We start from the raw sequence: 144,179 nt of genomic DNA on the forward strand, positions 1-144,179 counted from the left end.
TGCAATGACTAGAGCCCATGGCTGTAAACAGGCGTTCAGCTTAAGCTTGCGCCTTTGGCCTTTACGCACTGAAATTCCTCCCGATTTTCTGAATCGTTTAATGATATTATGCACTGTAGAGGGAGAAATATGCAAATCCCTTTTTATTATTTGGAATGTGTTGCAGGTGGAATGGAGGTATATTAACAAATGAAATAAAGTTGACCAGACAAATCATAAAATATCTTGGGTTCAAACTGTCTGCAATCAAATAAAAGTAAAAAACACTTCACTGTCCCAACTTTTTCTGTTTTGGGGTTGTATGATTTGGATGTATGGAGTCAGTTACTGCAGTCTGTTCTAAGGGTATCTAAGGGTAATGGTGTTATTTGGTTATGCACTACCTGGGCCCTGTTAAAAAAAAAAATACAAAAGAGCACAACTGAATTATTTGCATTAATTCAAAATCAAGTTGTCTGAAAACCACAGAGGAAAGTTTTTAGACACCTTGACTTTGCTATGCATTATGGATTTGATTTTAAATATATACATTTGCTATCTTATTTCTTTTATTATGATTTAGTTAACCATTTAGAGATAAACTTGTTTGATTTGGATTTTCCAGCTACTTTAGGTCATGAACTAACTACTCGAATGTCTGATATTGTTAGATTGGCACAAGGCCAATAAAGGTTTTTAAAGGAACCACAAGGCAAACACCACGCCACAGACACAGAGATCAGTTTTAACTGGTTTATTAATGACACAAAAGATCAGGCTACGCAGGATCGGAGGAGCTCGGAATGGAAAGCCAGGGAACCAGGAGGTCGGGAAGAAGGTCAAAGGAAACAGCGGAGGACCGGAGGAGCTCGGAATGGAAAGCCAGGGAACCAGGAGGTCGGGAAGAAGGTCAAAGGAAACAGCGGAGGACCGGAGGAGCTTGGGAGTGGCAGCCAGGGAACCAGGAGGTCAGGAAGAAGGCCAGAGGAAACAGCAGAGGACCGGAGGAGCTTGGGAGTAGGAAGGTGTCGAAGAGCCAGGGGAATCCAATGGAATGGAAGACGTCCAGGAGCAGGAAGAGGCAGGGAGTCCAGGGAAAAGGACAAGGCAACAGTAACAAGAATACTAAGAAACGGTTAGCAGGTAGTAACTCACAGAAGCATCAACGGACGATCTGGTAAGAAGTGGTGGAAAACCAGGGGCTTATAAAGGCTGAGGGCTGAGGAGCTGATTGAGCACAGGTGTGCCTAATCAGCACTGCAGGAGATCCATTGGCTGGATAATTAGGGGTGACTTTCTCTTCAGCTCCCCCAGGTGTCGCCAAAACCACCCAGAGTGGTGCATACAGATTTAACCAGCATAGGAGGAACTCCTAACAGATATGGAGCAGAATTCATGGCTCCAATGGTTATAACAAAGCCCCAGATTATTACACTACCACCACCATGTTTGACAGTATGTTTGTCAGTTGGTATAATGTTCTTGTGATGGAATCTAGTGTTAGCTTTATGCCAGATGTGACAGGACGTATGTCTTTCAAAAGGTTTCTCCTTTGATTATCCCAAAAGTCTTGGGGATTTTTTTTATTTTTTATATATATATAAATTTTATTGATTTTGCAAATAACAAAGGACAAGAATTACACACAGTAATCAAGGAATAACTGTAAAATACAAAACAAATAATATATAAATAATCTTAAAGATAATCTCCCTTTGTAAGGTTCTGTGGCGTTTGTGGGACTTACCACTCTTCCCCGACGTCACAGGCCTTACAGAGCAGTACGAAGCTAGGCCTTTAATAATAGGCCAGCTCGTTAGGGTGAACGACCTGCAGCTGCGGCTCCCTTATTTAAGGGCACGCCGCCTGGCTGCAGGTGTCGCACCTTTTGTCTTGGTTGCTCCTTTTGTTTTGGGCACTGCGGTGTCTGTGGGGACTGCTGACGGCTCCCCCACGCTTCTTTTGTAGTTTTAGAGGTACCCCCGGTGGCATAAGGCCATCAGGGTATGTAGACAAGGTTGAGGTAATTAGCTTTTTCTTTTACCTTCTTAGAAGTAGCGTGGTGCGATGTCGTGCAGTCCTCGTACTGTTTTTATTTTACCCGTTAGCATTTAGCATTAGCGGGTGAAGCCAGCCCTGTGACACGGCGCTGGTCCTCTCACCGCTAATGTCTTCCTAGCTAATCTAGCTGTGGTATTCGGCAACCGGTGGGTGGCGACTCGGTAAGACACTCGGTTGGTCTGCCAGCACCCCCGGTTCGAATCCGCACTAGGAGCTTGTGTAACGGTTTTGTTAACCGGTTCTCTTTACTCAGTTTTCATAACAGAGTGGCTCTAGCTGCGGCTGATGACGGAGCCCTCTGTTTCCCCCGAACTTCGCCAGTGGCGATTTCGGGGTTTTTGTAGCTTAAAACAATTATTCTGGGATTCTGCAACCGCTGGGTGGCGACACCGCTAAGTACGCGGCTGTACTGCCAGCTTCCCCGGTTCGAATCCGCACCCTTTTTGTGTGCTTTAACAGATTGGCTCTAGCTGCGGCTGATGAAGGAGCCGTCTGTTACCCCGAACTGCGCCAGAGGCGATTTCGGGGCTTTGTAGCTTAAAACATTTAGTCTGGGATTCTGCAACCGCTGGGTGGCGACACCGCCAAGCGCGTGGCCGTACTGCCAGCTCACCCGGTTCGAATCTGCACCCTTTTCGTGTGCTTTAACAGATTGGCTCTAGCTGCGGCTGATAACGGAGCCGTCTGTTACCTCGAACTGCGCCTGAGGCGATTTCGAGGCTTTGTAGCTAAAAATAATTGTAGCGCCTTAAGCGCATTTAGTCATCTGCTGTCCCCCGCTGCAGCAGCGTGCTGGTTACGCGCCCGGCTCTCACCCGAGCGGCCGGGGTTCGCGCCCAGCGTCTTTTAGTTTTCTTCTTTTCTTTTTGTTGCTGCCTGCATTCCCCAGCTGAAGTCCATCGGGGTTCCTTATGTTTGTTTTTCAGTTCTGTTTTGTGTGTGATGTTCTTTGTTTTTCTGTTAATAAATAAACTTTTATTTACTTTAACTCCGCGCTTGAGTCCTTTCTCTCCCACGTAACACCCTTAAGCTATGAGGTAAATAAGTCAGTAATGGGGACCAGGTCTTATCAAAGTGATTATCATTTCCTCTCAACCTTGCAGTTAATATTTCTAGGGGTAAAACTCTGAAGATATCCCTGTACCACTGTCACTTTTGGAGGTCTCTTACCCACTCCTTCAGAATACACTTTCTAGCAAGCAGCAAAAGTTTTTCACATAGCTTATACTGTATTTTATTCATACTAATGTCTTTGGTGGGCAAATTTACTATAGAAAATCCTGGATTCTTACTTATCCTAATTTGAAGGTAGCTAAAGAACTGCTGCTGAGGAATGTCAAATTTTTGCTGCATTTGGTTAAAGGACATCAAAACATTATCCTGAAAGAGGTCTCCAATCACTTTTACTCCTCTGTCATACCAGTAATCAAACACGCTATTTTGAGCCCCAGGTGGAAAATCATAATTTCCAATTAAGCTGTGTTAGTACCCACAAATGAGTACCTTCTCCCATATACTTTTTGATTTCTTGCCAGATCCTAAAAGTACTAAATAAAATGGGATTTTTGCTAAGTTCAGGGAGTCTCTTATCTGAGGTAAGTTTACTTAACAAAGAAAAAGGTGACAAACACCACTCATCCACACAGGGCTCTGAGCATAAATGACACTGTTTGTTTGTTTGTTTATTGGGATTTTAATGTCATGTTTTTTAAACTTTGGTTACATTCATGACAGGAACGGTAGTTACTCATTACACACAAGGTTAATCAGTTCACAAGGTTATATCAAACACAGGTCTGGACAATTTTGTATCTCCAATTTACCTCACTTACATGTCTTTGGACTGTGGGAGGAAACCGGAGCACCAGGAGGAAACCCACACAGACACGGGGAGAACATGCAAACTCCACACAGAAAGGAAAAATGACACTGTAACCATTCCCAAACCAAACACATATGGCATGCCCAATTATAAAACCTTAGATCTGGTACAGCAAGACCCCCCTGCTCTGCTGGTAGTTGGAGAATTTTTAGGCTTTTTGCTGTGCCAGATGAATGCTCTCTCTAGATCAGTTAATGTTTTCCTAGATAACCAAAGCGGTAGCATTTGCATTGGGTAGAGGATCCTAGGCAGAACATTCATTTTGATCAGACTAATTCTCCCCATTAATGACAGGGGTAGGTCGTTCCAACAATCCAAATCACCTTTTACTGACCGAACTATAGGGGCAAAATTAAGTTTCCATAAATCCTGCAAATTTGGTGACACCCTTATCCCCAAATAAGCAAAACCCGATGCGAACCATCTAAAGGGGAAGTTTGCAATAGTATTGATATTGGGAAACTTCCCCATAGGCATAGCTTCTGATTTACTATAATTGACGTTGTAACCTGAGATCACACTGAATGAGTCTATGACAGACAGGACAGCCGGGACCGAGACCTCTGGGTTTGTAAGAAACAGGAGAATATCATCAGCATATAAAGCTATTTTGTGTGTGATTTTACCTAAAGAAACACTATTTATGGCTGGATGGGAACGGATAGTTTCTGCCAGGGGCTCTAGCACAAGTGCAAAAATTAAAGGGGAGAGGGGACACCCTTGCCTGGTACCCCGTTGTAATGGGAATGAGGGTAAAGTCATACCATTCATTGTAACGCAGGCCTTGGGGGAAGAGTAAAGAATCTTCATCCACAAAGTCTCTTCCCAACCCAAAACGCTCAAAAACATCAAACATATAGCCACACTCAACTCGGTCAAATGCTTTTTCCACATCCAATGACACAGCAATACCCCGGTTATTTTTTTGATAGGAGTAATGTATCACATTGAGAAGTCTCCTCAAATTAGTATGTGACAACCTTCCCTGAATGAAGCCTGTCTGGTCCAGGCCAACGAGCAGAGGTAGAATCGGCTCCAACCTCAGAGCTAATAGCTTAGAAAGCAATTTACAGTCCACATTAATAAGGCTCACAGGCCTATAGGAACCACATTCATTTGAAGGTTTTTTTTTTCTTTTTAATGAGACATACTGTATATGTGCTAAGTTTAATGTTGAAGGAAGTTGGCCTTTCTTAAATGAATCCAACAGCATATTGGTAAGAGGCTCCACAATATGCCCTCACATTTTTTTATAAAATTTTGGCCCAAACACATCAGGGCCTGGTGCCTTGCCACTACGGAGGGCACCAATAGCATCCCGGACCTCGTCCTTTGATATTGGACTGTTTAGCTTTGCCTGTTGTTCGATAGTTAGAGAGGGTAAGGAAATCTTATCAAGGAATTTTCCCCTTACGTCACTGCATGAATCACATTCCGAAGAGTATAGCTTGTTATAAAACTGTTGCATAATTTTATTTATTTGTTTAGCTTCATAAAATGTACTTCCGCCACTGTCTTTGAGTAATGCTATTATATTGGATTCGGCCCTGCCCCTTGCCAACAGGGCTAGAAGACGACTCGGCTTGTTTCCATATTCATATAACCTTTGCCTAGCAAACAGAATTGAAGTTTCTACTTTATTCGTTAAAAGCTGATCAAGTGCTGAACGATTAACCTCAAGCCTCTTCCGCAAGTGCTCAGAAGGTGAGTTACTAACCTCCCTCTCCAGCTGTCTAATTGATTGTTCTAGCTCCAGCTGTCTCTTTAAAGATTCCATCCTAAGAGCGGCAGTGTATGATATAATAGATCCTCTCATATATGCTTTAGCTGTTTCCCAGAGCAAAGACGGGTCCACATCAGGTGCACTATTTGTGAGCATAAAAAACTCCCATTGTTTTTCCCAAAATGTCGCAAATGCTGGGCTACTTAACAGAGATGAATTTAGTGGCCAATGATGGGAAGAGGGATCCTGGTGAGGAGGGTGTAGCGTAACCCAGACCACTTTATGATCAGAGAATGTGCAAATATCTATAACACTGACACTGTCACTGACTCTATCCAACAAACCTCCCTGCATCATCTTTCACCACTTTTTCTAGGGTAAATGATAATTTCTTGCTCATCAAGATGGCTACCCCTCTGCTTCTTGAGTTAAAAGATGAATAAAAAACCTGACTCACCTATCCCCTCCTTAGCTTCATATGTTCTATATCTGTTAAGTGAGTCTCTTGAAGCAAAGCGATCTGAGCATTCCCCTTCTTCAAAAATGACTTCTTCTGCCATTTAACAACATTGTTAACCCCCTTTACATTTAGAGAAACTACTTTAACCCCATTCATAAAGTTTACCAAAAATAAAAGCGGAAAGCTTGTACCGTGTGTTGGGCATTTTGACTGGAAGTATTATATGCACCAATAGTAATACCATGGGTGTAAACTGAATATATGCATGCTGTAGTCTTTAAAAAAATACTACAATAAAAGAAATAAGTAAAGCGCTGTCAGTAACATACCTGGCTATGTGTGCCAAGTATCTAAAAAACTGTAAAACAAAAAACAAAAAAAAACACCTGAACTACTATCAATAGCCAACTATTTATAAAAACCCTAGGGCTTGAGACCCTGCGAGGAGAAGAGTCGCCGAAAGAAAGGCATCCCATCCGCCAGGGAAAACGCTGCATCCCCTGGAAACCTAATGACCCTCTTCAACCTCACTCCCGGCCCAACGACCAATATAGAAATTTAATATTTAACAGTAGTAAAATATTGTTAATCGGTATGACTATAATTACTGCTATTTGCACAAACTTCGAAAAAGAAACTCTAATATTCAGAAAAAAACAGTAAAACGAAGATTCAGCATGAAATGTTCCTTAGTTACCAAGGCAGTCTAAACATCTTTTTAATTGTCATCAGTTCCAGTTCAAGCTCACCCATGTTGTCGTCCAATGCCACACTTAGTTTTTAAGTCCATCTAGGAACACCTGTGCATCGGTGGGGGACTGAAATGCATGCTTGGTTCCATCGTGTGTCACGCACAGAGTTGCCGGATAGCGCATAATAAATCAGATGTCTCTTTCAATCAGCTGCTCACAGACCTTGTTAAAGCTGCGCCGCTTTTCTTAAACAGTAGAGGAGAAGTCTTGCTGAAAACACTCTTTGTCCCTTATGTGTCAGCTGCCGTTTACCCTTCAGTGCGTCCAGAATCAGAAACTTATCCATGGAATTGTGTAACTTAATAAGAACGGGCCTCGGGCGATTGCCGTTCGGTACCCCCAGACTTCTATGTGCATGGTCAATTTTGATACGGCCATGTTTCGTTTTTAGACCCAAGGCATTGGGGAGCCAAGTTTAAAAAAAGTCGACAAGTTGCCTACCTTCCGTTCCTTCTCGCAGCCTGACCACTCTAATATTGTCCTGTCTAGACCTGTTCTCAATGTAGTCAAGTTTGTTGGACAGCTGCTGAATCTTTTTTTCTGCCTCTTTCCAGCCAGCTCGTCCTCCATCCCCGACACCCGCCCTTCCGCTTCATCTAATCTCTTAGTGTGGTCTTCGACTCTGGCCGCCACTACTTCCAATGTTTCTGTGAATTTTGCCAGTTTTTCATCAAGCACCTTGCTGATACACTGCGTAACTTCATGGGTCCACTGAGTTAAATATCCGCAATCGCATGGGCCTGCCATCTTGTGAATCTGAATCACCTTGCTTACTCCTCAGAGTTCTTTGTGGTTTAGCGCTCCTTTCTGTTGAAGACATGGTTGAAGACATAAGGCGAATGAGGCCCGAAGTTCTTTAGATGTTTGTCTGGGTTGTTTTATGACATCCGGAATGAGTCATTGGGTCTGGTTAAAAACCAAGTGAGCTGCCTTGCTGTCTGCTGCCTACCTAGGCAGCTGCCTAAGTAAGATGTCTAATAATACATCAAACTTATTAGGCGATTATTCAAACTCTTTACTTAGACAGAGATTATGTCACATTAGTTTACGCTTACTAAGCTAACACAGTTAGCCTCAGGCCATTCAAACCAATGGCAGCAACACAACCCACTAGCATGTAAGCTAAAATCTCACTCTGTGTACCAAAAACAGTTAAATTGTCACTGACAAGCCCGATTCTGCAAATAAATTACACTTGTACATCTTTATACAAAATAAAAATCAATGAGAATTTGTTTACATTTGAAAAGCGTTCATTACTCCACATTCGACCACCAAATTTGAAATCTTTGGCGAGAAAAGTTATGCTTCACTGAATGCTGGGATTGCCTTCACCGCTAAGAAAGCATTGAATGATCCCTAGGTAAAATGCTTTCTATGTAGAGAGCTCACTAGGTATTACAACCATTATATTTTACTGAACTATAATATTTGTCAGTTTTTGTACAGCAAACTTTATATTTTAATCAAGCTGTGATTTTTATTTACTGTATGATGCTTTAATGTATGGTTACATTTCTAAGTTTTTAATGTTTTACAACCTTTATTATATTTTTTTTGTTGCTGAATGACAATATTCAGATTTGTTAGATAGAGTTTATATTTCTAGTATGTATTTTTATTACACCGTAAACCTTTGTACTTATAGTAAGATGTGATTTATCAGTAGTGATCAGATTTAAATGTAGTGTATTGCAAATTAATTACTAAAAAAACTTCCTATAAACATATTAACCTATCAATTTTATTACAGGCAGAATTCTTTTTTTAACTAGCAATACTTTGGAACTAAAGGCCATTGTAGATCCTCTAAATGACCTAAAGGATGTGTTCATAGTAGTGAGAAAGCAGCTTAAGGATGTTAAGTGTGCAAAATTCTCTTCTAATCTCTAAATCCGACACCACTGAAAGTTTGATAAGCCCAGTGCATGCTCAGGCAAAACCACTGTTTAACCCTTTCCTTAGCTGAAAGGTCAGTGCCATAACAAATTAAACATTCAAAATCTCTTTTAAACATTTACATGCAGTAAATTACGACATGCAGTGGTCTAATGCACTAATGCACTAGCCTACAACCACTAACATCTCAAAGCCTCCTGTAAAAACTGTGCAATCCTGGAAGGTAAGAAATTTTGTTGTAGTTCTACGTGTTTTTCTTTACAACTTTGCAAGGATTTGACCATGTTCATTTAACAGAAACCACTCAAACATCTTTAGTCGTCTTGAGGACCACTGCAGCAATCTCTTGGCAGGTCTTCCAATGTCTAACATCAAACCGTTGCACAATCACTGTACCTGTCAGTCTACCCAGATACAGCCATGTCACCCAACTGCAGTATTTCTTTCACTGGTTTTCTGCAGCTGTCTGCATTAGATTTAAAACAAAAATGCTTATCTATGCATCTATGCACTAGGTGATCCTAGTAGAATGGGTACCACACAACAATACCTAGGTCCTAGGTTTAATTTCCATCTCCAGACACTTTCTGTAAATAGTTGACTTACAATAACCTGCAGAAATCCCAAGAAGTGCTCATACACAGTATAATATTGGTGTTGGGGAAAAAAATGTTTCTTAAAGAAAAAATGCTCTTAAATTATGTTCTGAATGGCTTTTTAATGTAAATTAGAAATTTTAATGTCCATGCTCTATAAGTCTCTATTATATGCAAAGTGTAGTAAAGTATGGATGTGCTGGAGTTGTACAGGTAATCTTAATAACTGATGAGCAGCCAGATATGCAATAAAAAGATGGATAGGATTATTTTATAATCCGTGGCCTAAATCATGTTCTGCTGACAGCTTGGAAACCTAAGCTAATCCCGGGTTCATTATAAAGCAAAGAGGCTACACACACAGTCCATTTGTACCACAGACCCAACTGATTGCACCTTGTCCCTCCGGCATAGCCAAAGACCAGGGGGCACTTCACCACTCAACCACAGCCATGAATGGAACAGAGGGTCCATACTTCTACGTGCCCATGTCCAATGCCACTGGTGTCGTGAGGAGTCCTTATGAATACCCTCAGTACTACCTAGTGGCACCATGGGCATTTGCTGCCTTGGCCGCCTACATGTTCTTCCTCATCCTTGTTGGCTTTCCCATCAACTTCCTTACACTCTATGTCACCATTGAGCACAAGAAGCTGCGGACACCTCTAAACTTCATCCTCTTGAACTTGGCTGTTGCTGACTTGTTAATGGTGTTTGGTGGCTTTACGACAACGATATACACATCCATGCATGGCTACTTTGTTCTTGGGCGCCTTGGCTGCAACCTAGAGGGCTTCTTTGCAACTTTTGGAGGTATTAACTCACTGTGGTGCCTGGTCGTGCTGTCCATCGAGAGATGGATTGTTGTCTGCAAGCCTATGAGCAACTTTAGATTTGGAGAGAACCACGCTATCATGGGCGTAGCTTTCACCTGGGTCATGGCATTGGCCTGTACTGTGCCCCCACTGGTTGGCTGGTCTCGTTATATTCCTGAGGGCATGCAGTGCTCATGTGGTATTGACTACTACACCCGTGCTGAGGGGTTCAATAATGAGTCATTTGTCATCTACATGTTCACAGTACATTTCCTGACACCACTCTTCATCATCACCTTCTGCTATGGTCGTCTGGTTTGCACCGTCAAGGAGGCTGCAGCTGCCCAGCAGGAGTCTGAGACAACCCAGAGAGCTGAGCGTGAGGTCACCCGCATGGTCATCATCATGTTCATTGGCTACTTGGCTGCTTGGTTGCCTTATGCAAGTGTTTCTTGGTACATATTTACCCATCAGGGCACTGAGTTTGGACCTGTCTTTATGACCCTTCCCGCCTTCTTTGCAAAAAGCTCTTCATGTTACAACCCAATTATCTATGTTTGCATGAACAAGCAGTTTCGCCACTGCATGATTACCACCCTGTGCTGTGGCAAGAACCCATTCGAGGAAGAGGAAGGAGCCTCCACCACTACCTCCAAGACAGAGGCCTCATCGGTCTCCTCCAGCTCTGTGTCCCCGGCATAAAGCTACATGCTGTAGGAAAACCTGCTGGACTTCCATGGAATGGCCAGCAAGACCATGATAAAAACTTCAGCTCAGAGATTCAAGTGATTGCAAATACTTAAGGAAGAATCTGTCTGTTAACCTTTCTGTGTAATTACCAATCCCAACTGGTTAAACTTAAAGACAGTTAATAGAGAGGATGGGCAACGTCCAAGTTGTTTCTGTAAGTCATGCATGATTGTGCTTAAGGTGTTTGTTGTTTATTTGTTTTTCAAATGTAGCAAAAGGAAAAAATATCTTAGCACTCGTAATTTTGGATTCCTTATGATACTTATGTAGAGGCATGTAATCAAAGCAATGTAATAATAAAAAGCACTTTGCAAATGATTTACCTCTTTCATGTTTTAATTAATCTGCAATGTTAACCAACGTTACACTAGCATTTCCAAATAAATAAAACCAAACGTATCTGAAAAGAGAGATTTAGTGGTGTATCAAATTATTATGTTTCCGACTCTTAAAATGCATTACATGGCATTTTACATCAACAGTGAAAAAACACTATTTATAGATCATCTTTTACAATTTGGTGACAGGCATGTTTGCAGATATGTAAACAGTTCAATTATTTTACATTCTTTAAACACTCAAGTGAGTTTAGATAAGTAAACAATATACTACGTATTTATTACCTATGATTACAAATAGTTTTCCCTTCAATACAGTGTGATTTATATAGGCCTACACTTGCTTAGGAGTGAGCCAACTCAAAGTCACCTTAAATAAAAAGCTGTGTACGTTTTATGCAGTATTACATTTTAAAAATTGATTATAAAGCATTTACGATAAGCATACACGTCATGTTTATCTTTTCCAAGGTCAGTTGGAGAGTGATGAATAAGCTGAATATAATTATCTTTATCTTATTCACCTTGAGGATGTACCTGTACATGCACAGACCACAAACACACACACACACACACACACACTTTCATCACTAATGCAAACATGACAGGTAAGGTAACATAAAAGGAGCATGCAATAATAAGATACCATGGATTACTGCTTGGTCTGGATGAATCAGCATGCTGTTTAAACTATACATACACAGAGGACACACAGATGATATACAAACTGCAGTCATGCAAAACAGGTTTCTAAACTTCGTTCAATATCAAGATTGTCAAAGAATTACACCAGCGTTTTATATGTTTGAATTCACATGCCTAAAATCCTAAGGAACATATTCCGAAATATTTCCTATGTTTGTATGATACCCACCTTGTGTGTTAAATAAACAGCTCTGATCCACTAAGACATGAATTTGTCAAAAAAATCTGAAGGAGCTTTATGGTATCTGGTACCAATACATTACCAGACAGAGAGATATCAAAACAAATCAAATTAAATCAAGTTTATTTATATGCATTTAAACAAAAATAATTTTGAACAAAAAGTTAACTTGTAAAAGAAAAAAGAATAGGAATTCTTGATTATTCAGTCCAGTTGATGATAAAGTCTGATGGTGAGTTGTAGACATTTTAAGTGAAGGCACCACAGATTTCCTGCATATCCAGCAGGAGCGGCATTGCTGGCACAGCAATCTCAAACTAGCAGGCTTCCACGTCAGAATAAAAAAAATAAAAAATGAAATGTGATATAAAATCATTAATAGTAAGATGTCAGTTTTACAGAGAATATCATGAGACTCTGGAACCCCTAATTTTCACAACATAACTAAAACGGAGAATTAGGAGTTAACACAGCCGTGAGGGTCCACCTCCCTTACTGCCAACAAACCTGAGAGATTGGATAAGACAGACTGAATAACAGCAGTCCAACATCCCTGATCACTACAAATTTCTAGGAGTGTTCAATAGGTTCACTCAAACACTGTTGAGCCAGGCCATTGCAGGTTAGTAAAAGTATTTTGTAATTAAGTGACAGCCAGTGCAGAGACAATAGAATAGGGCTAATATGATCGAACCATCTAGTTCCACAGCTGTTGCATTTTGAACCAACTGGGCAGTTACAACATTACAACAATCTAATCCTAAAGTTATAAACACATGTCTCAGTTTTTTAACATTGTTAACAGAGAGTATATTATGTAGATATATGTAGATCATCAGCCAAGGTCACAAGATCCAGCAAGAAGGTTCTGGGTTCGATCCCCAGGTGGGGCGGTCTGGGTCCTTTCTGTGTTGTTTGCATGTTCTCCCCATGTCCACGTAGGTTTCATCTGGGTGCTCCGGTTTCCTCCCACAGTCCAAAGATATGCAAGTGAGGTGAATTGGAGACACTAACTTGTTCATGACTGTGTTCGATTTAACCTTGTGAATTGATGAATCTTGTGTTATGAGGTTAAAATCCTGATAAACGAACAAACAAACAGTACTTCTTTATATTGTTTATATTGTTTATATATATATATATATATATATATATATATATATATATATATATATATATATACTGTATATATATATATATAAATACTGTATATATATATATATATATATATATATATATATATATATATATATATATATATATACTGTATATATATATATATATATACTGTATGTGTGTGTGTGTGTGTGTGTGTGCAATATGTTATTTTCTACATATAGTATTTATATAGCTGTCATTTTGGTTTGCTTTTGTAATTGGTCTTATTTATAATATTGTAATAAACTTTAGATGTAACTAGGTAGCGTAATGCTGCCACCACCTTTATTAAACCGGTAAGGTCCGGATCAGGGACTGGAACAACCACACACGCAACGGAGATAAGTTACTCAGTTCATCTTTATTAACCACTTAATTACAAGGAAAAGAGGTTCAGGTAAATCGGACAAGTATTATCCAGAAGATAGCCAAGCTAACCCACCCGTGTAACTCACTGCACGCTAAAAACACATCCACGACACTTAAGGAGTTAATAAATATTCACTCTAGAAAACCACCACTACAAAATTCATTTAAAGGCAAACCTGAAACACCAACGGGTCTTTTAACTTATCCCCGAACCTACCCGCCAACAACCCTACCTCCCCTATTATTAATTATTAAAATACACATAACACAAACACTAAAGACAATATAAAAACGTTACTTAACTCGCCCGCCGGCGAGACCCTCCCCCGGGGTCTGAGCTTGTGGCGTTGTCCGTTATTAAGAAATCATACAAGTTGGACTCCCGTTCACCAGCTTCCCTTTTTAAGGTCCGTGGTTGTAGCGTTGTCCGTTGTCTAGAAATCACACAGGTTGGACTCTGAATAATAGGCGGCGGAACTCCTAACCCCCGACCTATCTTTCTACAGGAAGCAGCTGTGCCTCCCCTCCTCACACAGGAACAGCTAAACCACCTAGCTAACTATCTTCATCGCCGGCTGTTCTAACAACAGCGAACGACACCCTCCCGAACCAGCACCGAACTCCTCCAGCCGCCCAGACGCTCATTCATCCGTATACTACAATGGCTTCTCTCCTCTCTCTCGCGTCTCCCACACGCTCCTCTTTTATCACCCACAGGTGCAGCCTCGCTCCAATCAGAAGCCCCACCTCCACACTCACTACACTCTCCCCCTCCTTAACGCAACAGACTCGTCCCCGAGTCACCACTATAACATTTCATAGTCTTTAGCCCACACAGGTGCCCTTCTCTGACGTCTTCCCTCAGTCATCATACACTCCTTATTCCCCGAATTCTCTTGTGCATTATTTGATTGTCCCAGCAGAGGTTCGGTCACAGGCATTAACTCAGCTCCACCACTTGACGGCCCTCCTTCATCCATTCTTTGGGGACCTCCGCTTGGACTCTCCTCCACTCCACCATAATGAGATCTCTCCCCCATAACCTCTTGGGCAGACTCTCCATTATTCTGTCCTTCCATCATCTGCTGTCTGCGCTGGACCCAGCTAGACCCCCAGGACATCTCTCCTTGATGTCTTGACTTTTGTAGCCTGGAAGGTCGTCGCTGTGGCTCGCGCTTTTTAGCAGGTTCTGGACAGGGAGAGAGATATGGTTTAAGCAGATTAAAGTGCAACACTGTTTCCGGTCCTCCCTGCACTGGCACCAGTCTATACAACACATCAGTAATCCTCTCCAAAACCCTATAAGGGCCCTTAAATCTTCTCTGGAGTTTAGGACTCAATCCTCTTTTCCTAGCTTTATTCTGAACCCATACCAACTCTCCTTCAGAAAAATATTGACAGGTGGCCTTAAAATCAAACTCTATCTTCTGCCGACCTGAAGCCCTGATCTGATGCCTTTTTACTGCAGGGACTACCGTAGAAAGGATTTCAGACAACCGAGAGACATACTCACTAGCAGAAGAAAACTTCTCCCCTCCATCCAAATTTAGCATTACATCGACAGGTAACACCATCTCCTTCCCAAAAACGACTTTATAGGGAGTAAATCCTGTACTAGCATGCACACTGCTGCGATATGCCATCATTAGATATGGCAACAACAGATCCCAATTAGCCTGGTTATCTTCCACAAACAAAGACAACATTGCAAGAAGTGTGCGATTAAACCGCTCTACCAAGCCATCAGACATTGGATGGTATGGGGACGTGCGTGTTTTATTAATGTTCAACATCCCACACATCTCCTTAAACAGCAGAGACTCAAAATTCCGACCTTGGTCTGAGTGGATACTACGGGGAGTACCAAAGCGACACACCCACTCCTCCACCAATACTTTGGCCACCGTAATAGCCTCCTGATTAGGAAGGGCAAACGATTCTACCCATTTCGAAAAACAGTCACTCACCACCAAGATGTACTTATTTTTCCCCCCTGTTTCAGGCAAGGGGCCAAGTATGTCCAACGCAACTCGCTCATAAGGGCGCGACACTACACAAGGCTGGAGGGGAGCACATGGCTTGGCACCCTGGCTTTTTCGAGAAGCACAATCCACACATTCCCTACACCACTGTCTAACATCTCCAAACCACCCAGGCCAGTAAAAACGATCTTTTACTTTTGCCTGTAACTTCTGTACTCCCAGATGTCCCCCTGTTATTGAATCATGCAATTGAGCTAGTACTTTAGGCACCAATACTTGAGGCAGAACCACTTGAACCTGTAATGCAGCATCAGAGTGAGCTGGCAATACCCTCACCAACCTAGAACCCTGAACCTGTAGTTGGGACCACACTGCAGAATATTTCTGCAACACAGGATTCTGCCAAAATTCTACCCGTCCTCCATCCCCCTGTTGTTTTAACTGAATCACTCTCTGTAATTCAGGGTCCTCTGCTTGGGCTTTGGCGATCTCATCCAACTCTCCTCCCCCAACCTCATAACCTTGAACTGCTCGAATTATTGGTTTTACTACAGGCGAGGCATTTTCACTATCCTCTGGCACCAAAAAGGGTGCATCAGCAACATACCCAGGGAGCCTAGAAAGGGCATCAGCATTAGTATGGAATTTTCCAGGCCTATGAACAATATTATATTGAAAATTGGCCAGCTGCTCTACCCATCTAGCTATCTGTCCCTCCAGGCCCTGAAAATTATGCAACCACCTTAACGAATTATGATCAGTACGCAGCATAAACTCCTTTCCCAAAAGGTAATGCTTAAAGTACTTAGTAAAACTAACAACACTCAATAACTCCTTCTTGGTGGTTGCATATTTACGTTCTTGCTTAGTCAGTGCCCTACTAGCATAAGCCACCACTCGTTCAGACCCTGGATCCCCCTGGGATAGCACTGCCCCAATGCCCATATCACTGGCATCCGTATCCAGGATAAACATCTTGTTAGGGTCTGGGTAAGCCAGCACGGGTGCCGACATCAAACTTAACTTCAACCGCTCAAAGGACTTTTGGCACGCTTCAGACCATTTAAATCGCCTTCCCTTCTCGGTAAGCTGATGCAAAGGAGCAGCCATTTCTGCAAAACCCTTTACAAAACGTCTATAATAAGAAGCCAAGCCCACAAAACTTCTTACCTCAGTCTGGTTTTTAGGGACTGGCCACTCACGTATAGCTTGAACCTTAGCAGGGTCGGCCTTAACTCCCTCTGCTGAAATCACATGGCCTAAATAATGCACTTGCGTGGCAAAAAGATTACACTTGGAGGGCTTTACCTTTAAATGGGCCTGACATAATTTGGACAAAACCTCATCCAGACGAGATAAATGCTCCTGAAATGTACGTCCAAACACAATAATATCGTCCAAATAAACTAGACAAGTATTCCACTGTAAATCAGCTAATACAACATCCATTAGTCTTTGAAACGTGCTTGGACCATTACAGAGGCCAAAACTCAGAACATTAAATTCAAATGTCCCATACCGTGTACTAAATGCTGTTTTATGCCTATCCTTTGGGTCCACCTCCACTTGCCAATACCCACTAGTTAGGTCCAGTGTGGAAAACCAACAAGCTTTACTTAAACTATCTAAAGCATCGTCAATACGAGGCAAGGGATAGGCATCCTTCCTTGTAACATCATTCAATTTGCGGTAATCTACACAGAACCGCAAACTGCCATCAGGCTTCCTGACCAACACTACAGGTGCGGCCCAAGGACTATTTGAAGGACGAATAACATCAGTTGCTTGCATTTTCTTTACCTGTTCCGCCATTTCCTCCTGTAAATGAAGGGGAACTCGCCGTGGGGGTAACTTAATGGGTTTTGCATCACCAGTATCAATCTGATGCCAAGCTAAATGGGTCCGACCCAAATCTGTCTCACCCATACTAAAGACTGACTGATGGCGCTCAAGTAGCTCAAACACAGCAGCCCTCTCTGACTGCCCCAAACTCCTCTGCGCAATATTCAACTGTTCAGCCAAAGAGTCAACAGACCACTGTGAACTACCTTCATTTTTCTTTCCACTAATCCCATTACCCTCCTGTTCTACTTTAGCCCTGGTACACAGGGTACCTATTTTCATCCCACCGCTGCCACCAATGTAATAAACTTTAGATGTAACTAGGTTGCGTAATGCTGCCACCACCTTTATTAAACCGGTAAGGTCCGGATCAGGGACTGGAACAACCACACACGCAACGGAGATAAGTTACTCAGTTCATCTTTATTAACCACTTAATTACAAGGAAAAGAGGTTCAGGTAAATCGGACAAGTATTATCCAGAAGATAGCCAAGCTAACCCACCCGTGTAACTCACTGCACGCTAAAAACACATCCACGACACTTAAGGAGTTAATAAATATTCACTCTAGAAAACCACCACTACAAAATTCATTTAAAGGCAAACCTGAAACACCAACGGGTCTTTTAACTTATCCCCGAACCTACCCGCCAACAACCCTACCTCCCCTATTATTAATTATTAAAATACACATAACACAAACACTAAAGACAATATAAAAACGTTACTTAACTCGCCCGCCGGCGAGACCCTCCCCCGGGGTCTGAGCTTGTGGCGTTGTCCGTTATTAAGAAATCATACAAGTTGGACTCCCGTTCACCAGCTTCCCTTTTTAAGGTCCGTGGTTGTAGCGTTGTCCGTTGTCTAGAAATCACACAGGTTGGACTCTGAATAATAGGCGGCGGAACTCCTAACCCCCGACCTATCTTTCTACAGGAAGCAGCTGTGCCTCCCCTCCTCACACAGGAACAGCTAAACCACCTAGCTAACTATCTTCATCGCCGGCTGTTCTAACAACAGCGAACGACACCCTCCCGAACCAGCACCGAACTCCTCCAGCCGCCCAGACGCTCATTCATCCGTATACTACAATGGCTTCTCTCCTCTCTCTCGCGTCTCCCACACGCTCCTCTTTTATCACCCACAGGTGCAGCCTCGCTCCAATCAGAAGCCCCACCTCCACACTCACTACAATATTCTGATGATTATTATTACACTACTTGCTGCAATTATCTTAATAAAATACTTTCTGCTGCACAATCTGTAGTTAATCTGTAGCATAAATCTACTATTTTATCTGAGGATGTGAAAGGAGAAGAAAACGGTAAATAAATGGTATCGTAGTGTTTCGGGGGCTATTCCGGCCCAGTTATGGGAGAGTCGGCGGAGATCTGGCTACCGGATTTGGGCCAGTGTATTTGGCCCGATTCTGGGCAGTCATTCAAAAAGAGTCAGAGCCGACACGGGCTGCCGGTGTTACCGGAGTGTTATTGCAAGGTTGTCTAAAGTTTTCAATAATTTAAAGGTTAGTACAAGGTTCCCTTAAGGTTTCAATAATTTAAAGGTTAGTACAAGGTTCCCTTAAGGTTTCAATAATTTAAAGGTTAGTACAAGGTTCCCTTAAGGTTTCAATAATTTTAAGGTTACGGGAACGTTAGGGGAACGTTCCCACAACTATAATGCACAACCAAACGGGAACGTTCTATTTCCGTAAAGAAAACTTTCCTGGGGAACCAAAGGGCAACCAAAATGATCCGTTCCCAGAACGTTCTGGGAACCAAAAACTAACGTTCCCGGAACGTTCTGGGAACCAAAAATTGTTAGCTGGGTACCACCATTTGGCTAAAGACATTAACAGCAATAACTCAAACAAAAACACGGCACGCACACACGCACGCACGCACGCACACACACACACACGCGCACACACACGCACGCACGCACACACACACACACGCACGCACGCACACACACACACGCACGCACACACACACACACACACCCTAAACTTTACTGACCTCAATATTTTCTTCATGAATATGTTTTGAATCAAGATATATGGTTAGGAATTATGTTATGCCAGTAGTTATAGTAACTATATGCAAATTTGAAAAACCTTGAATTGCATGTTAGGAATGTTATTATTCACCTAAATAAGTTTAATACAGCTTTCATGTTAAAGGACCTGGTAGGTTAAACCTAAATCTATATATTGGTATTCAGTGTAATTTTTAGTTAGCTTGTAGTATTTTGTTTCACGTACTAACTTTTATAATCACTCTTTTCGTTTGCCATTTTAGAATACTTATGTCAAAACTAAGCTTACAGCACCATCTAGCTACCATTGTCTTTGTGGTGGAAAGAAAAAAGCATCAGATTTTAACACAATTTTAGGAGGTCAATTTCTCATTGGCTACATTCCCAGATTTGCAGAAGATTTTTGCTGTGAGTTAGTCATTTAGTTGAAGCAGCTGACACAGATTTATGAGTTAGCTCAGTTGTTTAGTTTGCCTTTAGTGTTTCATTCAGACAGAGCTTGGAGGTTTTTTCATGTGGAAGGTTTCCACATCGACCCACTTCATACTGTCATAGTAAACTGGTCACATCTGAGATTTTATCACTGGCTAAGGTAAAGTTTTTTAAATCTAGTTTGGTTCTGCATATAAAATTAAACCTCTTCACCAGATCATGTCAAGAGTCTTGACCTTCAGGCTCCGTATTTCAACAAAGAGGACGAAGAACGAGAAAGCCATTGTCAAAGACAACAGCTCAGGCCCCTGTTTAGCATCATGTCATTATTAATTGATAGCATACACTTCAATTATGTTCTAAACTCTCCTGTTCCTCCACTTTTCAATCAATTTTTCATTGATTGATCACTCATAGATAATCATATATAATTTCTCAGTATTAGTCTTGTACCTACATATTCATACCTCTCTCATTACCACAGGTTACTTTATTCACTTATTAAATACCATTGTATATGTTATGCTTTGAGTGTTTTAGCGAAGAACTGGTGAGAGAAAAATGACTTACATGAACATTACACCATCAGAAAGTGACTGATTTCATAATTGCGTAAACCTAGGTTGTGCCTTTTTTATTAATTAACTTTAAACCCTTCTGATTGAAAAATAAGAAAACTTATTAGAATAACATCATTTAACTACAAACACTTTGTTGTTTCAGAAATACTTTAACACAGTCATCTGGCAAAACAATTATCACTCGAGTCACTAACATCTGTATGTGTAACCATGTATGCTGCATTCAACATGTGTACTAATAGTAACTACCATTAGCTCCACAACTTAACAGAAAGGACCCAGACCACTCTACCTGGGTGTTAAAAAATATACAGTATATTTATTTAAAAAATGTAAACATAAATGTTACAACAAAATGTAGAAGTCCCATAGATGGAGAATAGATGGGAAAAATTTCTCACTAATTTATAATAATTCATGTTAATAATACTACAAAACATTTCATATAAATACCAACATATGAATGAAGTTACTGTTATTTGTATACTTTAAAAAGTATATATTGTAATTAGTTACCCATTTTTAAATTAGGTATACTATATACTATACTATATATAGTATAGTACTGTATATAGAATACCTAATTTAAAATTGGGTACCTAATTACAATTTAAAATAAAATTGCGCACTGTGAAAGCATTCAAAACTACTACGTACTAATAATGAGCAATCAGTCAATCTGACAGCAAAGAAACAAAGTGTCTAGCTTACACTTTTGTACATTATTCAGTCCAGAAGTATCCGAAACCTGCCCACATCTCACTTCTGATTTGTAAGTCACATTGAACTTCCTGCAGCACTAGTATTGCCTATTTATCACATTTTTTTCATATTACTTTGTCTTCTAGATTTAAATGTTCATAGTTAGCATGCTTGGTGGATCCATCATCTTCTCAAAGCCAATGTCCAGTACTGCTGCAGCTACATCCATGATTAATGCACCAAGTCTTGAAAAAAAAAAAGTACTTCTTATAAAAAATTATCAGTACTTAAAACATTTTATAAAACATTTAAATGCACTTGCAATGAATTTTCAAATGCTGTTCATAGACTTCAGTTAAGCATTCAAACCATCATTCCTCAGCACCTGATTGGAAAGCTAAGGTCGCTGGGCCTAAACACCTTTCTCTGCAACTGAATCTCAGACTTCCTGACTAGAAGACCTCAGGACATCTGGATCAGTAATAACACCTCCAGCACCACCACACTAAGCACTGGAGCTCCTCAGGGCTGACACCTTTGAGGGAGACCACTGGGAAACTAAACATGAGCCACTGGGATACCACTTTGATGCAGACTACTAGGACAGCCTATGCAGGAAACTGGAACATCCAATGAGGACCCTGGCTCAAGGTCAAATAGAGGGATTACTTTTGATGGATCACTGCTGATACACCCCAGATAACACCCCCACCCCCACATCAAAAAGTTGTTTCAGTTATTCATTTACCATTCATCAGCACTAACAGCTTGGTCTTTTTAATGCTGTTATTTTTTTTCACACTGAATATAACAGCATTGCATGTTCTGTTCTGAAGGGCACAGACAGACACAGCAAACACATAAATCTTTCTTAAAAGGTATATTGCAAATGCTGATGAATTTCATGTGTTCCATCTCGTTGGCATTGCTGAAGATGAAGCAAAAAGATGTTATAGGGCAATATATGTGCTTGTGCAAACAGTTCGATTTGGCTACCTTTTTTGTTGTCTTAAAGGTGCTACAGGATAAGATAACACTGGCATGGCATTCTCAGTGTCAGGGCTCTTGCCCAAAACCTCTTCTTATTGCTCCTTTTCACTACTGGATAATACAATGTAGATTTTTTTCTGAAAATTAAACACAACATTAATAAAATTTTTATAGATTTGATTACAAAAAAACAAATCTTTTAACTCACCTTCTAAGCAAATTTCTCTGGTATCCTGTAATATTCCTTGTGGACATGTATGTCATGCCCTAAGAAATATACCAGCTGGTTTGTGCCATATTCCTTCAGATTTAAAAACTTTGGCCATAGTGGTAATATGTTGTCTCAATCTTGTGGACAAAATGGTACCAGAGAATTTTGCACCAGACTCAAGTAAACATTGATAAACGCATCTCTCCCTCTTATAGCATAGAACGTCCCTGGATGGACAAAGAGAAATGTGTAGTTGGGTGGAACTCCACCCTCTTTGAGTTTACAAGAGTAGCTCCATAGTAGAGACCATTGTTGGCTTTAAAAGGACTAGCACCTTTCATCCTCTTTTACCATTAATTTCAACATCTGTAAAGTGATTGCACATCTTTCTTCTGACTGGCATATGGCTACATCTACATGCAGCGGTTTCTGGTCTCCTGATGCAAATGCAATTGCAGGCATACAAGACACCTCTCCATCTCTGCATTAATTAAAGAGCAGTGGCAGGTGGTTGTAAAAGTAAAGAAGGATAGAAGGTATAGGTGAATTGAGGAGATCTAGTGAAGGTGTTAGTAAGTGCATATGCAGGCATGTAAAACCCAAATACCAGACTAAAAGAATAAAGAATACTAATAAAAAACAAGGATTTTGTACATTTGATCTGATTTCCAAACAGTTCCTTGGCCTTTGAGACTTGATAATTTAGTGCAAAATGTGGGCCGTTATTATCAGAGGTGTATGCCTTTCCAAACTAATCCCAATCAATTTAAATTGCAACCGTTGGACTCCAACTGAGTTCCAAACTCTTCTCAAAGATAATTAAAACAAACAGGATGCAATTTGGGCCACAGCAAAGAGTCTAAATGTTTATTAAATATATTTCAGTTTTTGAGTTTTAAATGATGTTAAATGTCAGTTATATACAATCCAAATCAAATCTCCAACACAAAAAAGTGCACAAAAAGTCAAGGGGTCAGAATAAATTCTGAGTTCACTGTTTATAAAGCAACAACTGTCTACCAGACTAAAAGAATAAACAATACAAATAAAAACAAGGATTTTGTCAATTTGAATGGAAAACTTTATTTGATAATAAAAATAGCATTCACAGACTTCTTTTCAATAGCTACATATACATTGCGTTCATTTGAAGGAAAAAAAAAAGCTTTACTGGATAAGTCAACATCTACTTGTACTTAGACTAACAATATGTATAGCTTCATGAGTCAAATAAAGCTATGGACAATGTAGTATCTCTATATGCATAGTGTTTCATAAAAAAGACCCATATACATGTACTGCTTTTCATCAACACAGGAAAAAAAGCACTGAAATTCAGAGAACATTGCAGAGAGACCACAGACAATACACAAGTGCTCTATCATAAAAAGGCAGGCATCACGCATGATAGTCTGCCTCGTCCTTAAATAACATCAGATGAATCCCAGTTCTATATCCACACTAAAGAAATGGCTCAATGCTCAGGTCCTCTTTGGATTTTAGAAACATGCCTGATTTGAAGTATAAATTACACATTTTATGACTTGCTGCCTCTGCTTGAGAAGTATAAATGTACAATAGTATGTTCCTCAAGGTAGAGGTTTCTCATAAATTCTCTTTTATACAAGAAAAGGCAACAGTCATATCTCTTCCACAAGCTGCTAGTACTTACATACAGTAGTAAAAGTCTGTACACAGGATGACGGCAGACAGGTTATTGGTTCTATACAGTACTATAAAGATGACAGCGATGACTTTCTGTGTTTTATCATGTTTCAAGCTTACTTCATGTCCGCATGTCAAATTTAAAACATTATATACACAGGCACAAAAATGGATTCATACAAATACACATACACTATATGGCCAAAAGTATTTGGACACCTGGTCATGAGCTTGTTGGACATAATATTTAAAAAAGCAAATGGGACCTCTATGTGATCTTTTCAGACCTTTTAAGAAGGCTTTTCACAGGACTTTGATGTACAGTGGGGCCAAAAAGTATTTAGTCAGCCACTGATTATGCAAGTTCTCCTACTTAGAAAGATGAGGTCTGTAATTTTCATCATAGGTGCACTTCAACTATGAGAGACAAAATGAGAAAAAAAATCCAGGAAATCACATTGTAGGATTTTTAAAGAATTTATTTGTAAATTATGGTGGAAAATAAGTATTTGGTCAATAACAAAAGTTCAACTCAATACTTTGTAACATAACCTTTGTTGGCAATGACAGAGGTCAAACGTTTCCTGTAAGTCTTCACCAGGTTTGCACACACTGTAGCTGGTATTTAAGCCCATTCCTCCTTGCAGATCTCCTCTAGAGCAGTGATGTTTTGGGGCTGTTGTTGGGCAACACGGACTTTCAACTCCCTCCACAAATTTTCTATGGGGTTGAGGTCTGGAGACTGGCTAGGCCACTCCAGGACCTTGAAATGCTTTTTACGGAGCCACTTCTTCGTTGCCCGAGCGGTGTGTTTGGGATCATCGTCATGCTGGAAGACCCAGCCACGTTCCATCTTCAATGCTCTCACTGATGGAAGGAGGTTTTGGCTTAAAATCTCACGATACATAGCCCCGTTCATTCTTCCCTTAACACGGATCAGTCGTCCTGTCCCCTTTGCAGAAAAACAGCCCCAAAGCATGATGTTTCCACCCCCATGCTTCACAGTAGGTATGGTGTTCTTGGGATGCAACTCAGCATTCTTCTTCCTCCAAACATGACGAGTTGAATTTTTACCAAAAAGTTCCATTTTGGTTTCATCTGACCACATGATATTCTCCCAATCCTCTTCTGGATCATCCATATGCTCTCAGGCAAACTTCAGACGGGCCTGGACATGTACTGGCTTAAGCAGGGGGACACGCCTGGCACTGCAGGATTTGAGTCCCTCTCGGCGTAGTGCGTTACTGATGGTAGCCTTTGTTACTTTGGTCCCAGCTCTCTGCAGGTCATTCATCAGGTCCCTCCGTGTAGTTCTGGGATTTTTGCTCACCGTTCTCATGATCATTTTGACCCCACGGGATGAGATCTTGCGTGGGGCCCCAGATCGAGGGAGATTATCAATGGTCTTGCATGTCTTCCATTTTCTTACAATTGCTCCCACAATTGATTTATTCACACCAACCTGCTTGCCTATTGTAGATTCACTCTTCCCAGCCTGGTGCAGGTCTACAATTTTCTTCCTGGTGTCCTTCGACAGCTCTTTGGTCTTGGCCATGGTTGAGTTTGGAGTCTGACTGTTTGAGGCTGTGGACAGGTGTCTTTTATACAGATAACGAGGTCAAACAGGTGCCATTAATACAGGTAACGAGTGGAGGACAGAAGAGCTTCTTAAAGAAGAAGTTACAGGTCTGTGAGAGCCAGAAATCTTGCTTGTTTGTGGATGACCAAATACTTATTTTCCACCATAATTTACAAATAAATTCTTTAAAAATCCTACAATGTGATTTCCTGGATTTTTTTCCCTCATTTTGTCTCTCATAGTTGAAGTGTACCTATGATGAAAATTACAGACCTTTCTCATCTTTCTAAGTAGGAGAACTTGCACAATCAGTGGCTGACTAAATACTTTTTGACCCCACTGTATGTCTGTGTGAATTTTTATTCCTTTATTTCAAGAGCATTTATTTAAAAAGCATTTGTATAGCTGGTCACTGATATTGGTCCAACGTTGCTGCAAACTTATATATAATATAAATCATATATTTCATTTATTACACTTGTTAGCAATTGTTGTGGATAAAACACATGAATTATAAAATTAAAAGGAATGTCTCAACACTTTTGTCCATATAGTACAGCTCAGTAATATTCCAGTGCAAAGACTTGGAACGGCTCATTTAGGCAGACCTGATCTGCCATGGTTCAGACCTGTTTGATGCGTAGGGTATGTTACCCTGTTCTGGTTTCTAGATTTAACTTATTAATGACTGTATTTGGAAAATATTTCCATGTGGGGGATAAATACACACATTGATTCAAGCCAGGATATTGATCAGTAGTAAGTGTTGGTGTGTTATTTGAGTTTTTAGTCTGAGACTGCATTAATATGGAAAGCATTTTGTGCTTTGTTCACCCCAGGTTTAAGCACTCACATGATACAAGGCAAAACCATTTTTTGTTCACTTGAAAACAATATGCAATACTGACAGTATTCACAAGCAGCTTTGTATGAAATGTATTTAATTTAAAATAAGAAAAGCTCTGCAATGGTAACCATTTGGAGACATGTGAAGATAAAAAAGGAAGTATGTTATTAAAACTTTATTGTTTTAATCAAAGGGGGCATTAAATCTTATCAAGTTACAAAGACACAACAAGCGATTCCAGTATTAGAAAATGTGGGACTGCTTTCTAAAATGCAAACCTGGTCTCAACATTTCACAGCTTACTTGTTTCCATGCTGCTTTTATTTACAATATTATGTTGAATATAACAATTCAAAGATTTGTAAAACAGTGAGAATCAGTTTCTTGCAACAAGGTCTGTGTTTCACTTTAGACTTAATTGTATTAACAATTCATCTCATTGGCAGGACTTTGGAAAGGTCAGTGGCAAACTGGGTTAAAATTCTATTAAATTAAATTACTGAAGTGTGCCACTAAGAAAGGTGTAACAGCACGGTAAGCAGCACTGCCTCTCTCCATAAGAACACAGCCATAAGTGGTTTTGCCGTATATCATGTCAATGCAGCCTTTGGCGAGGTTACAATCCAATTGTTATTGTTCCTTTACATATTACTAATAAATTGTGAGTTGGGACTATTTAAAATATCTTAATTAATTAATCCTGGCACAGCAGTTCAGTGCATTTAAGGCAGATTTTAGTCAAATAATCATACAGTAGATGAAGCAATAGAATTTGTTAAGGAAGAAAAAAACATACTTTTGACGTCCCTTATGTGCCAATTCTTTAAAATAAATACACTTTAAATATATTACTTCATTAAACAACAGTAGCATTATAGTTTGTAATTTTTTCCGAAAACTTGCCTTCACTTGAGATGATCCCGCTCATACAGTATGTAAACACATATTCTTCCATAAAATGTACAAACACTTGTGCTCTGGTCTGCTAAAATCGCAGTTAGGAAGAGTATATTGAAAAAAGCATCTTCTTTACATGTGGAGGAACTTTAAAAAAAAGTGAACAAAGAAAAAAAAGAAAATAAACTTGATCTTGACTTAACCAATACATAGATTTACACAAAACTATACTCTCTGATTAACACAACACTAGAGATAGAAAAAAAAAATGAAAATAGACACAAGATTGCTCTGTTGCTGTGTTTGTGGCTGATCTTGTCTTGGAAAAATGTGCAGATGTAAAATCAGTCAAAGCAAATAATCAATTAGTCTTTCTAACATTCATAACAAACAACCCCTCACCCATTAGGTTCTTAAAAAACAGTTTTATAAGTTATTTAGCATGGTGAGTTTCTGTGCTTAGATGCTGAGGTCGTGGTTCTCCTTGTAAAGCCGTCTCTTAGACTGGGTAATTGAAATTGTACTGTTGGCCTTTAGGGCACTGTAGTAATCTTTCAACCTGGGAGCGACCGCCTCTTCTAGAAAGCTACCATTACTGCTGCTGTCTGATTCTCTCCTGTAGCGTCTATGCTGTGCGCCATTGCTCCAATACCTCTCCCCCCAAACGGTGGAGGAAAGATCATTTTTCTCATTCTTCTGGCTTTTATTGGGTCTCTCTGGAGTGGAGGTAAGGTAACTATCTTCTCGGTAGCTCCGGCTGGGTGTCTGAGGCTCCCATTGTTGCTGGGGCTGAAAGGGCCATTCCGGTGTCCCAATCTGCCGGTTGAGGACGTAATTTGAAGCTTGTAAGCCTTGCTCTGGGGAATAATCACGCTGAAAGCGGTCTGCCCGACGGTCCATGGATTTTGCCCTACGTCGATCTGGAGAGGAGGCATTTTTACGGGTTGGGGAGCGATCCAATGAACCACGGCGTGTTTTTGGCCCCTTCCTTCTCTCTGGTGAGCGCTGACGGCCTCGGTCCCCCAGCTCCCGATCTGAAGATTTCCTTCCAAAGCCACCTTCTTTTCTTAGTGTCTTGAAAAGCTTGGAAATGCCACTCTCAGACTCAGATTTCTTTACTTTGCGGTTAGAGTTTCTTTTGTCATTTTCAGGAGAACAGGAGGGGGATGGCAATGGCAAGTGTGCTCCTCCGCCATCGGCATGGTTGTTGCTCCAAGCGTGGTGCTGGGATGGTTTGGGGTAATGGGTGTTGTCTCTATACTCCTCCCTCCCTCGTTCTTTTCCTCGTTCACGCCCTTTCTCTTTTAACCACGGGTCCTGGGGCCAGGGGGTTGTGTAGTGTTCTGATGTATAGCTGGACTCCGATGCAAGGTGAAAGCGGCCGTTTAGTGGCATCTCTTTCATTTCCGGAATATTTTGTGACCCGGGTGAGGCAGGGTACCCGTCATTGGGACCGTCTAAAAAGGAGAATATTTTATATTATACATTAATTAAGTAGAAGGTCATGGTAATAATTGCACATGCTAATTTATTTGCTAAGAAATGTTGTAAGCACAGGCAACCTAAAACAAACCTAATTTTTAAAACATATTACATTAGCCTACATTATCATTTTAAGTTTTATAAATAAGCCCTGATACATTACTTTTCATGTATCCAGTACGTGTTAGAGAATTCTTCGAATTTGTTTTAAAGTAAGGCTCTCGTAACAAAGCTGTTTTTGTAAAAAATTCTAAAGTCCTTCTGTAAAACTGACTATACAAAGGTTTCATGCAACGTGGAACATGCTGGGGCAAGCCTTTTTGAATAACTCGTAGAATGTGGGGTGCTAGTAATTCAAATGACTACAGACAAAATTCTGATAGTGGGCTAGCGTAATTTTACCACTGTGGCACCTAACCGTCAATATACGTATATTATAATTTAATTAATCTCACAATATCACATTGTCTCTCAATTTCTCAAAAGGCGAATAAGAAGTGGTCGTAGAATGTACATGCGCCAGAGGGAGCGTGTGTCAGGCAAATATACCCTCCTCTGACATAATTAGGGTCCCCAGCAGTGGAAGACTACTGGCTACGCTAAATTGGGGCAAAAAAAATAAAATTTATAAATAAAATTGCAAAAATTTTTTCTTGAATAAGATGAATGATATAAGAGGACCTCATATAAGGTTCTGTTTTGATTTTCTTGCTGTCCAAAAACATAGTTAGCAGTTGTCTCAGAATTTTACTCATTTAAATTTGTAGTAAGTTTAAAAAAGAAACTACTAAAGCTGAAAATATAAATTTTATTAACTTACAGGTTTTGCCACTTGTAATATACAAAACCTTAATGGCCCCATATCTTATTTTAGCACTTAAAGTTGATAAAATTATTAGTCACAAAATATAAGTGTACTGCATTTGTTAAACCATAAAAACTTTAAAAAAATAACAACTATAATTATCTACAACCCCAAATCAGAAAAAGTTGGGACAGTATGGAAAATGCAGATAAAATAAAAATGCAGTGTTCCATACATTTTCTTTGACTTTTATTTGATTGCAGACAGGATGAACCTGAGATATTTCATGTTTTGTCTGCTCAACTTCATTTCATTTATTAATAAACATCCATTCCTGCATATCAGGCCTGCAACACAGTCCAAAAAAAGTTGGGCCGGGGGCAACCAGGAAAGGCTGAGTCTTTGATGAGCAAAGATGATCAGAGGATCTTCAGTTTGTCAACAAATGTGTGAGAAAATGATTGAAATGTTTACAAACAATGAACCTCAAAGAAAGATTGGAAGGGATTTGCATATTTCTCCCTCTACAGTGCAAAATATTATTAAACCATTCAAGGTATCAGGAGGAATTTCAGTGTGTACAGGCCAAGGGCGCAAGCTTAAGCTGAACGCCCGTGATCTTCGATCCCTCAGACATCACTGCATCAAGAACCGCCACTCAAGCACTACAATCCGGAGTTACATGCACAAATGCTACTTAAAACTTTACTGTGCAAAAAAGAAGCCATATGTTAACCATGTCCAGAAGCAGCTTCGACTTCTCTGGGCTCAGAGGCATCTAGGATGGACCATCACACAGTGGAAACGTGTATTGTGTTCAGATCTATCAGCATTCCAGGTCTTTTTTGGAAAAAATGGACACTGTGTGCTCCGAACCAAAGACGAAAAGAACCATCCAGTCCAAAAGTCAGGGTCTGTCATGGTATGGGGTCATGTCAGTGCCCTTGGCAAAGGTCATTAACACTTGTGTGATGGCAGCATTAATGCAGAAAAAATACACTGAGATCTTAGAGCAACATATGCTGCCTTCAAGACGTTATCTTTTCCAGGGACGTCCACGCATTTTTCAACAAGACAATGCAAAACCACATGCACACATTACAAAGACATGGCTGCAGAAGAAGAGGGGACGGGTACTGGACTGGCCTGCCTGCAGTCCTGACCTATCCCAAATAGAGAATTTTGAAAGGAAAAATGCGACAACGATGAACCCGAACTGTTGCACATCTTAAGACGTGTTTGCAGGAAGAATGAGACAAAAGCTGAAACACTAAATCAATTGGTCTCCTCGGTGCCAAAACGTCTTTTATGTGTGGTAAAAAGGAATGGCAACATTACAAAGTGGTAAATGCTTTACTGCTTTTTTTGGAATGTGTTGCAGACCTGAAATACAGGAATGTATGTTAATTAATAAATGAAATGAAGGTAAGCAGATAAAACATCTCAGGTTCATCCTGTCTGCAATCAAATAGAAGTCAAAGTAAATGTTTTATTATTTGCTTTTTCCATGCCGTCCCAACTTTTTCTGATTTGGGGTTGTATTTATTTTGCTTAGTTATGAATACCGTCATAGCTTAATGTACAGCACTTTGGTCAACGTAAGTTGTTTTAAGAGTGCTTTATAAATAAAATTTACTTACTTACTTACTTAAAATGATTTTGTGAAGGCATAGACAAGTTTAATATAAACTTGTTGGGTTATGTGTGTTAACAAGATTGTAAGAAAAACTATTTAATATCTCATGTGAAGTGTGAACAAAATTAGTTCTAATACTGCTACAATAATCATGTGATAGACATTAGTAAATTCAACAATATCAGGGAGGAGACAAACAGACAACATCTGCACCCCTGGCACTTAAACATTAAAGATACATGCACTTCTGAGATGAAAAGTCTAATTGCAAGGGCATTAATCCATGCTTTCTGGTGGATTCCAACATGGGGTCAGTAGTCAATGCAGCGTGTTATGGGTAAAATAGATTCACAGTGGTAAAATGAAAGTGCAGCAAGGAATGAGGTGCTCTGCTGTGGTGAAAGGCTGGATGGTGTAAGAAATATCCACAAGCTTTAACTGGGCATGATGGGAAGGATTCACAAATACAAATGGTGCTCTACAAACCGTGGTTTGGTTTTGGCCCATTAGGTAGAAGCAGGGCTCTCCCAACTTATCATTCCTTAGACATGTAGCGAGATGGGGAGCCATCATCGCTGAGGCAAAGGAAGAAACAAACAGACAAAGAGAGAGAAAAAGAGAGAGAGAGAGAGAGAGAGAGAGAGAGAGAGAGAGAGAGAGAGAGAGAGAGAGAGAGAGAGAGAGAGAGAGAGAGAGAGAGAAAGAGAGAGCCCACCAAAATGAAGAAGAGAGATAAACACAGAAGAGGAGATTAAAAAAGACCTTTACATCTTCTGGACATAAAACTTAGTCATTTATATTATATTTTTAAAGTATGACACTACCTGTTGTTCGTCTTACAACAGATAGCATTACAAGCAAAGTCCTGATTAAACACAGATCGAAAGTTTGGAAGCAAGACTGGTTAAAAACAATAGTAAACTAGTATTTTTCAAGCTGTATCAGACAGCACAATGTTTAGGTGAACATCAGCAGCAACATCAGTGTATTTCAATTTCAGCCCGGTTGCGGGCTGATGTTTTAGTATATAAGATGTTTATGCTAAATTTGCTTTTGCATTTTTCAAACTTGATTGCACAACATGCAGCTGCTCTCAAAGTCATGATTAACAAAAAATTCAAATAAACAGCATGCTCACCAAAAATCTTTCACTTGATTTGGAATTTGATTAATTCATCATCCAACTATACAAGCAGTATACCATGCTATTTTAATCAAAAGTAAATATTAGACTTTAAAGAAACCTGTGTAACACCCACTTCAGTTCATACGTTCAGTGAGTGTGTAATGTTCCTAAGATACGATTTAGAAATACATCTCAACATTTCCATTTCCATTATTATATTAGAGATGTTAATGCACTGATTACATTACTGCCAAAATATGTTAGCAGATTTTGTTAATGCACCTAATGTGACAAACTGTTAATCATCAAAAAAATTATATTTTTTTAAATATAAATTTTACATTTAGAGTACACACTTAAATATTTCATTAAAGATTAAATATTTTTATCTTTCTTATTTTCACCATTAGTGTGTTTCAGTAAAATGGCCATATACTTAAGTACTTTTAAAATACATTGTAGTCTAATACAAGACTTTGCGGAATAAGGCATTTGAAATGAAGAACAAGACTGTAGTATGACTAAGAACTTCTTTGACCAGAAGATGAAAAATTCTTATAATAAACAAGAATACAAAAGCAGAAGTTAAAAGTGGTCTTGGCCTGTCTATATGTACCCACCATATTCAGGCACAGAGCCATCTCCTCTTTTCAAGACAAGTCTTGCTCGTCGACCACCATTCTTGATTAGCTCAATAGCACGAGAATGCTTCATGTTCTTTGTACTTTCTCCATTTATTTCCAATATCTCATCTCCTACCTGAAAGGGAGAAGATTTTTATGATCTTATCAACTTTTTATTCGGACAGCTTGCATAAAATTTTGAGAAATTTTGTGTTGCTCCATCAATAAACATCAACCCTGCTAATGTACAGTAGTTTGTTTAACTGGGCAGAAACGTAACTGTCCAATTTGGCAAATAGTATATTGTGTGTCCTTTTATGGAAGCTGCAGGAAAAGCTTTGCTGGGTATTATGACATGCTACAAATGACAAGTTGAAGAACTCATAAAATGTGTGTTAACATAAAATATATGTAGCTATTTGTCCTAATAACACAGCAGTACAGAGCAACTGGACAACATTCACGTATTAATCAAGCATTCAGATGTTGCATAGATTTTTTTCTTTTACATTTTTGTTTCAAAATCATAGTCAACTGGGCCTGGTCAGCATTAGTATAAATGCCACTAAGCATGTATTGTTAATCATTCTGGTCCACATATCTGATTTGACAGTTTTACGCCGAATGTCCTTCATGATGCAACTTTCCTTATTTTTTCCGGCTTGAGACTGGCACAGAAAACACTGATAAGTGAACCTCTTTAATGCTAGGCTGTTTAGCCATCTCAGTCTATCATGGCTGTGTATATAGCCATAACAACACTGAGAACTGAACCCTGAATCTCAGTGGTAGTGGGCTAGCATATTTTACCACTGTGCCATCATATAGTATACTTGTCATAAACATTTGTGTTTTTCATGTTTTTTTTATATATTTTGTATTTTTATATAACTTTTGTATCTCATAAACTAGTTTAAAACAAACAGTATAATAACAAATCTACCCATATTGTCTTATGAGAAATGTTCATTAGGTCCCATTTAAAGAGATGGCACTGAGCATGGTGAGCTTAACTTAACTTATGGCAGTTCATAAAGCTCTAGACGTTTGTCCTAACACTCACTGAGCTGTTTTTTTTTTTTTGTCCTAACACTCACTGAGTTTGGAACTGCTGGTAAGTAATGGGGCCACTAGCAGCCAAGTCAAGGGCTTTAGTGGGTCTTTTCTATAAGTGTGTTCAGTCGACTGCTTTATTAAACAGCTGTTCCTTTGACAGTGTTTCATTAAAGATGGCTTACGTTTTTAGTACAGCCCATTGTACTCCCATTGTTTTAATGGTGATTTCAGGAATATGGCTGAGTTAAATAGTTTACTCACTAAGTAGAACTGGTGTCCACATACTTTCAGCCTTAAAATGTAATTAACAAACACTTAAGTCACAACTCTTAGAGGCAAACTCTGACTCACCCTAATCTTGCCATTTCTGACTGCAGCTCCATCTTCTGCAAGTCTCAGTACATACAAGTCCATGTTGTACTCCTTTCCTCCTCGCAGACTAAAGCCAAAACCTTTACTGTCTCTTTCCAGGTCCACTGAATAATACTCAGCATCCTAAAAGTACAAAAAGAAATTATTAACAAAAGTAACCTAACGCTTAAAAATCGCACCTGGTACCCAAGGAAATCTATCTTCTCCATATGAGGGATAATAAAAGTCATGACAAAATTAGTTTCCTTTTTTTCTATTTATTTTATGCATTTCTCCCATTTTTCTCCCAAATGTAGCGTAGTCAATTTGTCTTCCACTGCTGGGGATCCCTGATTGCATTCGAGGAAGGTATATTTCCTGCTCACACCTCCTCCGATCCGTGCGCAGTCCTTAGCGGACCCTTTCTTATTCACCCACGCTTCTGCACAGGCGCCTCTATCTGCTAATCAGGGTCCTTGCACAGCATTTGAAGACACCACCCACTTAATCTGGTCATCCCACGCTAGCAGACACAGGAGTCTGCTGCAGGCACTGCAAATTATGCCCGCTAGATTGCGCCCAGCCGACCAGTGGCAACGTCGAGTATCGAACAGAGGAGTGAAAGGCTCTTCAGGACAAAAAAAAGGTTTGAGGAGCAAAAATGGTCAAAGGATCTCCAGTTTGTCATCAAATGCATGAGAAAATGATTGAAATGTTTACTAACAATGTTCCTCTAAGAAAGATTGGATGAGATTTTCCCCTGCAACAGTGCATAATATCATTAAATGATTCAAACAACCTGGGAGAATTTTAGTGCATAAAGGGCAAACATAAGCTAAATATCCATCATCTCTGATCCCTCATATGGCACTGTATCAAGAACCAGCAACCAGCAGTAGCTAATATAACAACAAGAGCTTGGGATTACTTTGGCAAACCTTTGTCTGGCACTAGAATATGGATTTACATTCAAAAATGCCAATGGAAACTTCACTGCGCAAAAAAGAAGCTTTATGTTAACCATGTTCAGAAGCGACATCAGTTCTGGGACCATAATCCAATGGAAACATGTACTGTGGCCAGAGAAATCAGTATTTTAGAAGAAATAGGCACTTATGCTCCAAACCAAAGACAAAACAAAAAGCACCATCCATAATGTTATCAGCAAACAAAAGTCCAAAAGCCAGTGTCTCTCATGGTATGGCATTGTGTAAGTGCCTTTGGCAAAGGTCATTTGCATTAATGCAGAAAAGTACATTGAGATTTTAGAGCAAAATATATTGCCTTCAAGACAACATCTTATCCAGGGACGTCTATGCATTTTTCAGCAAGACAATGCAAAACCATGTGCTGCTCACATTACAAAGGCATGGCTGCGGAAGAAAAGGATACAGGTGCAAGACTGACCTGTGTGCAGTCATGAGCTGCCCACAATAAAGAATGTGTGGAGAATATTGAAACAAAAAAATGCTACAACGACAATCCTGTATTGTTGCAAACCTTTAGACGTGTTTGCAGGATTAATGTGACTAAATATCACCTGAGGTCAGGGCTCGCCACTGTAGTTTCTTTAAACCAAGCTTTTTGTCATGTCTTTATAAACATTCGCAGAGGGGCACAGTAATGCTGAAACAGGAAAGGGCCTTCCCTACACTGTTTCTGGAAGTTGGAAGCATATAATGTCCTTTTATATAATTTAATTAGAATTCAATTGAATTAGAAGGGGTAACCCAATACTTTTGTCCATATAGTGTATGTAAAGGGACTTAAAACACATAATGTGGTAACAATAAGTAATTATAAAATTTTAGGCATTAATAAAACAGATTAAGTAATAAATGATAGCAATTACATTAGCATTAGACTGTGACAAACATTATCAGTAAGAAAACAAAAAAACGGTCTAAATCAACACACACTACTTGTACAAAACATTCCTGTTTGGATTCATTTGAATCTAAACAAAGTAACAATAAATTCCTTTTGTGTGTAAAAATGTATTTCCAAGATTAAAAATGTGCACAGTTCACTCGTCCTCTATCTGTGCGAGACATGGTTTATTGCAATGTAAGGTGATTTACAAAGTACACCATACAAATGAGAAACTAGCATGTATCTTCCCTAATATAAGTGATGCGTGTTTGTGGTGCAGTCTCCTGCAGATCATTTGCACATGTTTAGGGCTTGTTTTAAGCTAGTGGATTTTTGGTTAAAAATTTTCGACATTTTTAAACAGGCGCTAAACCTGGATATTGATCCCAATCCTTTAACAGCCCTTTTTGGTGTCCATCTGGGGGCATCAACATCAGGTGCTTCACAAAAGATTCTTGCCTTCACCACGTTGTTGGCTAGACGCACTGCTCAGCTCAAATTTTTAAAGAGATTGGGGGGGGGGGGGGATAAGGGGCTGACAATGGTTTGGGTTAAAGGGAAGTGGATGGAGATGGGGAGGGTGGGATAAGGGGACTAAGTTAAGCACAAGTACTTGTTCTCATGTTCTATGCATAGGTTTTTTTTTCCTAAATGTATTGTTGCATCACCTAAAACGGCAAAACTAAAATAAATAAAAATGTGCCCGGAAAATGTAAAGAATGTTATCACCCACCTGATTTGATGTTTGTGTTCCGGGTTGGAGTAGAGCTTGTTTTGATTTGATGTTTCTGTAAAGAATTAAAGATAGTTGACTATACACACACCACAGTCTATTCGTCAGCAAAAAAGTTCACTAGTGTCAAAGAACACAGAGTAGGGTGGATATTGATTTTTGTTTTAAAGCCATGAATGTGATTTGACTGAAAAATAATATTCAAATAAGATTTAGTTGATTCATTTTCATCTGCATTATAGCATTAGCGTGTGCCCATGTGTCACTTACCGGGATTCACTGCCGCTCTGTGGTGTGTGTGTGGTGGTGATGGTGGCAATCTTTTCAGCATTAGTCAGCAGAGCAGCGTTTGAGGACTCTATGAGAAAAGAGAATAGTATATATCCCTTGCAGAAATATGTAAGACGACATACACACAGAGAACTGTATCTATAATAGCACATCTACTCCTTATACTCCCCCCTTTAGCTGCCAAAACAGCCCTGACCCTGCCTCCGCCGGCTAGCCTCCTACCTATAGTGCATCCTGGTGCCATGTGTTCGCCAGGTAAGCGACGCACACGCACCCGCCCATCCACGTGATGTAAAAGAAAACATGATTCATCAGACCAGGCCACCTTCTTCCATTGCTCTGTGGACAGGGGTCAACATGGGCACCCTGACTGGTCTGCGGCTATGCAGCCCCATATGCAACAAACTGCGAAACATTGTGTATTCTGACACCTTTCTATCAGAACCAGCATTAACTTCTTCAGCAATTTGAGCTACAGTAGCTCGTCTGTTGGATTGGACCACACAGGCCAGCCTTCGCTCCCCAAGTGCATCAATGAGCTCTGGCTGCCCATGACCCTGTCGCCGGTTTACCACTGTTCCTTCCTTGGACCACTTTTTATAGATACTGACCACTGCAGACCGGGAACACCCCACAAGAGCTGCAGTTTTGGACCCAGTCATCTAGCCATCACAATTTGGCCATTTTTCAGAAAAAATATCATACAAATCCAAAGAGTTTATTTACCAAAGGTAATACAAGTTAATAAAATGATGCATGTTGAACAATATGACTGCAGCTATTTTGGCAAGAAGTACAGTAATAAAAAGGAAACTACAATGATTTGACCAAACTATGTAGTGATTTCATCAATAGGAGGTAAATGTTCCAACCTTTTTCAGGTTTAACCAGGGCTAAATATTGTATGCCACTAAGAATGGATTGTTGACAGTTCAAATACAGCATGCACTATACCTGTCTGGTTTTTTCTTTTGTAGTAAGTGCTGTGTCCAAGGACAGACAATTTTCAGCTTTTAAGTTCTTTAGCGGTCTTTTCTACGAGTTTGTTCTATCGCTTTATTAACTAGATGATTCTTTGGAAGTGTCGCATTAAAGATGTCTTACTTCTTTAGTAAAGTCTATTCTACCACTGTACCCTCTTCTTCCACAGCCATGCCTTTGTAATATGAGCATCAAATGGTTTTGCATTGTCTTGTTAAAAAAATTCATTAATATCCCTGGAAAAGATGCTGTCTTAAAGGCAGCATATGTTGCTCTAAGATTTCAATGTACCTTCCTGCATTAATGCTGCCAGCACAGAAGTGTAAATTATCTTTGCCAAGGGCACTGACACAATACCATGACAGACCCTGGCTTTGGCACTTGTTGCTGATAACAGTCAGCAAGGATGGTCCTTTTCGTCTTTGTTCTGGAGAACACGGCATTCATTTCTTCCAAAAAATATCTGAAATACTGATTTGTCTGACCACAATACAATGTCAATGTCTTAGAACCCTGAGAACTTAACACTGCTTCTGGACATGGTTAATATAAGGCTTCTTTTTTGCACAGTGAAGTTTTAAGTGCTTTTTGTAAATATAACTCTGTATTGTAGTGCTTGACAAAGGTTTGTCTGAGTAATCCTTTAACCATGTGGTTATATCAGCTATCAGTGAAAGACATCAAGTTATTGATGTAGTGCCGTCTATGGGATTAGATGGCACTACCCTTGAAATTCCCTTGTGCCCTTAAAAATTCCTCCAGATTCCTTGAATTGTTTAATGATATTAGGCACTGTTGCATATCAGAAATATGTAAATGTATTCTAAAATAGTTTTTTTGAGGAACATTGTTTTCAAACATTTTAAACATTTGTTGACAAACTGAAGATCCTCTGGCCATCTTTACTCCTCAAAGCCTTTCATGGATACTGCTTTTTTTCAAATCATGATTACAATCACCTATTTGAAATCACATCATTTTTTTTTACCTCATTACTTGTCCTAAATTGCCCCCATGCCAACTTTTCTGGAATGTTTTCACAGGCCTGAAATGTTCATTCTTTCTTTATCAAAATAAAAGTCAGTGTAAATGTAAGAAACAGCAGTTTTTTTATTTGCAGTTTTTCACAGTGTGCCAACTTTTCTGATTTGAGGCTGAATGTCTCTTTTGATCTCTGCTGCTGTATGTCTACTGTGGTAACCGGAAATACAAACAGCTGATACTTTATCTTTTTGAGAACAATCAGGCAGATAGTACTGTGTTGGTACAAGCATACCAGAAAGTCAAGCACCAATCCTGCTGCTAAAATCTTACAGAACAATATGAAGTATTTTCTTTTTCTTACAACCAAAACAGTTGGCTGACAATCAGCAATGGCTGCACTCAGATAACTATCTGACTCTAGTCACTAAAGTTTTGCATAATTCATGTAGGTCTAAAGTTCAGTTGCTGTAAATATTATATACTATTTAGAAGGGATTTTTTTTACACCTAAAGGTGTTACAACACCATTATTACAGGAATTATTTAATGGTTGTAACTCATGTTTACATCTATTAAAACTAAACCCACCACAACCTGGTCAAAATAAAGCTGTTGTAAAACATGAAATAGAGGGTATTCAGAGGTAATGAACATTAGCACACACACAAAACTCAAAATGTATATTAAAAATGCTGAGTAAGTAAATCGCAACATTATATTAAAAGACAGAGAAGCAACATTTTGCTGACATTAGGTAAGCTAATGTATAAGTTACATACGTACACTGTGTACAGTTGCCATACAGGTAATTTAAATTTAGCTATTAATTATCAAGTCATTGCATAATGATTAAGTTCTGGTAGCATTACAATTCAATAAAAACAAGAATTTGTGATGTTATCCTCTTAAACCTTTATTGTATTTTGTAAAAATATTTCAGAATAGGCAGGTGAATTTGTAACAACAGTTAAGTATCATAATTTGGTAAAAAGAGAGGATATATAAATTATAAATAAATAAATATATTTAAACTTTTGGTATTAACTGTACTAATATTTAGATACAGACACATCTCACACCTCACTCATGCGCCACACACATTTGTCACATTCACACTTGCACTACACAAATACATGGACACTCAACTCAAACAGACACACACTCACCGTCTCCAGGAATGATGCGCAGTGCGACTGAGCTTCCGGCCTCTTTTATCAGGTTGACAATGTCTGAGTGGGACTTGTTAGTGATGGAGCAGGCATTGACAGCAAGAATGCGATCACCCACCTTCAGCTTTCCACAACGATCTGCTGGACTGCCCTCGATGATTCTACCTATTTTATGGGGCATGGCCACACAAGTGTTTCCAGCTGCTGTATCAACAGCAGTGTATGTGTGTGTGTAGTGGAGGGGTGTGTATGTGATCAAAGGAGAAGGACAGAAGTAGTGACCAGAAACAAGCCAAAAGGAGGCATGTTATAGAAAGATGATGTTTGTGACCATGATTTAGGTAAGGCAGCAGAGACAAAAGAGAAAAGGAAAAACAGAATTAATTTTACCAAGCAATCTGGCTAAATTATCAATTTATCAGTTTACCAATCCAATCAAACCAAACTAGTAAATTTTTGTTGAGACAGTATGAAAAATGCTAAAATAAAAATATGATTTCAATTCTTTTTGAATCAAAACCAGAACAAAACATAATAGATGCTTGGGATTGCATCCCCAGTGGTGCTGTCGGCTGGCAACTACATACAACTAGGGATGTCCCGATCACGTTTTTTTGTTCCCGATCCCGATCTTTAATTTTGATCCCGATCCGATACCGATTCTCAAACCGATACTTGTATTTTCTAGATATTGTCTAGATAAGAACTGGATAATACTGTTCACACAGTGCACACTTCAAGTACATTACAGTTATTCAAATTAATCCAATGTACATGTTTAACAACTGAATAGCTCTGCAGTGCTGTAGGAAAAAAATTGCCTGCATCCAAGCTATTGCTTAATGTTCTTTTACAAAATAAAAGTAAACAAACCTAGTGCAGCATTGTAGTAAAAATGAAGTGAGATAATTTCAGTTTCACTTTGAACTTTATATTCAAAGAACATAATTTTGTTTAATGCAGTGATACACTAAAAATTAACAAAAGTCACTCTTTTGTTATGAAGGAAAGCCAGTTCTTAAAGTGCTTGTATTTTGACAGTGGTTTGATGGACGTTTCTAAGCAAAGTGAGTGTGTTTTGACCCTTTGGGGCTTCCATAGTGCATGGGATAGAGTGCTCGGCTCTAGATGTGCGCTATTCAGTACCGTAACAGAAGAAGTTAATAAAGTGTTAAATGCTCCCGACAATTTGTGAATATACCGTGTATTTTATTTCTTTATTAAGCAAGTGCATCACTACCACGCTGGGTTACATAACTAAGCCAATCAGAGTGCTTGATACTGAGATGTCGTTCACTCTTGTAACACATAAACTCGTAAAAGCTGTATGTTATGGTCCTGGTCCAGATGTGTGTCATTCCAAATTGTGTCCAATCAATTCAAATTGCTATAGGCAGACTCCAATTGCATTCTAGACACATCTAAAAAAAATTTTTACAGCAAACATGAAAAACCTGTCTACATTTTAAGGTGCCATAGCAATTAGCAAAAGTGTAAATAATAGTTTTATTACATTCCAGTTTTTGATTTTTACTGTATACAAAAATAGTGGGGGCCAAAGGTCTAAGACCACTAGTATTTTTTCATTTCTCTTAAATGTATTACAGCATTTTTCTTGCTTACAAATCATATAATCAGAATAACATTTAGAGCGGAACAATGTAATCTTTAAAAATAACATGAAATTTACATTTTCGCCCTTAATCAGTAAACATTTCTTTACTCTAGTCCAAAAGTAGTGAAAATCCAAGGATACAAATCTGCTGAAACCATGTTAGAACAAAGGACCAGGTAGAATAATTTTTTAAAGATGCTATAGAAGATTAGTAAGTGCATGTTAGTTCGCATCTCAGGTGTTTAGTGAAGAGGTTGGTCTTTAATCATCTTTCAAAGATGGTGAAAGACACAGATGTTCCAACAGACAGGGAAAGTTTGTTTTACCACTTGGGTGCAAGAACAGAGAATAGCCTTTGTTGCATGTCTTCCTCAAGTTTTGTTTGGAGGATCAAGACAAGCAAGACCAGAGGTCATGCACCCAATTAACTGGTGTCCCCCAGGGTTCTGTACTTACAAAGTGCTCTGTCCCTACATCTCTCACCATCTTCAAAAGACAATTAAAGACCAACCTTTTCACTAAGCACTTAAGCTGAGAACTTATATGCACTTAGTGTATGTATCTGGCATAATAATTCCTTTGTTCTAACGGGGTTTTATTAGTTTTGTTTATTGGACTGTTGTCTACTTGAACTTATCTACAACTTATGAACTTATGAGTCTTATCAGCTCCACTTACCATATAGAAGAACTTTGTAGTTCTACAATTACTGACTGTAGTCCATCTGTTTCTCTACATACTTTTTTAGCAATGGTCAGGACCCCCCAGGACCACCACAGAGTAGGTTTTACTTAGGTGGTGGATCATTTTCAGCACTGCAGTGACACTGACATGGTGGTGGTGTGTTAGTGTGTGTTGTGCTGGTATGAGTGGATCAGACACAGCAGCGCTGCTGGAGTTTTTAAATACTATGTCCACTCACTGTACACTATTAGACACTCCTACCTAGTTGGTCCACCTTGTAGATGTTAAGTCAGAGATGATCGCTCATCTGTTGATGCTGTTTGAGTTGGTCATCTTCTAGACCTTCATCAGTGGTCACAGCACGCTGCCCATGTGGCGCTGTTGGCTGGATATTTTTGGTTGGTGGACTATTCTCAGTCCAGCAGTGACAGTGAGGTGTTTAAAAACTCCATCAGCATTGCTGTGTCTTATCCACTTATACCAGCACAACACACACTAACACACCACCACCATGTCAGTGCCACTGCAGTGCTGAGAATGACCCACCACCCAAATAATACCTACTCTGTGGTGGTTCTGGAAGAGTCCTGACCATTGAAGAACAGCATAAAATGGACAATGTGTGAAGAAACAAGGAGGTGGTTTTAATGTTTAGTGCTTATCAACAGTTAAGTAACTGAGCCCCACACTAGGGTTGGGCGGTATGACGGTATTACGGTATACCGCGGTATTTAAAAATGATGACAGTATTTAAAAATGGTGACGGTATTTAAAAAAAATGTGAAGCGCCAAATTTCTGCTTCGGGTTTACCTTAAAAACTGAGACTTTAGGACATTCGCGCATCCACAGTAAGGGAGGGGTGGGAGGGGTAGGCGGTTGGAGCTCACTGATTGGTTGTGGAGGTGCTCACTGAGGTGATAAAAAAAAACTAGTGCGCGCTCTACATAGACGCATTTTACGTCATCCTATGCGCGCTCCCGAGAAGGAGGCTGTTTGAAACCTTAGATGCCTTAATAAGCTGTAGTTCGGTATCTTAACATTTCAAGAACAAGTGAGCATCGGAAGTGTCCTTGGCTTAAAACATGGCTGACGGTGCAGAGAAACGGAATTATTTTCAAACGTAAATAAATGATTATTGAACTTGTATAAACTTGCACATGTGTTTTTATTTGCAAAATCGAGCTTGTGAGTTGACATGCTTTGCGCACTGTGCTATCCCATCCTATTGGTTTGAATGGCAAAATGCTAACTGTTAGCTTAGTATAAGACAGCCCCGATATTAATATCAATGATGAACGATCATGAACATTTTGCTACCTTGCCTTAAATGTAGGCATAATTCAAACAACACTTAAATGAGAAAAAAGATTTATTTTAAAAGGAAACTACAGGAAAGAGACAGACTGGTTGCATTGCATTAAGTTTCATAAAAATCCTCTCTTGTGCAGAGATGTGTTTGTGCCTGTGTTTGTTTCTGCTTTAAAACATACACGCCATGAACCAATCAGATTTAACATCATTAATCGAGTATTTTCTCAATTATTTGTCATAATACTACTAGCGCTCTCTTTATCTCTCTCTCTCTCTGTGTGTGTGTGTGTGTGTGAGTGTCGCTCGCTCCCCGTGATAACTGCGCAGTTCTAATCGGCTGTATTTCACCCACTCCGCTTCGCATCAGTAGACGAAATTAATCAGTCATTATAAAATAAAAATATATGTAGAGAGCTCCCTAGCTTTTCGAATACACCCTATATAACGGCTCCCAGAGGCGCGACTCGGGTTCCTTTAGTTCATTTCAAAGAGCCGTTCAATAGAATCGGAAATAGAATCGGAAATATACGGTAATACCGTATACCGCGGTATTTTTTGAAGACGGTATGACGGTATGAAAATCGGCAATATCGCCCAACCCTACCTCACACAAACAAAAAAGTAGTAGTCATAAAGCACAGACACTGCAAAAACACAGCAACATATGCTGCAACCCATTCAAACCACTCATCAGTTTAATTCTAACTCTAACTCATCACCTTAATTCTATATTGTCATAATGAGATCGTTAACATTGTGGTCAGCAGATGAGTGGGACCTTGCAATGACATTGCAGTGGCAGACACATACACATCCTCACCCACCCTTGCTATTTAAACTGCTACTTTGGTGCATGACTGCATCTAATTGATGCTATTTTAGAATTTGTCTGTTTACCCTAACAGTGTGCACAGCTATGGAGTACACTTGGTAAACAGCTATTCTGCAGTAGCCAGAAAAGGTGAATGTGTTATGATGATGAACTATGGTGTCTTTGAGTGTGTACACCCACATTGGCATGCACACATGTTCATTTATTCTTACCAAATGTTGTGCCAGCATCAGGCCTTGACACAGATGAGACGATAACAAAGCCAAATCCCTCATTCTCGCCCCTCTGGATTTCAACATCATATGGCTGTAAAGCAGTTGGCAAAGCAGGTGCCATTGCAGGTACAACAGCACTGCCACTGCCTCCTCCACCCCCACTACCAATACCACTTGTGGAGCCAGATCCTGAGCTAACCGTATTCAGAGAATTCTGGCTGCCCTGCGGCGTTCTTTTCTCTTCGGTCAGGGAAGGTGCCTGAGTGCTGCTGTGGTGAGATGAAGCAGGGGATGGAGGCACATCTCCCTCACCCTTACACACTGTGTAGAACAAAAACAGGCATTATTATTAGTATTAATATTATTATTCTTGTTGTTGTTGTAGTTGATGATGATGATGCTGTTACTTTATTCATTCATTCATTTCCATGTTTTACCACAACTTTATCCTGGTCAGAGTTTCGGTGGGCCTGGCTTTTCCAGAATCACAGGGTGCAATGCAGTTACACACCACTGACAGGATGCCAATCCAGTGAAGGGCCTCGACCACCGCTTCTCAGACAGAGCCAATCATAGACATGTTTAAAAAGATTTAGTGATTTTGTATTGCTCTCTGAGTAAATACTTAAGATCTGTAAAATTATCATTTTCTCTGTGAACTTGCACCACTGTTGCACAACATTGCCTTTAAGCAACAAAGAAATGATGTCGAATCATTTGTATCATGTACCACCAAAATGTGTGCAGTACAAGCAAAAACGGTGTCTGTGTGCACCTGGTCTTACCTCCATAGCCAGATTTGCGACGGACTGTTAGATTGACATGGCCCTGTTTGGCCGCCTGTTGCATGAGCTGCACAACCAGCTGGTGGGATTTGCCCACTACGGCTGTGCCGTCCACACAGATCAGCTCATCCCCAGAACGTAAGCGCCCGTCTTCATCTGCAGCACCATACTTTACGATGTGCCCAATATAAATCTAAAAGAATAATAACAGTAAACACCATTTAAATATTACTTTTAATATACACAATCTGGAATAAAAATTGTGGACATTGTTCCTTCCATCTAGATCTCATCAGATGCATAAGAGGGCATTACTACATTTAAATGTTAAATATTTGATTTTCTACTTCAGACCACATAATGTAAGTCTATCAAAAGACCGATTCCCAGCACAAATAAGTTTAGTGTGCACTATAAAGGGTACCAGCTGTCCTCTGGAAGTAGTGCCTCCAAGAATGACCATGAGCCAAAACATTTACACACACATTTACATCTCCTCTCAGTTTTTGGCCTTCCATTGACAAGAAAATAGTGGTTTTGGTCAATTAAACAATATATTAATAATTAATATATTAATAATAATAATAATAATGGGTTATTTTTTGGTGCTAATAAGCATTTTATTTAGTTTTCATATCTTTACTGTATGGGTACACCGGTGGCACAGTGGCTAAGTGGGTAGCACTCGCCTCACAGCGAGAAGGTCCTGGGTTCGATACCCGGGTGGGGTGGTCCGGGTCCTTTCTGTGCGGAGTTTGCATGTTCTCCCCGTGTCTGCGTGGGTTTCCTCCAGGTGCTCCAGATTCCTCCCACAGTCCAAAGACATGCCGCTAGGCTAATTGGAGACCACTGAATTGTCCCCATAGTTACCTAGCCGCTGGGATGCACAGACCAGTGCATTGTAGTGCCGGTCCCAAGCCCGGATAAATAGGGAGGGTTGTGTCAGAAAGGGTATCCGGCGTAAAAACTGTGCCAAATCCCGTCGGCAACCCCTAACGGGAAGAAGCCGGAAATGCCAACACCGTAACCGAAAAACGGGACAAAGGCTGAGGAACAAGAAGACTGTATGGGTACACATCATTATGTGCATGTGTATAAATAATACAGTGGGGCCAAAAAGTATTTAGTCAGCCACTGATTGTGCAAGTTCTCCTACTTAGAAAGAAGAGAGAGGTCTGTAATTTTCATCATAGGTACACTTCAACTATGAGAGACAAAATGAGATAAAAAAAATCCAGGAAATCACATTGTAGGATTTTTAAAGAATTTATTTGTAAATTATGGTGGAAAATAAGTATTTGGTCAATAACAAAAGTTCAACTCAATACTTTGTAACATAACCTTTGCTGGCAATGACAGAGGTCAAACGTTTCCTGTAAGTCTTCACCAGGTTTGCACACACTGTAGCTGGTATTTTGGCCCATTCCTCCATGCAGATCTCCTCTAGAGCAGGCAACACGGACTTTCAACTCCCTCCACAAATTTTCTACGGGGTTGAGGTCTGGAGACTGGCTAGGCCACTCCAGGACCTTGAAATGCTTTTTACGGAGCCACTCCTTCGTTGCCCGTGTGTTTGGGATCATTGTCATGCTGGAAGACCCAGCCACGTTCCATCTTCAATGCTCTCACTGATGGAAGGAGGTTTTGGCTTAAAATCTCACGATACATGGCCCCATTCATTCTTCCCTTAACATGGATCAGTCGTCCTGTCCCCTTTGCAGAAAAACAGCCCCAAAGCATGATGTTTCCACCCCCATGCTTCACAGTAGGTACGGTGTTCTTGGGATGCAACTCAGCATTCTTCTTCCTCCAAACATGACGAGTTGAGTTTTTACCAAAAAGTTCCATTTTGGTTTCATCTGACCACATGATATTCTCCCAATCCTCTTCTGGATCATCCATATGCTCTCTGGCAAACTTCAGATGGGCCTGGACATGTACTGGCTTAAGCAGGGGGACACGCCTGGCACTGCAGGATTTGAGTCCCTCTCGGCGTAGTGTGTTACTGATGGTAGCCTTTGTTACTTTGGTCCCAGCTCTCTGCAGGTCATTCATCAGGTCCCTCCGTGTAGTTCTGGGATTTTTGCTCACCGTTCTCATGATCATTTTGACCCCACAGCATGAGATCTTGCGTGGGGCCCCAGATCGAGGGAGATTATCAATGGTCTTGCATGTCTTCCATTTTCTTACAATTGCTCCCACAGTTGATTTATTCACACCAACCTGCTTGCCTATTGTAGATTCACTCTTCCCAGCCTGGTGCAGGTCTACAATTTTCTTCCTGGTGTCCTTCGACAGCTCTTTGGTCTTGGCCATGGTTGAGTTTGGAGTCTGACTGTTTGAGGCTGTGGACAGGTGTCTTTTATACAGATAACAAAGTCAAACAGGTGCCATTAATACAGGTAACGAGTGGAGGACAGAAGAGCTTCTTAAAGAAGAAGTTACAGGTCTGTTAGAGCCAGAAATCTTGCTTACTTATTTTCCACCATAATTTACAAATAAATTCTTTAAAAATCCTACAATGTGATTTCCTGGATTTTTTTTTCTCATTTTGTCTCTCATAGTTGAAGTGTACCTATGATGAAAATTACAGACCTCTCTCATCTTTCTAAGTAGGAGAACTTGCACAATCAGTGGCTGACTAAATACTTTTTGGCCCCACTGTATATAATAATATCTACGCACTTTAAATGATGTAATCACTACTGTTTACGCTTGCATGTATGCATGTGTTTTTACCGGTTCTCCGGGTTCATTTCCTCCAAGGATCCTGAAGCCAAACCCAGTGTCTTTTCTCCAAAGAAAGACATCTTGTTCTTGAGAATCTGGCACTAAATTATACAATAACAAACAATAAGTAAATGTAAATAACATTTTAATGAGATTTAGGTTTAAATCTCACTGGTGATATTGGCCAGCTGGGGCTTTTACATACACAGAATTGTCAATGTGTATTGACAAAGAGTAAGATTTTTAGGCTAGAAAAATTATAACAACACAGTTAGAAGGAGTTTATGTGGTAATGCCTGCAAGGTAAACAAAGGTTCAGAAGATTACCAGGAACCCAATTCCCACAGCTCATTAGCCTGCCTCTGCCCTTTATTTGGTGCATGTAGCATTCATGCTGAGCAGGAGGAGCAGGTCCTCTGCCGGTCCAACTGGGCGGCTGAGCCGTCACATTTACAAAATAGCTTTTGCAGAGGCTCAGCATGATGTGTTTAAAAGCTTGTCTGTAATGTCTGGCCACTGCCCTAAAACCCTGCGTCGACCGTTTAACTGTCTTAGCTTCTCCTTCCAGATCGTTTAGCAGGCATGACTGGATTCTGGCAGCATCAGCAGGCACATGGAAAGCACCAAATGCTGCTTTTGGTAAACAATCTGCCCACACACACGCACACACACACTATATTTATGATGTCCTGATCTAAGCAAAGGCTACTACAAGCCTGTAAAAAGCATGAGTGGTCTGTCCAAGAAAAAATATCAGCTATTACATACAACCCCAAATCAGAAAAAGTTGGGACAGTATGGCAAATGCAAGTAAAATAAAAATGCAATGTCCCTTACATTTACTTTGATCTTAATTTGATTGCAGACAGTTTGAACCCAAGATAGTTTATGTTTTGTCTGCTCAACTTCATTTCAGTTGTTAAAATACCTCCATTTTCAAATGCAGAAATGGATGTTTATTAATAAATTAAATGAAGTTGACCAGATAAAACATGAAATATCTCAGGTTCATACTGTCTGCAATGAAATAAGTCAAGGTAAATGTAAGAAACTCTGTTTTTTTATTATTTGCATTTTCCATGCTGTCCCAACTTTTTCTGATTTGGGGTACTTCTTTTCTACAACTACATGTCTTTGTACACATTTTGGATATATTTGTTACATGAAGACAAAATTGAAACCTAAAACACATGGCCATTGAGAGAATGGTTGCGCTGGTAAAAGCTGATTGGCTTACATTGGCTATACACCCATAATGTGTAAAAGCCCATGCAGACAATAAATCTGTCTTGGCCAATCTAAGCATAAGTAAACAATGCAAAGTGTAAATAAAGTGGGTCCTATTGGTCCAATAAATGGTAGTATTTTTGGCCACATAGCAGTTAGATTGTGAATGATAAAACATTCAAATGAGTCACCAACAACAATGAAGAACTTAATTATAACTAATTACTAAATAATAACTAATTTCACACAGCAAACTAACTACCAAAAGTTTATCTGATATTTATAGGCAAGTTATTTTGGTGTAATACAAACACAAAATGTAATGCAGAACCACATGTAAGACAAGCATTTTCATCTTAAGAGTTGGGTCTTGCTCTGCATATTTTTTCTGCCAGTGCGTGGGAGTATGCGAGAGGGTCATCCATAATGTATAAACAAGCTGGAAGGAAAAGAGGCAGTGGAAGGATCTATGTGCAGTTGTCTATGAATAACTAAGTGCTTGAAGTTATGAAACTTTATTAGTTGAAAGCTCATTAGTAGTGTAAGCCACATTTCTGCTTAGAGATTGCCATTCCTTTCCACCACATGTTTTGGCACCGAGGATACCAAGCGATTTAGTGTTTCAGGTTTTATTTTTGTCCCATTTTTCCTGCAAACACGTCTTAAGATGTGCAACAGTACGGGGTCGTTGTTGCATTTTTCGTTTCAAAATTCTCTATTGGGGACAGGTCAGGACTGCAGGCAGGCCAGTCCAGTACCCGTACCCTCTTCTTCCACAGACATGCCTTTGTAATGTGTTCAGAATGTGGGTTTGCATTGTCTTGTTGAAAAATGCATGGACGCCCCTGGAAAAGATGACGTCTTGAAGGCAGCATATGTTGCTCTAAGATCTCAATGTACTTTTCTGCATTAATGCTGCCATCACAGAAGCGTAAGTTACCTTTGCCAAGGACACTGACACAGCCCCATACCATGACAGACCCTGGCTTTTGGACTTGTTGCTGATAACAGTCTGGATAGTCCTTTTCATCTTTGGTCTGGAGCACGTGGTCCTTCCTACATGCCTCTGAGCCCAGAGAAGTCAACTCCGCTTCTGGAGATAGTTAACATAGGGCTTCTTTCTTGCACAGAAAAGTTTTAAGTGGCTTTTGTGCATGTAACTCCATATTGTAGTGCTTGACAAAGGTTTGCCAAAGTAATCCCTTGCCCATGTGGTTATATCAGCTATTGTTGAGTGGATGTTCTTGATGCAGTGCCTGCATCTGAGGGATCGAAGATCACGGGCGTTCAACTTAAGCTTGGTTGTATAATATGTATATGTATAAAAAAAAATGACAGGTTCCCATATTGCAGTTAAAACAGAGGGAGCAATTGCAAGTATCAAACTGTTGGGCTTTGTCAACTGGTTGTTAGAAAAAATTTAATTTAGTGATGTGCATGTTTGCAAATCATGAAATAATTTGATTTTTTAAGTGTCATGTCTACATGTAGTGAAGCAGTTTGTTTACTTTTCAGTACTAAGACAGTAGTGTATAATTTAACTAAAGCAATTACCTAGTAATTAGTTACTACAGACAGTTGACAAATTAAAAGGGAAACCTTAATAAATCAGTAAAAAAGCATATTTGGTGCAGATGCTGTGACACTTTTCCCTTTAGAGGAAAGGTTTACTGTAAATTAATGCAAAGCTATATTTTTCTGATCCTCTGAACAATACAATGAAACATTTCTATGGTCTTTGCAATTACCAGATTTAAATGCATGGAGTTTTTTGGACCAGTGTTTTAGACAATGTTTTTCACAATGTGACCTAGACAATGTTTTCCAAGTACTCGCAGAATCATTATCAAAGTACATTTGTGGTGACCCAACACCCTATTTTTTTTTTGTTAAAGCTGCCCACTTTCTATCAAAGAGAATTAAATGAGCCTGACTTCCAAATATTTCAACTGTCCATTTTCTGTTACAAAAGAGGTGTGAACACTAGAAGGAGGAAAATTAACAACTTCTCTAAAACTATTTTTTAGAAAACAATAACAGTGATAGGCACTCAGGTGGTGCAGCTGACTATTATGCTAGCTTACCACCACTAAGATTTGGGTTTGAACCTTACTTACTTCGGCTTTCATACATGCTACGGGACTGTGCCCAGATCTTGAAGGGGTCCGGCTTTTTTTGAAGTGTGCCATTGGCTGGAGGATCCAGCGGAGGAAGGCTGGGGAGAGGCTGGGTCGGAGGAGGAGGTACTGGGGGTGCGGACACCAAAGGCTCGCTGGGGACAGGGGGCACAGCTGGTACAGCCCGGGCTGGCGAGTCAGTGTGGGCGCTGCGGTGGCTGCAGACGCTGTGCTGGGAGCTGCCCTGGCTGTCCTTTCTCTCCAATTGCTAAAAGAGACAATGGACCAAGGTAGAGGTGAAAAAATAAGCAAAGCAAAGAAAAAAGAGGGGGTGAGATAGAAACAGACAGAGAAAAATTATGTCAAACTGGTCAGCTGCTGTCTACTTCGCACTGATGCAATTTTACGAAAATGATAAATCGACATAGGAGGGCTGATGGAGAGACATAAAAAAAGGTTTGTTTTTCAGCAATGAGCCTTGACCTCTGTCATTTTTAAAAAAATGGCATTTTTAATCTGACCAGACATGCCTTTGACATGAGTACATAGTAACAGGTATTTTTAGATACTAACAGGTATTTACTAATACTTATAAATTATGTTTTTTATTATTTTTTTTAACAAAAGCAAGGGGAAGCAACTATAGGCAATTGGAAGCAACTGGAAGGCCAAACTTTACAGCAGGTGAGCCTGTTACGATTTTGGCCAAATAATGATAATACACTCACCAGCCACTTTATTTGGAATGCCTGTTCTGCTCCTAATTAATGAAAGCATCAAACTATCCATTCAAGTGGCAGCGGCACAATGCATACAATGCAAAGGTAGGTATACTCTCAAGATCTTACAATGAGAATAAAAGACCTTAGCAATCTCTCTGGTTAAAAATTATGAGCACATCTATTCACACTTGTTCTCATAACCTAGCTCCATCTTTTTTTCCCAGTCATTCATTGCTCAACCTTATCATCATCAATTTTCAAGTAAAAAATAAATAATACACTTAAACATTAAACTAGTTATTGGGAAAAAAAAAACTAATGTACTGGATGCATGTCCTTATACAGTCAAACCGGAAAGTCTGCATACCTCTTTTTACCTTTCTTCGTGTTTTATTATGTTACAGACTCATTCTATAATATACTTCTTCTATAGTTATTTTTTGCCTCAAACATGAAAACAGGGTTTAAAAACAATGCAATTTTATTTTACTGACAAAAATCATTTATTTAGGGGTTACATATCCGTACACACCCTTAGTCTAATACTTGGTTGATGCACCTTTGGCAGCAATTACAGCTTTAAGGCGTCTTGGGAAAGAAGCTACGAGCTTGGCACACTTGTTTCTGGACATTTTTGCCCATTTCTCTAGGCATATCCTTGCAAGCTCCATCAGGTTGGATGTGGAGCGTCGTTACACAGCAATTTTCAGCTCCTTCCACAGATGTTTGATTGGATTTAGATCTGGGCTCAGGACATTCACCGACTTTCTCTGAAGCCACTCCTTCATTCTCTTGGCTGTGTGCTTTGGGTCATTGTCATGTTGGAAGGTAAATCTTCACCCCAGTCTGAGGTCCAGAGTGCTGTGGAGCAGGTTTTCTTCAAGGAAATCAATGTACCTAGCTGCATTCATCTTTCCCTCTATCAGGACTAGTCGCCCCGGTCCCGCTGCTGAAAAACATCCCCACAACATGATGCTGCCACTGTAGGGATGGCATTAGCCATGTGATGAGCGGTGCCTGGTTTTCTCCAGAAGTGACGCTTGGTATTCAGGCCAAAACGTTCAATTTTTGTTTCATCAGACCAGAGAATCTGGGAGGCACGGTGGCTCAGTGGGTAGCACTGTCGCCTTACAGCAAGAAGGTTCTTGGTTCTATCCCCAGGCGGGCGGTGCGGGTCCTTTCTGTGCTGAGTTTGCATGTTCTCCCCGTGTCTGCATGGGTTTTCTCCGGGAGCTCCGGTTTCCTCCCACAGTCCAAAAACATGCGATGGACTAGCGCCCCATTCAGGGTGTTACTGTGTGCCTTGCACCCACTGAAAAGCTGGGATAGGCTCCAGCAAAAGAGGGGTGTGCAGACTTTCTGGCTTGACTGTATATCTTGTTGTGCTGAGTGTCGTCAATGGTCTGGTTAAAAAAAGTAGTACATTTTAATTAAAGAAGAAGATTGAGGCACCAGTATTCAGTGATGTTTAGTGTGGGCAGTAGAAAAGAACATGGCCAAATAGTAGAAGAGGTGTAGCTTTATAATAAACCAAAAAAAGAATATTCAAATTTGCAATCGCCTCTGTATTTGCTGCTCCTCATGGAGAGAGTTTCCAAACCACAAATGCAGAACAAAGCCATATGGATCATAATTCAAATGAGCTAAATGTTACACCTGATAACATTTTTTAGTAGGCTTTCTTCATGCAAAGTGTCAATAAATGTGGTGCTCATTTACCCCTACAAGAGTTTACAAGACTGTGGTAGGACTGTCAAAAGCTTTTGCTGAATGTTCAAAACAATTTATGTAAAACTATTTATTTATTTACTTATTACTTATAATTAGAAGATTAGCTATCCCTATGCATTCTTATTTATATGCATGACTGTTCCCAAGATCCATCTTTTGGAAACGAAATGATTCAAAAGAAACTACAGTTGTAAGCTCGGGGTAGGACTGTCAGTTAAAAGGAACCGACTTGTCCTTGCCCCCTCTGCAAGCCATAAATGGTAAATAGACATGGTCACTCAATCCAACCTATGTGCAATTTAGAGCAGCCATTCCACCTTTTATTCTAGAGTATACAGACGAAACCCACATTGACATGGAGAATACCTAAACAATAATGCAGATAGTGACTAGAGAGAAGGATAAAACCCAGGTCCTCAGAACCCAAGGTCCTGTATGGCACTCTATCACGATGTTCAAAAGGAATTACTGTTTGATATAAGTTTCTAAAAATAGTTTTACCAGATTTGTATAAATACATGTGCCTTTGTCACTGCTTTGCAAAATACATATATCAATTGTTTCAATGATTCTATTTAAACTAAATGTGAAAACTCAGAGGGTTGGAAGATTTAAGGAAAAAGGTGTTTACTTACCAGCACTTTGGGACTCCTCTTGGCCTGCACCACCCCTGTGAAACAGCGGCAAAAAGAAAGAGAAAGCATTAATACCTTTCTTTAGAGTTCTATTCACCACACAAAAAAGAACAACACCAAAAAGATGGGTGCCTGGCTTTAGAAATCCAAGTAGCAGTGTGCTTGTTTTCTTTCCCTGCCTCCTCTCTCCTTTCTCTTGTGAAAAAAGGAGGCACGGGAATGACGCTGATGCACCTCTCTGCCAATCTGTGATTTTCTGCTGGGAAGCAAAGGAGGGAGGGTGAGCAGAAGATTGTGGATTGTGGATGCCTGTGGATGCCGCTACATCCTGTAGCACACCGGCCGGTCGCTCATACATGTCATCCTGCCTAGGTGTGTGTGCTGCGGTTAGATGTCAGTTTGTGTGTCAGAGTTTGTCTAAGAGAATGAGGCATAGTTTAAACAAAGCTGTTCCGGAAAAAAACTAATTTTATCAATGGGATAAGGTTCCAAACTGTTACATTTTTATAGTTAAATAATATTATCTGATATCTCTCCCTATACATTCTCATTTATATGCATTACTATTTCAAAGATCCATCTTTTGGAAACTTTTAAATGATTTCCACAGAAATGGCAGTGTGCAGCAGCAGATAGGAGAAACCCTGCTCTGACCTCCTGTCCACAGACCCAGCCAACTGTGTCTGCTGGACATCCAGCCAAAGGTGTTCTGCTGCCACATTAGACCTTTGCACCACCGGAGTGTCCACCAACTGACAAATTTAATTAGACATTTTAAATCAATTGTTATTCTCACCAAGCACCATCCATACCTTTGTTTTGTTATAAAAAAAATACCACTACACTTCTCAACAACACTGACACACTTTTCTCTGCTAATTACCTTTATCATATGACCTTGTCTTAAATTTTAACCAAAGGCAATTTTGATTGATTATTTTAATTAAAATACAAATACAAGCTGAATTGTCAGTTTTTTTATGCAAATGTTTTAAAATGCTTTAAGATGTTTTGGGATACATGTCTGATTTGGGGTACACTGTTTTAATGCTGCTATTTGATTGTATTGATATCTGAACTGATTGTTTTGTCATATGGAGAAAATACCTCTACATCTCTGGTTTCATATGACAAATAAACCTCTCCTGTTTTCTCTTCTCTGTATCTTTCTTTCCTCCTTTTGCAGTGCACCGGAGCATCGTCATGGAAACAAGAAGGAGGCAAGATGGCAGAAATATTCAGCAATGCTTTCAGCTTTATAGTCAGCTTGGTTTCTAGCCCTGTGTGTGTGTGTGTGTGTGTGTGTGTGTGTGTGTGTGTGTGTGTGTGTGTGTGTGTGTGTGTGTGTGTGATGTGGGTGGGATGTAAAAAAAGTTCCACGTATACAATCAACTTTGACTATGAGAACATTGTTTTCCTTACACAGCCTCCACTACTCTCTTAACAATACACACAAATACACATATGCACACACTCAAACATTCCTGTTCTTCACCTTTAAGTTGTTTATTTCTGCCAGACTACACACTGCCCTCAAATCGCATACAGTTTTATTAGCTTACAACTTATTCCATCAATCCTTAACCAAAAGCCTGTCGGACTTCCAATTTTACCAGGAAACACTGGGCGCAAGGCAGAAACACCCTGGACAGGACGCCAATCCATCATAGGGCTTTAGCCATCAGCGCACCCCTAGACGTAGCCAATCATATCTGTGTAAACACCAAGCCAGTTAATAGCATTACTTAGATTCAAACCCTGAATCTCAGCAGTGACGGCATAGTGTAATACACGACTGCGCTACCCAGACACTTGGATTGCTTATGTTGTTTAGAATCATGCTTATGGGAAACAACAAAACAGCTACCAACGCTTCTTCCAATGGAACTCACCAAATTTGGTACACAATTAGGCTTTTTAAAAACCACCACCAATCTGTATTACATCCAAATGACCCCTGTCTTACAAACTGAGAAAGAGTTGGATGCTTATAACAGCCAGGTGTTCACTTTTTTTCCAGAGACTGACAGAAGCCACAACACAAAAGGCAACTGACTTTGGAATGTCTAAGTGTGTCTTTAGGCTGGTTTTAAGTTTTATGGTTATATTACTAATGCTGCCTAATTAAAACAATAGACAAATAAATACATTATTTTAAAAATAAATAATGAATGAAAAAAGCCAACGTGCACACTTTGTTTTTTTGTATCTTCTGTGCTACTATCTACTTTCCATTGCATACGGGTATTCATAAAAGTAGGAGGCGTTTGCTGAAGGTTAGCCTGTGACGGCATCCTTTACTAGATGCACATATGGAATTGTAACAGTACCAGAAGCAAAAACAGAGGCAATTTTTAGACTGCTCGCTGCAAATGTTGTGGGCTTTAATTTTCTGTTACCCTGTTGAAAATTGTTTTTACCATGACAGCAATTTACAATCCAGTTGTGATTCTGTGATAACTAAATTTGTCCAATCATTGTATTTGTCATCTTGCATTGTTTAATGCTCCACCCAAACAAGTTAACCTGTTAAGGTGTCCTTAGTCCTTGGCCAAGAACGGCAAGCTAATTTAGCATAGGTATTTAGCATAGATACAGTATGGGTCACTTGGAAATAGAAACAACCACTAAATGTACATAGGGTATTGTGCAATGTAAAATAATGTAAAATACACTATATTGCCAAAAACATCCCATTCTTAATCCATAGGGTTTAATATAATGTCAGCCCACCCTTTGCAGCTATAACAGCTTCAACTCTTCAGGGAAGGCTTTCCACAAGGTTTAGGAGTATGTTTATGGGAATTTTTGACCATTCTTCCAGAAGCGCATTTGTGAGGTCAGACACTGATGTTGGACGAGAAGGCCTGGCTCACAGTCTCCGCTCTAATTCATCCCAAAGGTGTTCTATCGGGTTGAGGTCAGGACTCTGTGCAGGCCTGTCAAGTTCTTCCACCAAACTGGCTCATCCATGTCTTTATGGACCTTGCGCAGTCATGTTGGAACAGGAAGGGGCCATCCCCAAACTGTTCCCACAAAGTTGGGAGCATAAAATTGTCCAAAATCTCCTGGTATGCTGAAGCATTGAGTTCCTTTCACTGGAACTAAGGGGCTGAGCCCAACTCCTGAAAAACAACACCACACCATAATCCCCCCTCCACCAAACTTTACACTTGGCACAATGCAGTCAGACAAGCACCGTTCTCCTGGCAACCACCAAACCCAGACTCGTCCATTGGATTGCCAGAAGGAGAAGCGTGATTCGTCACTCCAGAGAACACGTCTCCACTGCTCTAGAGTCCAGTGGTGGCGTGCTTTACACCACTGAATCCGACGCTTTGCATTGTGCTTGGTGATGTAAGGCTTGGATGCAGCTGCTTGGTCATGGAAACCCATTCCATGAAGCTCTCTACGCACTGTTCTTGAGCCAATCTGAAGACCACATGAAGTTTGGAGGTCTGTAGCGATTGACTCTTCAGAAAGTTGGCGACCTCTGCGCCCTATGCGCCTCAGCATCCACTTCGTGGCTGAGTTGCTGTCATTCCCAATCGCTTCCACTTTCTTATAAAAAAAACTGACAGTTGACTGCGGAATATTTAGTAGCGAGAAAATTTCACGACCTACTATCACGGTACAACGCTGGAATTCACTGAGCTCCTGAGAGCGACCCATTCTTTCAGAAGTAGGGCTGCACGATATTTCGTTTCAGCATCGTCATCGCGATGTGTGCATGCGCGATAGTCACATCGCAGGACGTGCGATGTTTAATGCAAATTATATCAAATACGTCATGCTACAACTTTTTTGCTGCTTGACACAAAAGGAAAATTCACACCGTTCTCATTTTCAATGACGGCTCACACGCCTTGTGTACTGAGCAGCAGCCAGTCAGAGGACTCATAGGATCCGGGTTCATTGAGATTTCGGACTCGTGATTCCTGATTCAGTACAAAGATTCGAATCATTAACCCGGTTGATTCAGGAACCGCCCAGCTCTAGTACTGAACAGTCTAATCTGCAGCATTTCTCTCCCATTGATAAAAATACGGAACAAAGCGCGTCCCGTATCAGTTCAATATGGAACGCGACATTTAGTTTTCAAATACGGAACGAATCCGTATTTTGCGGGACGGTTGGCAACCCGTGTCACAGCGCTAACATGTCAATATAACATCTTGATACGTGTACAGAAAACGGTTACATTTGCTGACAAGCCTAAACTTGCTAATAAAAACACTCGTTAAAAATCAATAATTGTTTATTTATGTTTGAAAATAACTTTGTCCGCTCCGTCAGCCATGTTTATTTTTCTGTAAGAGAAGAGATATTGAAGCTTTCTTAGTTTAATGCTCAGTTTCAACCAAGTACAAAGATGTAGCTTGTCATAATCTTTTGTATCCCTTGTAGGCACCACCCTTTTTCACAGATGAGCCCCTTATTTAGAGTAAGATACATGCATTATTAATAATGTGCTGAAAATTCCTGCATTTTTTTAATATCGCAATATATATCGCAGGGGAAAAAAAATCGCAATGTCAGTTTTTTCCAATATCGTGCAGCCCTATTCAGAAGCATGCCTAGGTTAAATGCCTTTGTAATGACCTGTTTCCATTTTATGGTAGTTTCAGTTACTAAAACATAAAACATTTTGATTTAAAACCAGGTGTTCAATTCAATCCTGCTGATGATTACACACCAGATCCAGGAAAAAGTCCATATGTATGTATATACAGAATGGTGACTAGTGAGCTGTAACATTTAAAGACCGGGTTTGTACCAGCAAGTTTTCTTATCCTGAAATCGCTTATCGTGGCTTCATAATTATTCAATATAGTTTAATTCACCTGTAGTTTAACAAATCAGTAAATTAGATTTTATACAAACCTCTATGTGAATCAACTGGCAATACTGTCAGTCAGTATCGTCAATAGTGTTTATTATTTTAACCTTGCCGATTAATTATATCACATGGAATGCTGCAGCAGGCGGCAATATGCGCCCAGCCTTGTGGTAAATGTGAAAGCCGCCTTTGCTTACCTCTCTGCACCAGCATGGTGACTTCGCTGCCTTTAGAGCACTTGCTAAGCAGGTCCACCACTTGGTTGTGACTCATGTTTTGCACATTCCTCTTGTTTACCTCCACCAGGATGTCACCCTCTTTAAGGCCACGGCAACGTGGGTAGTCCACAATCTGCTTGACCCTCTGACCACCCCCGCTGACACAGTCTGCAATAGTGAACCCAAAGCCCTTGTCGCCCTTTTCCATGTGTACGGTGATGAGCTCGGGCTGTGTAGCAATGGACGATGCCAGGGTCACTACATCATTGCCATAGCCCTCTGGCATCATCATTATTCCCTTAGCTGTTGGGCTGTAGGGACGGGGTTCTGTGCCTGTTGTGACTATTGTTCCCATCCCGGAAGAGCATGGACCTAAAAGAGGCGGATCAAAGGCTTCTTGGCCATTGACAATGATGGGCTCTTTGTCAAGAATAGCAACAGAGGTCACAAGGCTGGTATTGGGGTCGTCAGGGTCAAAGGGTAGTGGGTAGCCGCGGCACAGTTCTAGCTGCACAGCTGAGCCGATAGGGATCGACTGGAAGATCTTGACCACTTGTGCATGTGTGTAGCCCAAGACAATAGTGTCATTGACACTAACAATCACGTCACCTGTAAAATACACACAAATGTATGCATGAAATAAGTGTGAAACTGCTAAATTATCAAGGCTATTACTTAATGTTTTCTTGTTTGTTTGTTGTTGCACTGGACACAGAGCTGGCTGAGAAGGAATAAGACTAACACATTCCTTCTTCCACACGCACTGACTGCATTCTTGCAACTGCATCTTTGCAGTCTCAGAGAGAGCTGCATCATGTTCAGTTCGCGCTCTGGTTTGTATACTGCTGTGCCACCCATGGCCACTTGATAAGTATTTGAAAGGAATTAACTGCACAAATATTGCAGGTAAATACAGAACACAAACATGTCTGTAACTTTTCGCAAAATTAAGCAAGCTGGCAAGGCTCAGAAGTGTATTGCACAATATCCATAAATAGAGATGGGCATAAAACATTGATTCCTTTACTGACTTAACTGCAAACCCAGCTGACTTTGTCTGTTAACTTTAAGGATATACTCAAGTGTAATGTGTCATTATAACTGTTCTTGAGTTTCGGCATGTGTACTTTCCTTGGTGTATTTGGGCATTGTATTAAAATGTGTTTTATTTTAACAAATGTTTGGCAGATTTGACATGTTGGGGGGTTTTCTCCCTTCCTCAGGTGTTGGTGGGTTACTCTGGTGTGGCCGATACGGCTATTAATTTCTCATAAATAACAGAAAACTTTATTGGGATGCAGTGGTAAATTTCATTTGCCCACTACCGCTGGGATCCATGGTAGTGGGGCCCAATGTGATATCTTTTCATAGGGCTCAAAGTTCTGACAGTGTCTCTGAACCAGAGTACATGAAAAATTAATGAAAGGCTACATAGACAAAGTAAAACATGTCAAATCCTACACATACAATGAGCTCCGGATTAAACCTGGAACTTTAAAGCTGAGACACAGTGGCACCTGCCTTTCACCAATAAAAAGGTGTTAGTATAATAAGCCATTTCCTTACTCATTTGATATTTATCATCTCCTCATATAACCCAGGAGATGATGTTAATACCTTTGTGAAGTTGAATTATGTGTGTATTTGATCTGCCTGTTTCAGCTCTACTTTTGGACGCTGTTGTATGGACATCCCGCTGTATGTGCATGTGCATACCTGTCTCCATCTTGCCATCTACGGCTGCAGGTCCATCCACTATGAGACTCTTAATCTGTAGGAACTCATCTGGCTCGTCTCCTCCTACCACAGTGAATCCAAAACCGCGTCTGCTTTTCAGTAGCTTGGTGCTTATAAATGTACCCTTGAGTTCAGCAGGGTTCCTTGTAAAAAAAGGCTTCCCTCCTGCAGACACACACACACTTTCTTTAGATATTTCATCTTGTAATGTACTGTACTGTATTTACAGTGATGCATTTTATTGTGATGACATAAGTATCCATTACATAAATCATTTAACTGGCACAGAGCAGAAATACTTGGATTGCACTGCTGTGGGTTAGCCTACAATAAAAACAATAATGGATCATCTTCCAATGCTAATCAATTGTACAATAATCCGCTGCACTATTAACAGCAGCAGAAGCTTCTCACGTTTATATCCTGGCACTGGCGGGAGCTGTGGACCACTTTGCGGCTCTCTGTATGTCTCCAAGTGGTTTGGAATGTATGACGAAATTGGAGCCCCAGCAGATGAGTGCTCCTCTATCCATTCTGTACAAAAAAATAAATAAATAAGAGACTTGGGCCAATCTACTTAACTCTCCTTAACAAATTTGAGTTACATCTGTTAAATCAAAGCATCTAAGCATTTGTTTGAAAAATTTAAACATCCAGAGAGCCTGTATATAGGCCTCGTATAGGGAGTATCAGTCTTGCATAAAATAGTAAATTCTGTCCCATGCATGTCTGCACAGTGTTATATTTTTAAAGGTTGACATTAAATGGCATGGTAGAGGGGCCCAATCTTTTCATAAGGGCCCAAATTTGTGTCTCTATACCAACATAAAGATTATATACACCAGGGGTGTCCAAACTTTTTTGTTGGAGGCTAGATATAGAAAAAATGTGCAATAACGGGCCACTGACTGTGTAATAAGACAAATAAAATGTAATAGGCCTGTTTCCTGATTCATTAAACATACACACTTCCCTCTGAAATCAGTGAAAAATATTTATTTTTTCCAAAGTGCCAAAAATCTTTCTTTGGAGTTTCTTTAACCCTGATTAATAGTAGCTCTAATTTAATTTTTACAATATCTCACGGGCCATTTCAAAATAAGTAATGGGCTGCAAATGGCCTGTGGGCCGTTGTTTGGACACTCCTAATATACACTATATGGTCAAAACAATCTGAACACCTGACCATGATCTAGCAGGACATCCCATTCCAAAACCATGGACACTGATATATAGTTGCTCTGACCCTCTGTCCTAACTTTTTCTCTACTGACAGCAGATGACAGGCTTCTTTAATCTAACCCTTCACATCTCAGCACAAATTGAATTAGAAGGTTTGAATGGATTTCTGCACAATGCCCTTATCTCAACCCCAATGAACAGCTTTATAACGAACTGTAACATCAATTAAGAGTTTCTTGCTCAACATCTCAGTCATACAAGTACTCTTTTAACTGAATGGGTACAAATTCCCACAGAAATATTTCTTGTGAGAGGCTTTCTTAAAAAATTTTTTTATTATAGTTGAAAAGTTCACACAGAGCTCACTCTGATTTAATACCATTTGTTTTTTAAATGGGATGTCTAAAAAGCTAATGGTCAGGTGTCAAAATATTTTTGGCCAAATAGTAAACACACTTCTTCAGCATTTTAGTTTATCAACAATAAACAATCATACAATTTCCTTATCATATACAGTACATTGAAGTAGCCAACAAACTTTCTGTGAATATCCCATGTATATCTGTAGTCGTTTAAACATTCTTCTTAATGGGGGTTGCAGTGAGTCCAGTGCCATTTGGCAACACATGGCACTTATCCATCACAAATTAACACTCACATTACAATAAGCAAATTTTAAAACAAGTATTAAACCCTGGTGGTCAGAACTCATGTGGCTTTGTGGCACACACATCTGAGCCACCATGTACCCCCACTCAAACACTGTTGAGATATTTAAGCCCTACTTGGATAGGTCTACTTGGATAGTGTAGACCAGGGTTTAATATGTTTATTTAGGGTTGTTATAGTAATATAGTGTATACCAGGGTTTAAAATGTTTATTTAGGGTTGTTATAGTAATATAGTATAGACGGCGGCACGGTGGCTTAGTGGGTAGCACTATTGCCTCACAGCAAGAAGGTCCTGGGTTCGATCCCCGGGTGGGGCGGTCCAGGTCCTTTCTGTGCGGAGTTTGCATGTTCTCCATGTGTCCACGTGGGTTTCCTCCGGGTGCTCCGGTTTCCTCCCACAGTCCAAAAACATGCCACCAGGCTAATTGGAAACACTGAATTGTCCTGTTGATACCTAGCTGCTAGATGCACAAACCAGTGCATTGTAGTGCCGGTCCCAAGCCCGGATAATAGGGAGGGTTGTGTCAGGAAGGGCATCCGGTGTAAAAAAAAAAAAAAAAAAAACTGTGCCAAATCCCTCCGGTGACCCCTAACGGGAAGAAGCCGGAAATGCCGAACCCGTAACCAAAAAACAGGTCAAAGGCTGAGGAACAAGAAGATAGTAATATAGTGTAGACCAGGGTTTAAAATGTTTATTTAGGATTGGTTATAGAAATACAGTGTAGACCAGGGTTTAATATGTTTATTTAGGGTTGGTTATAGTAATATAGTGTAGACCAGGGTTTAAAATGTTTATTTAGGGTTGTTATAATAATATAGTGTAGACCAGGGTTTAAAATGTTTATTTAGGGTTGTTATAGTAATATAGTGTAGATCAGGGTTTAAAATGTTTATTTAGGGTTGGTTATAGTAATATAGTAAAGACCAGGGTTTAATATGTTTATTTAGGGTTGGTTATAGTATGTAGTGTAGACCAGGGTTTAAAATGTTTATTTAGGGTTGTTATAGTAATACAGTGTAGACCAGGGTTTAAAATGTTTATTTAGGGTTGTTATAGTAATATAGTGTAGACCAGGGTTTAATATGTTTATTTAGGATCGTTACAGTAATATAGTGTAGACCGGGTTTAATATGTTTATTTAGGGTTGTTATAGTAATATAGTGTAGACCAGGGTTTAAAATGTTTATTTAGGGTTGTTATAGTAATATAGTGTAGACCAGGGTTTAATATGTTTATTTAGGATCGTTACAGTAATATAGTGTAGACCGGGTTTAATATGTTTATTTAGGGTTGTTATAGTAATACAGTGTAGACCAGGGTTTAAAATGTTTATTTAGGGTTGTTATAGTAATATAGTGTAGACCAGGGTTTAATATGTTTATTTAGGATCGTTACAGTAATATAGTGTAGACCGGGTTTAATATGTTTATTTAGGGTTGATTATAGTATGTTATATAGGGGGGGCTCTGGAGAGAGGTAGCACCTTTGCAACCTGGCTGCTGCTGCCTGATCAGGAAGGACGGGTACACTGGTCCTCCTCTATCCTTCAATTCTCTTACATGTGGCTCCAAGCACCATACCCGGGACCTCGCCTCAGAAGGCGTGCTAAACCATGTGAGGGAGTGGTGGTTACACGGCACCACTGGGCAGTGTAAACGTGCGTTTAGGGTAGAGAGAGCTCTTCAGCCCTGGTAGGCAGCCCTCTAGGACAAGGAAAAGTCTGATTTAACACCCTTGAGATGCCAAGGAGTGCTGGACAGTCTTGATGTGCGCAGACCTTGGGCCCATGGACATCCATCGAGCATCCAGCACCTTTGCCCCAGCATGGGTTACTGCCCCTGTGCCTCCAGGGAAGGTTTTTGAGCCAGAGGCTAGGAAAAGGACACTCTGAAGTAAAACCTACAGCCTTAGGGTCGCCACAGCCGTCTTAGTTTGCTAAACCACTTGGTCTAAAGAGTGGTTTTGGTGTGCGCGAGCCAATCAGCACTTAAATTTCAGAACAGGTGGGACAGAGAGGAGAGTTTTTAAGTACTACAGCGATGGGAAAGAGACAAAAACAGCAGGTGCAGGATGGCACTGGAAGCTGCAGTCTCGATCCTGCATGTAGGCGGCTTAGGTGCATGGGTCGTTTGATCGTTGACCTGAGACAACAACACCATTCTGCAGCACCCTGAGTGACCAAGCAGCCCTATTTAGAGACAGCTCTGCTTGCTCCACATGGAGACGGGCCTAGAAAAGGTGGCCTAAACATAGCTTGTTTCAGCTCAACCTGGTTGGCCCACCGCTGTCAACAGGTCATCTCACTACGCCGTACGACAATAAAGAAGAACCTGAAACTTGCGTGCCGAAATGTGCGCACAATGATGGATTCAGAGAACAGTGATCGCCCTCAGAGACGTTCAGCGCTAGTCGCCAAAGAAATTGCCAGGCTGAACATAGACATTGCTGCTGTCAGCGAAGTTCGTTTTGCAGACCAGGGATCACTCACAGAGCATGGTGCTGGCTACGCACTGTACTGGTCAGGAAAGACAAAGAAAGAGCGTCGTCTTTCGGGTGTTGGCTTCATGATCAAGACCTCCATTGCCAGCAGATTACACAGCTTGCCAGTCGGACACTCAGATCGTCTTATGTCTCTACGACTTTCAATCCAGGAAAACGGATTTGCCACCCTTATCAGCAATTATGCTCCTACCCTTCAAGCTGATGCTGGAGTAAAAGAGGCCTTCTTTCGTGATCTGCACAACCTCCTCCAGCAAGTTGATTCAAGAGACAAAGTCCTGATACTAGGAGACTTTAATGCAAGAGTGGGACGAGACTTTGAAGTATGGAAAGGAGTCACTGGCAAACATGGCATAGGCAACTGCAACGATAATGGATGCTTGCTATTGGGAGTTTTGCTCAGAGCATGAGCTGTTCATCACAAAAACCTTGTTTCAGCAGAAAGACAGATTCAAGACAACTTGGAGGCACCCCCCATGCAAACATTGGCATCTTTGGATTACATCCTGACTCGACAGCGTGACTTGAAGGACATACACCATACCAGGGTGATGCCAAGTGCCGATTGCTACACCGACCATAGACTGGTCCATTGCAAAGTCTCTTTCCTTTTCAAGCCTCCTCCAAAGAAGAAGGGCCCCCAGAGCAAGAAAGTTCAAGTGTCCAAGCTCAAGATTCTTGAAACAAAAATGGAATTCCAGAAAGAGCTGGAGAAGAGATTCAGCAGCGAAGCAGACCCAGACGCTGATCCTGAACACCAGTGGACACAGCTGAAGACAGCTTTTCAAGAAACAACAGCAAAAATTGTCAGCTTTTTAACCAGGAAACATCAGGACTGGTTTGATGAATCGGATGCTGAAATCCAAGAGCTACTGACTCACCCTGACCAGGATAAAACAGTTAATACAAAAATAAACAAAATTAATGAAAACATAAATGCTTATCGTTATATACTGTACACAGTACATTTCATATAAGTTGGGGAGAAATTTGGAGCATTTGAAATTTGGAACACATGAATGATCATACAGACAGTGTCAGTAAACTACAACATTTCCCCAAATTAACTGAGCGCAATTTAGTAACACTTCCTGGACAGGATATCAATTCATCTTGAGTCCTCGGCCAATTCTCACACCCCATTCCACCTCCCAGACGTAGCAAATGACATCCGTATGTGGAAGCCTGACCATCTGATGGCACCACTGGGATTTGTGGCACCATAGCGCCCATAGTGTAATATTAAGGACACTTCGGTGGCAAAGCAGTCTATTACACTAACCAACCACCTTTAAGATTAGGGTTCACATTTCAGTGGTGTTATTGGTCGTGCAGGCATCTACACAAACAGTGTACTGCAATACACAGTGCCCTGTCCAGGGAATTCCTGCCTTGTGCCCAGTGTTTTCCTGTGTAACAGGACCCCAGCAACCCTAGCAAGCAGATTATAAACGCTTTTAATTGAAAAATCAATGTAAGTAAAAGGTTAAAAAGAAACCACACACATGCACAATACTGTAATTGACACAGTATACAATTTCAGTAGTGAAAAAAGTAGAACGAACCTCTGACGTAGCGCTCACCTTCTGGTGGCTGCTCGATATCGACCTGTTTTTTACGTCTAGCTTCCAACACTGGGTTCTCATACTGTGTCTTTCTGTTTATGTGACTGAGTAGGACACAAAGATGCAAAAACAAATTGTTACTTTCTTTGGGCTGAATACAGTGGATATACAACCCAAATTAGAAAAAGTTGGGACAATATGGAAACTGCTAATAAAATAAAAATGTAGTGTTTCTTACTTCCACAAAGTTGAATCAGTTCATCTGGACACAAGTTTGTTGTAGAGATACGTTTCGTCACTCAATCCGAATGACTTCTTCAGACTTCTTCAGACTGAAGAAGTCATTCAGATTGAGTGACGAAACGTATCTCTACAACAAACTTGTATCCAGATGAACTGATTCAACTTTGTGGAATTGTGTACCTGGATTATTGAGCATGCATCAACAGATAGTGTTTCTTACATTTACTTTGACTTTATTTCTTTGCAGACAATATAAACCCAAGATATTTCATGTTTTGTCTGGTCAACAATCATTTATAGTATAGTATTTCTTTATAGGATAGTATTTAGGTAGAAATCTAAATAATGATGTGATCTCAAACATGCAGTGTCAACTGGTGATTGTAATCATGATTTGGTATAAAGGCAGTAACCACAAAAGGCTAAACAAACGTGCGAGACAATTATTAAAATGTTTACAGTGTTAATCAAAGAAACATTAGCCTGAGGGGATTTGCTGTGCATATATCCATTGTGTATAATATCAGTAAATGATTCAAAGGAAGCTGAACACCCATGATCTTCAATCTCTCAGATGGCACTGCATCATAAATCATCATTGAGCAACAGCTGATATAACCACATGGGCAAGGGATTACTTTGTAAACCTTTGTCAAACATTTGTCAAGCACTACAACAAATAGTTACATTTACAAATGCCACTTAAAACTTCACAGTGCTAAATGAATAGGTACTGACCTCTCCCCAATAGAGAATGTGTGGAGATATTTTAAATGAAAAATGTGACAATGGCAGCAGCCCTTTACTGTTGCACAAATTAAGACATGTTTAAAGAAACAAATGGTCCAAAATAACAATTCATTGCTTGATATTTTTAGTGCCAAAACGTCTTTTAAATGTTGTAAGAAGTAATGGCAACATTATAAAGTGGTACATGATTTTCCATTCCAACTTTTTTGGAACGTGTTACAGGTCTGAAATGCAGGACTAGATGTATGAAATGAAACTGACCAGACAAAAATAAAATAGCTTGTGTTCGTACTGTCTGCAATTAAATAAAAGTAAACGTAAATGTAATATACACTGTGTTTTTATTTTCTTAGCATCTCCCATATTTTCTGATTTGGGGTTGTAAAAAGTTTACACAGCCAAAATGACAGGTTTTTGTGATGTAAAAAAAAAAATATCAGACCAAGATAAATCTTTTCAGATGTATGTCCACTTTTAATGTGACCTGAAAAACAAACTGAAATTGTTTAATAAAGGAAAAAAAACAAAAAAAAAACTAAAATAATGGACTTGCAAAAATGTGTACTCCCTCATATAATTAGGGATGTGGCTGTGTTCAGAATGAACCAATCATATTCAAACTCTGTAAGCTCTTCGTGGACTATGGCTTGTGGCTAACTGATGGCAGTTACTGACTACTATGTAACCAAAGTTTCAAATGAATCTCATTGTTAAAAGTTATCAGTCAGAAGAAGGGTACTGAAATTCCCAAAGCCTCACATGTATCATGAAACAACAAGACGGCCATAAACGTGGATAATATGGTTCAACAGTGACATTACCAAGAACAAGATGTTCCTTTAAAAATCATTGAAGATGTCAAGAGGCCTACATTAAAAGAGCTGCAGGAATTTCTGGCAAGTACTGGTTGTGTACTACATGTGACAAAAATGTTCTGTGTTCTTCATATGTCTGACCTGAGGGTTAGGGTGGCAAGATTGAAGCTTTTTCTTACAAAAAAAAAAAAACAATAAAGGCTGGCTACATTTGGCTAAAACTTCAAGTCTGTCAAAAACATGTGGGAAAATCTGTTATGGTCTGATGAGTCTGAGGATGAAAAAATATTTTTTTGTATATTAACTTAAAAATTAATAATTTCTTAATTATTTCTTTATTTATCTTTGTTTAACGATAAATAAACCATAATTCCAAAAGGTATGTCTGACACAAAAATAATACTGCACATCACCCAAAGAACACCATACCCACGGTGAAGCATACTGGTGGCAGCATTATGCTTTGGGTAATTTTTTTGGCTGGAACTAGAGCTTTAGTCAAGGTAGAGGGAAATAAAGTCAGTTAGTTACAAGTATCAGTCAACGTTTGCACAAAACCTTTATGCCTCTGCTAAAAAGCTGAAGATGAAGTGGAATTTTACCTATCAGCATGACAATGACCAAAAGCATACCTCCACATCAAAAAAGAATGCCAACCTGAGGAGGGCTGTGCACAGGAGATGCCTTCAAAATCTGACAGATTTGAAAATGCCCTCAATCTGACAGATTTTGTGCTCTTTTGCAAAGAAGAGTAAGACTGCATGTAAAGACTGCCAAGTCAAAATGTGCTATGCTGATAGACTCCTACCAAGAAAGAGTGAACACTGTCATAAAATTAAAAGGTATTATTATTAAGATATTATGTTTGTTTTTATCCCCCCCCCCCCCCCCCCAAAAAAAACTTCTGAAATTATTTATCTTGGTCTCACCTTTTTCTATCACAAAAACCTGGCATTGCAACAGACCATTGTGTAGACCTCTGTATATTTGTAGACCGCCTTATGTGTATATGCCTTCATAGCCATAATTTCTGCTGCAAAAATCTAAGCAGTAAACAAAAAACACTCACAATCAATCTGTGTTGGGACTTGAAAAATGAATTTACCCTAAACAAGTCACTTTAAATTGCTAAAACAATACATTTCTATATCTATGTCTTTAAATTATTCCTTTCGACTGCTTCCGTTAGGGGTCACCACAAATCACTTGTCCACATTTTAGATCTGGCAGTTTTTATGCCAGATGTCCTATTAGAAGCTTAGGGTCAACACTGAGGTTGTACCAATAAATGTCGCTTCAAAAGCTATATCTTCATAATGCTATGCACCTTCTGTATTTGTGAGCCAAGCCCGGGATTTGAACCACCAGAACTCAGACATTGCTGTTATCATCTTCATGTCCTGATTCTCATTAAAAGAACACTATTTATGTGCAATTTGATTAGTGCAATACTGAAATATTGAAACCTGAATGCAATTTTCAGAATTTCATGGAATTTCAGTATTGCATGCTTATTTAGCATTTTCTTATTTTGAATATTTCTTTTGCAATTAAAGCAAATGCTGTCAAAACATGGTGTTTTGAAGTCATCCAGAGTGACTGTCTGTGCTGAAATAAACCCAAATCACATACCAATGTACTTAAAACAGTTTTTCATCTGTACTCATGTGACGGGACGGGACATGCCTCACCAACTGAGGTGGCTGGTGTAGTCCTTCACCCGCACTCCAAGAAGATTAATTCAATATACAGGATGCTTAACAAATGTAGAAATATACTGCTGCTGAAGAGCCAAAAAAAAAAATATATAACTACAAAACAGAGGGTGGCCAAAATGTAATAAATAAATATAAAAAAAGTCAAATATAAACCGCAGCCCAAAGTGGAGAGGTGATTGACAGATAGACGAGCTTGTTAATGAAGTAGGGGCATTTTGTGTGCATACTCACACAAAAAAGATATGTTTGCCTCACAGCATATGTAAGAAAACCATGCGCTCACCCAACATAAACATTGGAGACACACCTCCAACAAAAACCACAGCCACAGAGAAAAGTAGGATACAATAAGATAAAAGAACATATGAAAAAAACCACAGCACTAGCTACTCATTTTACTGGGGTGTGATAACTCCCGTTTCAGTACAAGAGATAAAAGAGTAGCCTAGTATACACCAGGCAGCAAGTGAAACAGAGAGAGGCAGTCCATGCCTCTGTTTAAAAAATAAGAAATAAAAGAGGAATTAAATGACACTTACTCTACATAATATACACCGTACATTGGATCGTCTATCTTCTCCCAACCTGGAGGTAATTCTGCTAAAGAAAAAGGAAAAAAGGAAAATAAATATTAATTACATAATATACACTAATCAGCCACAACATTAAAACCACCTCCTTGTTTCTACACTCACTGTCCATTTGATCAGCTCCACTTACCATATAGAAGAACTTTGAAATTCTACAATTACTGACTGTAGTCCATCTGTTTCTCTACATACTTGTTTAGCCTGTTTTCATCCTGTTCTTCAATGGTCAGGACCACCACAGAGTAGGTATTATTTGGGTGGTGGGTCATTCTCAGCACTGCAGTGACACTGACATAGTGGTGGTGTGTTAGTGTGTGTTGTGCTGGTATGAGTGGATCAGACACAGCAGCGCTGCTGGAGTTTTTAAATACCGTGTCCACTCACTGTCCACTCTATTAGACACTCCTACCTGATTGGTCCACCTTGTAGATGTAAAGTCAGAGACGATCGCTCATCTATTGCTGCTGTTTGAGTTGGTCATCTTCTAGACCAACTTCAAGGGTACTGAATAATACGAAGGGCTACTTGTTTGATACAAACTTCCTGAATAACATAAAGTTGCATGGTTCACCTTTAATTATTATTATTATTATTATTATAAATATTCATATATATGAAGAGACTGTCTGATCATTTGTTAAATGTTAATGATTCCTCAAAAAACGATTTACCATGGTAGGAAACAACATGTAACATTTTTTATCTCTATTTATCTAAATCTGTTTTAATATTTGAAAGTCAGAGTTATCACATCTCTGATATTTTTGTAAGTATCTTTCTTGACAGTTTTGTATGAATGAACACATTTGTAGCATTTTTATCAAAATCACAAGACTTTTTTTTTTTTTTTTTTTTTTTTTTTTACAAATGATCACTTCTGTAGCATTTTTTTTTTTTTTAGGAAATCATTAACAGTCACATCTTCAAATCATGTCCCATTTGTGCTTACACTATCACTATCTTAGTAACGTTTTAGAACAAATCATAAACTCCGTCCCATGTTTGTACAAATTATCAGTTATGTACGATTTTTTTAAAAACAGTTGCGATGTACTGCAATGTACATGGAAGTTTTTGTGACATGTACTGAAGTGTCTTTCCACAAGTTTTCTTTCGCTTTTCTTGCATGTTTTTCCATTATTATTTTTTCGGGGTAAAACCTGCATCTCTTTTCGCATCGTAGCTGTGCATGCGTAACTTGATTGTCTCAGCGCTATGTGCACGATATAAAACTCCGAACCCAGACAAGATCATAGCTCATATAAACATCAAACATTTTTGTTTTTGAAATTTTATATTCAGTGTTGTATTTTTCAAATCTACATTTATGCAAGTGTTATTGATTCCAAAAGAACAGCAACACAAATACAATTTTTAGACGGAGCTCTACAGTCACTAGTGCTATTTTAGAACATGCCCTGCGAACGACTCACGTGGGCCGGCGGGCAACGTGTTGGTGACCCCTGAATCTAGACCTTCATCAGTGGTCACAGGATGCTGCCCACAGGGCGCTGTTGGCTGGATATTGTTGGTTGGTGGACTATTCTCAGTCCAGCAGTGACAGTGAGGTTTAAAAATTCCATCAGCACTGCTGTGTCTTATCCACTCATACCAGAACAACACAAACTAACACACCACCACCATGTCAGTGTCACTGCAGTGCTGAGAATGACCCACCACCCAAATAATACCTACTCTGTAGTGGTACTGGGAGAGTCCTGACCATTGAAAAACAGCATCAAAGGGGGCTAACAAAGCATGCAGAGAAACAGATGGACTACAGTCAGTAATTGTGGAACTTCCAAGTTGTCCTATGGTAGGTGGAGTTGATAGAATGGACAGTGAGTGTAGAAACAAGGAGGTGGTTTTAATGTTATGGCTGATAGGGAGTCAATAGCCCTTGAACAATTGACTATACTGAGTTTCACATAGCACAATGAGGAGTACTGCATTACACAATCCATACTCAGTGCTTCACCTCACTCATTCCCTTTCTACTGTGTCACAGGCCACTGTCTAATTCACTCTACAGCTAAGCAGTAAAAATGGTTTTGCCCTTCAAACACATTCTCAAATGTAAATATTGGGTGAGAAATTTTACAGGTAATCTTTGGAATCTGAATTGTGCAATTAATTTCAGCTGTTTGGGGGCTACCCATTTTAGACTGAATGCTTTATAGCTACTGTAACATAATCCAATGTTTAAGCAGTACTTTTTTTCCATTGTTTAATGCTGTTTAACTTTTCAGAACTGTCCATGTGTAATACTATGCATTCCATTTAAACATTATCTGCCTAACTGTTTGCAATCAGTATTCAACTGAATCTGACATATATTTTTAAGGCACTGGCATATTGTCTTGCTCTCAGTGCATCTAATGTTGCATGGCATAGAATTACATAGAATACACCTGAACATAGGACGTTAACAACACAGCTTTGCATACAGTTTTTGCATATCACACTTGCATACAGTTGCTTTAGTTACTCTTGTGATTTTAGTATCATTTTTTTAATGTGATCACAAAAATCAAGTATCAAATGTGTCAAATTATGAAGAAAAAAAAACATTTTTCTTGGTTGATCCTGGATTTCTAATGTGAAGCTACATAATTTGACTAACATAATTTTTAGGTAATTTCTGCTTTGGATTAAAATGATCCTGCTTTAATAACAAATGTTAACATTTAAATGCAATTTGTAACAAGCCTACCTGCCATGGAGATCAACAGAGTGGCTTGACTACAGAATCATGTCTTTCTGATTTGCGAATCATGGCCAGCAGAGAGGGCAGAGTATGTAGAAACCAACACTGAACTTTGCATGTAGTGTAACACCACAAAAGGAAAAGGACTTAAGTATGTGTCCCAAATTTAGCTGCTGTATGTGATGTATTTATTAGGCTGATCCAGGTTCAAATCTTAGAGGTACTATTGGGCCCTTGAACAAGGCCCCTAAGCCTCAGGGGTCTTCGGTAAGCTGTAATCAAACTAATTGTGTGTCTAACCAAATGACCAGAAATGCGCAATTGATTACAATATATGTTATGCATTTTTCTGTATAAATCCTTGTTCATAGTTAATCAAATATTAATATTTGACAAGCTAAATTCATCTGTTATCTGGCAAAAACACCACCTCACTACTAGAAAAATGCATTTAAAAAAAGCTTTACGTCTTGTAAAGCCACTACTAAAAAATGTAATAACTACCTGAACATATAGGCATTATTTCTATTGTAAGAATAATGCAGGATATGCAAAATTGGTCATCAAAGTAGCACAAAGTAAATTAGATTTTTACATTTTTACTGTTTTACAACTTTTTTACTTTACTAACTGCTTGGTCATGGTCACAGTGGGGTCTGACTCCTCTTAGAAACACTTGGCATAAGACTGGAATTCTTTACAAGGCATGTCACACACTCAGTCACTAACTAACTCACTCACACTCACCAGCAACTCAAAGTAGCTTACTGTATGTTTTTAAAATGGTAGATAAACTGGAGCACCAAGAAAAAAGTTAATGCATAAAAATGTTAAACTTCAGTTAGCCCATTTAAATATCATTTAAAAATATTGAACCTATAAAAAAAAACAAAAAAACAATTATGCCAAATAAGGAAATCTGGAAAAAAATTAAGTGCAAGCACAGCTAACAAAAATTAAATTACATGTGAGTAAAGGAAAAAATGAAGAAAAGAAAATAGAGTGGAACGTACCAGGTTCATTGTCAGTTTCCTCAGTGTGTACCCCTTCTTCTCCAAGAGGAGGGAAATTTGAAAAGGAATATGAAAAATAAATAAGTAAGGTAAATGACTAATTTCAGGCAGAGGAATCGCAGTCAATCAGGCCAAATATTGATCTTGTTCTCATGCTGGTGAGTCTCCGCCAGGTGGCATTATTTCCTGTCTCCGGAGTCATCATTTCCCATCGTTTCATAAACGTCAGACTAATATTACTATGACATCCAAAATGTTTTGATGGGGAAGATAATTTGTGGCACACTGATATCCATATACAAACATTACATCACCATCTTATTGTACTTCCCTTAAAATCTCTGGGTTGTTTATATAATACTATTTATGTATTTCAATACAACCATTAGTATTTGATGCAGAAACAGTAAAGAAACTTAATAACGACAATGTATGACCAAAGGTATGTAAAAACCTAAATATTTGACACAAAAGACATTACAATGGAATTCCTTCAAACCCTGACCCTTATTGATGTGAGGCAAGAGTGCTACCCACTTTGCCACCGTGCTGCCCTCTCTAATTACACATAAGCACAATTATTTGGCTATAAAGACACAGTTTCTTTTTTGGGCTGGATCTTTATTTTAACTATGAGTAAAACAAGAAAGAGTTTCAAAATGTGTTTCTTGTTCTTACCATCATCATCACACTCCTCTAAAGGCTTCTGCTGCTTATCATGACAGCGAGGGTCCATCCATGAGGTCGTCTTTGTGTTGTGGCTTTAAAACAAAAAAACAATCCACACACTTTTTATTGGTAGCCTGTATGATTAGACTTAAAAGAAGCAAAACAAAGATTTTTAGAACCTCTAATTTAGCTTAAAAATAGCAAAATTAAAATCTTAGAAAATATCTGGCTAATCTTTTTTTTAGCTTTTTGATTCAAATTTGCAAGATAAAGATCTCTATATTTAGCTTAAACTCTTTAACAACAATTTTATTAACTAGGGCCAGCCCAGAGTGACAGAGTGGCTATCTATTGTAGGAAATCATACATTTGATCACATATAATGTTATAATACAGCAACAACACTATTGGTGGTGAACCAACTTGAAACACTATTACACTATTATACTATTAATGTTGTGGTATGCAGTTTTGGACACTGTATATCTGCTTTATTCATTTCATCACAGCAACAGAGCTGAGGCCTTCACACCACAGTTTTTGTGTCTTCACTAACCATGCACAGTTCACAGCATTAGCAACGATGTGTTACTGTTTCGGGAAGTTACTTTTACAATTGCCTTAACCCCATCCATTCAAAGTGCCTATATAAACATCCAACGTCTTCGAAACCTTGAATGCATAGAACAATACCAGGCTTAAATGCTCTCATACCTGAGGCCAGTAACAAGAGCTGCTGGAAGTGAGGAAGATATATGGTGATAATGACAGTAATAATAAAGGCGAAACAAAGATTAATTTAATTTAAAGTTATATATCAAACCTATATGAGACCATATATCTTGGCAATATAGATTTGAAATGCATCAAGAATTTGATCAAAGGAATTAGTTCCCAGTAAGGCTGGAGTCAGCAGCAGATAATTAAGTTGCCCTCTGCAATCAGTATTGCATTGTGGGTAATGTAGTGCTTACTCTATAAAGTAGACTTCTCCAGTCTCAGTGTAGGCCATCTCCCAGTTGTCCGGCAACGGGCCAAGCGGGTCGTCCTCTGAAGGGAGCTGAGGATGATGGGAGCTGGCCATGGTCGCTGCAGGAGACGCAACCAAGTTGCTGAGTGCGCTGGAGGGGGCGTGCACTTCCTGCAGGCTGGAGTCTCCTGTGCACAACATAATGCACGGGATAAGACTACATACTAAGATGTTGGAGTAATATAAAAGAAAGTAGGAGACACAAGAAATGTGGTCCGAGTTTGGTTTAAATGTGGCACATACACAAAAAGCTAGAAATGTTGCAGCTACCTAAACTGCACGCACACACACACCAAGCCAAGCAAGACTAAAAATCCTTTCTAATGGCCCGCTGCCATTGAAAATTTCCATTTAAATGTTTTTTAGTGCACTATGAATTAAGGAAAATACTAATATGGCTTGGTGCATTCACGCTATTCTTATTTACATATGTACACCTTACTGTTACAGAGTACATTATACTAGCCTGCCCAATGTATTCCATTGAAAGTTTTGTGTTTAAATTTGCACCCTAGCACTTCAGTCTGTAGTTCTTTAATCAGGTCTGTTGTTGTTTTGCCAAGAAGTTTATGACATCAAAATAGGGCCAAAAGTATTGAGAACCAAAAAGCAGATTTTGAGAACCAAAAAGCAGATTTTGATATTCAAAAAAAATATTGAGTACACTTTGTATTTTACATTATTAAATAGTAAGTTTTTTGCTTCGCTTTTTTTTTTGTACTCCGCTCATTTACGCTTTTCTCAGCCTTTCTCTCAGCTCAAAATTTTTCTCAAAATTTGGGCCCTGTTTTTACTAGGGATGGCTCAATACCACTTTTTTTATGTACGATACCAATACAATACTGCAAATTGAGTATCTGCCGATACCGATACCAATCCGATACCTAAACTAAGCAGTAATAATACATGTCTCAATGCACCATGATTAAACTAGCTATCTAAATAACAATGCCCAGACTGTGAAACAAATATTCTAAATGAATAAATACAGAATCTACAACATCACAGTTCTGCAAAACTGCTGTTTTAATTTGAACTTTTACACACAGAACATTTAGCAGCATTTTTGGCTTGTTTAACAAAAGTGTCTACAATTGGAAGATGTGGATGTCAATCAAACACTATGGACCAATTAGAATTGACACAGTTTAGTTTTTTTCGTTAAAGTTCTGTCACATTTTTAGTTTATTAAAAACCAAAGCAAGCTTATTAAAAAAAACGAAACGGTGTAGTTTTTTTTTTATTTCATAACACTAATGGATTAATGGTTGAGGATGTGCGAGATCTCCAAGACCAATTTATCCAAGTCCGATTTATCATTAATAAAGCGATTTATAAAGCGATTTTTATAGTGTTTAAACAGTGTTTTTGATGTGGCAGTAGAAGATGATTTTTTTAAAATGCTAAAAGTTTAAGTAGATCAGTGTGTTTTAATTTCTGAATAGCTGTTGCGGATGACTTGTAGATCAGTGGCACATGTTAATGATGTCATCAAGCATTTTCCTCCTAAATGCAGGACTGAACGTTACAGAAAATCCTTTCTTATAACTGCTATCAGACTGTTTAACAGTTCACAATAATTCAAATAAATCATTTATAAGAAATACTTACTTCTGTATGCTATGCATGCACCATAAAAAGTTTACATGTATATAGTACCATACTGTACATTTTTATCTTATTGCTTGTTTTTGCACTGTAAGTTAATGTTGTATGTATACAAGAAGTTGTTGTTGACTGTTGTCTGAGCTGCTGTAACAAAGAAATTTCCTGCAAAGGATCAATAAAGAATCTATCTATAAGTGGCATAAACGACACTTGTCATGTAATGTGAATTACATATATATTGTCTGGCCCTTTAAGAATAATAAGTGTACAATGCTAGGGTATAGGGAGCGAGTGTGTAGGGAAGAGATTAGAAAATGATAGTCTCCGACTGTGCTATGTTGTTCTGTGTTTGGACTGAGCGTTTGTGACATTAGAGTAGCGTTCTCGTGAAACCCCACTTGAATGTTTGAACACTGAATTATTTTACAACACTCAGTTGGAAAGTATCTTCGTGTGTTATTTGCTTAACACACAAACAATGGCCTTATTTACATTAATTGTTATTTACATTAAGCAAGAGCATCGGATCGGATTACATGTTTTTTCCTTCCGATATCCGATTCAGTGATTTGGGCCAATATCGGACAGATACAGAGTATCGGATATGTGCCAGCCCTAGTTTATACGGGTGGGCGGGATCATTGGCTGCTGGAAATAAGCCCCACCAGAGCCCTGCCAGAACCCTATTTTGACGGGTGGATGGGATCTTGCCAGTCATTGGCTGCTGGAGATAAGCCCCGCTCACCGAGTACATCCTACAGACATCCTTTGTCTCCCTAATCTAGCCTGAAATAGTTTCAACTCCTCTGAAGAAGATGAAGTAAAGGAAAGGGTTTTGACAACTTTGTGATCTTGCAAACTTTTCCTTTAGAATTAAAGCCGTTTTATCCGAACGAAGCGCGTTTGTGTTGTTTGGTTGTTGGTTTTTGTATTCCAGCTCATCATCGCCTGTTTTGTCCGGAATTAAAGCCGGTTTTCTGTGACTACCAGCAGAAGCACCGGTGAAACCAACATAAACATCAACTTCAACTCATCTTCTAAAGCTAAGTACTGTTATTACGGCCCCAGCAGGAGCTTTATATCCATGTTCCGAGTGCAACATGTTCAGTTATTCCTTCTCCGTGTTTAGTGATAACTTTATATGTGATAAGTGTAGATTAGTTGTTAGTCTGACGGAGAAGATCTCAGTGTTAGAAGGGCGCATTCGGGCTTTAGAACAGACTACTACTAGTGAGGGCTTAGATTCAGCTGTAGCAGTCCCGAATGCCAGCAGTTCAGGTACAGAACCCCAGACTCTGGCATTAGAGTCCTCACAGCGGGGCGACTGGGTGACATCTCGGCGACATAGTCGTAGGGCAAAGCACCGACCATCTCAGTTGCACGTGTCCAACAGGTTTTCCCCACTCAGTGACCCACCCGCTGAGAAGCCTGTTAATGTAAGTGCTCTGGTTATAGGAGATTCTCAGCTCCGACACGTGCGTATTGCAACCCCCATAGAGACACCAGCAACCATAGTCACTTGTATTCCGGGGGCCAGGGCGCCTGACATCAGAGCAAATCTCAAAGTGCTGGCTAATGCTAATCGTAGATTTTCGAAGATTGTTATCCACGTCGGCACTAATGATGTTCGTTTAAGGCAGTCTGAGGTTACTAAGAGTAATGTTAAAGAGGTGTGTGAATTAGCTAGGTCGATGTCTGAGGCAGTAGTGTGCTCTGGCCCCTTACCGATTCGACCCAGTGGCGAAACCTACAGCAGGTTGTTGTCGCTGAACCGCTGGATGTCTAAATGGTGCTCAGAAAACTGCATTGATTTTGTAGATAACTGGTCCACCTTTGAGGGAAGGCCTGGTCTTTTGAAGCGGGATGGTGTCCACCCCACGTGGGAGGGTGCTGCTCGCATTTCTTGCAGCATAGGTGACAGGCTTTACCACCGCGTTAGTGTAGCGGCAGATAGTGTTAAATGACTATCCAGAGCCAAGACCAGGCAGCAGACAAACAGGCCTAACCGACTGTCTGCGAGTCGCCATCGGACGTCACCCGGAATCCTTAGGTCACAAACCATTGAGACTGTGTCTGTTTACCGTGGCAGGTGTAAGCCAAAACAAAATCAAAAAGTATGTCATAATAACTTAATTGAAATTAATCTAAATGAGCATCATGAAAACCCTAGTAAGGCTAAACTAAAGTTAGGACTTCTAAACATCAGGTCACTTGCATGCAAAACAGTAATTCTAAATGAAATAATTACAGATAATTGTCTTAGTGCACTTTGTTTAACCCGAGACCTGGGCTAGACCTGATGAGTATCTAAGTTTAAATGAAGCATCTCCTCCGGGTTACAGTTATGAACATAAGCCACGTCTTAGCGGTCGTGGTGGAGGAATAGCCATAATTTATGATAAAGACATAGGTCTTACTGTAAAATCATCTCCCATAACAAACTCGTTTGAAGTTCTTATCTCTGACATAACCAATAAAGGTTCATCTGATAAAACTAGTATGTTTAAACTGGTTACTGTTTATCGACCTCCTGGTCCTTACTCAGAATTTCTTAACGAATTTGCCGATTTTCTTTCTAGACTAGTCTTATCAACTAAGAAAGCTTTAATTGTTGGTGACTTTAATATTCATTATGAGGATAAGTGTAATCCACTCAAAATTGCGTTTGATTCTATTTTAGAGTCCTTAGGCATCACCAAAAATGTAACAGGACCCACTCACCGCTGTAAACATACCTTAGATTTAATACTTACTTATGGTATAAACATAGACAACCTGGAAATTGTACCACAGAACGACTTAATTTCTGATCACTCCCTACTAATATATGCAGTGTCCCTGTCCAATAATATACAGCAACCACATCGTTTTAAATGTAAGCGCACTATTGCATCTGCAACTGCAGCAGCGTTCATAAACTGCCTACCAGAATTACCAAATATACCAGCATCAGAACCTAAAGAACTAGATCAGGCAACTCAACACCTAGAGACCGTACTGCGCACAACCTTAGATAACGTAGCCCCACTCAAAACTAAACTGATTAGGGAGAAAAAACTTGCTCCTTGGTACAATGACCACACATGCGCACTTAAACAAGCAGCACGGAAATTAGAACGCAAGTGGCGTCACACTACACTGGAGGTGTATAAGATTGCTTGGAAAGATGCTCTAACTGAGTATAAACATGCACTTATAAAAGCTAAATCTTTATATTATTCGTCCCTAATAGAGAAAAATAAAAAAAAATCCCAGATTCCTTTTCGAGACAGTGTCCAAATTAACTAAAAACATCAATGAAACTGAATCTAATATACCGCCTGACTGTACCAGCGATGATTTTTTTTAAAATTCTTTAATGACAAGATAGAAAAAATACGACTTCAGAGTCAAAGTGTGTCACTTGCCAATGTTAAGTATGGACTCACTCCGAGCAGCATTGGTGATAATAGTAACGAGTTAATCCAACTAAATTCCTTTAATCCAATCTCCCAAAATGAACTAACTATGTTGATTAAATCATCGAAGTCATCATCGTGTATACTCGATCCTGTTCCAACTCGTTTACTTAAAGATTTACTCCCAGCTATTGTAGAGCCCCTGCTTACATTAATCAATGCATCCCTTAGCCTTGGGTACGTACCTAAATTGTTTAAAAGTGCCGGTATTAAACCCCTGATTAAAAAACCTAATCTTCATCCACATGTACTAGCTAATTATAGGCCAATTTCAAACCTTGAAAAGTCGTTTCCAAACAGTTATGCTCTTATCTGAATGAAAATTGTATTCATGAAAAATTTCAATCAGGATTTAGACCCAATCATAGTACAGAAACCGCATTAATTAGAGTAGTTAACGAGTTGTTAATGTCTTCTGATAATGGATGTGTCTCTTTTCTTGTTCTATTAGATCTTAGCACAGCGTTTGATACGGTCGATCATAACATTTTACTGGAGAGGCTAGAAAATACAGTAGGTGTTAAAGGACTCGCACTCTCTTGGTTTCAATCATATCTGACTGACCGCTCGCAATTTGTTTATGTAAATAATAAATGCTCGGAAACTACAAAAGTAAAGTGTGGTGTTCCACAGGGGTCGGTACTTGGACCGCTATTATTTACACTCTATATGCTTCCACTAGATGAAATTATTCATAAACATGGCATAAAATTTCACTGCTATGCAGATGACACACAGCTGTATATATCAGCCAAACCAAATGATACTGACACAATCAGTAAGATAGAAGATTGTGTAAACGACATAAAAAACTGGATGTCGTGTAATTTTCTTTTACTTAATTCAGGTAAAACTGAGGTTTTACTTGTTGGCTCTAAAGCTGCAAGAGACAAGTTGTCTAACCTGGTGCTAAACCTAAACACTTTCTCTGTTACTCCCAGCCCAGATGTAAAAAACTTGGGTGTCACAATAGATTCAGATCTTTCCTTTGATACACACATTAATAATATTACTAGAGTTGCTTTCTATCATTTGCGTAATATCTCTAAAATAAGAAAAATACTATCTGTTAATGACGCTGAAAAACTGATCCATGCGTTTATAACTTCTCAATTAGATTATTGTAATGCTCTTCTAACTGGATGCTCTGGTAGATCCATAAACAAACTCCAGTTAGTTCAAAATGCAGCAGCTCGAGTGCTAACTAGAACTAAAAAATTTGATCATATCAGTCCTGTTCTATCATCTCTACACTGGCTGCCAGTTAAATTCCGCATTGATTACAAAATACTTTTACTAACCTATAAAGCGCTACATGGTCTGGCTCCACAGTATCTGAGTGAACTTATTAATCACTACAGCCCAGCGCGTCCACTTCGTTCACAAGATGCAGGGTTACTTATAGTTCCTAAAATTAAAAAGACCACAGCTGGTGGAAGAGCATTTTCTTACAAAGCTCCACAACTCTGGAAAAATCTTCCTGCCTCTATTCGGGATTCGGACACAGTCTCAATGTTTAAGTCTAAACTGAAAACATATTTATTTTCTCAGGCTTTTGATTAGTATAGACAAAGGCGCAGAGCTTGGGGGTTCTTGGTCATAGAAACTTGTGGTGATCAGGGATGTTGGGTTGCTGTCGTTCTGCCTCTCTTGTCCGATCACTCCGGTTTGGGTAGGAGAGGTGGGCGCTGATGTCCTGTGAAAGCCTTCATGACCTTGTTACAATTGGTACAATTCTCTCATACTGGCCACTGGATATTCAACATGGCACCTCATGGCAAAGAACTCTCTGAGGATGTGAGAAATAGAATTGTTGCTGTCCACAAAGATGGCCTGGGCTATAAGAAGATTGCTAACACCCTGAAACTGAGGTGGCCAAGGTCATACAGCGGTTTTCCAGGACAGGTTCCACTCGGAACAGGCTTCGCCAGGGTCGACCAAAGAAGTTGAGTCCACGTGTTCGGCGTCATATCCAGAGGTTGGCTTTAAAAAATAGACACATGAGTGCTGCCAGCATTGCTGCAGAGGTTGAAGACGTGGGAGGTCAGCCTGTCAGTGCTCAGACCATACGCCGCACACTGCATCAACTCGGTCTGCATGGTCGTCATCCCAGAAGGAAGCTGACGCACAAGAAAGCCCGCAAACAGTTTGCTGAAGACAAGCAGTCCAAGAACATGGATTACTGGAATGCCCTGTGGTCTGACGAGACCAAGATAAACTTGTTTGGCTCAGATGGTGTCCAGCATGTGTGGCGGCGCCCTGGTGAGAAGTACCAAGACAACTGTATCTTGCCTACAGTCAAGCATGGTGGTGGTAGCATCATGGTCTTGGGCTGCATGAGTGTTGCTGGCACTGGGGAGCTGCAGTTCATTGAGGGAAACATGAATTCCAACATGTACTGTGACATTCTGAAACAGAGCATGATCCCCTCCCTTCGAAAACTGGGCCTCATGGCAGTTTTCCAACAGGATAACGACCCCAAACACAACCTCCAAGATGACAACTGCCTTGCTGAGGAAGCTGAAGGTAAAGGTGATGGACTAAACCCAATTGAGCACCTGTGGCGCATCCTCAAGTGGAAGGTGGAGGAGTTCAAGGTGTCTAACATCCACCAGCTCCGTGATGTCATCATGGAGGAGTGGAAGAGGATTCCAGTAGCAACCTGTGCAGCTCTGGTGAATTCCATGCCCAGGAGGGTTAAGGCAGTGCTGGATAATAATGGTGGTCACACAAAATATTGACACTTTGGGCACAATTTGGACATGTTCACTGTGGGGTGTACTCACTTATGTTGCCAGCCATTTAGACATTAATGGCTGTGTGTTGAGTTATTTTCAGAAGACAGTAAATCTACACTGCTATACAAGTTGTACACTGACTACTCTAAGTTAGATCCAAGTTTTATTTCTATAGTGTTGTCCCATGAAAAGATATAATGAAATATTTGCAGAAATGTGAGGGGTGTACTCACTTTTGTGATACACTGTATCTATTTATTACCAGTTATAACTTTTAGATCATTTAATTCTGTGTTCGTATGCTCTGTGTAAATCGTGTATTTATTTAAAGTATCCTCCTGGCCACCCAAGAAGGATGGGCCCTGCTGAGTCTGGTTCCTCTCAAGGTTTCTTCCTGTAATTTTCAGGGAGTTTTTCCTTGCCACAGTCGCCCTCGGCTTGCTCAACAGGGTTTTTTTGTATCTGTTGGTCCTGGATTTTGTAAAGTTGCTTTGAGACAATGTCTATTGTAAAAAGCGCTATATAAATAAAGTTGACTTGACTTGACTTTTGACACCCGTCAAAATAGGGTTCTGGCGGGGCTTATTTCCAGCAGCCAATGAGTGACGAGATCCTGGCCACCCATAAAAACAGGGCCAACACTTTTACTCGAGAAAAATTTTGAGCTGAGAGAAAGGCTGAGAAAAGCATAAATAAGCAGAGTACAAAAAAAAGCAGAAGCAAGAAACTTTGTAACTGAAAGCGAAATTTTGACATTTGACATCAACACATTTAGAATTAGCAAAAGCACAGAGAGAGAGAGAGAGAGAGAGAGAGAGAGAGAGAGAGAGAGAGAGAGAGAGAGAGAGAGACTTTAAGATCATTTATTATTCCATTGAAATAATACAATTATAAAAGCATTATCTTATTTCAGATACCAAGAATAAAGTAAATAATTACACATAGAATTATATTATATAACCACTTTTCTGTGCATCACCATGATTTAAAAAAAATGGGTTCTTGAAAATATAAAAGCATCATGTATATCATATATTAATTCTAAAAAACCACACATCTCATAATTCCGACAGAATTCTATTAAAAACACCAAATTAAACCATCATCATCAAAGGAGCATAAAACTTCGTCCTGAGCCCAAATTGAGCAGAAGTCCTGAAGTTTGTTTATTAATTTAAAATAAGAAAACTCAATTCTTAGTCTGATTTTGATCAGAGTTTTTAGTATTGTGTCAGCGTTCACAGTTCCTGTTCCTTTCAGTTTATTTTTTCTTGTTAGCCAAATGGCTAGCTTTGCTTGACCCAGTATAAAATTGATCAGACAAATTTTCTCTTTTGTACTTTTATGATATATTGGTCCAAAAATAAAAAGATTGTCCGTCAGCAGGACCTCGAGGCCTGACAACCAGGATGTGATTGTCTGGAGCATGGTTTTAAGTCTAGGGCATCTTAGAAATAGATGGTCAATGGTTTCCTCCTTTCCACAGAAAAGACATAGCAGGGTTGAGGTGAGCGACATGTCGATTGGTAGCTATTGCTTTATGTACAATCCTCCACTGTAGGTCAGCAGTACGCTTCTCTATTGGAGGTTTATACAGTGTCCTCCAGCATCTTTTTGGGGAAGATCCTGATGGCAACAGACTCACCCAGCCAGATTCTTTTACCCCTGTAAGAGAATTCTGGTGCAGTACTTTTACACTCACCATATATAATGCTTTTTTGGAGGCACTTTCCAAGTCTGTAAGTTCCGGAGTGTTTGATGACAGTAATGACCCTTCCTCAGGTTGGTTTTCTATTGCTGCTGAGATAAGGAGAGAGGGGAATGGTTCACAATGTTCTTCCTCCTCTTCCTCCAGAGCCTGTCTGAAGGTTGGTGGTAAAGACATAATCACCTCTCTCATCATTCTTTGTAGCAGACGGCTGGACCTGATCTTTGTTTCGGTGCTCAGTATGCTTAAGGGCTTCCAGGTTCCACCGGCCCTTAGGCTGCCGATCTTGTTAAGTCCAGCTTTGAGAAAACTGTGGCGTATACTGTAGGATTGCAACATCTCTGTCTGTAGCATCGGGTTAAAAAACAGTGGTTCTTCATTAATACAAAAGAGTGGATGTATGGCTTCCGGTTTGTAATGCGCCAGGTATAGACGCTTGTTAGGACCGCTCCCGCGACAACACACTAAAAAGTAATAAAATTAGCGACCATTTAGTTTATTTCTTTTAAAAAAAAACCCCAGTTAACTTTATTTTTTAATAAAACACGGAGAGATGTCGCGACCGCTGAGAGAAAGGTGTTTACAAAAAGCTACGCCTAATACCACACGTACTCAACCCACGTTGGAACAATCGCTAGCGGCCGGCGCTAACGCAGGACGTCAAGCTAACCCTCCGCCCGATTCTAACACCGCCGCTTCGGGCAGCCCTGTTTACGACTCTGGGGGGTCTCCAAAGAGGCCTGCTACATCGGTTAGCACCGAAGCTAACCCGTCCGATGCTCCGGCGTGGTTGCAGCCAGCGCTGGAAAAACTGAAAGGCTCCCTAATTTCGGAACACACGACAGCTCTTGTTAATGCTGTACAGCCTATTAAGGACACCCTCGATTCAATTAAACAGACACTGGATGCTCACTCTGGGAGTATTAAAGCTCTGGAAGCCGCAGCTTCGGACCACAGTGACAGGATTATTCAACTGGAAATACAATGTAAGTCGCTCATTGCGAAAAATTCCACATTATCAGACAAAATTGATGACATTGAAAACCGCTCCCGACGCTCTAATTTAAGAGTTGTCGGAATTCCAGAGAACATGGAGGGCCCCGATCCGACTCGTTTCATGTCCGAACTTCTACTGGAGGTTTTCGGCTCAGATAATTTTCAACACCGGCCAATCCTGGAAAGAGCTCATCGGCTGGGTCGGTCTGCTGCGGCGGGCGGTGAGACCACCAACAGACCAAGGCTTTTTATTATGCTTTTTCACTCGTTCCAGGATAAGATGTACGTTCTCGGAAAGAGCAGAGACGGTGTGTGCTTTCGAGGTAACAATCTGAGATTCTTTCATGACTTCAGTGCGGACCTGTCCCGGCGTCGGGCCGCCTTTCGTGCAGTGAAAGCCGCGCTGTATAAAGAGGGGGCCCGATTCAGCTTACTGTACCCAGCACGGCTACGAGTGGCCCTGAAGGACGGGTATAAACTATTCGACTCTCCAGGGGCTGCCCAAGCTTTTTTTAAAGAACATTACAATCGCTGAATCTCGGTTTTGTTGATGGAGTTCAATGTTGATCTGATACTTGTATTCTTAGAGCACTTTTAAAAAAAAGCTGTGGGTGATACTCTCAACGAGCACTCTTTTTACTTTCTTTTACTATTGTGGATGGAGTTTGTATTATTATTACACATTCAACCATGCTTTTTAATTTCCACACTTGAAACGTGTTTGTAATTTTTTTGGGGCCCGGAATTTGGGGAAAAAAAAAAAAAAAAAAAAAAAAAAAAAACATTGTCTGCATGATCCTTGATTGTGATCAGATTTTGTTAATTTACAGACTATGTACATCGACTTTGGGCCCTATGTTTCTTTTAATAGAGTGTCAAGGACTTAAATCTAGACATTACTGAAACTGCTGGTATTGTCAACTGCGGTCGGTGACTATGCCAAGGGTTAAGATCTTTCTCCAGAAACGGATTTTGGGGGTATATTGTGTTTGTGTTTATTTTCTTTTTTTTTTTTTTTTATTCTCTGACATTTCTGCGGGTCGCTATATACGCTAATTCTGTTATTGGTAATATTTTCCCCTGGTGTGTTTGTTCGGGAGCGGGGATATGTTTTGGCAGTGAATAGATTAGATTCGGTTTAGTTGTAGTTAGTTGTTTCGAATGTGTGGTCGCATATTGGAAGTACGTTCACAGTGGGTTCACATTAGGGTGTTTGTTTTTATTTTTATTTTATTTTATTTTCTTTTTATTATTATTTTTTTTTATTTCTCTCCCCTTTCTATCTTTCCCCTCCTCCTCCCATCCTCTTCCCCATTCTTCCCTTCTCCCTACCTTCGTCCTCTTGCCACAAGGTTCAAAAGCCCTCAATCTTTCAGCGGTACTGTCTGGCCTCAGGTATTACTTAGGCACTATTCATTTAAAAGATGGTACAAAATCTGAGCAAATCAGTTAAATTTATTTCTTGGAATGTCAGGGGCCTACAATCCCGAAACAAGGCCATAAGAATGTTTAATCATCTTAAATCTTTGGACACGGATATTGCTTTCCTACAAGAAACTCACCTTTCTAAACTTGAGCACACCAAACTCCGTAAACCATGGATTAATCAAGTGTTTCACTCTAACTACAATAGCAGAGCAAGGGGGGTAGCCATACTGGTCAACAAAAGAATGCATTTTATTCCCTCTAATATTATATCTGACCAAAATGGACGATATATCATAGTGGTGGGCACTCTCTTTTACACCCAAGTTGTACTGGTTAATGTATATGCTCCCAATTGGGACGATGTGGACTTTATGGATAGATTGTTGTCCATTATTCCCAATTTAAATACACACAAATTAATTTTAGGAGGTGACATTAACTGTGTAATTGATCCCACTTTGGATCGTTCAAAACAAACGTCCACTAAATTGTCTAATATGGCATCTTCGTTATCTCTCTTTGTCGAGGAAAGTGGCTGTATCGATCCATGGAGGGAGCTCCACCCCCAATTAAAATCTTTTTCTTTTTTCTCCCAGGTACACTGCTCCTTCTCCCGAATAGACTATTTCTTTATCAGCCATGAGCTTATGCAACAACTCAACCGGATCGATTATTTGGCAATAGTCATTTCTGATCATGCCCCTTTGCTAATGGAACTGACTTTTGTTCATTACCAAAGAGACCCCCCTCAATGGCGCTTTAATCCAAGCCTACTCTCCGATGAAAATTTTTGTGTTAAGATTTCCGATTCTATCCGTTTCTTCTTTGATACTAACAAATCAGATTCAGTTACCTACTCAGTGCTCTGGGAGACGCTTAAAGCGGTGATCAGGGGCGAAATAATTTCTTATGCATCACACATTAGGAAGTCCAATACGAAGAAACTTCATGAACTTTCTAATTCTATACTTTGTCTGGATGGCCAGATGTCCTCTAGTCCTACCCCTGAGTTAGTTAAAAAAAGACTAGATCTCCAGGCTGAATTTAACCTACTCTCCACCAAACACGCAGAAGCCTCCATTTTGCAGTCACAAGGATTTTTTTATGAATATGGGGAAAAAAGTGGACGGTTGTTGGCTCATCAGTTAAGGAGGCAGGAGGCTTCCAGGCTGATCCATCAAATTAAGGACACCCTCGGTAACGTAATAACCTATCCCAAGGATATTAATATGGCTTTTAAGAATTATTACTCCTCACTTTATACCTCAGAGGGTCCAGCCAATACTTTTGCCATGCACTCTTTCATGGATGGGCTAAGAGTTCCTGTGTTGGAATCTGCTCAGACTGAGGAGCTAGAACGCCCCATTACCTTAAGCGAACTATCAGATGCAATCAGATCCCTTAACAGTGGGAAATCTCCTGGACCCGATGGCTTTGGAATAGAATTTTTTAAGGAATTCAATAATTTGCTGTCTCCTGTCCTGTTGGAGGTCTTCAATGAGTCTCTAAGCAGAGGTTGTCTGCCGCCTTCCCTGTCTCAGGCCACTATTACACTCATCGCCAAAAAAGATAAAGATTCCACTCTTTGCAGTTCATACCGTCCTATAAGTTTACTTTGCAATGAACACAAAATTTTGGCCAAGATTTTGGCTAAACGTATAGAACATGTCCTGCCTTCTGTTATATCAGAAGATCAGACTGGATTTATTAAAGGAAGGCAACTGTCCTCCAACATTCGTAAACTTCTTAATGTATTATACGCCCCCCATGATTCACAAGTTCCAGAAGCAGTCATTTCTCTAGACGCAGAGAAGGCCTTCGACCGTATAGAATGGGATTATTTATTTTTAGTTCTTGGGAAGTTCGGGTTTGGAGATGTTTTAATATCTTGGATTAAACTACTTTATAAGTCACCGTCAGCCCGAGTGCATACTAACTCAAACTACTCGGACTATTTCCCCCTATTTAGAGGCACACGTCAAGGATGTCCTCTATCACCATTGCTTTTTGCTCTGGCAATAGAACCCCTCTCAATCGCTATTAAATCGACCCCTAATATACGAGGAGTAACTCGATATGGAATCGAAAACAAAGTCTCTCTCTATGCTGATGACCTCCTGATTTATGTAAACAACCCCATTACAGCTATCCCAGACATTGCTGCCATTTTAAAAGAATTTGGATCCTTCTCTGGTTATAAACTCAATCTTTCAAAAAGTGAGTTTTACCCAATAAACACAGCAGCTCTCACAATAGTACAAAAGGACATCCCCTTTAATCTTGCAACAAACGGCTTTAAGTATCTAGGTGTTAACATTACTTGTAAAATGTCTCACCTTCAAGAAGTTAATTTCTCTCCCTTAGTTGCTAAAGTAAATAATGACTTTCAGAGGTGGAATAGTCTTCCCCTTTCTCTAGCAGGAAGGGTGCAGTGTATTAAGATGAATGTTCTCCCGAAATTTTTATTTTTATTCCAATGTCTTCCGATTTTTTTGCCCAAATCCTTCTTTTCATCTTTGGATAAGGCTATGACTAGTTTTATTTGGGGGGGTAAGGTCCCACGTATTAGGAGAGGGATCCTTCAGGGCTCCCGTTCTTCTGGTGGTTTAGCCCTTCCCAACCTTTTATTTTATTACTTCGCAGCTAACATACAGAAAATAGCCCTCTGGCTTAGACACCCTCTCATAGATTGGTGTAACATGGAATCCCTTTCTTGCCATTCAACCTCTGTTCGTGCTTTGGTCTTCTCCTCCCTTCCCATTTCTCCTTCCCGGTTTTCCAACAACCCGTTAGTCATATCCTCCCTAAAGATTTGGATCCAATTTCGTAAGATGTTTAAATTTACTAAAGCTTCTATATTAAGTCCCATTTGTAAGAACCACCTGTTCAAGCCAGCAGCTTTGGACTCTAAATTCAGGGTTTGGGAACGGTCTGGAATTGGTACATTTAGAGATCTTTATGAGAATGTATTCTGTAGCTTTGACACATTAAGTATAAAGTTTGGTCTCCCCAGAACTGATATGTTTCGCTTCCTTCAGGTTCGTCACTGTGCGGAGGCCCTTTTTCCTACATTTCCAGACTGTCCTCCATCTCTTCCCTGGGAAGATCTCTTCACCTTGCATATGGAGAAAGGAGCCATCTCGGCTTTGTATAACAAAATTCTCTCATTGAGTATAACGGTGGGTTCTGATGCAAAGGCTAAATGGGAGGAGGAGCTGGGTTTTGAGTTGCAGGATGATTGGTGGGTGGGTGCTCTGGCTAGGATTAATTCCTCATCCTCTTGCCCTAGACTGAATTTGATGCAATTAAAGGTCGTACACAGAGCTCATTTATGTAATGCCAAATTGGCCCAAATTTATCCAGATGTAAAACCCAATTGTCCCCGTTGCAATGCTGACCCAGCGACACTCTATCATATGTTCTGGTCATGTCACAAACAGAGCATTTTGGGATTTTGTGTGCTCCTCCCTCTCTTCAGTGTTTAATAAACGGTTAAATCAATGCCCTCAATTGGCTATATTTGGCGTACCTTCCGACATATCCCAATGGAACTTCCGAGAATTGGATAGTATAGCATTCTCTCTCCTGTTGGCAAGAAGACGAATACTTATTAGTTGGAAGTCTAAGTTCCCCCCTTCTTATTCACTTTGGCTGAAGGATGTTATGTTTTTTCTACACCTTGAGAAGATAAAGTTTAGTCTGAGGGGTTCAACAGACAACTTTTATAGGTGCTGGTCTCCCTTTATAGCGTTCTTCAAATCCCTTCCACGGCTTCCTCCAGAGGACTCGGGTAACCTTACTTCCTAACCCCCCCCCCCCCCCCCCTTTATTTTTTTATTACTCTTTATTTATTTTATTTTATTTATTTATTTATTTATTTTTTATTTCTCTATTACTTAATTATATCTCTAACTCTCTTTTATTATTATTATTTTGTGGGTGCTTTTTATTTATTTATTTTTTTGTTACATAGTTGCAATGTTTGCATGTTTGTAATATATTTGTTGTCTGACTTATATGTTGTTAAACTTCAAAAACCAATAAAAAAGATTTAAAAAAAAAAAAAAAAAAAAGAGTGGATGTATTACAGCTCTAGTGCTCTTGAGCACAGATGACCATGCTTTTAAAACTGACTGATAAAAGCTGGAGGTTTGGGTCAGTTTCATAACTTTCAGTTCTTGTACGAATAGATGATTATCATATCCGGCATTTTCCACGCGCTGTAACAGTTGGCATGCTGTTACATTCCATGCAAGTCCCTCAGTATATAAGAATCTTTGGGCTGTTTGTAATCTGAAGGCCTTTATGCGGCTAGGAAGGTCAATTAGACCCTGCCCTCCTTCCTGTCGAGACAGATATAATACAGGAGCCCGGGTCCAGTGCTGTCCACTCCAAAAAAACTTGACAAGTTTCTTCTGTATTTCTCTCATAAGGCAATCTGGCGGTTCCAGGGCTACAAGTTTGTGCCACAACATTGATGCCACCAGGTTGTTTGTGATGAGCACTCTTCCCCTATAAGATAGCTGGGGAAGGATCCAGGTCCATCGAGAGAGTTTTTCCTCCACCTTTTCGACCACTCCTTCCCAGTTTGTGTCCTGGTATTCTTCTGTTCCTAAGAATACTCCCAAATATTTAATTCCTCTTCTACCCCACTGTAGGTTTTCAGGTAAGACCGGTGGCTCTTGATTTTGCCACGGCCCTACAAGAGCAGATTCCGATTTATTCCAATTTACTTTTGCCGATGATGCTGCTGTATATTTATTAAGACAGTTAGTCAGAGCTTGGACGTCATCTTGTCTTGTTATGAATACTGTGACATCATCAGCATAAGCTGACAAAAATTTTTTTTGTGAACCACACATACTGAGACCTTGCATTTCAACTCTTAATCTTTGTAATAAGGGTTCAATAGCCAGGCTGTAGAGCTGGCCTGATAGTGGACATCCTTGCCTTATACCACGCTGCAGCTCAACAGGACGACTAAGTCCTCCCCCTATTTTCAGTAACGCTACAGCACCGGAATATAAAAGTTTTATCCATGCTAAAAACTGATTATTAAAACCAAAAGCTTCAAGAGTTTTAAAAAGATATGTATGATCAACTCTGTCAAACGCTTTTTCTTGATCAATAGATAATAATCCGAGACTTTTAGGTTTCACTCGACACAGATCAAAAATATCCCGAACAAGGAAAATATTGTCCATTATGCATCGTCCTGGTACACAGTATGTCTGATCTGTATGAATTAAAACCTCAATGTATGTTTTAAGTCTGTTAGATAAAACTTTTGATAAAATTTTATAATCTTTAAAAGACTCAAATCCCCTTTTTTTGGTAAAAGAGATAAAACTGCTCTTGTACAGCTGACCGGAAGCCGTCCATTATTAAAAGACCAGATAAAAACATCATGTAAATCTTTTCCTATTATTCCCCAGAAAGCTTTATAAAATTCAGCATTAAGACCATCGATTCCAGCAGCACGTCCTGAAGATAGCTGTTGTACAGCCTCGGAAAGTTCATTAAAATCTATGTTTTCCTCCAGTTCTTCAGCTTGTGATGGGCTTGGTAAGTCCTGTAGCAGTTCATCTCTACAGATTGGATCTGTAATGTCCGCCGAGTAGAGTTCAGAATAAAAATTCAATGCAATGCTTCTCATTTCATTCATGTTTGTGGTTAAAAGTCCATTTGGATGTTTAAGGTGCAGCATTTGGTTCTGTGACCTTCCTCCTCGGTTTAGATTAAAAAAGTAAGATGTTGGAGCATCCATGTCTTTAATACTGGAGTATCTGACCCGAGTTAGAGCTCGCTTTGCTTGTTCATGAAGATAAAAACCAAGTGCTTTCTTTTTCTCCTTCCAGCTCCTTGTTTTTTCTGTGTCATCACTTTGAATTATTTCATTTTCTAGTACTTTAATTTCTAAAGTCAGCTAATGTATTTTTTTCGATTGTTTTTTTCTGATCCACATATTGTTGACAGAAAATTCTAATGTTGGTTTTTCCTAACTCCCACCACGTAGCTAGACTCTCATAATTGCTTTGGTCTAATTTCCATTTTTCCCAAAAGATCTTAAAATTATTATAGAAATGTTCATCCTGTAATAGTTTTGTGTCAAAGCGCCAAAGTGGTGTTGGTTTCACCTTCTCCAACATATTAATATCTATTGTTACTAACTGATGGTCAGAAAATCCACTCGGGTAAAAACAATTGTTAAAACTTGTTCCTATCTTCTTTACAAATATAAAAGCGATCCAGTCTTGCAGTACTTACTCTATTTTCTGTTATTTTCATCCATGTGTATTGTTTGACATCGGGGTTCTGCTCCCTCCAAGGGTCTACGAGTCCCTGAGCTTTGATTAATGTATTTAAAAGCTTTAATTAATTGAAATGAGGTTCTTCTCCAATACGATCTTTTGTAAAATCACAAGTGCAATTCCAATCCCCTCCCATCACAACTATAGCATTATTTTTTTCCTGTTTCAATTTTTCTTTAAGTTTATCCAGACTTTTTATTCTATCTGCTCCCAGATTAGGCATATAAACGTTTATTAAAAGGAAAGCTGTATCTCTAATGTTTGTTTTTATCATTAAAATGCGGCCTCGCTCAATTTCTAAAACTTCAGTCTTAGTTAAACTTTGTTTCTTAGATATTAAAATGGCAACGCCAGCAGTAAAATTTGATCCATGACTTAAAAAAGAAAATTTATCCTCCCAGAACAATTTTAATTCTGCTTCATTTTCCTTATCACTATGTGTTTCCTGTAGGAAAACTATATCTAGATTTTTTTGTTTTATAATTTCTGATATTATAGCCTGTTTACTTCTGTCCCTACCTCCATTAATGTTTATAGTTCCTACACGCAACTTATCCATGGAGATAAGATAGAGATAAAAAAGAGAACAGAAGAAGTAAAAGGGAAGATAAAAGCCATATTGTGTGATTTAAAACCCTTCATTTTAGCAAGATTCCTTAGTTTCTTTCATTTCTTTCCGCAGCTTTGTCACAAACTTTCTTAGTCTATATCTTTTCTGCTGACTCAGTTCAGCCATTGTTGCACTCTGTCTTGCTTTTTCAACAGATTTTATGAATTTTTTGACATCTGGAAAAAATTCCATAACTTCTACTGTTTTCCCAAAAGTGTCATCCAAAAACTCATTTAACTCATTTACTGAATAAAGCTTTTGGTCCGTCCCAGGCAGTGATACAGCCTCTGAGATATCTGAAGCGGCGTCATCCTCCTTTATCTCAGATTGAGTATCAGTTTGGTCAGGTTTTATGAAATATTCTAAACCTTGAAAGTCATACTGAGAGGGGGGTCCAATCGTGACTTCCCTGACCACCACCTCACTTTCCACAGAGTCATTTCTACAGTTAACATTAGTATTCACAATTCCAGAGTCATTATTACCAGTTTTAAAACTATTTGTCACATTTTCTATTTCATTGTTATTTTCAACCTGTCTATGCATAACATTTCTATTGTCATCAGCATTATTTGCAACCTCTGCCGCATTTTCAACATTGCTAATATCTTGAGTACTTCCAGACATAGAGGCCTTGGATATCCAAGATGGCGGCGCGTTAACACGCAGCGGCCGCTCTGGGGTCGAAAAACTGTGTTTTTTTGTTGTTTTCAGGAAAAGTTTGTAAGTTTGTTTAGGACAGTTTTGTTTATAAACGTATGGAAACCACTTTTGACTTAGTTTACAACCGCCAGACACTGCTACAATTGAGAAAACAGTCAGAAACCAACCTGCAAGATGATCTGCAGCGAACTCTGCATGAACTCTGCCTACTTCGCGAACCAGGCCTGCAGTCCTCGGTGTTACCTGAAGCAGGTGACCGGGGGAGGGGGCGCCGCAAGCGGTGCTCGAGGAAGCAGAAGTGTGGAAAGCGAGCCAGGGTCCGTGCTAGGCTAAAAGCTAACCCAAGCCGGCCGGCTCTACCATCGTTATTCCTCGCAAATGCATGCTCTCTGGAGAATAAACTGGACTGTATCAGACTTCAGCGAACTACCCAATGTGAGTACAGGGACTGTTGTGTTTTAATTTTCACTGAAACATGGCTTAGCGACAACATTCCAGACAGTGCCATTCAGCTAGACGGGCTAGCATCGTATCGCGCCGATAGAAATGCAGCTCAGTCCGGTAAAACACGAGGAGGAGGCGTTTGTGTTTACATTAACACCGAATGGTGCAAGGACTCTGTGCTTGTTGTGGCGTACTGTTCTCCGATGGTGGAATTTGCTGTTGTTAGATGCAGACCTTTTTATTTACCACGGGAATTCACCAGCGTGCTTATTGTCGCGGTGTATCTTCCTCCCAGCGCGAACGCGAAGGAAGCATTGAGCGAACTTTACAGAGCCATCAGCGAACTGCAGAACACTCATCCAGACGGGCAGTTTATTATCGCTGGGGATTTTAATCATGCAAATCTCAAGTCTGTTCTCCCTAAATTCCATCAGCATGTGGACTTTGCTACGAGAGGAGCGAACACGCTGGATAATGTTTACACGAACATTGCCGGTGCGTACCGGGCGGAGCCCCGCCCCCACCTCGGATACTCAGACCACATCTCTGTAATGCTAATTCCAGCATACAGAGCACTCGTCAGGCGCTCCAGACCTGTACAGAAACAGGTGAAAACCTGGCCAGAAGGATCCATCTCTGCTCTTCAGGACTGTTTTGAGTGCACTGACTGGGACATGTTTAGGGAGGCTGCAACATACGGCGATTACACTGATCTAGAGGAGTACACGACTTCAGTGACCTGCTACATCAGCAAATGCATTGAGGACGTCACTACCACTAGAACCATCACTTCCAGACCCAACCAGAAGCCGTGGATGACTCCAGAGGTGCGTGCACTGCTGAGGGCCCGAGACTCCGCTTTTAAAGCAGGTGACCAGCCGGCTCTGAGAACAGCGAGAGCCAGACTGTCCCGGGCAATCCGAGAAGCAAAGCGCGCACACGGCCAGAACATCCACAGCCACTTCCAGAACAGCGGTGACACACGGCGCTTGTGGCAGGGCATCCAGGCCATCACCAACTACAGGACGACTCCACCCGTCTGTGACAGTGATGCCTCCCTTCCAGATGCGCTGAATGACTTCTACGCTCGGTTCGAGGCGCAGAACAACATGTTGGCGAGGAAGATGATCCCACCTTGTGACGACCAGGTGCTTCGTCTCACCACAGCGGACGTGAGGAGAACTCTGCACAGAGTCAACCCACGGAAGGCTTCTGGACCAGACAACATTCCTGGCCGAGTGCTCAAAGGATGTGCAGACCAGCTGGCAGATGTATTCACTGACATCTTCAACATCTCCCTGAGCAGCGCCATCCTTCCAATGTGCCTCAAGATGACCACCATCGTACCTGTGCCAAAGAAGTCATCTGTGTCATGCTTCAACGACTATCGTCCCGTAGCACTCACGCCTATCATCATGAAGTGCTTCGAGAAACTAGTCATGAGGCATATTAAGACACTACTGCCTCCCACCATGGACCCACTGCAGTTTGCGTACCGTCCTAACCGCTCAACGGACGACGCCATGTCCACTACACTTCACCTGGCTTCTACACACCTGGACAGAAAGAACACTTACGTCAGGATGCTGTTCATAGACTTTAGCTCAGCATTCAACACCATCATTCCTCAGCATCTAATTGGAAAGCTGAGCACGCTGGGCCTGAACACCTCTATCTGCAACTGGATCCTGGATTTCTTGACTGAGAGACCTCAGTCCGTCCGGATCGGTAAGAACACCTCCAGCACCACCACACTGAGCACCGGCGCTCCCCAAGGCTGTGTGCTCAGTCCACTGCTGTTTACTCTGCTTACGCACGACTGTACAGCAATGCACAGCTCGAATTCCATCGTTAAGTTTGCAGACGACACAACTGTGGTGGGACTCATCAGCAACAACGATCAGTCAGCGTACAGAGAGGAGATACAAAATCTAACGGACTGGTGCCAAGTCAACAACCTGTCTCTGAACGTGGATAAAACCAAAGAGATGGTCATTGACTTTAGAAAGACACTAAGGGACCACTCCCCACTGCACATCGACGGCTCATCTGTTGAGATCGTCAAGAGCACCAAATTTCTCGGTGTTCATCTGGAGGAGAATCTCACCTGGACCCTCAACACCAGTTCTATCACCAAGAAAGCCCAGCAGCGTCTCTACTTTTTGAGAAGACTGAGGAAAGCTCATCTGCCACCCCCCATTCTCACCACGTTCTACAGAGGAACAATCGAGAGCATCCTGAGTGGCTGCATCACTGTCTGGTTCGGAAATTGTACTGCGTCGGACCGCAGGACTCTCCAGCGAGTAGTGAGGACAGCTGAAAAGATCATCGGGGTCGCTCTTCCATCTCTCACGAACATTTTTAACACCCGCTGCATCCGCAAAGCTCTCAGCATTGTGGACGATCCAACCCATCCATCACATGGACTTTTTACTCTGCTCCCGTCTGGGAGACGATACCGCAGCATCCGGACTAACACAACCAGACTGTGTAACAGTTTTATCCCTCAGGCAATCAGACTACTCAACTCAGTACTGTAACACTTTCCTCCGGAAATTTTCTGCTGACACACACTAACCTGTATTGACTATGTTACTTGCATTTTTTGCACACCTCCTGGAACTGAACAAATTTCTGCACCTTACTTGTATTTTTGCACCTTATTTACTTTTTAGGCACCTTATCGGCATTGCCAATTTTACGCTGCTAATGTACATGTCACTACCTCATGAACCATTGTACCATCTATTCACCATCATGTACTAACACTTGTCCTTAGTCCTGTCTTCTAATTACTTGTTTATATTAGGGATAATTAGGAATATCTTTTGTAGTTATTTATTATAGGATTTTTTGTATTTATTGTTGTATTTTACACTGTTTTGTATTGTCTTGCACTTTTTGTACCGTGTTACACCGTGATCCTAGAGGAACGCTGTTTCGTTTCAATATGTACTTGTATGTAGCTGAAATGACAATAAAACCTCTCTGACTCTGACTTCACTGAAGAACTCTGGAACTCGGATGAGTTGCTCTGAGCTTCGGACCCAGTAGAACCCACTGTCTGCTTATTCAGAACTTTAGCTCCAAATACAGAGGGGGAAGGAGAAATTTCAGCTCCTATCCCTGTGTGATTTACACCTTGAGCAGTGTTCTGCTCAGTAGTGCAGTTCACACCCTGCCAGGCATTCTGCTTGCTTTGTTTGGGCTTTCACCCATCTTCCGCCTGTGCAGTGCTAGGCCCTGCCTCTGTGGCCCTTGTTTCAACTCTGTGTGGGCATCTGGTTTTTAAATGCCCTAGATCTCCACACTCAAAACATTTCATGTTTCCAGTACTGGCATACAGCATTGAAGGATCTACCTTCATGCTTTACTCTGAATGAAATGTCTAAAATGGGTTCTTTTTCCAGAACCATGAGCACAGTTCTCCTGAATGACACCATCTGCCCAAGGTCTGTCTCCTCATAGTTCAGGTGCACATTTCTTATGCCACTAACTATTTTACCATAGCGTGTAAGTTCACGCTCTATCACCTCGTTTGCAATAAAAGGTGGACAGTTTGAGATAGTGACCCGGCTTGTTGTAGATACCAGCGGTGAAACAATAATAAACTCATCACTTACCGTGATTCCATGTTCCACCAGCTGATCCACAAGCCTCCGCTGACTAACAAACACTACGACCGCTTTATTCATCCGTGATGCGGCCACCATGTTTTTGTTCCCGATTATTCCCCCCATTGCGATAACGACCTGCTTTACTGTGATCTCGGGGCTCGGGACGCACCGCACACCGTGGCGGAGTGAGAGCGGCTCAGCCCCGTCTCCACGGAGCTCCGCCATGTCACTCCGCCGCGGGGCTTCACCCCACTCACACAGGACAAAGTTTATCAAAGTTTGTGATACACTTGTTTATTTAAAAAAAACTATTTGCAAATATTTATTAATTATAAAGTGATACACCGAAAAAGTGAAAGTGAAAAAAACGAAAAGGTAAACAGTCGCTCTCACACACGCTCTTTCCACGCGCCCCTCACACACACCTCCCAGCATGCACCAGAGAGAGAGAGAGAGAGAGAGAGAGAGAGAGAGAGAGAGAGAGAGAGAGAAAAGAAGGAAGTTTTTTGGGACATTAATAAGTGCAAGGGTAATTAGTTTCTAGTCATCTTTTGAAGATGAGAAGAAACTCGCTGTTCGAACAGACAAGGGAAGTTCATTCCACCATCTGGGTTCTGGTACAGAGTAGAACATTCCTGTCTTCCACGAGAATTGACGGTTGGATCAAGACAAACTAAAATTGTGGCTGAATGGTCCAAAATAAAAAAGTTTGGTAAGTTCTCCAAGAGTTGGATAAAGAGACAGCATTTGGGTTGATTAGAAACCAGATTAGAAACCTGCATTTTAAGAAGCAGTAGTCTGATTGTGGACAAAAACTTTCTTTACACCATCTCTCCTTTATGCATACCAAAGCACAGACTAGGGGTTGAAACTGCAGTACTCATAAAGCCATTCAATATAGGGCCTGTATGTACCAAGTTTCCTTATGCTTACATATTATTGCTTAAATACCACAGACTGACAAAAATGTTGTTATAAATGAACAGACAATGGGCTGGGGTGTTTTCAGATTTTCCAGACTACTAAAAGTATTTGCAATTGTACATTTAATCATTTGACTTTATGTAACACAGCTAGAAAGTACACAACTGTGTCTGTAACAGGACAAATCACACTTTGCCACTGAGGCACCAGGTATAGCCCCACACCTGCAAGAAGTGAAAATAAACCAAATTTGCAGCAGGCTTAACCTAGGTACAACAATGCTCTAGCTACACAGGCAGTTGTTCTCTAAACTCAAGTGATTTGATGACACATTCAATCCCCCTCCTCACAGCCAGAAGGAGCAGCCAAATGTTTTACTGACCACCCCTCAAATGAACAAACAAACACACACCTGTTAATGCTTACCTATAAATGCGTTGTTCATGTCTGTGCTGAAGTCTGCATCTTCTGTCTGCTCAATGGACACTACTCGAGCATGTTGCATGTCATTGTAAGACTTTGTGCACTTGAGTGTGAAATTCCAGCAGTCTGAAAAGTTGTTTTGCAGAGCATTCTGGGAAATCACTGTCCCACATGGGGACTGGCTGGGTGGTTTGGGTGTTCCATAATAGTTACCTAGGAAATCAGAGATGAAGGAGGAGGTAAGAGTGGAAAAAAGACAACGTGTTGACTGCACTGGTTAAAGAAATGGCGCAAAACTTCTTTCCTTTCTTAGACCGACAGACACACACTACACTACACTACACTACACTACACTACACTACACTACACTACACTACACTACACTACACTCTCACTCACACACACACACACACAAAGAAGCCTAAAAAACAGTGACAGTATGGCAGTGCAGTGTACATCTGAAAACGCCAAGATGAATTTTCCCCTAAAGAGGAACAATCATGTAAAAATATTTGTGCTCAACTACCTCACTAAATAAAAGTGTTCTTACCACAGTTGTATTCAGGTCAAGGTGGGCCAGGTTTCCCTGGAATCACTGGTTACAATTCAGTAACACACCCCTGACAAAATAGCAATCTATCACAGGGCCTTGGCCACCCCTCCTTAGACATAGTCAATCATGTCTGTACGTAGCACCACTACGTATTCAAACTCGGGATCCCAGTGGTAAAGGGCTAGCGTAATTTACTGCTGTAGCAACCAAGCACATTAATAAATGTTTAGTTAAAAAAAAGAATTTGGCTAGCGTTTTGCTCTGCTTTACTACGGACACTACATACAATTGTTACTGATTTAATGTGCTTCAATAATTATGTGTAAAATAAAAGATCTGCGTTTGTTTGGCACGCAGCCACCCTGTCATCAGGGATCGGTCAATAGCTGGTCGAGAGATGTGTACCCAAAAGGGCTGCATTTAAGTCAAGTACATACATGTTTTCTTGAACAAATCCCATGTGTCTTAAAATAAACTTTTATTGATTTTCCCAAAAGTTGCAATTAGAAAAATTTAACCCACCAAGGAAAATTATTTCTGCAACCTTTTAGTCAATCATGCATAGGTGTAGACGCGCTACTGGCCGAAAACACCTTTCTTGGGATTCAAACACTGAATTCCAAAGGCGGTGGATTAGCATAATTTGTCGCTCTGGCAATTGAGCGCCCCCTCAATATTTCCACCTTTTTTCTTGACTTTTCTCTTTCATTAGCATATGCATAAAAGGAAAGGTGCAACATGCATCTTGGCATAAACTCAGCATGTAAAGTGTAAATTTAGGCTTGAACACCACTTAAATACATTATGTGCAAAGACAGAATTGTGTCTAAACTGGTTGGTACACTGTAGTCCTCTCTGTATTAATGCTTAATCAGTTCACTGTTTTCTTCCATGCCAATGTTTAACAATGGGATATCGATGACTGGTCTCACATGTCCTACTTACATACAGACTGCTGGCAGACATTTGTGACACAACAATTTTTCTACAATAAATGTAAGTGTACAGCTTAGCACCCTTTTGTTTAATAGACAGCTAAGAAACTACCACTGTTCTAAAGAACAATGGGATTTTCAACATTGGTTTAAGTATTCTATAAAGCACAATATGGATAAAACACAGCATTCTGTGTGAGTATGCATGTGTGTGTGTGTGTTGCTGTCAGGCTGAGGCCAAATGTGAATGTTCATGTGTGAACTAGTACTACACCTTTAATATCAGCACAACCTGCTTTTATTTTGTCTAATTTTATTATGTACAAAACTTCAGCTAGAGGGGGGTGAGGAGTAAACAATGTCCTTAGTCTTGCTGCTGTAAATATTTTTACTTACCATCGTAGGTTCCAGTTTCCAAAAGTGTTCCACACTTCTCCAACTCAAGGAACTCCTGCACCGACAAGAAGCTGTAATCTACTCCTGAAAGCTCTCCGTCACGAGGAGGGCGGGTGGTACCTGCAGAGGAGCGAGAGGTTGGATGAAGCTGCAGCCTTTAGAAGTTCTGAGCAAATCACAGCTATAGATCTTTTAAACATTCATTATCAGAACTTTGCTCTGTGGCTCTTTTCCTCACTTATTTGTGTTTAACATTCATGTTTTGTTCTCTGCTCAGCAAAATATCAGAATAGAGCCAGGGCATCTTTTATCAGCAAAATAAATGGATGTGTTTTTTATATAGCCGATCTACCGTATTTTACAACCCCAAATTAGAAAATGTTGGGACAGTATGGGAAATGCAAATAAAATAAAAATGCAGTGTTCCTTACATTTATTTTGACTTTTACTTGATTGCAGACAGAACCCAAGATATTTCATGTTTTGTCTGCTCAACTTCATTTCATTTGTTAATATACCTCCATTCCTGCATTTCAGGCCTGCAACACATTCCAAAAAAAAAAAAGTTGGGACGGGGGCAATTTGGGGCTAGTAATGAGGTGAAAAAACTAAATAATTAGACGGCACTGCATCAAGAACCACCACTCAACAAAAGCTGATATAACCACATGGGCAAGGGATTACTTTGGCAAACCTTTGTCAAGCACTCCAACACAGAGTTACATCCACAAATGCCACTTAAAACTTTACTGTGCAAAAAAGAAGCCTTACGTTTTAAAACAAAAAAGGCGACAACGACAACCCCATACTGTTGCACATCTTCAGTTTAAATGTGGTAAAAAGGAAATGCAACATTACAAAGTGGTGAATGCTTTACTGTCCCTACTTTTTTTTGGAATGCGTTGCAGGCCTGAAATGCAGGAATGGATGTTTATTAATAAATGAAATGAAGTTGATCAAACAAAACGTGACATATCTGCAATGAAATAAAAGTCAAAGTAAATGTTAGAAATTGTGTTTTTTATTATTTGCATTTTCCAAGCTGTCCCAACTTTTTCTGATTTGGGGTTGCACTATCGGAATATGATGAACAGGGCTATGTCTAAAGGTGAGGGATGCCCAAAGCCCTGCAATGGACTGGCACCCTGTCTTGCAACCTGGTGGAATCAAACGCATCATCATTAATCAAAATTAAATAAAACAAAAATATGTATACATAAACTCCTCCACAAAATCAAGGGAACCCTTAAATTACACATCAGATCTCAATGATCTCGTGAATTACATCATGAGATGGCAGATGCACCAGGATTTAATCACAGTACCTAACAGCACTCAGGGCACTATTTGCAATCACATGGAGGTTTGTGTGACCCTTTAAGGATATGCCTCCCCAAACCATCACTAACCCACCACCAAAAAAAAGTCATGCTGGATGATGCTACAGGCAACACTGTCCAGCTCTGTTCAAGTCACTGTTGAAATACCAGGTGCAATCAATAACACTCTTCTGTTTGTACACAGCAATAAGTATGTTAATCTCGGCCGAAATATCAACTGCCAGATGTCCTGACGTCTACTATGAACGGCCAATAAAAAGCTTTAGTGTTCGAGAAGGGAATGCCAAACCCAAGAGCTACAATACTCCAACTACAAAAAAACTAATGTTGCAAATGCTTAATGTAAATGGATTTGTGCAGAGCTCTGCTGAAAATGAGCCCAGTAGTTACAGGTATACCAAAAAAATGACCCACTACCAAACCAAAGTCCTGCTAGATGATGCAACAGGCAACACAAGCCCTGTCCAGCTCTCCCAGTGTAATGGCCTGTGTCCTAGTATCTCCTTTATGCTTTTAAAACTGCTGGGGGACACAGCAAACCTTTTTATAACTCATCCTGAAGGAGCTGAGCTACTCATGCAACCTGAATGTGCTGCAGGTACCATCTCATGCTACCAACAGTGTCAAGGAAACTAGTAAAATGCCAAACTAGTGAAGAATCAGTCAGAAAGAATAAGGACAAAGTAAATGGCTGTGGCCACCAAACAATTCCCTTTTCGGGGTTGTTTTGTTGTTGCCTCTCCAGTGCAGCTGTTGTCACTTAAATTTGCACCAAAGCAAGTTTAACTGACTTGGTGTTATAAATGTGATGATATGTAACGTGGGGCTAAGACGGGACAAAGGGGCGGACACACACGCAGAGATGTACAAATAGACAAAGATTTATTTACTAAATAGCACGAGACAAACGGAGCAAATAAGACTGACAAAACTAAACAAAACCTAATAAGACTTAACAAGACTAAACAAGGGTAACTAGGACTAAACAGACTAACAGACTTACAAGGACTAAACAGACTAACATGGACTAAACAGGCTAACATAGACCAAACAGGCTAACAAGGACTAGACAGGCCAACATGGACTAAACAGGCTAAAATGGACTAGACAGGCTAACATGGACTAGACAGGCTATCATGGACTAAACAGGCTAAAATGGACTAAACAGGCTAACAAGGACTAAACAGGCTAACAAGTCAAACAAGAGCAACAAGACAAAAACTGATCAAACCAGGTCAGAATCCCACCCACACCAAGAGTTACAGAGAAAATAGGCTTGTTCGAGATGAACTGCGCCTCGCCTTGGTGGTCAGCGAGAGCTGCCGGTTGCAGTTGGGGGAGGAGGTTAAAAGAAAGCCGTCAAGTCGGACAGTCGCCACCTGCAACCCACGTGAGCTACAGCGGATCTCGCGGCGTTTGCGTTCTTCGTGGCTGATGAAGTGAATGCAGTAGAAATCGTTCTGCTTTTGCGTGAAATCGAACTAAACATTCTTGATCATTGAGCAGGTTAAACCCAGCGTTTGTTTTCCAAATCCATAGTGGTGAAAATAGATGACCATAAAGTGTCAAACTAAGTTTCTGTAAAATCTGTAAATAAATATAGTTTTACTCATCATTCATTTATCTTGTAGATTGGTGAAAAAGAAAAGTTCTAACAAACATGTTATCAAACACATATTTATGTTATTGAATAGATTTAAATATTTGTCTACAACAATTTAAATGAATAGACCTAAACTAAGTAGCCTATTTTTCAAGACTGTCTATTGAAACATTTCACATGAAAACGTGTGAATACATAATTCCAAATATACGGTTTGTTCAAGGTAGAATTAGTGAATATGATAAAACAATGTACGTAAAAGTGTTCTAGAAATAATTAGATGGAAATTATAAAGTGCACTCAATCAGACCTTAATCATCATTATGGTTGTGTATATGGTAAATAGACTGCAATTATATTGTGTCAAAGTGGCTTAAAGTCCAAACTGTCTAATTATATTGTCTACGTAAGGACTTAATCACATTTACCCTTCTTTAGGCTTGTTCCAAAAATACAACATTTTGTAGAGGATGTTGTCTCCTATAGTCTCTCAGAATTTAGAGGTCATTTCAGACTCTCCAAAGGACAAGTGGAGGTACGATATGATAACCTTCTTTTCTCTCACTTACTATGTAGGATCTTATAAGCACCATTGGCCCTGTCTATATGAATCCACAGCAGACAAAATTGCCACTGACAAAGAGTGTCCTAGCCTGTCTATGGACACTGTCGAACCAGGAGTCATATATATATAGGGGTATTTCAGACAGATTCAATATCACAAAATCCACTCTTGCCAAACATCTCCATGAGTTTTGTACTCACATGGCACACCACATTTCCTGGCCTTTAGGACAAACCCTGCACAATTCTTTGTTAGGCTTTCAAGCAGCTGGATTTCCAAACACTATCTGTGCAGTAGATGGATGCCACATTCATATTCAGAAGCCACACTGTGACAACCCCCTGGCATATTTTAACAGGAAACAGTTCTATTCTATCATTCTCACTGGATTTTGTGACAGTCACCGGCAGTTCACCCACATCAGCGTGGGTCATCCTAGTAGCTGGCATGATGCCAGAGCCTTTCGCCTCACAGAGGTTGCTTGTCTTTTAGAAGAAGATCCCCTGTCTGTCCCTGGTCCCACAAGGGATGTATATAATTGGGGATTCAGAGACAATGGGCACTTGACAGCTAGGCAGAAGCGCTTTAATAGAAAACTAAACACTGGCCGTGTGGTCATTGAGCATGCCTTCGGCAAAGTTTAGGAGACTCCGATGCATGAGGAATGTCCAGTCCATCAGCTCAGCAGTGTCTGTTGCATTCTACACAGTGTTTGCTTGGAGCCAGGAGACCATGGCGATGATGTGCAGGATGAAGAGGATGATGAACAGCATTCACTACAACCTCACAACCAAGATGTAATTCATTATAGAGACATAATAAAAAAAATGTTTTTGTGTCATCTTTAACTTCATGCCTTTTGGAGATAATTTTATCTTCAACTTGCTTAACTGTTCACAGTAACAGTAATTTTGACCGGGGTGCCCAAATGTTCGCATGCCACTGTATTTTATAGATGCATTGTTAAACAGTATACTTCAGTATGCTCACCGATGTGCCCAGTATGAGTCACTAATGAATAATGTGGTTAATAAGTACATTGTACAATTGTGTAGAAGTTTGTGCTTCTTCGAGCACTGACAAATCAGTTATTTAGGCATTGATGATGAATAGTGGCTGTGGTTTATTGAAGATGAATCTCTTAACACAATCATCTTCTGAACAACACATTTGTTTTGTTCTTCCATAACAGCTTACCTTCTGGCCTTGGTTCTTGTAAAGAAACATGACACCATGCACATCCACACATTTTTATTTATGTAGCATATTTTAAAATGTTTACAAAGTTTAGAGAAGAATGAAAAATAAATCAAAGTGTAATAGTGATAGTGGTATTAAAACAGTTAAGATATAAAATATTAAAGCAATTTAGATTGCTTTATATTAATAAAATTAGAAGACAAGTACTATCAGAAGTTCTAGAAAAACATCAAGATAAAAAGATATGTTACGTTAAAGAAATATCAGGTAGCCTACTTGAGTCTTTTCATGATATGGAATGATAATTATGACATATGTTGCAATTTGTACGAAAATAAACTAGAAAGCATGATAGTATTTCGCACATATCAGGTCTTTAAGACAAATAAACTGAGATTTACATTTTAGAATGAAACGAAACAACCGCCAGAGGATTCAGCGGAGCTTCTAGCCAATGAGGATTAAGCTCTGTCGTCATCCAGCCGTCTCTCAGGCAGCGCAGCCCGTGGAGAGCAACTGCAGGGACCGGTTCCGCCGCATGCAGCCGCCTCGCTCTCGCGAGATTATAACCAGTCTGTCATCGTGACGCGCCGGTGGGGCCGACGCAAGTCGGACAAAAAAAAACTAACCGGCATGCACCGTACCGAGCCAGGCGGCGATCGGTCTTGCGCAGCGCCGGGTTAAGTCGAACAAGCCTAATAGCTTCCAAAGTCTGTTCTCCAGCTCCCCTCTTAAGTAGAGGGCAGCTGGAGCTAATCTATGGAGCTAATTTAGTGCCAAAACTTCGCAAATAAACAGAACGTATTCTGTAAATATGATTCGATTTGTAAACAAACACAACACGACCTTCAAATAAAAAACACGACTATTTAACGCACACAATGTGATTTACAAATGCAAAACGCCACTGTTGCAAATGCATATGTGACTTTCAAATAAATGCACAGCTGTTTTCTAATACACTGCACTTCACAAACAAATAGAACACGTTTTACAAATACAAACGCTGTTCCGCAAATGCCGTTCGTGAATCACGTGAGTTTTGGCACTGTTCTGGCGCTTGTGTCACTTGTCAGATTTTCTCACAAATACAACCCGACTCGTACAAATGCATCGCACCTGAGCAGTAGGGGGCGCTGTGGCTCCACGTTACAACATGTGAATGAGCGAGAAGAAGCCACTGTTAATTTATCCGAGCATTTGTCTATAATTCTGTGCTACTTTTGCCTGCTTTATTTCTGCTAGCGGTTAGTTAGTTTTAATTTTTATGGTTATAGTTAAAGCGTTTTTCATACAACTAGGGAAGCCAATCGTTTTTAAATAGCTATCTGTGACCTTAACATTACGAAACATTGCAGTTAAGTAGAAGGTTGGTTGGGTCTAATAAAGTTCATTACTGACTAAATGTGTCGAGCATTTTTTACGTTATCTTGTACTTAACTGTTTTTATAAGTAAAACAATTTTTGTTGCTGCTCCCTTGCCAGTTCTGTTCTAATTATTTTTCCTTATATCTATCTATCTATCTATCTATCTATCTATCTATCTGTCTGTCTGTCTGTCTGTCCGTCCGTCCCCCCCCCTCTCTCTCTATCTGTCCGTCAGTCCGTCCCCCTCTCTCTCTATATGTATATATATATATATAGTTTAAGTTATTATGTCCACATTGAAACTGTGACAGTGTGGCCAAATATTTTAGCTGTTTATGGTCTTATTTAAGTCTAATTTACTATAAAATATGTTTAAGATTATCATGATGTTGAAAAAACAGTAACACTTGTTGACCCAGTCAGGAATGAAGAACATAACAAGCGAAAAATAGCTAGACTTTTGCTAAACTATGTGCTAAATTATAGTTGCTAAACTATGCCTATGTGTTCATGAATTAATATGAACTTTTGTAAAGACAAGGGAACCTTATGACAGCAGGGCTGAGTGGTAATTTAGGACAATGCAGAGAATTTAATCTCATTGTAACTTTATTATTATTATAACGTTATTGTGGACATTATTTTCAAATTTTTTTTAAAAGTGTTACCCGTGTGACCGCTGCAGTAGATGGGTACATTTTAATGTGCAGAATGTACACCCAAACTACATATGTTAAAATGTAGACACGTCCTTCAGAGACTCAGGATGTGTTGTTGTTAATAAATCAGTAAATGGACGGGAATGTATTGACATGCGTGGGTTTCCTCCTGGAGCTTCCGTTTCCTCCTACAGTCCAAAGACGTGTAAGCGAGGTGAAGCGGAGACACTAAATTGTCCATAGCTGCGTCCGGAATCGCATACTTCCATACTCAATAGTACGCGAAATGAGGACGCGAGAGCGGTTAGTATGTCCGAATACACAGTATACACAAAGAGGTACGCGAGAAGTACCCGGATGACCTACTTATTGGGCAGCCATGTTTGAGTATGCAAGCGATGCACAATTGCGGTCCGTTAATGTATCCCATAATGCAACTGGAGCTGCGTAGGCGTTCGAAGCGGAATAAGAAACAAGAAAGATAGCGGTCCTCTGTTTACAAGTGTAAGTAAGATAAATAAAATAAAACATTTTAAAGACTAATAAATAACAAAAACACGATAAATATCCAAAAGTTTGGCGAGTGGAGTTTGTAATGAGTCTGTAACCATGGTGATATTACGTCATCACTTGACGTTGGAAAGATGGCGGATGTAGTGCGTAGCGGTGTTGTGTGCATACTGCATACTTCTGTACTGGAAGTATGTACTTTTTTACCCGCAGAGTAGTGCATACTTCCTCCAATCTAGTACGTACTCTAAGTATGCGATTCCGGACGCAGCTCATGACTGTGTTTGTATATTAAACTTGTAAACTGTTAAACCTCATGTAATGAGTAACTACCGTTCCTGTTATTAATGTAACCAAAGTTTAAAACATGACGGTAAAATCCTAATAAATAAATAAACTTGAGATATATGACTGAGATACAGATCAGTGGCTCTATCGAGATGCGCGACCTATAGTATAAAATAATAATTCATTCAAAAAGGCAAAGCGCTTCATCCACCTAGACTCACAAGCCGGCTGGAGTGGCTTCTTCTCGCTCATTCACATGTTGTAACGTGGACCCACAGCGCCCCCTACTGCTCAGGTGCGATGCATTTGTACGAGTCGGGTTGTATTTGTGAGAAAATCTGACAAGTGACACAAGCGCCAGAACAGTGCCAAAACTCACGTGATTCACGAACGGCATTTGCGGAACAGCGTTTGTATTTGTAAAACGTGTTCTATTTGTTTGTGAAGTGCAGTGTATTAGAAAACAGCTGTGCATTTATTTGAAAGTCACATATGCATTTGCAACAGTGGCGTTTTTGCATTTGTAAATCACATTGTGTGCGTTAAATAGTCGTGTTTTTTATTTGAAGATCGTGTTGTGTTTGTTTACAAATAGTGTTTTTTATTTGTAGATTGTGTTGTGTTTGTTTGCAAATCGAATCATATTTACAGAATGCGTTCTGTTTACTTGCGAAGTTTTGGCACTAAATCAGCTCCATACTAATCAGTCCAAATGAACCAATCAGTGAGAGGCATGGCAAGAGACAGCGTGAGCTCACGGAGAAGGGGGCGTGGCACACAGGAGCCTCAATGTGACATGATTAAGTGTTTCTCTAATTAGAACACAGTGCAGGTAGTGTTTTAAATACAGTAAATACAGTTGTTAAACAAATAATAAAATAATATTATGTACAGTGTTTACCGGGATGCTTCAGGTAGGTTCAGTCATATCGTTTCCTTTTCCCTGTACATCACTAGTGTAGGAAATACAAATGAGTCAGCTAAAGTTTACATTTACATTTGCAGCATTTATCCAAAGCGACTTACAGATATTACTGAATACAGTTTGAGCAACTGAGGCCCAAGCCTCACCACTTGGACCTCAGTTTAAGCAACGGAGGTTCAAGCCTCACCACTGCCAAGATGCCACTGTTGAGCCTCTGAGCAAGGCCCTGCCAAAAAAAGCTTTCAAGCTTTCGAGAAGGGAATGCCACACCCAAGAGAAACAGTAGTCCAACTGCAAATAACTAATGTTGCAAATGTTTAATGTAAATGGATTTGTCTAGAAGTCTGTTGAAAATGAGACCAGCAGTTACAGGTAGAGATGTACGAGTACCGATACTGGTATCGGGTACTCGCAAACGAGGCTCCGATACTAAACATCCGATACCGTGTGCCTAGTGCACGTTGCTGCATTATGCCTAGTTCACACTACACGATTTTTGCCCTGATTTTTGCTCGGCGACTGGTCGGCGCTAGATTTGCCGGCTCGGGAGCAACTCGGCTATCGCTCGGCGATCGAAACTCGGCTCTCGATCGCTAAGTGTGAACTATCCAACAAACTCGATCCGATCGGCTTGCCGAGCGCTCGGCGACCGGATCGAGTTTTCTAGCATGTCAGATATCTGATCCAACAGGTATTGGTATCGGTATCGGCAAGTACAAAAATGTAGATGTACAGTACTTGTACTTGGTTGGGAAAAAATGGTATTGATGCATCCCTAGTTACAGGTAGCCTATAATCTGGATAAAAAGGTTACTGAAAAAAGATGAATGGACAGACTGACAGATAGATAATAAAATAAATAAACTAATTAATTAATTTAAACTCAAAAATGGTGTATGATTTGCACTGTGGTATTTAAGATTTAACTGTGGTTGAAAAACATTTTATGATTAATCACTGTAAACACACTTCTTTTATTATCTTAGTTATCTCAGTTACAAACTCTTACTCTTATTGAAGACAGTTTACAGCTTTAAAATCGGTCTTTATCCCTGGTATAAAAAATATAGCCAAATTTCTACAGGTAAACAGTTTTTTTTATGTCAGACATTATATTTCGACATATCACCAAGCCCTATTTGGGAAGCAGCTTCAGCCTTTAGAACATTTTCCATAGGCACTGGAAGGACTGGGCCCTAGATTCGCCATAGCCCCAACCCTGGGTCTGGCTTCCCCAGAATCATTTGGCACAATGCAGTAACAATGTGAGGCCTCGGCTATCAGCCCGTCGGATTTTAAACATTTTATATTGTTTTATCACCATTATTTAATAAAAAATAAAAATAAATGCTAAGTTTAGGAATAGAATATCCAACAAGCTCATGGTCAGGTGTCTCCATACTTTTGGCCATATTGTGTATGTTAATAAACAGTGATGGCAGGTTTCTGCAAAAAGCAGCTGTTGTAAGCATGCAGCTGCTTTACACAAAGGATGCAAATGAATTCTGAAAATGCACTGACTCAAGCTCCACTGTGGGTGGGGTCACAGCCAGGCACTTTGCCTACCAAAATGGCAGTTTAACAAGTGCAAAAAAACAACAGGGCAAACACCAACCGCCAGAGTAAACACCTGGAAAAAAACGAATTAGATATCGTGACTAAGAGAGAACAAAAGAGCCCCAGTAATAAAGTGTGTTGCCCTGTATTACACAAAAGCACATGCACAGGTCGTACTTAAACTTTCCAACTGGGAATGTAATTGGATACAGGTGTTTATTAATAGCCATTAATAGCTAATATTCTTCTATTTAACGAATTACCTTGTCAAGTCAGATAGAAATCGTTTTCAGGATGGCCTCAATCACACTAGTCTATTCCAGCTGACGTGTATACATGTACAGTCATATGAAAAAGTTAGGACACCCCATGAGAACTTTTGTCTTTTTGAACATATTTAAACATATAAACATTTGAGCTTCATTTGAACAGTATTGAGATGGAGCTTATATCATTAAACAAAAAAACGTTTAAAATTACTTTTAAACACAAGCTGTAAAATGTAATTTTTTATTTTTTTTTTATTGTGAGGAAAAAGTTAGGACACCCTATGCCCTAATAGCTGGAATTTCCCCCTTTGGCTGAAATAACCTCAATTAGACGTTTCCTATAACCATCTACCAGTCTCTGACATCGACTGGAAGAAAGTTTTTCCCACTCCTCCATTCAAAACTTCTTCAGCTGTGTGAGGTTTGAGGGGTTTCTTGCATCCACAGCCCATCTCAAATCACCCTACAGCATCTCAATAGGATTAAGATCTGGGCTTTGACTTGGCCATTCCAGAACTCTCCGTTTCTTTCTTTTGAGCCATTCCTTGTTGGATTTACTGGAATGTTTTGGGTCGTTGTCATGTTGCATGGTCCACCTCCGCTTCAGTTTTTGGACAGATGGTCTTACATTTTTCTCAAGCGCCCTCTGATACAGTGAAGAATTCATCGTGGATTCTACAATGGAAAGCTTGTTAGGCCCTGCTGACAGGGTTTCCACCTTGCACACCTCCCGTGAAAATCAAACTTGTGCAGTCTCTTTCTGATGGTAGATGCATGTACCTTGACATCAACTGTGGCAAGAGCTACCTGTAGGTCCTGTGATGACATTGTAGGATTATTTGAGACTATGCATGCTGTGGTCTTGCTCTTGGGCTAAACTTGCTAGGACCTGGCCATGTTGGCAGTTGTTTTAAATGTTCTCCACTTGTAAATTATTTTCCGGACAGTGGAATAGCTGATTTTTAATTGTTTTGAGATCTTTTTAAATCCCTTCCCAGACTCATATGCATCTACAACCTTCTTTCTGAAGGCCTCAGAGATCTCACCATGGTGATAACACTCACTTCAATAATCAAGAGCAAACCAAACTAATGTCTGAGGTTTAAATAAAACTCTGATGTCCTCTAACAATGATCTAATTTCAGCATTTCTATCATTGCATTTCTATCATTGCAGCTGATGTGGTGCACCTGATTCTAATTTAAGACATTTTAAGTAGTAATAAATGTGGAGGTGTCCTAACTTTTCCTCACAAGAAATTTTGATTTTTGTTTATTACATTTTACAAGTTGTGTTTAAAAGTAATTAATTTTTTTTGTTTAATTATATAAGCTCCATCTCTCAATACTGTTCAAATGAAGCTCAAATGTTCATATGTTTAAATACATTCAAAAAGACAGATATGATTTAAATAAGTTCAAAAAGAAGGTTTTCATGGGGTGTCCTAACTTTTTCACATGACTATGTTTTCTATTCCGATTGGACTATTAGTCAGATTATTAACAGTTTTTCAGGCTGATTAGATTAAAGATTATATTTTAGAATGCTAGTTTTATCACCCTGGAATCACCTGACTTGGCTTTGTAGTTTAGTATGATTTAATTAGCCATTAGATTAACAAAACTATAGTTTAATAGAACAATTTTTTTTCTTTTGCTGGGTTTTATCTTCTCATGTCTCCAAATGATGATCACTGCCAGAGCATTCTTGTTTTAAACCAATTTACATTTAATACAAAACTGCATACCTACCAAAATACCTACCATGTGAAAGCCGCCGTACTCTGGACATAAAGTCCTAAATGCTAAATCTAAATCTATGCTAAATCTAAATCTATGCTAAATAAGTACAAAATCCTACCAGAAGTAGTAAGTTATGCAGGTTGATGTCATGATCATGTCACAGGGTGGCAAGCAGCAGATGTAACACCATTTTACATTACATTTTCAGCATTTAGCAGACGCTTTTATCCAGAGCGACTTACACAATGAGCAATTGAGGGTTAAGGGCCTTGCTCAGGGACCCAACAGTGGCAACTTGGTGGTGGCGGGGCTTGAACCGGCAACCTTCTGTTTACTAGTCCAGTACCTTAACCACTGAGCTATCACTGGCCCCACACCACACCTGCGATGTTAATAAATGAACCTAGACTTAATCAAGACAGAACAATACTGTGGCTAAAAAGCCACAAAAACAAAAGACAGAAAAAATAAACTGAATGTACAATCAAAGTAAGAAAACTTAAACTCAACAGAACTCAAAAATAGCTAGGAAATAGGGAAAAACAGGGACAGCCTCTGAGATTAAACCAAAGTGGGTCTGGGTGCAATGTCACCTGCTATTTAGCCCACCAGCAAGTTACAACCCGAATGCTCACCAGGGAACCAGGCAATTAAACATTGGTAGCTGCAAATAACACAAGAAAACTGCTACTAATTAATGAAAACTCAAGAATAGAAAACATGTCTTTGGCAGCCACAACACAGGATTGTCGTCACTTTTAACCAGCCAAGCTTAGGAAGAAGCCAAACAGGTAGTTGGGTCTAACAATCAGTTAGGCATGGCAGACAGACAGACAGACAAACAAAAAACAAAGAACTAAGCCCTAATATGAGTTTCGTGCATTGTCTCCAGGTGTAGCAAACAACATGTGATTAGCTTTAATACATTTCATAGCAGAATTAGATATGTAATAACCAACATTATATGCAGCTCTTGAATTACTAGAGCAAACTGGCCATTGCACTTTAAATTCTACCATACTCTACACAGAATAAGTGACTGGATCAGTGACTCTTTGGACTTAGTGACGCACACTAATAATCTGATTTTTTTTTTTTACCATTTCATTTATGCGGTTTCTCCTTTTTACTCCCAATGTCCTAATTTAGTGTAGCCAATTAATCTTTTGCTGCTAGGGACCCTGATTGTGTCTGAAGAGGGTATATAGTTACCTGACATGCTCCCTCCAATGCGTACACAGTCCATCGACCCCTTCTTATTCACCCATACTTTCTCACAGAGTCACAAACTAAACTCTTCGCGCCTCCACTTCTGTGCAGGTGCCTCAGGCTACTAACAAGGGTCCTTACACAGCGTCAAAGACCCCCACACCCTTTTTCAGTTTAATAAGCAACCCGAATGTCCTAAAATCTGATTATTAACATGTTTTTGCAGTTATGAAGTGTTCCTAATGACTATCATAGTTGGGCTATTTTCAGGTTTTAAAAGATCAGATAAAGTTGCTCCCATCCCAACTTTTTTTGGAATGTGTCGCAGGCCTGAAATGCGGGAATGGATTTCAATGGATGTCAACAAATGAACTGAATCTGACCAAACAAAACATGAAATATATTGGGTTTATACTGTCTGCAATAAAATAAAAGTCAAAGTTAATGTAAGAAAACATTGCATTTTTATATACATATATGAATATTGCATACATTTTACTACTTTAACTGACCATAATCTTCATGTTTAAGATAAAGGCCTAAATTTGTAAATTCAAACGTTTCAAACAAAAGAATTCAAAGAAAAATTTTGATAAAATATTACAATATTACTGTACGCTGGGCATATACCATTTAATGCAGAGAATACATTAACATATTGACTTTCCAAAAATTCTCAGTTGCATATAAGGATTCAGTAGGTACTTATACACACATATACTGTACATACACCTACAGCTATCCAAACACACATGCTGAGTTGAAATGAGGTGATATCTGAGACCCTGTCATCTGCCTGCTGTCAGAGCATCTCAGATCTCATTGTCTGTCCAAACCAAGCCAAACATCTGTTGCTGTTAACCCCCAGTGACTACTTAATGGTGTTTGTGTGTGGGTGGGTTTAAGTGTGTCTGTGTATATACACCATATGACCAAAAGTATTTGGACACCTGGCCACAAGCTTGTTGGACAGCAGGTTTACTTATAGTTATACAGCAGGTGTAAGAGCATTTTCTTACATAACCCCACAGGTCTAAGTTGAAAACATATTTATTTAATCAGGCTTTTGATTACCAGGGATGTGTGGCTCCAATTATGGGGGTCTGGAAAGTCTGCTGCTGACATGTTTTGTCGGATTCGCTGGCCGGTATGTTTTAGGAATGGAACTGCCCACCTCGACTACAGGCAAAAGGATCGAGCTTGGGGGTTCTAGGTCTTAGAAATTTGAGGTGATCAAGGATGTTGGGTTGCTGTCTGCCTCTCTTGTCCAATCACTCAAGTTTGTTAATTGTGGTGGGGGTGGGAGCTGATGCCCTTTGTGTTATGCTGTAATAGTTAGGGGTGCTGGAGTCTCATGTTGTTCTCTACAAAACTGACATTTTACTCCTAATGATTTCATATCACATTTAATGCAGAGAATACATTAACATATTGACTTTCCAAAAATTCTCAGTTGCATATAAGGATTCAGTAGGTACTTATACACACATATACTGTACATACACCTACAGCTATCCAAACACACATGCTGAGTTGAAATGAGGTGATATCTGAGACCCTGTCATCTGCCTGCTGTCAGAGCATCTCAGATCTCATTGTCTGTCCAAACCAAGCCAAACATCTGTTGCTGTTAACCCCCAGTGACTACTTAATGGTGTTTGTGTGTGGGTGGGTTTAAGTGTGTCTGTGTATATACACCATATGACCAAAAGTATTTGGACACCTGGCCACAAGCTTGTTGGACAGCAGGTTTACTTATAGTTATACAGCAGGTGTAAGAGCATTTTCTTACATAACCCCACAGGTCTAAGTTGAAAACATATTTATTTAATCAGGCTTTTGATTACCAGGGATGTGTGGCTCCAATTATGGGGGTCTGGAAAGTCTGCTGCTGACATGTTTTGTCGGATTCGCTGGCCGGTATGTTTTAGGAATGGAACTGCCCACCTCGACTACAGGCAAAAGGATCGAGCTTGGGGGTTCTAGGTCTTAGAAATTTGAGGTGATCAAGGATGTTGGGTTGCTGTCTGCCTCTCTTGTCCAATCACTCAAGTTTGTTAATTGTGGTGGGGGTGGGAGCTGATGCCCTTTGTGTTATGCTGTAATAGTTAGGGGTGCTGGAGTCTCATGTTGTTCTCTACAAAACTGACATTTTACTCCTAATGATTTCATATCACATTTTAACTACAACTTTCATTTTTTACCCCAAGGTGGTTCTGATGAAAACCTGTTTACCCAGATGAATGTATAAGATGTGAAAAGCAAGAGCTAGTTTTAATGCACACATCCCTTTCTCTAAAAACTGAGACAATATAAAGCAAATGTGATGCCTGTACACTGCTATACAGATGCTGGAAGATCGCCACTTATTTGTTATAGCTCAGTATCTTACAGTATTCTTCATAGCCACTGATTGTGCAAGTTCTCCTACTTAGAAAGATGAGAGAGGTCTGTAATTTTCATCATAGGTACACTTCAACTATGAGAGACAAAATGAGAAAAAAAAATCCAGGGAATCACATTGTAGGATTTGTAAAGAATTTATTTGTAAATTATGGTGGAAAATAAGTATTTGGTCACCCACAAACAAGCAAGATTTCTGGCTCTAACAGACCTGTAACTTCTTTTTTAAGAAGCTCTTCTGTCCTCCACTCGTTACCTGTATTAACGGCACCTGTTTGACCTCGTTATCTGTATAAAAGACACCTGTCCACAGCCTCAAACAGTCAGACTCCAAACTCAACCATGGCCAAGACCAAAGAGCTGTCGAAAGACACCAGGAAGAAAATTGTAGACCTGCACCAGGCTGGGAGAAGTGAATCTACAATAGGCAAGCAGGTTGGTGTGAATAAATCAAAAGTGGGAGCAATTGTAAGAAAATGGAAGACATGCAAGACCATTGATAATCTCCCTCGATCTGGGGCCCCACGCAAGATCTCATGCTGTGGGGTCAAAATGATCATGAGAACGGTGAGCAAAAATCCCAGAACTACACGGAGGGACCTGCAGAGAGCTGGGACCAAAGTAACAAAGGCTACCATCAGTAACACACTACGCCGAGAGGGACTCAAATCCTGCAGTGCCAGGCGTGTCCCCCTGCTTAAGCCAGTACATGTCCAGGCCCGTCTGAAGTTTGCCAGAGAGCATATGGATGATCCAGAAGAGGATTGGAAGAATATCATGTGGTCAGATTAAACCAAAATGGAACTTTTTGGTAAAAACTCAACTCGTCGTGTTTGGAGGAAGAAGAAGAACCCAAGAACACCATACCTACTGTGAAGCATGGGGGTGGAAACAACATGCTTTGGGGCTGTTTTTCTGCAAAGGGGACAGGACGACTGATCCGTGTTAAGGGAAGAATGAACGGGGCCATGTATCGTGAGATTTTAAGCCAAAACCTCCTTCCATCAGTGAGACCTTTGAAGATGGAACATGGCTGGGTCTTCCAGCATGACAATGATCCCAAACACACCGCTCGGGCAACAAAGGAGTGGCTCCGTAAAAAGCATTCCAAGGTCCTGGAGTGGCCTAGCCAGTCTCCAGACCTCAACCCCATAGAAAATTTGTGGAGGAAGTTGAAAGTCCGTGTTGCCCAGCGACAGCCCCAAAACATCACTGCTCTAGAGGAGATCTGAATGGAGGAATGGGCCAAAATACCAGCTACAGTGTGTGCAAACCTGGTGAAGACTTACAGGAAACGTTTGACCTCTGTTATTGCCAACAAAGGTTATGTTACAAAGTATTGAGTTGAACTTTTGTTATTGACCAAATACTTATTTTCCACCATAATTTACAAATAAATTCTTTAAAAATCCTACAATGTGATTTCCTGGATTTTTTTTTCTCATTTTGTCTCTCATAGTTGAAGTGTACCTATGATGAAAATTACAGACCTCTCTCATCTTTCTAAGTAGGAGAACTTGCACAATCAGTGGCTGACTAAATACTTTTTGGCCCCACTGTAGATGCAATGATAAAAAAAACATTAAAAATAGCATTTTAAGTAGTTTAGTATCTGCCTGATTAACTGTTGTAGTTGGTAGTGTTTTAATAGTTTGTTTTTATTATTAAGACCTACTGATAAATGTCTGGTGAGTAACCTTTAACTAGCAATGCTCACTCTCAGAACTATTGGTAGGAAATTGGAAAATCATTTATTTATTACTGCCCCACTCACTCAATGTTTAACCAAAGTCAGCATTTATGGACTAAACACCTTCATACACCTTCATTCCATGACATACAGTGCCATCAGAAAGTATTCACACCCCTTCACTTTTTCCACATTTGTTACATTACAGACATATTTGAAAACCGATTTGAGTATAGTTTTCTTTTTTAAAAATCTACATGAAATAGCCCATAATGACAAAGTGAAAACATGTTTTCAGACATTTTTGTAAATTTATTACATTTACATTTTCAGCATTTAGCAGACGCTTTTATCCAAAGCAACTTACACATTGAGCGGAACACAATGAGCAATTGAGGGTTAAGGGTCTTGCTCAGGGACCCAACAGTGGCAACTTGGTGGTGGCGGGGCTTGAACCGGCAACCTTCTGTTTACTAGTCCAGTACCTTAACCACTGAGCTATCACTGGCCCTATTATTAAAAATGTAAACATTTAATCATAATAGGTACATAAGTATTCAAACCCATGGCTTAATATTTTGTTGAAGCACCTTTGGCAGCAATCACAGCCTCAAGTCTTCTTGGGTATGTCTGTACAAGCTTGGCACACCTTTTTGGGCATTTTCTCCCATTCTTCTCTGCAGATCCTCTCAAGCTCAGTCAAGTTGGATGGGCAGTGTCTGTAGACAGCCATTTTTAGGTCTTTCCAGAGATGTTCAATTGGATTCAAGTCCAGGCTCTGGCTGGGCCACTCAACGACATTCACAGACTGCTCCTAAAGCCACTCACCTCTCTGACCAAGGCCCTTCTTCCCCGATTACTCAGTTTGGTCGGGCGGCCAGATCTAGGGAGGGTTCTGGTGGTTCCAAACTTCTTCCATTTCCGAATAATGGAGACCACAGTGCTTTTCGGGACCTTCAATGCTGCCGAATTTTTTTTGTATCCTTCCCCAGATTTGTGCCTTGACACAATCTGGTCTCGGAGGTCTAAAGACAATTTCTTTTACTTCATTGCTTCGTTTCTATGCACAGTCAACTGTGAGACCTTTTATAGACAAGTGTGTGCCATTCCAAATTATGTTCAATCAACTGAATTTACCACAGGTGGTCTCCAATCAAGTTGTAGAAGCATCTCAAGGATGATCAGTGTAAACTGGATGCACCTGAGCTTAATTTTGTGCGTCATAGCAAAGGGTGTGAATACTTATGTACCTATTACGTTTACATTTTTAAAAGATTTACAAAAAACGTCTGAAAACATGTTTTCACTTTGTCATTATGGGCTATTTCGTGTAGACTTTTTAAAAGAAAACTATACTCAAATCGGATTTCGAATATGTCTGTAACGTAACAAAATGTGGAAAAAGTTAAGGGGTGTGAATACTTTCTGATGGCACTGTATATTTAAATGTGCAAACACTGAAGATGAACAGCAGCTGTCTGTGTCTGCTTTGGTGAAAAAGACAGTGATGTTACATCACAATAAAAAAAGTTTCTAAAACAAGCAAGAAGCACGGAATAGAAAGTAGACTGTGTACTGATAACAAAAGCAATGGACAGACATGTGAGAGTGGAAAAGAGAAAACTGAAAGATGTAAGAGAGATGGTGTGAGATACAGAGAAAGGCTGAAAGCTTTCACTAGGATGCTGAAAAAATATTCGCACAGGGAGAGCAGGGCTCCAGGGCTTGCAAACCAATTACTGCATCTCTCTCTTTCTCACACACACACACCACACATACATACACTGGTCAAATAATGACAAAAAATCAATCATCACTGTATGCGTGCTGTGCAGGTCACATATCATGTTCTCAAGGTCTATGAACACGTCACTGTGATCAATTTCCAGTTCTATAGAATGATTACCTATATTACAGCACCAAACACAGCAGACAAAGATAATCACTCACACAGGCACTGACCAAGGATCAAAAACCTATTGTCTGTATTTAATACTGGCCTAAAATGATATTGGTTTTGGCCAAAAATGCCAGACCTGTTATTGTATCAGATCTGACATTATGATTTTGACTCGCATGACTGTGATCATTAACAAAACGAAACAGTCTTATATAACATCACTTTCATGCCTTTACTTTGTAGCATGTCAGCTTGATTGGTGTATGGATGAAAGTATTGTTTTACATGTAGTCACTGTTTGTGTGTTTGTGTTGTCCTGTGATTGACTGGTGTCCAGGGTGTTTTGGTACAAATATAAAGTAGTCGCATTGTCGAGTCCTTATACAGTCATATTGCACAGAGAGATATTAATTTGTTATATTTTTTCTCATTAGCATCAACTACTTTATCCTGGTCAGGGTTTCAGCGGGTCCAGTATTATTAAGGAAAGACTGGGTGCAAGGCTGGCTAGACATAGCCTAAACAGGATGCCAATACATCACAGGGCTTTGGCCTTCCCCCTCAGACTCATCAGAATCATGTCTGTGTACAGCCAGCTGAAAGTACTACTGAGATTTGACCCTGGATTTCAGTAGTGATATGCTAGCTTGATAGACTGCTGCCCCACCCGAACATCTAGACAAATATTAAAATTAGAATGTTCTATTAATAAAGCTCAGATGCTGTGGAAGACATTTTGCTGGCATGGTCATGGCATGGCATTGAGTCCACTTGTCTAATCACCTAATCAACATCATAAAACATTCTTACTCTGATTGGAGTCATGTCTTTTAATATGACAATATCCTAATGTACAAAGTATATGGGCTCACCGAATGGTTAGAGTGTAAAATTTATGTAAATCATATGCTATAAATCATATACAGTTGCTAAATCTTAAACAGGTTACCAATGGAATTTTTTTGTCAGATGTGTTGAACTCCTCACCCCAACTAAAACAATTTTGTCAGGGATCAATAAAGTTCCTTATTAATCTATCAAAACACAAACTAGACAAATGTTTTTGAAAGATACAGTTACTGACATAGAATAGCAGAATGTCTATCCAAGGTACACTGAAGCTATTCTGGTACCTCCAAGTGGCCAAACATCATGTTGTTTTAATAGGGCTTTTATCTGTAGTTTAGTGTTTTCTAACACTAAAGGGTTTAGAGTTCTTAACACATTTGAGAATAACTGAATTGCTGGCTGTAAGCCACACCTTAATAGCCAAACTCAGTTTTTTAACCTAACTAACGTTCTTGTTTCTGAGTAAAATACCTGAAGTCATGCTCCAAAAGCTACTAGAAAGTCTGTATTATACAGTGGATTCAAAAAGTATTTGGACCCCTTTTTGCACAAGTTGTTCTCTTGTGAATTTGATTTCGAATGGATAGAATTACCGTTTTCCCATCCCCATATACTTTACACATTTAGTCAAAGAGAAAACATGGTTTTTTTTCTATTATTATAAAAAATCATGCTATGGGAGTGGTTCTCAGCATCAGGAACAGGGAGACTGGTATTGAGAGTTGGATGGATGCAGTTAAATACAAAAATATCATTGAAAAAAACCTCCTCCAGAGTCCGCTCAAACATGGACTGTGGATGTTCACATTCACAATGACATTCAATGACGGTGACCCCAAAGCAAACAGCTAAAACAACAATGGAGTGTTAAGGCAGGTCTGTAAATGTCATTAAGTGGTTGAGCTAAAGCTCAAAATAAACCCCAGTGAACATCCATGGGGAGACTTGATGGCAAGTCTCACCATCCATTCTGATAGAGCTTGAGAGGATCTGCCATGAAGAATGGCATCTACTGACCAAATTCAACTGTCCTTTTCATTTGACCAGTGCCACCACATTCACAGCTGAATCTTTTTTTTTTTTTTCTCCAGTGCTTGCTCTCTCTCTTTTTTCAGGTCATGGAAAATGGGGGAAGAGTAAGAGGGTTTAGGGAAAAAGACAAACAAATTGATGAGAGAAAAACAGTTTAAAGCTTTAAGATTTAATAACGTCACTCAAATTCAAATTCTATTTTTTTACTCTATTTTTTTATTAAAGAGAGGAAGTTAAATAAGCAACCACTGAAAAACAAAGAGGGAGAGAAAGCAGTCTGAATGAAAAAGACTAGCCAAAAAAATTTTAGCTCTATTGTTCAGGGGTCATTAATTTAACCCTAGATGATGTCACAAGCCATCTGTGGTCGGGAGCTGCTAGCTAAGTGAACCTGCTCTCAGGGTTTGAGGGTGGGTATTCCTGTCTTTTTTTGTATTATTGAGGACAGATAGCACAATCCTTCTAGGCCTGTTGATCTGCCCAAAAACCACGCATGCCCATTAACAGGCTGTGGCTGGCTAAAAGAGTTACAGAGAAGGCCTTACTCTTCTAGAATGGTGGCTGTCAGGTGAAAAAAAGAACCAGTTACTGGGTAAATTTAACTAAATTGGTTGAGGGAAAAAATTATGCCAACAATGCATGTGTGTTAACATATCAGTGTCAAATCATGCACACACTTAGACACACACCCAGCTCTGGTGTAATACAGCACATCTCCACTTATCAATATCTATCATGCTACAGCACAGGCTACTGATGAGCCATACATTTATTAGCTCCACACACCAAAGTAATCCTCTTCCACTCTTATCTGATTTTCATCCTTCATAAAAATACACTCAGCCAGACCCCCCATACACACATATTTACACATCATGCACACAATCAGTCTGTTTTAATACCAAAAAACAAAATACCAACCTGATCTTGGAAAATGAACCTGATTTTGAAGCAACTGTACAGAAAGTGGAGGAATGCAAATTTCAGCGCGAGACTGGCCTCTCACATGCAAATCCACCACAGTAAGGGTAAATATAAAGGGATCAATGGACTGCGTATGTGTCGAAGGGAGTGTGTGTCAGGCAATAATACCCTCCTCAGATGCGATAGGGGTCTCCAGCAGCAGAAGAGAATTGGAAGAAAAAAATTTAATAAAAAGAAAATTGAGTATATCCATATTGGGACGATGCAAAAAGAGGCCAAAATATTTTATGGGTTAACATTTTTGGACAGATTTATATTTAAAAGAAGCCAAAAAAGATTTTTTCTGACTAACAAGTACAGAAGGTGGTTAGATTAATATGAACAGCCTCCTTTTGGAAACCAGACCAATATTTGCTTTGCATACTTATATATCAGACCAGATCCAATGTTGCTTAAATAAAAATTTTGGCTCATAACTACACAATATAAAAACAGAACATTTTTAAAACACTTGGTAACACAGCTTGTGTGTGTTTATTTACTTTGACCTGTTTGTGACCTACAAGGGGTGTGGCAATCTTACAACTAATCAACATGGTTGTACTTTTTCAATATTATTGATTGGCCAACAGTAAATACTGCAGCACTCTAGCATCTAGCAGCAAATCCTAACAAGATCTTACACGTAAGATCACACTTAATACAAATTCTAGTCTTACATGTGTGTATCAGATTGGTAGATGGCAAAAGATCTTTACAATATTACAATACTGAATACTTGGTCTGGCTTCAGAGATGCACTATTAGCCCAATTATGATGTCAGTACACTCTGCCAAGGAACCAAAATAAGACGATCGTTGAGTAGGAATCAGAGTAATACGGTAGCTTTTATTGAACGGTTTGTAGTATTTGTTGATCATATTTTGTAGCTAATGTAAATTTTATTTAGGTGACATATGAACATTGTACAACTTGTTTGCCTTGTTTATTTTGTAAATGCAGTTATCATCCTATTAGTAATATTAACACTTGACAATAGCTAGGTAACCTTTCAACTACTGATGTTGCTTTTTGGTGGATAGTAAAACAGTGCACATGTAGCAATTTGTACCACTTTTCTTTATGCCCTGCCCTAGAATTCAGCATCATTTTAATAGACATTTAAATGATGCAGTTATTGTTGTATGTGTATTAAATGTATGTACTTATTTTAATACATAAAGATATTAAAATATATTAAAAGATCTTAAAAATATTATTACATTATGCATTATGGATAACTGTATAATTAATATTTCTTTATGTTTTGTTTAATTTGTTTTAAGAATCAAATTACGCATACTGTGGCAAAAGATGAAGCTCCAAAACTAGTGGAAAAAATGAGCACGTTTTTGCAGGAGGATGACATAACTTAGATGCTTATAGAGACATTTAACTTCAACCTCCTAGAGGTTAAAGACATGCATAGATTTCTAAAGAAAATGGTAGACTAAAGAAAACTCATCATGTTTTTAGATTGGTAAACGTGTTTAGTTTTATATCAGTGAGATATTGCCCAACATGGCCTTTTGGTTTGTAATTTGTTTGGGGCAAATTTTTTATTTATTCTTTTTGACCATTTTAACATTTTGGCAATTTTATTTATTTTTGGATGTTATTAAATGTGTTTTACTGTATACAGTACATAAATGTATACAATATATATAAAAATTTTATAATTATTTTGCAACTATGTATAGTCATACATAATGTAGAAAAAAGTGTGAAGGTTACATTAATAATACAGATTTAACTGAGCCCAATATTTTGTACAATTTAATTTACTTAATTTATTTAGACTTAAATAGATCAGATGAAACAATTATATAAAAGTTTATATACACACAGCAGGGTATTACACTACCCCATCATGTCTGAGATTTAAGTTTGAACAACAGAAGTACAGAAGTTCTATCGGCCAGCCAGGCATCTACACAGACATGATTGGCTATGTCTGACACATGATTGGCTATGTCCGGAGACCTGCAATAGTTTGACACTATTAAATGGTAAATGGATTCAAACCTGTGTTGCTAATTATTTTATTATAATTTCCATACATTACTATGTATTTAATTAGGTGAAGAAATGAAACGATTGCCATAAAACACATTTTAACAATCCAATCACTGATTCCTGCTGATACCCATAACATTTAGTATCATGATATTAGCATCAGTAAGACCTTCCACAAAACTGTCTAATGGGTCTTAATATCTTAGACATTGTGTTAAGCAAAGGTGGAAATCTTGTCCAGTCTGTTCACCAGTTCAGGTCATTCTACCAAGGTGCACTACTGGAGATCTTTCCTGCTGACTGCTTTCATGTTCAACAGTGCCTACTCCCAGTCTGCTATGTCAATAGCATTAGCTTATATACTGATTGCAAACAAAAACTCCATAGGCCAAATAATATAAACTTCTCAAAGAAAGAAACATCAGTTTTCATCAGCACCAAACTGGTAATAGTACAATCCTTACACAGGATTGTGTTTTTTAGATCACTTTTAGATCACTTCCGGTGGTACGCACGCTGAGACGCTAGCCTAGTTGTTTGTTTGTAGCCTTTAGCTAAATAACTTTTTATATACGTATGTTTTAAACATATAATTTATACGTTAATCTTCCGTGTGTTGTTGATTTAGTTCTATTTTGTTTATCGTAAAAAAGCGCTTGTGTTTACTAACGTAAATTCGTGCTGTGTTGGAAACTAGGAAACTTCTGCTACCGGCATCCGAACGAAGCCGCTAGCCTAGTTGTTTGTTTGTAGCCTTTAGCTAAATAACTTTTTATATACGTATGTTTTAAACATATAATTTATACGTTAATCTTCCGTGTGTTGTTGATTTAGTTCTATTTTGTTTATCGTAAAAAAGCGCTTGTGTTTACTAACGTAAATTCGTGCTGTGTTGGAAACTAGGAAACTTCTGCTACCGGCATCCGAACGAAGCCGGTTTTGTTTGTTTTTGTACTTCAGCGCATAAACATCATAATTATCCAGAATTAAAACCGTTTTCGGTCCGCACGAAGCGCGTTCGTGTTTGGTTGTGTTCTGTATTTCAGCTCTTAAGACACCTCTGTTTTGTGGGGAGTTATAACCGTTTCTGTTCGTAGGAAGCGCGTTTATTTGTTTTGTACACCAGCGCATAACACCGTTCTCCTTTAGAATTACAGCCGCTTTTGTCCGAACGAAGCGCGTTTGTGTTTGATTGCTTGTGTTTGGTTGTGTTCTGTATTTCAGCTCTTAAAACACCTGTGTTTTGTGGGGAGTTATAACCGTTTCTGTTCGTAGGAAGCGCGTTTATTTGTTTTGTACACCAGCGCATAACACCGTTCTCCTTTAGAATTACAGCCGCTTTTGTCCGAACGAAGCGCATTTGTGTTGCTTTGGTTGGTGGTTTTTGTATTCCAGCTCATCATCGCCTGTTTCATCCGGAATTAAAGCCGTTCTTCTGTGACTACCAGCAGAAGCGCCGGTGAATCCAACATAAACATCATCTCCAACTCATCTTGTAAAGCTAAGTACATTTCTTTGTTACTATGGCCCCAGCAGGAGCTTTGTATCCATGTTCCGAGTGTAATATGTTCAGTTATTCCTTCTCCGTGTTTAGTGATAACTTTACATGTGATAAGTGTAGATTAGTGGTTAGTCTAACGGAGAAGATCTCAGTGTTAGAAGGGCGCATTCGGGCGTTAGAACAGACTACTACTAGTGAGGGCTTAGATTCAGCTGTAGCAGTCCCGAATGCCAGCAGTTCAGGTACAGAACCCCAGACTCCGGCATTAGAGCCCTCACAGCGGGGCGACTGGGTGACGTCTCGGCGACATAGTCGTAGGGAAAAGCACCGACCATCTCAGTTGCACGTGTCCAACAGGTTTTCCCCACTCAGTGAGCCACCCGCTGAGAAGCCTGTTAATGTAAGTGCTCTGGTTATAGGAGATTCTCAGCTCCGACACGTGCGTATTGCAACCCCCATAGAGACACCAGCAACCATAGTCACTTGTATTCCGGGGGCCAGGGCGCCTGACATCAGAGCAAACCTGAAAGTGCTGGCTAATGCTAATCGTAGATTTTCGAAGATTGTTATCCACGTCGGCACTAATGATGTTCGTTTACGGCAGTCTGAGGTTACTAAGAGTAATGTTAAAGAGGTGTGTGAGTTAGCTAGGTCGATGTCTGAGGCAGTAGTGTGCTCTGGCCCCTTACCGATTCGACCCAGTGGCGAAACCTACAGCAGGTTGTTGTCGCTGAACCGCTGGATGTCTAAATGGTGCTCAGAAAACTGCATCGATTTTGTAGATAACTGGTCCACCTTTGAGGGAAGGCCTGGTCTTTTGAAGCGGGATGGTGTCCACCCCACGTGGGAGGGTGCTGCTCGCATTTCTTGCAGCATAGGTGACAGGCTTTACCACCGCGTTAGTGTAGCGGCAGATAGTGTTAAATGACTATCCAGAGCCAAGACCAGGCAGCAGACTAACAGGCCTAACCGACTGTCTGCGAGTCGCCATCGGACGTCACCCGGAATCCTTAGGTCACAAACCATTGAGACTGTGTCTGTTTACCGTGGCAGGTGTAAGCCAAAACAAATTCAAAAAGTATGTCATAATAACTTAATTAAAATTAATCTAAATGAGCATCATGAAAACCCTAGTAAAGTTAAACTAAAGTTAGGACTTCTAAACATCAGGTCACTTGCATGCAAAACAGTAATTGTAAATGAAATAATTACAGATAATTGTCTTAGTGCCCTGTGTTTAACCGAGACCTGGGCTAGACCTGATGAGTATCTAGGTTTAAATGAAGCATCTCCTCCGGGTTACAGTTATGAACATAAGCCACGTCTTAGCGGTCGTGGTGGAGGAATAGCCGCAATTTATGATAAAGACATAGGTCTTACTGTAAAATCAACTCCCATAACAAACTCGTTTGAAGTTCTTATCTCTGACATAACCATTAAATGTTCATCTGATAAAAATAGTATGTTTAAACTGGTTACTGTTTATCGACCCCCTGGTCCTTATCAACTAAGAAAGCTCTAATTGTTGGTGACTTTAATATTCATTATGAGGATAAGTGTAATCCACTCAAAATTGCGTTTGATTCTATTTTAGAATCCTTAGACATCACCCAAAATGTAACAGGACCCACTCACCGCTGTAAACATACCTTAGATTTAATACTTACTTATGGTATAAACATAGACAACCTGGAAATTATACCACAGAATGACTTAATCTCTGATCACTCCCTACTAATATATGAAGTGTCCATGTCCAATAATATATAGCAACCAAATCGTTTTAAATGTAAGCGCACTATTACATCTGCAACTGCAGCAGCGTTCATAAACTGCCTACCAGAATTACCAAATATATCAGCATCAGAACCTAAAGAACTAGATCAGGCAACTCAAAACCTAGAGACCGTACTGCGCACAACCTTAGATAACGTAGCCCCACTCAAAACTAAACTGATTAGGGAGAAAAAACTTGCTCCATGGTACAATGACCACACATGCGCACTTAAACAAGCAGCACGGAAATTAGAACGTAAGTGGCGTCACACTACACTGGAGGTGTATAAGATTGCTTGGAAAGATGCTCTAACTGAGTATAAACATGCACTTATAAAAGCTAAATCTTTATATTATTCATCCCTAATAGAGAAAAATAAAAACAATCCTAGATTCCTTTTTGAGACAGTGTCCAAATTAACTAAAAACGTCAATGAAACTGAATCTAATATACCGCCTGACTGTACCAGTGATGATTTTTTAAAATTCTTTAATGACAAGATAGAAAAAATACGACTTCAGAGTCAGAGTGTGTCACTTGCCAATGTTAAGTATAAACTCACTCCGAGCAGCATTGGTGATAATAGTAACGAGTTAATCCAACTAAATTCCTTTAATCCAATCTCCCAAAATGAACTAACTGTGTTGATTAAATCATCGAAGTCATCATCGTGTATACTCGATCCTGTTCCAACTCGTTTACTTAAAGATTTACTCCCAGCTATTGTAGAGCCCCTGCTTACATTAATCAATGCATCCCTTAGCCTTGGATATGTACCTAAATTGTTTAAAAGTGCTGTTATTAAACCCCTGATTAAAAAACCTAATCTTGATCCACATGTTTTATCTAATTATAGGCCAATTTCAAACCTTCCTTTTGTCTCAAAGATATTAGAAAAAGTCGTTTCCAAACAGCTATGTTCTTATTTGAATGAAAATTGTATTCATGAAAAATTTCAATCAGGATTTAGACCCAATCATAGTACCGAAACCGCATTAATTAGAGTAGTTAACGAGTTGTTAATGTCTTCTGATAATGGATGTGTCTCTTTTCTTGTTCTATTAGATCTTAGCGCAGCGTTTGATACGGTCGATCATAACATTTTACTGGAGAGGCTAGAAAATACAGTAGGTGTTAAAGGACTCGCACTCTCTTGGTTTAAATCATATTTGACTGACCGATCTCAATTCGTTTATGTAAATAATAAATGCTCGGAAACTACAAAAGTAAAGTGTGGTGTTCCACAGGGGTCGGTACTTGGACCGCTATTATTTACACTCTATATGCTTCCACTAGGTGAAATTATTCATAAACATGGCATAAACTTTCACTGCTATGCAGATGACACACAGCTGTATATATCAGCCAAACCAAATGATACTGACACAATCAGTAAGATAGAAGATTGTGTAAACGACATAAAAAACTGGATGTCGTGTAATTTTCTTTTACTTAATTCAGATAAAACTGAGGTTTTACTTGTTGGCTCTAAAGCTGCAAGAGACAAGTTGTCTAACCTGGTGCTAAACTTAAACACGTTCTCTGTTACTCCCAGCCCAGATGTAAAAAACTTAGGTGTCACAATAGATTCAGATCTTTCCTTTGATACACACATTAATAATATTACTAGAGTTGCTTTCTATCATTTGCGTAATATCTCTAAAATAAGAAATATACTATCTGTTAATGACGCCGAAAAACTGATCCATGCGTTTATAACTTCTCGGTTAGATTATTGTAATGCTCTTCTAAGTGGATGCTCTGGTAGATCCTTAAACAAACTCCAGTTAGTTCAAAATGCAGCAGCTCGAGTGCTAACTAGAACTAAAAAATTTGATCATATCACTCCTGTTCTATCATCTCTACACTGGCTGCCAGTTAAATTTCGCATTGATTACAAAATACTTTTACTAACCTATAAAGCGCTACATGGTCTGGCTCCACAGTATCTGAGTGAGCTTATTAATTACTACAACCCAGCACGTCCACTTCGTTCACAAGATGCAGGGTTACTTATAGTTCCTAAAATTAAAAAGACCAAAGCTGGTGGAAGAGCATTTTCTTACAAAGCTCCACAACTTTGGAATAATCTTCCTGCCTCTGTTCGGTATTCGGACACAGTCTCAATGTTTAAGTCTAGACTGAAAACATATTTATTTTCTCAGGCTTTTGATTAATATAGACAAAGGCGCAGAGCTTGGGGGTTCTTGGTCATAGAAACTTGTGGTGATCAGGGATGTTGGGTCGCTGTCGTTCTGCCTCTCTTGTCCAATCACTCTGGTTTGGGTAGGAGAGGTGGGCGCTGATGTCCTGTGAAAGCCTTCATGACCTTGTTACCTGCTCGCTCTCCCTTTTAGTTATGCTGTAATAATTAGGGCTGCCGGAGTCTAAAACTCTCTGTAAAACTGTTTGTCAACTAGCATTGTACATTATTAACTACATTCTCTGTTGTTTTACCCCGAGGGCATTCTGATGGAAACCTGTTTACCCGCCGAGGTTAAGGATTGAAGTCGAGACTGCCGGGACAACGATGCTGCTCCTGTCAGATGTGACGGGTCTGGAGTAATTGCAACGACAAGAAATCACTACAGACTTTATTGAAGACTAGAGCGGATAACAACTCTATTATTATTTATTTATCTATTTATTACCAGTTATAACTTTTAGATCATTTAATTCTGTGTTTGTATGATTTGTGTAAATCGTGTATTTATTTAAAGTATCCTCCAGGCCACCCATGAAGGATGGGCCCTGTTGAGTCTGGTTCCTCTCAAGGTTTCTTCCTGTAATTTTCAGGGAGTTTTTCCTTGCCACAGTCGCCCTCGGCTTGCTCAACAGGGGTTTTTGTATCTGTTGGTCCTGGATTTTGTAAAGTTGCTTTGAGACAATGTATATTGTAAAAAGCGCTATATAAATAAAGTTGACTTGACTTGACTTAATCTAAGATTAGTAAATTAGGTTAGCTTATACTTGCCACGTGACAACATTTATATTGCATGCCTAAATGTAGCTTTAAGCAGGCAGCACTTACAAATGTGCCTTTTTTGTTATGCATGTAATGCTCAGTGAACACTATGCAATATGAAGTTTAAGTATGATGTCTTGAATATGCTAGAAGTACACTAGTACACTTGAAGGTCGCGCATGTAGTGGCACCGCTCCCCAAACCCAATTTCCCTACTCATTGGTCAGTAACTGGACCTTAAAAGTTGCATATTTAAAGAATTCTGCCATACAGCCATGCAAGCACCACCCTAAGAATAACTTAGTCGAATGATTAGAAGCAGCCAGTAAAAAAAAAAAAAAAAAAAAAAACTGAGAATGAGCTTTTAAAGGATTGCTTTACAGTGTACATTCAACATTTTGTGATAATAGTTTACTAAAGGAAAAGGGGAGCTGCCGTGTTCCAAATATCACACAATGTGCACTACTCAATGTGCACCATGAGAAAGCAAGCCAAGTTACTTCATAGCAATGTATGGTAAAAATTCCAATATTTAGTTGTTAAAATTCTATTAATGCATTTTTTTTCCCAATTTAGTCATACCTAATTACCGCTTTGTCTATCCTCTACTACTGCAGACCCCTACTCTTACAGTAGCTAATCGTTTCTTTCACCTGCATGAGGCAGGATCACAGTGAGTAAGTACCGTGTCAGGAGAGTGATGCACTGATCTCTATTATTCCCCGTCTCTGTGCAGACCCCAAATGAGAAATCTCTTGGTATCACTTCCCCTTTGATAGAGCCACTCATGCTTGTGTAGGCACCTGGTCAGTTAGGATTTTTAGTTGATGGTTTTAATTATATTGTAAAATTTTTGTTCATGTGCTGGCTGAGGTGCAGCAAAAGGAGCAGAAGAATACGGCCATGGCGTGATCCTCTGTTTGCATGACTACTGAAAGGAAACAGTCAATAACTTCACATGTCAGGGGGTGTGAGAGTAAAGAAAAAGGGAAGAAGGAAGCAAAATGCAAATTTTAAAAATTAAATAGGGCTTCATACAACATTACCCCACCAGTTGCAGTTAAAGAAAAATTGTTCTGGAAAAGTTTTTCAAAAAATGTGTCTGCAGGAATTTGTGATACTTTAATGAAAAAAGTAATTGTACAGTTAGGCACGGATGTTCAGTCTGGCTCTTATTTCCTCCCAAAGGTGTTTAATGGAGTTATGGTCAGTTCTCTGCGCAGGCTTTTCTAAGGAGTTCCTCTACACCAAACATTTTTTAATATATTTAGTTATTAGCAAGAAATGTGGCTTAAATACCTGGACTCAAAATTAGTAGGGTTTGTAGATACTTTTGACCTTATAATGTATATGTGGTCTAGACACCAGCTACTCCTAATTGGTTTTTTTTCTGCTTACACAGTCAGTATGTTGACTATTACTTCCTAATTAATATATTTAGATTTGGGTAGAGGTTACAAAGTGTGCTTACACATGTACTCACCGACTGACACATTTTACCTCACCCACCATCAAAAACCTATGTATGATATTTACAGGTGTTGGCTTAAACAACCAGCATCCTGAATGGAAAAAACACACGCCACAAATTCACACATGAAGCTATAAGCAACCTGACCCAAGCCCGGATGGTAAAAATAGGAACTTCACACTAAAGCTTCAACAGGAAAGCCAAAAAAAACAGGTACAGTATTTTATGACAAAATGAGGATTTATTTTTCCATCCTGAATTTCATCAGAAATCTAAAAATGACTGGAGAACATCAGTAATGTAAAAGCCATATAATCTGTTTTACATGTCTTTTTTTAAACTCTAAACTGATTGTACAGGACACATCACTTTCACGTTTTTCACAGTTTTACAACAGGGCTAAACCAAACTACACTGTCGTAAAGTGTTTTTCTATGACTATGCACCCTGTCATACATTATTATTTATGTTATACAGATTCACTTAAACATACAGTACAACACACCTATGAAATATAAAAAAATAAAATATAAATGTGCATCAGGTAAATTATCTGATGCAAACCAACTGTCCGCCTCAACAAACCTCAATGCTGTTATAGGTAAAACTGCTTCAGGTAAGCAGTCAAACCCAACTGCATGCATTATAGTGTGAAGTTAATATCTAAAGAAGGAAGTTTTAATTTCACATTTGAATGTGCTGTACTATAATGGTTAGTCTACCAATGACATATCTCATTAAAATAATACATGACTTATTTTATGACTTAGTTGAGTGGTATTTATACATGATTTTAATGTACTGTACAGCACTTTGGTTGACACATGTTGTCTTTTAAATGTGCTATAGAAATAAAGGTGACTTGACTTATTGGTCAATGGCAGCTGAAAGGTGTTCTCCCATAATCCATATGAGCAGCAGTCACATTTCCTGGAATAGACGTCCAATTTCCTCCAACCAAAACCAAGCTGAATCGATATCACCATATAATATTAACTAGAATTGGTTTTGCACATAACCTGTTGCGTTATTGCCACAGAATTAGCCTAAATCCTATGAACAGAGGGCAACCAAATCAAAGACCAATTTCAAGTGTGAGAGGAAGAAACTGTGATATATTTAAAAGACTTTCACCTGGAGTAAATTTGCCAAAACAGCAACGCAGAAGGACATGGCTCTTGAACAGCTGCCACATTCCAATTAGCTATGTCAAAGGAGAGGATGGCTGAAGCCCTGCAATGGACTGGCACAATGTCCAGGGTATTCCTGCGCAACCCTATGTTGGAAGCAGACCTGCAACAACCCTCATCAGAATAAAGTGTTTAAAAAAAGAAAAAAGAAAAGACAAATCCAAACTAGCAAAAGAAAAAGTGTAGTTTTTTTTTTATTTATAAAACTTAAAGATTGGTCTCAAAATGTATAAGTAAATAAAGTGTGTCTGTCTTTCATTCAAAATGCCTCATAGCCGAAAGAATTCAAGCCTATTACTGACACATTTGCTCTCTTTGTAATACTACACAAAGTACAGTATGGATTACTGCATTTCACTATGTACACCAGATGTGAAAATTAATTCAGGAGTGACAGCACAGTGGCACAGCAGGTGATTTTGTTGCCACAGAGGTCCAGAAACCCAGGTTAAAACCCCAGAAGCCCAGATTAAAACCCCAGAAGCCCAGATTAAAACCCCACCCCACAGACTGTATTCAATAGATTCTATAAATTACATTCAAAATTAAAAAAAAATTATCACATAACCCAAATTTGTTGTTTCAAAACTTTGTCAGCATCTTTATGTTAGACTGGTGAATTATTTAAAAGACTTAAAAAACTTTTTTTGACCCCATCATAACCCTATTTCTCAGCCCTTCAGCAAATTCTTTTAGTGAATTATTTGGCCAAATAACGGTAACAGTAAGAGCCATGCTGATAGAAAAATGCTCCAGGGGCTTAAATCCCGAGCTAGACTTACTAATACAGAACTTGCATGGCATTAAGTGAACCTAGTTATTTGGGGGACAAATATCAGTGCACTATTAGTGCTAGTCCCAAATTAAGATAAATAAGAAAGTTGCATCAAGAGGGGCATCTGGTGTAAAAGTGTGCCAAATTCCCCTATTGATGAGAACCCACCTGAGGCTGAAGGCTGCAGTGTTCAAGACTGCTGTGCCAACAATGGTTTAATTCTAATTCATTTAAATTATCCTCCAGGCTACCCAGGAAGGATGGGTCCTTGCTGAGTCTGGTTCCTCTCAAGGTTTCTTGCTGTAATTTTAAGAAAATCTTTCCTTGGCATTGTCGCCTTTGGCTTGTTCAACAGGGGCTTTTGGTTTATTGGCCCTGGATCTGTAAAGCTGCTTTAAGACAATGCCTATTCTAAAAAGTATTATACAAATACATTTCACTTGACTTTCGGTATAATGCTTTTTCCGACATTATTAGTGTAGTAAAATAGAAAGTAAAGTTGTTCCCTCATACTGAAGCATAATGCAAAAATATGTACATAATTTTGGTTAAAAAAAAAAGTCACACAGATCCACATATGCAAAGTTTTAATAATAATTACATAAAAGCAAAAACTTTTTCCTCTGCAGGTCATAGCTGCATTATGCATTTCTGAATCAGTGTAACACCTGGCACACGCTGAAAGCTGCAGGATTGGCATCCTGATTGGGGTTGCTGCACAGGGCCCAGTGATTTTGGGGAAGTCGCACACACCGAAATCCTGACCCGGACGAAGAAGTGATAAAAACATGACATGAAATAAAAATTGATGTTTGTGCCATATTAACAACCACTAGTTATTTTCATAAGCCAAGGTCCAATAAACACTCCTCTACTTTCCCTTCTCTTACAATTTTCCTTTGTAGTGCTGTTTAAAATGTAGCAATACATAAATTTTTTGCCAGTCAGCAACCGTGGCACACAACTGTGTTTCTATTTGGAAGATAGCTTGCACCTTCACAACACACACAAATACACTCAAACACACAAGACGCCTGAAGATGTTAATGCATGAATGCTGGTCATTATGACAGACTTCTTGAAAAACACCCTGCAATGCAGTGAGTTTGTCACACACACACACACACACACACACACACAATGCCTAGTGCCACACTAGTGCATCTGATCTGGACCTGACCTCTACCGCCTGAGTCACAATAACCCCCCCCCCCCACCCCCACCCCCACCCCGCTCTTTTTCCCTCCTCTACACTTCACTCTCTCTTATAACCTGTGCACAAGCATCTGTGCTCCCGTTTTCTCACCCTATTCAGCTCTCCTCTGTTCAGATAGCGTACTTGTATTTTCTTTCACTCTCCCTTTCTGTCTCTCTACTCTGTTCAGTTGGATGCTGCAGCTGGCTGCCTGAACTCATGAAAAGAGGCTCTGTGTAAAACTGGGCCCTCCACAAAGCTTAGAGATGAATTTGATAAATGTGTGTGTGTGTGTGTGTACAAAACAGAGAGAACAGAGCACTGGCCATCTGTCGGTTATAAGCCGGACATGTCTGATATTGCATCCTATATTCCTCCCTCTCTACGACTGACCCACATGTCCAACACCGTCCCATTTTCTTCTCAATATGTCTCAATAAATGAACATTTTTAAAATACAATTAGCAACAATGCAACAATCTGTTCGTTGAAATCAGTCAGTCAGTCATCACGTCACAGCACAATGAAGGTTTTTCTTTCACTTTCCAGGTTTCTGCTTTACCTGCATATGCTGACATTAAGTTTTAAAAGAAAAAGATTATCCTGCACTAGTGAACAAAATATCTGGCTATCTATGATGCCTGACACACACACACAGACCTTCAATTAATTGTCATATAATGTCAAGGCAAGTTTATTTTAATAGCACCTTTCATACACAGTGGCAATTCAAAGTGCTTTACATAAAGAAAAATGAAGAAAAGCATTTAAACAATACTGAGATCTAGAACCTCAGGAAGGCTTTTTGCAAATATAGTTACGATTAAAAGAACATAAAATTAAAACCAGAAGGATAAAATGCTTTACAAAGAATCAAAACTAAAGACAATATAAGGTAAATTAGCTTATAAAAAGTAAGTACAGTAAGATTTGCTGAAACATAAAAGGATTTTAGATGTAAGATGTAACTTTAATTAAAAAGTGTACTCAGTGACCTGTATTAGTACATCTACAGCTTTACGTTAAGCTTTGTGCACTGGCACACTCCATAGTAAATTATGGCACAGTCAGCGCAAAAGCCATTTTGCCACTTCTCATGTGAATGGGCCTTTACTGAACGGAATACGGTATTCCAAAATCGAGCATCTCCACAATTAAAAAGTAGAAAGAAACAATAAAGAAGTAAAGATAAAATGCAGGTTTTATTGTATTTTTTTTTATTGAATTTTAACTGTTTTTATATTATACATTATAAAATTTATATATTATGAATTTTAAGTTGTTATATTTGTGTTATTTTCAGTGAATAAATGTCAAAAACAACCCCATTATTTTACATAAGCCTAAAATACAGTCATGTGAAAAAGTTAGGACACCCCATTAGAACCTTTGTCTTTTTAAACATATTTAAACGTATGGACATTTGAGCTTCATTTAAACAGCACTGGGAGATGCAGCTTATATTACTAAACAAATAAAACTGAAAAAATTACTTTTAAACTTCAGTTGTAAAATGTAATGAACAAAAATGGAAATTTATTGTGAGGAAAATGTTAGAACACCCTATGCCCTAATCGCTGGTATTTCTCCCTTTGTCCTGAAATAACCTCAATTAGATGTTTCCTATAACCATCTACCAGTCTCTGACATCGACTGGGAGAAAGTCCCACTCCTCCATGCAGAATTTCTTCAGCTGTGTGAGGTTTGAGGGGTTTCTTGCATGCACAGCCCGTTTCAAATTAGGGCTGGGCGATTTAGCAAAAAAACAAATCTCGATTATTTTAAAATTATATCCGATTGTCGATTACAATTTCGATTTTTTTTTTTGTTCTTGTATAATGCAATTAAAATAAGACTCAAATTACTTTTTTTGCATTGTAATTAAAGGCTGCAGAAGTGCAAAAATAGTAACAGCACCACCTATAATTATCCTTTTAAGGGACTCAAACTTTATAACAATAACGATATCACAATAATTAACAATACTTAAAACAAAATAGATCTAAATTATCTATATCCTTATCTATCTATATCTAAGAACAGCTCACAAACAACTTTTATTTTAAATAATGTTCAGCAGAACCTCCTTACATTAGGAAAAAAACTACAAAAAGTTCTTCACAGGTTTCTTAAAAGGAACACGAGCCTGTACTGTGCTGTTTCCACCACTGAGTGAGTCTGTATCAGTATCTACATTGGGGGGGCATCAAGTGATCACTCAGCTCAGCTTTGATTTTGTCCTCTTGTGATTTGGGGGGTGGATACAACATTTTAAACATTTAAGGATATGTAATGTGTCATTTTAGTCCCATAAAACTTTCAAACTGTATTAACCACCATTATGTGTCGTAGAATAATTTGATTCTATTGAACGGCCCTTTAAGCCAAAATAAAGGAACCGATTCGTGCATTTGGGAGTCATTACATACATACGGCTCTTTAAAAGGAACCGAGACAAAAGATCCGACTCCCTATCGCAGAATTCACTGCAGCAGTTTCCCAGACGCGATTTTTTTACTCAGTAATAGATGTGATTTAAAATGTAGCGAATTACAATTCTTAGTACAAAACTTACTTAAGTAAAAGTAAAATTACAGGCTGTAAAATCTACTTTAAAAAGTACAAGTACACAAAAAAAACGACTCAATTACAGTAACGCGAGTAAATGTAATTCGTTACTTTCCAGCCAATCCTAATCGCGCTCATCGGCTCCGTATTTTGATTCAGTTCAGCGGTGTTTGATTCAGTGAACCTTAATTAAACTCTTCTGTTTGTGTCTCGTTTTGCCGATCGTGTTTGCGCTCCTTATTACTGAATCTAACCGTTACCGTGTATAATCCTTGTTGTCTTCCGTTTACTGTTTTGGTTTTCGCTGGTTTTGGACTCTACCTGATTTTGTACACTGTTTTCGCCCTTTTTATATTAAACTTTCCCTGATTTATATTCCGCAGTTAGGACTCCCCCTTATTTATTACTTTAAATTACCCCTATTTTAAATTACCCCACAGCATCTCAATAGGATTAAGATCCGGGCTTTGACTGCCATTTCAGAACTCTCCATTTCTTTCTTTTGAGTCATTCCTTGGTGGATTTACTGTAATGTTTTGGGTTAGTGTCATGCTGCATGGTCCGCTTCAGCTTCTGGACGATGGTCTTACATTTTCCTCAAGCGCCCTCTGATACAGTGAAGAATTCTTTGTGGATTCTATAATGGAGAGCTTGCCAGGCCTGCTGCTGCAAAGCAGCCCCAAACCATGACATTTCCACCTCCATGCTTCACAGTTGGTATAAGGTTCTTGTGCTCAAATGCTTTCTAATTCTAATTTTAGACATTTTAAGTAGTAATAAATAAGGGGGAGTCCTAACTTTTTCCTCACAATAAATTTCCATTTTTGTTCATTACATTTTACAACTTGTGTTTAAAAGTAATGTTTAACAATTTTTGTTTAGTTATATAAGCTCCATCTCTCAGTACTGTTCACCTTGTATTGTCGTTGCACCTTGTCTATGCACCTTATGTATGGTAATTTTTGGTAACCTCCCCCATCCCATCCCCTCCCCCATTGTCTTTGCACTATTGTCTTTCGTTGTCTGCACTGGAGATGTAGCCTGACAGTGTTTCGTTATACTGTACAACCCTGTATTGTATAATGACAATAAAGTTGAATTGAATTGAATAAAGCTCAAATGTCCATATGTTTAAATATGTTCAAAAAGACAAAGGTTTTCATGGAGTGTCCTAACTTTTTCACATTACTGTATATGCAGCCTCACAGGACCATTGAACGCATTAACAGGTTTCGCATACATCCTTATGGGGAAAAAATACCTTAAAGCTCAACATCACTCCAATTGACCTTAAGTTTCAAGGTACCACTGTATTAAGTATTTGGGTTACTGTGAGCCCACGTTTGGTTATTGCCAAGTGACTCATACTGTACACAAACTCCCATAGTGAATAAGACACAAGGCATAGCAAACTTTTAAAGATATTGCAGATATGCTAGGACAAAATAACTTGCCACTAAAATCCCATTTTATAGCATACAGTACAGCACAGCAATTTTTGTCTTTACCCTTATGTTTTCTGGTAAATCTTGGATGAAAATTCACAAGTTTGTTACTTTAAACATTTCAGATACACATTTTAATTACTTGCCCACTGTTTTAATATTTGGCTTTTAGCTTTATTTTCCTCTGACCCAAGGACAATTAACCCCTCAGCGTTAAGCAAATCCTAAAGTGGCATAATCCCTGCACAACTTGTTGATTTTCTCAGAATTAGTTGTCAGTCAAAAAAAGTTAAAACAAATCTACAAAGAGCATAAAATAATAAATGTGCAGTGACTCATGACACATTTTATTTTCTTTGTTCAATATGTTGAATTTAGCAAATAATCACAATCGTGCCCTACTATGGTAAAGTCTGTAAGAAAGCTGTAGAGGAAGTATTAGCATATTTAAACTTTTGTTTGTTTGTTTATTTGGATTTTAATGTCATGTTTTACACTCTTTGGTTACATTCATGATAGAAACGGTAGTTACTTGTTACACAAGATTCATCAATTCACAAGGTTATATCGAACATAGTCATGGACAATTTTGTATCTCCAATTCACCTCACTTGCATGTCTTTGGACTGTGGGAGGAAACCGGAGCACCCGGAGGAAACCCACGCATGGGGAGAACATGCAGACTCCACACAGAAAGGACCCGTACCGCCCCACCTGGGGATCACACCCAGGACCTTCTCGCTGTGAGGCAACAGTGCTATCCCACTTAGCCACCGTGCTGCTGCCCCATTTAAACTTTTGCCTAATACTGTAACATAATGGTGATGAACTTTTATAGTGTCCCCATAAGCCCAAAACAACACAATTTTGGATTCAACTTTATCTGCCATGAATTCACATAGATAAATATAACCTGAATCACTGTAATCACATCACAATGTTAAGCTATAGTCCTGTTTATATAAGGCTAAATGATGCATAACTAATTAAACTAA

The 144,179-nt window shown here is 39.6% G+C and overlaps 2 protein-coding genes across 2 annotated transcripts; one reads left to right on the plus strand and one right to left on the minus strand.

The window, feature by feature from the left end:
- Positions 1-9,804: 9,804 nt before the first annotated feature.
- On the plus strand, positions 9,805-10,869 carry LOC134318320 (rhodopsin). Its single transcript, XM_062999179.1, has one exon. The coding sequence runs from the start codon at positions 9,805-9,807 to the stop codon at positions 10,867-10,869; it is 1,065 nt and encodes a 354-aa protein (XP_062855249.1).
- Positions 10,870-27,435: 16,566 nt separating this feature from the next.
- On the minus strand, positions 27,436-108,165 carry LOC134318032 (membrane-associated guanylate kinase, WW and PDZ domain-containing protein 1-like). Its single transcript, XM_062998767.1, has 22 exons — positions 108,102-108,165; positions 104,209-104,328; positions 102,328-102,537; positions 77,341-77,524; positions 76,376-76,458; positions 75,698-75,733; positions 71,927-71,987; positions 67,862-67,965; positions 62,358-62,477; positions 61,923-62,108; positions 60,186-60,815; positions 55,149-55,183; positions 52,061-52,328; positions 48,726-48,817; positions 45,987-46,179; positions 45,199-45,522; positions 40,541-40,747; positions 37,389-37,476; positions 37,119-37,173; positions 34,514-34,657; positions 33,104-33,242; positions 27,436-28,891 (listed from the first exon to the last, which is right to left on the minus strand). Exons 1-22 carry the CDS (start codon positions 108,163-108,165, stop codon positions 27,894-27,896), a joined length of 4,341 nt encoding a protein of 1,446 aa, XP_062854837.1. The 3' UTR covers positions 27,436-27,893.
- Positions 108,166-144,179: the final 36,014 nt, after the last annotated feature.

The sequence above is a fragment of the Trichomycterus rosablanca genome, chromosome 7, assembly GCF_030014385.1.
Source record: "Trichomycterus rosablanca isolate fTriRos1 chromosome 7, fTriRos1.hap1, whole genome shotgun sequence".
Taxonomy (NCBI): Eukaryota; Metazoa; Chordata; class Actinopteri; order Siluriformes; family Trichomycteridae; genus Trichomycterus; species Trichomycterus rosablanca.

Bases quoted from the DNA above. Each gene is read 5' to 3' on its own strand.
- LOC134318320 (XM_062999179.1), top strand. From the start codon at position 9,805: ATGAATGGAACAGAGGGTCCATACTTCTACGTGCCCATGTCCAATGCC.
- LOC134318032 (XM_062998767.1), bottom strand. From the start codon at position 108,165: ATGCCAGCTACTAGGATGACCCACGCTGATGTGGGTGAACTGCCGGTG. The intron at 104,329-108,101 runs GTGAGAATGATA...GCTCCTCTGCAG, and splicing joins GGTGACTGTCACAAAATCCA to GTACCACCCGCCCTCCTCGT. The intron at 37,477-40,540 runs GTGAGTGTGTGT...CTTTTCTCATAG, and splicing joins GCGCATCATTCCTGGAGACG to AGTCCTCAAACGCTGCTCTG.